This window comes from Hyperoodon ampullatus, assembly GCF_949752795.1.
Source record: "Hyperoodon ampullatus genome assembly, chromosome: 10".
NCBI classification, from domain to species: Eukaryota; Metazoa; Chordata; class Mammalia; order Artiodactyla; family Ziphiidae; genus Hyperoodon; species Hyperoodon ampullatus.
In genome coordinates this window covers 83,138,816-83,281,791 of record NC_136923.1, presented here as the reverse complement: position 1 = coordinate 83,281,791, position 142,976 = coordinate 83,138,816, and the positions used below count along the sequence as shown (strand labels likewise).

Below are 142,976 nucleotides of genomic sequence, written 5' to 3'. Positions count from 1 at the left end.
GAAGACAGCAAGAACCAACTACTTCAAGAAATGTAGTTGTGAGAACAGAGAGAGTAGATGGAAGGGGTAGCAAGGTGAAGGTTGCTTGTTTGTTTGAGCTTTCTGAGACCTGAACTTTCGTGCTCACACAGACGATTCCCCACCGCACTTCAGCCTCCGCCTTCACCGTTGAGGCCCCTGAGTGAAATCCAAGATGCCCATTTACTTCCTCCCCCTCCTCCTACGACTGTTTTATTCCTTGTCTGCTAGGAAATGCCTGCAGGTAACACCAGTGACATGAAACATTTTATAATAATTTCCTAGTGACATCATTGTCTCCTCTATTTACTGTTTGTTTGCTTGAATGTCCTCGCTGAAGTCTCACCCACAGCCCCTTGACCTTGGTTTCACCCTCTGAATCTCAGGACCAGAAAAAACTTTCACAGTCATCTCGTCCACCCCCAGCCTTACCTGTACATCTCCAGTGATGTAGGACTCTTCTTTTCCAAAAGCAATACATTTTAAGAGTTTATAAGAGAAAAGGAGGCAAAATGACAAAAAGAAGAAATATTCCCCATAAACAGCCAACAACAACAACAAAATCCACTCCCCCCAATTTTTTTTGACCTGAGCTGAGAAGGATTTACTTAATGAAACACACACTCTTCAGTTAATAGCACACTCTTATCTTTAGTCCACAAATCCTGTTCATGTTTTGTTTGTTCCATTTAATCATCATTCCTCCCTCTTCCATGGACAACCACTTAAAGTGTTTGTTGTATTTTTATTTGTAGACAGTTTGGTAAAACACACATTGCTGCACTGTGTGCTTGTACATTGAATTAACAAAATTATATGATGGGCTTCGTGCTATTTCTTGCTTTTCACTCTACCATGTTTTTGAGATCAGTCCATGTTTTGTGGGTCACATAGTCCATTTTTTTCTGACACATGCACTGTGTTCCATAGCGGGCACCTGCCATATTTTACCCATCCATTTCCCAGGAATGGACTTTATGTGATTCCAATTCTCTGTTACCACAACCAATGCTGTAGTGTACATGTTCTCTTAGAACCTAGGAATTCTCTGGGATTTTTACTCAGAAACAGGATCATTGGATCACAGAGGAAATCACACCTAGGTGGCCGGAACCGTTGCCATAATGGCTGTGCCAGTGCATATCTCACCAGCCCACAGTGTGGTCCTTATAACCACACACATCCCACCTCCCCCAGGTGTTATCCAGTTGTCTAATTTTTATTACTCTGATGGGGGTCAAATAATGTTTCATTGTATTAATTTCCATTTCTGTAATCACGGGTGAGTTTGGGCATCCCCTCGTCTGTGAATTAACTGTTCATATTCTTTGCCAATTTTTCTCTTGGGTTCCTGTCTTCTTATTGATGTCTAGGCTTTCCTTTTATTTATTTATTTATTTATTTATTTATTTATTTAGGCCGCGTCTCACGGCTTGAGGGATCTCAGTTCCCCAACCAGAGATTGAAATGGTCCATGGCAGTGAAAACGCTGAGTCCTAACCACTGGACCACCGGGGAATTCCCTAGGCTTTCCTTTTATATTCTATATATAAGTCTCTTGTTGGTTTTAGACATTGCAGATATTATCTCTTAGTCTGTCATTTGTCTGTTAGGTTTGTCCATAGAATTGTCATTGAACAGAGATATTTAATTTTGAGATAATCAAATTAAATCATTCTCTCATGGTTTGTGCTTTTGGAGGTTTATTTAAGACATTTTTCCCTACCCCCAGGTCACAGATTTATTCTTTAACATTATTTTCTATTAACTTTATAGTTTTCCTTTCACACTGTCTTTAATCCAGCTAGAGTCTGCCTTCACATATGGTTCTGGATAGGGATCTGGCTTTATTTTTCCCTGTTGTTGTAAGCCAGTTTTCTCAACACTGCCTCCTACAGATTTTGTCCCTTCTCTTAGTGATCTGTGTATTGCTTTTTATTTTTATTTTATTTTATTTTCTCCCTGTTTTATTGAGTTATAATTGACATACAGTAGTATGTAAGTTTAAGGTGTACAGCATAATGATTTGACTTACATACATAATGAAACGATTATTACAATAAGTTTAATGAACACCCATTATCTCATATAGATAAGAAATTAAACAAATAGAAAAAAATTTTTATTGTGATGAGAACTCAAGATTTACTCTCTTACCAACTTTCATATATAACATACAGCAGTGGGAATTATATTTATCATGTTGTACATTACTTATTTATCTTATAACTGGAAGTTTGTATCTTGTGACTGCCTTTATCCAATTCCCCGTCCTCCCACTCCTCGCCTCTGGTAACCACAAATCTGATCTCTTTTTCTGTTTGTTCGTTTGTTTGTTTTGGAAGCATAATTGACCTGCAATATTATGAGAGTTCCTCTTACACAACGTAGTGATTTAATATTTCTATACCTTTCAAAATGATCACCACGATAAGTTTACTTACAATATGTCACTACACAAAGATATTACACAGTTTTTGACTGTATTCTCCACATTGCACATTTCGGACCTGTGACTCGTTTCTTTTTACTTTTTTTTTCTTTTTTAATTCTTTTGTAAACATGGGTCTGTCCCTGAGCTCTCTCTTCTTCCATTTTCTATTTGTCCTTGTCCCAGTACCACACTGTTTTATTACTATGGCTTTGTACACCCTTTTATGTGGTACGCAAATATATTTCGTAACTAAGGTAACAAGGGTTACAAGAAGAACGTTTCCATACTCTTTTGCTGACACCCCCCACCCTGCGCCTTTCTTCCATTTTGATTCATTAAAGGGCTTATTTTGATATCAGTATCAGCTTTGTTTATATTTGCTTCCTACATAGTTTACCCAAAATCTGAAAATAAATGTTTTAGAAACTGAAATGATTCATTATATCCTTAGATTCCAGGACACCGTGACCCATCCAGACACTGATATAAGATTTAGAGAGAGGTTCCATGCCTTCTTGGGCTGTGGGTTTGTTCTAATAGAGAGTTCTTGCCCATCCCAGCCAGGGTAGGGGAGTGGTACCAGAGGTTTTTCACCTACTCTGTAAGTCAGTCCTCTCTAGATTGGCTTCACTTGTTGATGAGAAGTAGTGAGGGTTGCCAGTGATCAGCACATAACTTATAGATGTCGGGAAAAAAACACCCTGAAGTCAAGTAGAAAAGGTTCTTCTACTATCTGTTATTTTTATGTAGTTAAGTCTTTTTTAAAATTACCTATTGCTTTTTGCCATCATTATCCATTAAATAAACTCTTGTGTTCCTTACCCCAAGCTGCCTCTTTTTAGGCAAAATTTTACTTTAGCCTCATCCTGGGATCAGGACACCCCCTCCCCGCCGTGTGCTCCACGGGCACCACCCTCACCCCCAGTCTGACCAGCAGCAAGTGTGTCTGTCTCTCTAGGAACGACTCAACCGCAGGATCAGGAAGCTCAGAAAGGACATCTGTGAACTCCAGCTGCTCAGGGCTCAGGAGGAGGAGAGACTGCAGGCTATGCAGGTGGGCTTCGCATAGTCCCAGGAAGGACTCCGGTCTGATTATCCGTCTGTCTGGAGCAGCCTGCTGTAGGGGGAGGGCCTGGAGGCTGGAAGCACAAGTGCTGGGCTCGGCCTCGGGGTTTGCTGGCTGACTGACCTGGGATAAGTCAAGCCCTCTGACCTTCATGTGGTTTATATGTTCAGTGAAAGCCAGTCCTGCTCCACCTGGTTCTCGGTGAAGATCAAAGGAGACAAGCAGCCCATCAACTGAAAACTACTCCACAAACCATAGGTCTCTTTCTCTGTCTCTGACCATCTACCTTTTTGTTGCTTGCTCACTTCGATGTGGGGTCTCTCCTCACCCTATGACGTGAAGGGGGTTAAAAGTCAGTGGAAGGATATAGCCGAGTGGGATGTGTGTGTGTGTGTGTGTGTGTGTGTGTGTGAGAGAGAGACATGGCATCTGTGGATGTTCACAAGGGTGTGAGGTGGGGGGGAGGTGTCCCTTCATTTTTGAGGGACACAGCTACCCCTGTAATACCCATGACATGCAGAGGCAACACCATGAGGGGAGGAGGACCGAGAAATCAGCATTCTTGCTCAGAACATTCAGAGACTGAAGGTCCAGAGGGAGCCATCTGACACTGAATCTTAGGGAGCCCCTTTTCTGGAGTTTCAGGCAGACTGTAGGACCCACAGGATGGAGGCTGAACTGGAGCGTCAACACCGAGCTGGGAGACAGCTGGATGCCCTCCCTCAGCAGCGGCCAGGCCGGCTGGAGGACATGCCAGCAGAGGTGTCCAGAATCCCTGGCATCTCCAGGGCAATGATTCAACTCAGCAGCCTGGTCACTGAACTGGAGGGGATGGCTAAGAAACTGGATGCCAGCCTGCTGAAGGTGCACACCCTGAGGTGCCTCCCGAAGCCTGGGATTCTCCCCAAATAGTGGGCAGCCTACCTGTAGCATCCCTCTGGGAGGTGTAAGAAGGAGAGTCTTCTCTGTGACACGTGGTGGTGGCTTGTCCAAGGCTGCACAATGCTGCTGCAGCAGAGGTGGGTACACAGAAGGGGTGCTACACTCTCCAGTTCTCAAGGTGACAGCCCAGAGTGCCATCCACTAGTTGGTTGGGGAGGGAATTGGAGAGGACAGGAACCTGAGAACTGGTTGTGACTCTCACTCTCTTTCTCTCTCCTAGGACGCCAGTGACCTATTGAACAGGTATGAGCCGTCCCATCTCCCTTCCCATATGTGCTTACACAGCACAAACCCACACAAACATAGATGTGTGTATGGGCTTTCTCACGGTCAAGGAGCTCCACTGCTCCATTAACTTGCATCTTCAGGCTACATGTAAAGTGGAAGATTGAACAGAATATACTGAAGGATTTCTTTGTTTCTAGGAGTGCTCCAGAGCAGTTAGAGGCTATTTATCCCAAGTTAGAGAAAAGAATCAATGAATCACTTAACCAGCCATCCTCAGCAGCTCTGACCAGTTCATTCCTGGACCAACTCGTCTCAGACTCACCTCAGCCTCCTGGCTCTCCTTCCCCCAACCTGTCCAGGCTCCCACTAGGTCTGCCCAGTGCACCCTCAGGTCTGCCACCTCCTGAACATGCCGCAGCCATGATCAGATGCCTGACCCTCTGATACCTGGACAATAGTCACAGCCTGTTTCCTGAACCAGGCTCCCACTGCAGAAGTCAGGATCCAAGACCTCCGTTTTGCCTGTGAACTGACGGTAGCACCCATCTCTCACAATCTCATATTAAAATGGGAGTACCTAGGTACCTGGATGGCATGAGTTCACAGTGGTGAGGCCACCTCTGCCTATGGAGCTGGCACATCTGTTGGCAGAAATAGTCCTTCTGAGCTCCTGTAGCACCTGTTGGCTGTACAATGCACCTGGAGCTTACATTACTTTTGTGGTGGACAGACTCTACAGGGACCTCCCATGATGCTCCCCTCGTGGTGTTCATGCCTTTGTATGATCCCCTCTCTTTGAGTGTGAGCAGAACCTGTGACTTGCTTCTAATCAATGGAATGTGGCAAAGGGGATGGGCTGTCCCTTCGCAGACTGTATTACATGGACGGAATGCCTCCTTGCTAACACGCCCACTCTTGAAACTCTCCTTGCTGGATTCATGACGTGGGTAGCCCTGTGGCCAGCAGGCAGCCTCTAGGAGCTGAGAGCAACCTCCAGCCTTCAGCCAACAAGAAGCAGAGGCCCTCAGTCTTGCAGCTGCAAGAAAATTAATTCTGCCAACTGCCTAAGTGAACTTGGAAATGGACTTTTCCCCACTCGAGCCTCAAGAGGAGAACCCAGCCCAACTGACATCTTGATTGCAGCCTTGTAAGACCCTAAGCAGAGAACCCAAATGTCTGACCCACAGAAACTGTGAGGCAATAGATGTCATAGAAACTATGATATAATAAATCTGTGTTGTTTTAAGACACTAAATTTGTGGTAATTTTTATGGAGCAATGAATAATACCTTTGTATATTAATTATTTGTGCATCACTTCTTTGGGTGAGTAAAGAGAGTACACTGTCTTTGTATCCCCAGGGTTTAGGACAGTGCCGTGCTCATAGTTGGTGTCCAGTGAAATTTATTAAGTGGATGCATGAATAAATTAATAAAAAGTATAAGGACCCTTCTTTTTTTATAAATTTATTTATTTATGGCTACGTTGGGTCTTCGTTGTTGCGCACGGGCTTTCTCTAGTTGTGTCAAGTGGGGGCTACTTTTCGTTGTGGTGTGCGGGCTTCTCATTGCGGTGGCTTCTCTTGTTGCAGAGCACGGGCTCTAGGCACGCGGGCTTCAGTAGTTGTGGCTCTCAGGCTCTAGAGCGCAGGCTCAGTAGTTGTGGCGCACGGGCTTAGTTGCTCCGCGGCATGTGGGATCTTCCCAGACCAGAGCTCGAACCTGTGTCCCCTGCATTGGCAGGCGGATTCTTAACCACTGCGCCACCAGGGAAGTCCTAAGGGCCCTTCTTGATGCTCCATGATTAACAAAGGGGACCTTTAACTAGTATTACTGAGCCCTTGCAGAAATAGTCAATAGTATATTTGGCACTGAAGGATACAAAGAATAAAACATGGCTACAAGGAGATGCTGCATTGTGGTGTAAAGAGTAAAAACTCACAAGTCAGACTTGAGTTCAATCCCACTCCTGACACCTAATACCTCTGTAACCCTGTACAAGTTACTTAGCCTCTCTGCACCTCAGTCCTACCCCCTCTAAAATGAGGATAATGGTACTCATGGCCTGGGATTGTTGTAAGAATTAAATGTTATTATATATGCCCACTGCAGTGCCTAACATGTTGGAAACATTTAAATGTGTTAATTCCACCTTCTTATTCTACGTCTCCAGCCAAAAGCTTATAATCTAGCTATGGAACCAGAATAAACACAGATGGAATAACAAGAGAGTGTGTGATGGGTTATTAAGTGTCCTAGTTGCTGAGGGCAGTGGGGATTCAGAGGAGAGACATGAGTGAGGCTGGCAAAGTTGGTGTTGGCTTCGTGGGGGTGGAATTGGACAGGCAGGAGAGAAAGGTGGAGAGCATCCAGGTCAGGACAGCTCCACGGATGAAAGCGCGAAGGTAGGAAAAAGCTTCAGCACGTTTGTAGGAGTACGAAAAGACTGACCCAGTTAGTCTGGAATATTCGGGAATGGGGAAGACCAGAAGTCAAGCAGAGGGTTAGATGAGTGACACCGAAACATAGGCAGCCATCAAAGGGTTTTGAGTCAGGAGTGAAAGGAACAAGTGGTGTTTAAGGAAAACCAGTCTGGACTCTTGTTGCCAGATGGATTGGGGGCAGGAAGTCGGGGGGTTAAGGGAGGGGAAGGAGAAAGAGCCTAGTGTGGATGTTCAGAAAAAGAACGATATAGTTACTAGGCAGGAAGCTGTATGTCTCCGAGAAACGTGAGACCCCAAATCTAAGCATAAGGCATTAGCCAAGGAAAGAGCACCCCTGATGTGACAGCTAACAATTCCTGTGTTGTAGCTGTGGTTAACGTCAAACAGAGAATGTGTCCAGAAGCATCCTACCAGCACTGGGAGGAGACTGACAGGCTCCGAGGGTCTGTCTCCACTGGAGAGTCAGTTACCCTGCAGGTGCCTGCCAGGCCCTCTGTCCTCTTCTGATGTGACTGCGGATGATCAGGCCAGGTGGGCATCTGACCAGCAGATGGTTGGCCAATGGAGCCTATAAGGTGGCCTGCAGAGAAAGGTCTTATCAAAGAGAGACAATGATATTTAGGTTCTCTAAGAAATTCAAAATGGATCTATGATGAAGGCATCATTGGTTGGCAGGAAGAGCAGCAACATAGGGGATCAGAGTCGCACACGTGACTGTGTCCTGGAGCAAGTGTCATTGACCACATTACTCAGTGGCCACAGGCTAGTCCAGTCTCTAAGCTGCCTTGGGCCTCAAGTCCCCTTCCCACCGTTCTTGGATGTACAGAGGCAGTATGACTTAATGGTCATGAGCACAGACTTGGGAGCCAAACCATCTGTCTAATGTCCAGTGTCTAATGTGTATTATCGCTGTGCTATTTACTAGCTGCTCATGTGAGACCAGTTACCCAACCTCCATACATCTCACTTCTCTGATGTATAAAACGGGGCTGTTAAAAAACAAAATGGGGCTATTAATAATAGTACCTACCTCATAGGGTTGTTGTGAGGATTAAGTGAGTTAATATATAAAATAATATTTACTCCAGTGACTGGCCAGAGTGAACTCTCTATGTGTTGATTATTATTATTAGCATTTTTAAATCTCCAGTTCTTCCTTTGCGAACTACTTGTATCTCCCACCACTCCCACCACCCCACCAGAGCTTCCCACAAGGCTTGAGTCCTAACAGTGGAAAAATCCCATTTTCCTTATTTGCATGTCCGATCTTATAATAAACTTTCTTAATATTTGAACTAACTTGAGTGAGTCTCCATTCCCTGTAGTAGAAGAAGCTGCTACAGCGTAAGCTGTGAAAAAGTCAGGTAAACCTGTGGATGTCCCAACAGGTGTGCACGTTTCCTTTGGAGTCTTGGAGAGGGCGACTGGGAGCTTGGGGTTCTGGACTCCAGCACTTCCCTGGGGGAGGGAACCCCAAGTTCAGACTCTGTGACAAGCAGAGCATGGAGGCTCACAGAGCTGCCTTATCTTGAAGTCATCATGTTTTAGGATCTATCCACTTCCTCTGCGCTGAGTCCACAATCCAAACAAGTGAATTTCAAGTAAAGTTACCCTGGGAGGGGAGCAAGTGCTGTTAGATCAACATGAATATTTTCACTCACTAGCGGTTTTACTTCTCAGTGTAAGAAACATAAATTTTTTTCCTGAATCCAAGCCCCTCATGGGAAGTGTGGCCAGTAGTAAAATATTCACACCAAGGCACACATTTCTGAACAAGGCAGCACAGTAGTTAAGAACTCTTAAGTCCGACATGGATCAAAATCCTGGCTGCCTGATCTGGCTGAGGAAGTAACCCAAATTCACCTGGCCTCAGCTTTTTAACTTTAAAATGTGGATAATAATAGGAGCTACGTGGGGGGTTACCAAGATTAAGTGACATAATACATATAAAGTCCTCCAACAGGCCAGGATCTTCATACATATATACCCTAGAGGGTAATAGTCATTTAAAAAGACCCAGCTAAAACCTACGAAAAATCAACAGAAAAATACAATCCACTCTTTGTTGGAGTCCCAAGTCTGGGGGCTTTGGGTATGTTGTAGCATTATTTAGGGACTTGTGTGTGTCTTTTTCTTAAATATACGTTTTATATGAAATACTGGACACTCCCAGGGAAAGCAATTGAACCTCCCTCCGATCCTTGGCTCCTGGTCTCCACGTCTTTCCTACCTGCTAAACTGAGGATGAACAACAGAACTTTTGTGGTGACCTCAAACCCTGGGCCTCAATACATTGTGCTCACCCCCTTAGAGGTTGCACCTGGATGGTTCGCTCCTCCCAGGGACCTCAGTGGGGAGATGATAGAACATTTTAGTTTACATCCAAGCAGATTCAACAGACATAGTATTAAAAAGATTGACAGTAAAGGGTATGTTTAAGCAGAATAAATGACACCTCCAATAAGAACTAGAAAATAAAATATGTTAAGACAATGCTTTTATTATGCATAGGATTTTAAATTCCTTGGGACGAGGGAAGTCATGTTACAAATTCTAGGCAGCCACGTGTTAGTGCTTGTTCCTGTCCCAGAATCACACCAGGCAGGGGGATTTCTGGAGTCATGGATAATCAGCTTCTTCACACCACCCGTGGCCACAGCTTCTGCCAATGTGACCTGCTCCCCTGCGGCTCACCACCCAAATCCACACATCTTCTACAAATCCCTAATTCTCTCCCTTCTCCTGCCCCATCCCTCAGATGGCACTTCGTGTCCAGCCCTAGAGCAGTCCCAGCGCTTTGGGCTAAAAGTCACAGGGCATGCAGTTCACCCCCTGCCTCCACCTGGGATTCTTTACCCAGCACAGAGCTTATGATGGTGCTATTTCTGCTCCCACAGCTGAGGTATTTGAGACTCAGTCCTTTCCACCATCTCGTTCCTTTCGTCTCACTTCTCACCCTCAGATGATGATCAGGAAGACACTTTTCCCCAGGGGTTGAGCGTGGTCCTTGGGTTATGGCTTATGGCGATACTTCCTTCCCCTGTGCCCTTCCCACCAAGGCCCTGCATTTTCATCTCAGCCAGAAGGAGGCATGGAGTGGTGTCAAGAGTGGGGGTGGCAGCACATCTGTTTGTGAGGGTAGTGGAGGTGACCCAGTGTCCCAGGGTTCACAGATCATCCAGCTAGTTCTCTGATGTCCCTTCTTTCAAAGAGGCTTATTCCCCTCCTTTCCTCATTCACTATACTCATCTTTTAGACTCATCCTTTCCAGAAAGCCCTCTCCACCTCACCTCCTGCTACCTCCAAGATGGGTTATGCCCCTCCTCTTGGCTTCCCTAGTATCCAGGTCAGACCCCTATCACAGCACCCATCACACTGTGTTGTCATTTCCTCCTTATGTCTCTGTCTCTTCTCTTGAGCTCCTTTAGATACAGGACAGAATTTTTTTTCTTTTCCTTTTCATATCACCAGTGGCTACCATACTGCTTGACACATAATTAACACACAATAAATATTTCTTAAGGATATGAGTAAACGAACGCTAATATTTTGGGGGGAGAAAACAAGATGAAGAGAGGTGAGATGCCTAGTTTAAGATCATATAATTAGTTGATTACAAGGCTGGATCTAGAACCCAAGTCTTCTGGCCCCAAATCCGGTATTCCTTCCTCTACACAGCTACTTCTGTGCCTGGTGGGGATGGTGGTGAGGAGGGCTGGCAGTGGTCTGAGTCCCATCCACTGGGCATTGAGGAAAGGGCTTGATCAGCAGACTGAAGGTCATCCCACCTGTCCCTTGCCAAAGTCCTGACTCTATCACATCATCTAAAGCAGTAACTACTGTTCTGAATCTTACAGGCGACCCAGCCAGGGTCAAGTCCTTGGGTCCTCTCTTTGGACCCTGTGCTTAGGGGAGGTTAGCTGCACCCTCTCGGGAGCTCAGGGAGAACTTGGACCCTCGTCCCCAGAGCCCAAAGAAGGGAAAGATCTTCTGGGTGAAGGAGGCAGTGAAAGTGTAGATGGGTTCCTGAGTGGCGGCATTGGCAAAGGTCACCCAGCCCACCTCGTAGTCAACAGACACCCGCACCTGCTGGGGCTGCTCCTCCAGGGCCAGGCGGGTGGGGAAGGAGCCCAGGGCCGAGACGAAGCCCCAAGCCAGTCTCACCGCCCACACCCCCTCCTCTGGCCGCAGCCGAAGCTCCCCCTTCCGCCGGATGTCCTTACTGACCACACCCAGGGTGCAGCTGCCCCCGGGAGCCAAGTCCACACTCACCACCCATGTGTGTCTCCCCCCAGTGAAGCCACCATGGGCCAGGACACAGGTGGCCCGGTCGAAACGCTGGGGGCTGTCTGGTGACTTCTGCCATTTATAGGAGAAGCGAGCCTGCTGGTGGTCCTCAGACAAGAGGAGCTTCGGGTGGGAAGTCCAGGGGTCTAGAGAGATGTGAGCTGTGGGGAAAACCAAAAGGGCCACAGATGTCAGCAGACATGCTATCACCTTCAGGAAAGGCCTAAACACTCCCCTTGACACCCGCGTTAGCATTACTACCAACAATGTATAGAGTGCCTACAAAGACCTGCACATGGGTATCACCTGGGAACTTGTTTGTAACAGACTCTCAGGTTCCACCCCAAACCACCTGAGATGGAATCTGCATTTTAGCAAGATCTGCAACTGATTCCTGTGCTTGTTAATGCCTGCTTCAGAGGATGCGTTAGTTAGTTGGTTAGTTCGTTAGTTCGGACATCCGGGCTCTCATCTGGTTCTGTGTCATCCCCTGGAAAGCACCTCTTCTCCCTGCAAACTGGCTAACTCCCAAAGCTATGCATGCCTGCTCTGATCTTCTCCTGCTGCTGACACATCACGTCCTCCCCGTCCTGTATCTCGGAGGGTGGAAACATTCTCCCCTCAGTCCAAACTTCATGATCACTCCCTGGGCACTTATGACTCATTTACATAGTCTTCACTCCCCCCAGACTCTCTGGCTCGCCCACGGGTTATTCATTCTGCCTCACTAATTCTGAAATCAGGCAGAGTCTGAGGATCACTTTTTAACCAAAAAAATTCTGCAGACCCCTGCATAGTGTTACTTTTAGTATCCATAAATTGGGACAAATTCATAAATTCAGATATGTCCATGAGTTAGGAGTCCCTGCCAAGAGCTCTGTGACTTCCCAGGGTCTTCGGCTGATAGACTGGGCACAGTGCCTTTGAGTGGGGTCCACTCTTCATTCCTTTCCCACCTACAGGCTGCACTCCTATCATCTATGAAATATAATAACACCTGAGAGAGAGTAGGGGGTCCTGACAATTCTAAGAATGTGATTCTAAACCCAGGTCAAATTCCGCTCATCCAGGAAGCCCTTCCCGATAGACCTTGTCCCATTCTGATTTAATCTTTCTATCCCATCATCACGTGCAGATCAGAACATGAGCTTCCTGCCAGGGATGTGGTATGTGTGTGTGCCTGTCCCTTCTTCATGGTTCTCCCACAAGCATTACAAAGGCAGTGACACATATCAGTGTCATGTGTGACATTATGTGTATATGTACATTTATATATGTGATATATATGTATATGACTATTACAGTGCCCAGTGTAGAACCCTGCAAAATTATCTGCCCATTTCAAGATTAGAATCCTCACTCCCTCCCATCCTGACATAGGCTGCTTACCTGGCTCATAATCCAACTCAAAGCAGAGTTTTTCTGTAAAGAGGAAATAAAACAGGATGCGATTTCATTAGTCTTACCAAACCATAGAACATTTAATGATGAGGAAACTGAGGCCCCAAAAGGGAAGGGACAAAGAGAGGGATGGAAGCTGGAATCCTCTAGACCAGTGGTTCTGAACTTGAACTTGCATCAGAGTCCCCAGAACACTTGCTAAAACACACATGTTTTTGATTCAGGTGGCCTGGGGTGGGGCTGAGATTCGCATTTCTGGCAAGTTACCAGGGGATGCTGATGCTGCCGGCTGGAATCCCCACTTTGAGCCACACTGCCTAGCTCTGAGTGGGCAGAGACCATGTGTACCTTCAGTGCCTTGCACGGAGCCTAAGACACAGTAAATGCTCAAGAAACATCTACTTAATGAACAGATAAGTGGGTTAATTTATTTCTCGTTCTGCTTGGAAATAATTTTGGGGATAGTCAAAGGTCAGCCTTTGATTAGAGTAAAATTTCCTTCACTGCCAGGCCATTTACTTGTAGAAAGTGGACTTGGGGGAAAGCTCGTCTAAGGTGACATTTTTGTGGGTGGGTCATTTAGAACTAGGTGGCATCATTTGTGATGTCACGTAGGAGGAGGGGGAAGTGTTGGCGAGGAGCCACATTCCTGACTCTCATTTCAAACCCTCCACACCCTCTCCTACCACCACTCCCTGTCCCGGAAAAGGGGGTCATGGTCCGCACAGGGGCAATTCAACTCTGAGGACCAAACTAACAAGGGCGGGGAAGCCAAGGAAAAGAGGAGGGAGGGAAGTCAGCTACCATAGGGCACAGAGAAAGACCCTTGCTGGTTATTAATTAACAGTGTTCATCATCAAAAACTTATCATGTATTACAAATGTCCCTATGGATTTTTAAAATTATTGACAATGACAGATTTTGTTAATCATTATCTTATATATCACTTCATGATAAACGATTAGATCTATTTGTTTCATTATTTTTCAAACCAGTTACATTTTTTTCCGGAAATCCTCACCTTTATTATCTCACTTCATTGTCACATCCTGATAAGCAGATTTTATAAAGATCTGCAAATAAGGAAACCAAGGCACTGGGAGAGTGCAAGCCTTGTCAAAGGTCACACAAACGTCGGGCAGCAGGGCATGGAGGCCATTCCTAAACCCAGGCTTCACAGCCACCTGTGCTTCGTGGGGTCCTCTTACCCAGAAACATCTTCATCTCCTTTCGCAGCGGGAGGGCCTGCTGCGGGAAGTCCCGAATCCTCTGGCCCAGCTCAGGGGATACAGCCTCTGGTTTCCGGCATCTTCTGGTTTCACATCTAGGGGCACAGAAATGGCGGGGTCTGGGAATTATCCTTCTTAGTGATGCCTCCAGACTCAGCTGGTCGCCTTCTAATTGTCTTGGAGGTGCCAGTTCCCACGGACAGACATGATTCCTTTGGGATGGACCCACTCCCTCCCCGCACTGTCCCTTCTTGGGCAGTGTCATGCAGGGGTGTGTATCTACAGCTGGTTGTACATGGGAATGCATTTGAGTATGTGAAAGTTTACATGTGAGTTGTTATCCTTAATGTGAGAATGTATATTTGTGTGGTAATAACCAGGCATGTGGTGCGTGTATGTTTATGTATGTGGGAAAAGAGAAGAGAAAATCTTACCTTATTAGAGTGCTTCTGATATCCTAGGAGAAAGAGAGAGAAAGCAGGGATTCAGTTTCCATTTCTCCCTCCCACAAGAAAAGACAAAATACCATATTCTCAGCCCTAGATAGAAAAAGGACACCAGATCCATGGAGTCACAGCGTTTTGGGGTTTACGAGGCTTCAGGGATCTTAGAGCCCAACCCCTTCATTTTATAAGATCCAGACAGTGAAGTGACCTGCCCCTTAGAGGCAAAGGCAAGTCCCATCCCAAGGTCTCCAGCTTCTCAGTCCCCAATGTGTCCGCCTAAATCATGCTGCCTTTCTGATGCCTAATTGGGACCCCAGTATCTCTCCTCCAGTGTGAGGAAGAGAAACAGAACAAGAAGAACTTCCTGGCTGGTGGGTGGTGACACAGAGAATAGTTTGCCTCGGAAATAGCACCTGACATTTGTTTGCATAGTGCTTGATGCTTTTCAGAGTGCTACTTTCACTTGTATTTTACTGTTGGATCCTCACAAATAAAGTATTTTTGAGATAAATAAACAAAGTATCTCCCCTATTTGATGGATGGTAGGATGAAGAGACCAAGACCAGAGAGCAAAGCAACCAGGGAGCTCTTGGGGAAGCAAGGACTCTTAGAATTCAGAACTTCTGGTCCTGTGACCCATCTTCCACTTGGGATACAAGGATGTGTGAGTGAAGAAGAGATGGCTTAGACAGGTAAAGATGCAACAAATCATAGGTGAGCACAGGTGGACAGGGGCGGGGCTCAGATCTCACCATCAGGAGCCCCCTTGCCGGCCTCTCCTTCTTCTCCTCCAGTTCTTCAATGAGGTTGCTAAACCGGCAGATTTCCCCGGTGACCAGGACATCAAACTCATCCCGATGCTTTAAGATGTCCCCATCCAGCCTCTCCAACTGGGCTAAGAGGATGCTCTGCTGTTCCTCCAGGAACTGGCTCAGATGTGCAAACTCAGAAATCACTTTTTGTTTCTTGGTGGCCACCTGAGTCTGAGGGGGCAGGAGGAGAGGGCAGGAAGTTATTCCTCCTCTTCCTCCACTTCCTTTTCCTTCTTTTTCCTTAATTCACTCCCATCTCCCTCCAGATCCACATTCTCCAAGGTTTGGTGGTAAAGTCAGAGCCCCCCACTCCCCGGGTCCCCAGATAGACTTGGAACCATGGCATAGTTTCCTTTACATCTGCCATGCCATTTCCAGGAGGAGGTATAGGGGAGGTGGTGAGGACACCCCACCTCCTGCCATTTACAAAGTGCACGCAATGTGCGGGGCACTAAGGTACATTACTGTCCTTACAGCAATTCAGTGAGATAGTGATGATTTTTAATCTCCACTTCACAGAAAAATAAACTGAGCATAGAGAGCTGTTTGAGGTCATAGAGCTAATTCATTTCAGGATTCAAACCCAGAATGGGGCTTCCGTGGTGGCGCAGTGGTTAAGAATCCGCCTGCCAATGCAGGGGGCAAGGGTTCAAGCCCTGTTCCGGGAAGATCCGTGTGCCATAACTACTGAGCCTGCGCTCTAGAGCCCGTGAGCCACAACTAGTGAAGCCTGCGTGCCACAGCTGCTGAAGCCCATGAGCCTAGAGCCCATGCTCCGCAACAAGAGAAACCACCGCAATGAGAAGCCCGCGCACCACAACGAAGAGTAGCCCCCGCTCACCACAACTAGAGAAGGCCTGCACGCAGAGCAACGAAGACCCAATGCAGCCAAAAATAAATAAATAAATAATAAAACAAAAATGCAGAATGACTTCAGAGCCCTATATGCTATGTTGCCTTGGTTTCAGAAAGGCACTGGACCCTGAGGAAGGGAAGAGGACTCAGGGAAGGGATGATGACTTACCAGGAGGACTTGTATCCTTCGATTTTCTCTTGACTGAATTCCTTGAATCTCCTCTCTCTCCTTTCTTAGACACTCAAGACACTTCTGTATTTGTTCCTGGGAAGAAGGAGCATAAAATATTTAAGATGGGGGAAGGGATAAATTAGTAGTTTGGGATTAGCAGATACAAACTACTATATATAAAATAGATGAACAACAAGGACCTACTGTACAGAACAGGGAACTAAATTCAATATCTTGTAATAAACTATAATGGAAAAGAATCTGAAAAATATGAATCACTTTGCTGTACTCTAGAAACTAACACAACATTGTAAATCAACTATGCTTCAATTAATTTTTAAAAAATATTTAAGACGGAAACAATGATTTGTTAAGAGATGTCATCTCTGCCTCCAGGAATGGAATGACCCAAGGGAAGGAGTCGTTCTCTTAGCTGACAAAGCCTGGGCCTTTATGGTATCTAGGATCTGTCCTGAGCTTGATATGCCCTTCTTCGAAATTATCCCAACTTTCTCACATATCCCAAACAGAACACATCCAAACAAGCTCTCTTATAAATGGAATCAACTTTCTGGGTATGATTCCAGAGGGAACAAGAAACTTGGATAATGCAAAAAATAACCAATGAATTGTTTTAAAAATTGCTTGCTCTAGGGGACTTCCCTGATGGTCCAGTGGTTAAGACTTCAAGCTTCCACTGCAGGGGACACAGGTTCGATCCCTGGTTGGGGAACTAAGATCTTGCATGCCGCAAGGTGTGGCCAACCCCCCCCCAAAACAAACAAACAACAACAAAAATTGCTTGCTGTAGAATAAAGAACAGGTATACACACATAAATGTCCATATAAGCACATTGCAAAATATATTTAGAACTCTTAACAATACATGCTAATTAACTAATTGACACATATACATAGACTCCCACTTGTACTAAAACACAATGCATAAACAGCTAAAACCAGCACACACTCATTTAATGACAGATAAAATTATGCACCATATATATTTACCCAACCTGAATATATGTAAACACTAATTTACCTACAAACACGAGCACTCAGTTACACATACACACTCAAGTAGTCAGATCCCCCCAAAACACACTGCACACACTGGTAAACTTGCAAACATTAATACACATACACACTGTGCAATCATTTCCTCGAGTGCAAACCCAGACATCCTCAGACACACCTGACTGATCCCTGGCTCAGACACATACGTTCATGTTTTGGTGACTCATTCATTCAACATGTATTTATTGAGCTACTATTATGTATTGGCCATAAGTAAACAACATAGGGCATACTTAAAACACAAACACATGATCTACCATGCCTGGGTCTATTGCCTGGGTCATCACAGAATCAGGGAGATGGAATTAAGTTTCAGAGTGGCCCAAATAATCCACAACTCTGCTCTGATTCTTTCGGTCCAGTCCAATCCCAGACCCACCCTGGGAACCTCTCAGTTTCCCCTTTCCTACCCTGTAGGGCCCAGCCGCGTCCTCCAGGAAGCGCACAGTGTGGGCACGGTGCTCCCAGGCCTCCCGGCACACCACGCACAGCTGCATCTCATCATCCTCGCAGAAGAAGTAGACTTTCTCCCCGTGCTCGGGGCAGATGTCCTCCTCTTCTATGTCCAGCTGGGACACCAGCTTGAGACGCTCAATGTTCTCCACCACGCTGGCCAGCTGCCAATTGGGCCGGAAGCACCCTGGGCGGAAAGGCTCCTTGCAGAGTGGGCAGGTTGGGGGTTCCTCGGGGTCCGGCCTGGGGATCTCAAGGTAGCGGGTGAGGCAGATGTGGCAGAAGTTGTGGCCACAGTCAATGGTGACCGGCTCCCTGAGTGTCCCTTGGCAGATGGGGCAGTTGACCTCATCTGCCAGGCTGGTCACAGAGGCAGCCGAGGCCATAGTGCTGCTGCGCTTGTGGCCTCTTCAAGGTCACCCTCTCTGCTCAGCTTGGGGAGAAGGGCTGGGAGAACAACGAGGACACACACCTCACACTCACACACCTACATGTGCACATGGCCAGACACAGGGGCATCTGACATACCCAGTGACACCCTCATGGTCATACACACATATGTGTGCACACAGGGCAAGGTACCCACTTGCATCTCTGGCAGCCAGGGTTCTGCTGTCCCCCTCCCAAAAGAACAGACACACACCCTCCAACAGCAGAGACAGAGAAATAGCAGAGGAGGGGCAGAAGAAGCAGTCACAGCATTCCAGAGATGACCTGTTACTCTCTGGACTGGTGCCCATGACCTGGGGGCTGCTGCTCTTTCCCGTCCATCCAGAGACACTCGCAGTGGAAGGAAAGTGGTCGTATCTTAACCATCCACAGTTGGAAGAGACTGTTCTTCTTTTGGGAGCGGGAGGGAGACTGGGTCACAGAGCAGTAATGCCACCCCAGCCTCCCTGAAGTATGACCAGCTGTCTCCAGGGAGATTGGAGGTATCAGCCAACCCAGGGGAGTGTGGGGACCCAGATAAGGCGCTGTGCCCAGGGCAGGGGTGGTGAGACAGGGCACAAGCAACTTCACCAACCGGCCTGCCATAGGCTTCCAAAGGGGTTGGAATGTACTCTGTCTGGGGGAGGAGAAAGAAAAATAATAACAGCCATCATTTATTTACGATGGCCATATTCCTCACGCTAACGTAAGCAATTTAAACATACGATCTTATTTATTCCTCCTGTCTGCTCTGTAACGTTGGCGCTGTTAAGATATTAGCTGGACTCAGCCAGGTTACTTAGCTTGCTCAAGGCACACAGGTAGGGAGGTGGGAGGCCATAATTTACACTCAGATCTGTGAGTCTCAGAGCCGTGCTGTCCAACAGAAATACAATGTGAGCCACGTGTACAATTAAAAGATTCCCAGTAGCCATATTTTAAACAGTAAAAAGTGAAATTAACTAATATTTTATTTAGCCCCAAATAGTATCAACATGCAGTCAGTAGAAAAAATTAGTCATGAGACATTTTACATCCTTTTTATTTGTTGTTAAGTCTTTAAGAAGGGGCATATTTTACACATACGGGACCAGCCACATCTCAATGCTCAGCAGCCTCATGCAGTTGGAGGCTCTTGTGCTGGACAGTGCAGCTCCAGGGGCTTTACTCTTTGGGGCAGAGGGAAGGTGATGTACAAAATAGTTGGAGTGGAAAGGGAGCAGAACACGGTGGGGTGCTGATCATCCAGTGGGAGAACGGAAGGAGATTTCCTTGATTTTATCCACAGATGAAGGTGAGTGGATGAAGAACCATGGCTGTTTGATCATTGTCTTGGCTGGCAGTTCAGGAAGGGCACAGGCTGGAAGCCAGGAGACTTGGATTGACCCTAGCCTTGCAAGTTTCTAGCTCTGTGACCTTGGGGAAGTCACTTTACCTTTCAGTTTACATTTCCTGTAATCATCACCTGCCCCCAAGCACTGTTTTCAGATTGGATGTAATAATATGAAAATACTAAGCCTTAAATAAATGTGGTTGAACCTGTTTATCTTTTTGATTAACTGAGTTTTCTAAATTATATCAACATTGTGTTATGCTTTCTTGCCTTCTCCCCGCTGCAGTTAAAAACTAAAATTGAAGTACAATGTTACCCAAACTCCAGTGGGGACACTGGCACTGGAAGGTGGTGGGGGGTAGGAGTTTAGGAGAGACCAGCCAGAGTCGAGGAGCTGAGATAGGGAAAGGAGGGTGGAGGAAGGGACCCGGTGAGTGATCATCACACCTGCGGCATCTGAGCAGAGCCCCCGGAACAGAGTCCCCCCCGGAAGTCAGCATCTCCCACTCCGGCTGGACTTTGCCGCTGTGTGCACACCTCAAAGCCAGAAGTTTATGGCTCCCACCTGCTCAGCCGGACAGGAAGCAGCGTCTCCTCCCCAGTTCCCCCCACCCCACTGTGGTCAAGGGCGGGCTTCCAGGAAACCCCATCTCCCTGTGACCTCATGGCGCGTTCTGCTCCCCACCCCAGGAGCCGGAAGGACCAGAAGGAGTGGAGAACTGGCTGACGGGGCCACTGTTGGGAAATGCTGGGTAATTTGAGATGCCCTGGAGTTTGGACCCGCTCAGCTAATAGGTGGTGGGCAGGACTCTGGGAAGCACAAGAGGTGGAGCCAGGTGGCTTCTTTGTCCGGACACTCCTGCCTTCCCCTCTCTCAGCCTCCCATTCCTTTCCCTCTGTGACTCGTAAAAGTGACTCCATTTCAGGGAAAGAGGATTCGTGTGGACTGAGGCAGAAGCCTCAGTGGACGGGCTGGGGAAGGCACCATGATGCCCTCCACTCCCTCCCACAAAGGGGCCGCCTGTTCTGAGTGCAAAGGACCCCTGGAGGATGCAGTGACCGCCACCTGTGGACACACCTTCTGCTGGCACTGTCTCCCCCCACCCTCCCAGATGGGTGCCCAGCCCTCCGGCAGGGTCCTGCTCTGTCCCCTCTGCAAGGAGAAGCAGCAGACCGAGACCCTCTTGGTCCCCGTGCCCCTGGGCCCTCCGGGGGAGACTTACTGCGAGGAGCATGGTGAGAAGATCTACTTCTTCTGCGAGAATGATGCCAAATTCCTCTGTGTGTTCTGCCGGGACGGTCCCTCCCACCAGGCCCATGTCGTGGGCCTCCTGGACGAGGCCATCCAGCCCTACCGGGTAAGAAGGGTAGGGTCAGCTTGGGGCTGTTTGAGGCAGGACAGTACCCCAAGGTGGTGAAGGGAATAGGGCGGGGATCTTCATGAAGGGCACAGCTTCCACATCAGGGGACCCCAAGGCTGTTGGGACCCTGGGGCAGTTTCAGACTGAGGGGGATGTGGTTCCTTCCACTTGGATGCGTGGCCTTTCACGTCTTGGGGAAATTCAGCTCCAGCCCTGAGAAGACCTCGCGGTGATGGAGCACAGAGAATTGTAGCCATGGCTTCACTCTCTAGGGAAGGAAGGAGAGCAGGCTGTCCTGCAGGTCACGGGCAGGGTGGCCTTTGTCTCCCTAGATCCAGACTGGATATGGGGTCTAGCAAGGCCCTGACTGCTGGAGCTCAGAGGGAAGACAGGGATGGGGAAGGCATCCAACAAGCACTGCTCTTCTTTTTGAGAAAGGGAGGTGTGGCAGTACAGCAGCCCATCTGGTCTTGGGGACATTATGCACTCCTGTCTGCCCCTCAGATCTCTCTCTTGTCACTCAGTCACCAGGTCTGGAAGTGGCCTCCTCAGAAATATCTCTCATCTTTCCCTCTGCATTTCCCCCACTGCCGAATTCAGGCTCTCACCATCTGCCACCCAGAGGCTCCAACAAGGTCCCTGTCTGCATTCTTACCTTTCCCCTCACCCTCCAAACTGCTGCGAGGCAGAGCTTCCCAAAACACAAAGCCCATAATGTCGCTGCCCTGCTCACAATCATTCTGTGTATCTAGTGCCCAAAGAAATCTCAAGTCTTTAGCAAGTCATTCAAGGCCACTTGGTGTCGGGATCCTGCCTTTATCTGTCAGCCACCCTGCCCAGGCACCATGTGTCCAGACAAACTGACCGTTATGTACCTGCTGTTTGCTGAATTAACACTCTTTCCTGCTTCTAATACTTTTCTGAATGTGAAAAGCTGTCCTCCTGGAAAGCTCTCCTCTCCCCTGACTCTTTTTTTTTAAGCCATTTTACCAATATTTAAGTGTACAGTTCAGAAGCATTAAGTACTCTCCTCCCCCTCTCTTACCCAACTGGAAATTTATCTTTCAAGGCCCACTGTAGCCGGTTTCTGCTTTCGACAAACTTCCCTTGTCCCTACAGGCAGAATTGTCCCCTCCACTGTGCTCCCATCTCACTGTGTGCACACCTTGATTATTGCATTTGTCTATCTGTATTTTTTTAAACAAGTTTTTTTTTTTAATTTAATTAATTTATTTATTTATTTTTGGCTGTGTTGGGTCTTCATTTCTGTGCGAGGGCTTTCTCTAGTTGCGGCGAGCGGGGGCTACTCTTCATCGTGGTACGCGGGCCTCTCACTGTCGCAGCCTCTCTTGTTGCGGAGCACAGGCTCAGTAGTTGTGGCTCACAGGCCTACTTGCTCCGCGGCATGTGGGACCTTCCCAGACCAGGGCTCGAACCGTGTCCCCTGCATTGGCAGGCAGATTCTCAACCACTGCGCCACCAGGGAAGCCCTGTCTGTATTTTAATCACTTGTGACCGACTCCATCTCTAGAGGGTGGTCTTTTTTTCCTAATATATTTATTTTTATTTGTTTATTTATTTTAGTTTTTGGCCGTGCTGTGCAGCTTGTGAGATCTTAGTTCCCCAACCAGGGATTGACCCCAGGGCCCGGGCAGTGAGAGCACCATGTCCTAACCACTGGACCGACAGGGAAGTCCCGATGGTGGTCTTGTAGGGACAGGAGCTGGGCCTTTTCCACCTTTGAATTCCTCAGCACTTAATGGTGTGCCTGGAACATGGTAGACAATTAATACCTGTGAGTTGAATTATGAATTAAGCCACCTCTTTCTGCCCATTCTTCTCTCCACAGGACCGTCTCAGGAGTCGGCTGGAAGCTCTGAGAATGGAGAGAGATGACATTGAAGACATGAAAAGGCAGGAAGACCGGAAGCTCCAAGTGCTCCTGGTAAAGGCCACATCACTGGCCGCCTTCTCCTTTGGGGGTTTTCTTTTTTTTTTCTTTTCTTTTTAATTAATTTCAACTGTTTGATTTCTATTTGGTTGTTTTCCAAATATGCTTTTTCAGTTTTCTTTTTTTTTTCTCTCTTTCAAATTAATTATTTTTCCTATTATTCCCATTGTCTTTAAACCTTTTAAACATATTTCTAATATGTGAAGTTTATGTGATATTTAATTTATTCTGACCCTTCATCCTGTTAGCTTATTTTCTTGTGAGCTTTCCTTGCAGTTCTCACATTTGGGGATCCCACATCTGGGGTGTCTCCAGTCAGCACCTTTCTTTCTTTGTTCCGAGGGGGCAGGGTGGATGGTCCACATAGGAGTGAGGGCCATGTGATCAGCCAGTATCTGGAAGGAGCACTGGCTTCTCAGTTTGATCACTCCTCTGGATCCTTCTCTTGTTTACTTCTGGTCCTAAGAAATTCCCAAATTTTCCCATCAGCTCTGTTGGGCATTTTAAGGATTCTTGTAACTTTTGATAATTTTCAGTTGTCTGCATTAAATGACTTTTGGGAATATATATAATTTTGTTCTAAAACATCAAATATCCACCTAGCATCCATGAGCAAAATATTTCACACAGACATTTGTGACAGAACAGTGTCTTGTAAGAAATCCTGATTTTCTTCATTTAGAACACTGCTCCCCCCATATATCATGTGATAACGTTGTTATTTGTAGAGTGTAACTATTTTCTTAATTCTTGAAAGTGTTTTTATGTTTTGCACAAATTTCTGAAGTGATAATCCTCCACTCTAATGAATAACACATGTACATGGCCAGAATTACTGTTTTTCTTTTCTTTCTTGTAAGGGTGCGTTTTTCTCCCCCAACCCCAGTTTATTAAGGTATAATTGAGAAATAAAAATGCATATGCTTAAGGTGTGCAACATGATGTTTTGACATATGTATACATTGTTTCCTGTAACATTAAGGTAGTTTTGGTAGAATTAGGTGAATTTAGTCTTTTGTCTCTAGTTTCAATGCTTCCTCCTTTGCATTTCTTTGACTCTGTAAAAGTAATCTCAGTTTGGATTTTCTGTCTAAAACAGTAGCTATTTAAAATGATCCTAAGTTCAATTTTCATACAGCTAGGTAGTACTTATTGGTTATACATTAACTGATGGTTTTTAAAATTATTACTCCCAGTGCTGAGAAAATATGACCTGTAGGATTTCATAAAGTTAATGGCACATTTTTTAGGCCTAAAACCTTGCAATGTTAAATAATATTTTCTGAAATATTAAATGTTAAATAATATTATTTGAAAATAATAATTTAATTTAATAACTTGATTTATTTGAAAATAATAATTTTCAAATAGTATTTGAAAATTATGTCCATATTCCATTTAGTGCTCAAAAATGCATTTCATAAGTCTACCTGACTAGTCAAACTTCAGAATAAAGTTATTTGACACTTTATTTATTTGTTTTTAAAATTCACTTTATTTAAACAAAAACAATTTACCCATTTCTCCCACTTGGAAATCCCCATTTAGGGATTTTCTTAACAGACTCTGGGGAAGCTTGTTGTCTAGTATCCATTGCCTAGCTGGGAAGAACGGGCCAACTGTTCTTATTCACCTCCCTGCCTCTGCAGAAGGGCATTTGGGGTCAAGGTTATGGAATCCCAGAACATGAGAGCTGGAAGTGGTTCTGACATCTTCTAATCCCGGATCCGTCTTGCCAGCCATTATTTTTCAGAGCAGAAAATTGATGTCCAGAAAAGTGCTGCTCCCAAGGTCAGACGGCAAAGCCGTCTCATAATGAAATGGCTAGAGCCTGGGTCTCTTGACCCTTAGTCCATTGCTCTTCCCATTACAGTCTGTCTGCCTGAAAGCATTGCCTTCAGATAGGAAGCTTGGGACCAGAAAGTGTGTATCAGTGTCACATTCCAGTACTGACCACAAGGCTGACCCCGAGGACAGTAGGCTGATGGTGAGGTGATATCTGCCTCCCTCCCATCTCTTCTCTCGTGCTACAAAATTTTCCGGGAGGAAATCCACAGTGTGGGAATTTCTGGTCCCTTGACCAAGGAGACAGAGTTTGGGGACAGGAAGGTGTCTCCAGCATCCCTCAACTCCCATCAAAATATGCCCTGTAGGGCTTCCCTGGTGGCGCAGTGGTTGAGAGTCCGTCTGCCGATGCAGGGGACACGGGTTCGTGCCCCGGTCCGGGAAGATCCCACATGCCGCGGAGCGGCTGGGCCCGTGAGCCATGGCAGCTGAGCCTGCGCGTCCAGAGCCTGTGCTCCGCAACGGGAGAGGCCACGACAGTGAGAGGCCCGCGTACCGCAAAAAAAAAAAAAAAAAAAAAAAAAAAATGCCCTTTTTGCTTCAATTGCTCTCTAAGAGATCATCTCCACCTGACTCTAGGGATGGTATGGGAGGGTTAGGATGGTATTGCAGATGTGGAAGGATGTTTGAAAAGTTCAACATGGCTCTGAGAGTATAATGTGCATTATTATTAGAATCTCTAGGTGAGACAAGAGCATCGCCCTCATCGTTGGTAAGTTTATCCTGACACCTACCTCCTTGTACCACAGTATTATTTGGGAGAATGAATTTTGGAACTAGTTACTCTTTATCCCTTTTAATCAAGTTCATAGATGATCCTCTGGGAGCCCAGCTCTGTGAGCTTCTCCCTAACCATGCCTGTCTTTCTACCCCTCGTAGACTCAGATTGAAAACAAGAAGCAGCAGGCGGAAGCAGCTTTTGAGAGGTTGCAGCAGGAGCTGGGGGAACATCAGCATCTCCTGCTGGCCAGGCTGATGGAGCTGGAGCAGCAGATCTGGAAGGAGAGGGATGAGTATATCGTGAAGCTCTCTGAGGAAGCTGCCCGGCTTGGAGCCCAGGTCAAAGAGCTGGAGGAGAAGTGTCAGCAACCAGCAAGTGAGCTTCTACAAGTGAGAGACCGCCCACCAGCTCGTGGGAAAGGAGAGGGAGTCCACAGGAAGGGGACGCCATATTGGGGGCTGGAAGATGCTGGAGAAAGACAGGAAAGGGAAGCGGAGATGACTTCTAATGAGAGGGACTGATGGTTATTGGGTTCCTTCGGCCCAGAGAGGTTACGGAGATGTAGTCCCAAAAAGGTTGGATGACTTTCCCGTGTCACACACCATGGTCATGCCAAGGGCTTTGGAGTGAACTTTGTAGTCAAGGGCTTGAGCGTCAGCTCATCTAGCTGTGTGACATTGGCAAATCTTGTAACCTCTCTAAACATGGGGATAGTCATAGCACCTCCCTCATAGGGTTGTTGCAAAGACTGTAAAAAAAAAATTCATGCAAAATGTTTAGCGTAGTCCCTGGCTCACTAAAAGGACTCAGTAAACAGTGCCTGTTGTGATTATCATTATATTATCCTGTTTCACATCAGGTCTGTCTGATAACTGAAGGCCTGGTCCTGCTAACCACCATCTCCTAATTGTTGGAGGCAGAACACACTCCTAGGATGAGGCTGAGACAGAGAAAGCAGCTCAAATGAACTGACAACACAGTCCCACATAAGTATGGAAGCATGATGTAAATGAACAGTCTGATGAGTAGGTAATTAGAAAGATCACCTCTCTGGAGGAGGAGAGTTTTGAGCTGATATGCTAAGGAAGAAAGGATGTACAGAATCCCTGATGGGAAGGATGTGTGGAAACTAAGTGTATCTTTTTCTTTTGTAGGATGTCAGAGTCAACCAGAGCAGGTAGGGCTCACTGCCCAGTCCCACCTGCTTTACACTTGACATTGAGACTGAAGGGGGAGGGGCACTCACTGACTCCCCCCACCCCGCCCCCACAGGTGGCTACTCAGAAAAGCAAAAGCACTCCGACAGATACACTTTCATCCACTCACACATAAACAGCCCCAATTTACTAAGGTTTGTATTCTAAGGTTCCTTTTAAAACATTGTTTGGTATTGGGGACGCACATTTTTCCCTGAGAAGTGAAGTTATAAATAATAATTACGTTAAGCTGATCCAGGAACATTTTATTTAATCCCTGAAATTATTAGTGCTTAAGTCAGTGTTTTTTTGTGTGGTTTTTTTTTTTTTTTTGCGGTACGTGGGCCTCTCACTGTTGTGGCCTCTCCCGTTGCGGAGCACAGGCTCCAGATGCGCAGGCTCAGTGGCCATGGCTCACGGGCCCAGCCGCTCCGCAGCATGTGGGATCCTCCCAGACCGGGGCACGAACCCGTGTCCCCTGCATCGACAGGTGGACTCTCAACCACTGCGCCACCAGGGAAGCCCTTAAGTCAGTATTTAACACTGTTTAAAATGTCAGTCTAAAAAAAATAATAAATTAAAAAAATAGCCTAAGGGGAAATATTTTGTATAGAATATGATAAGCACAAAACTTGGGAAGACCAGTCTGTTCTTTCAATCATTTTTCCCACTCAACTTTCCCATTTCTTCAAAATTGCAAATGCTACAATAAAAGGACAGCAACCAGCAGCTGAGAGGCATTACTAATAGCAGGGCTCCTTTCCTTTCTAAGCATCAGCAGTCTGCCGTGGGCTGAGCAGAGACACAGCAGCTGGGGAAGACTTCTCATATATTGTGTGCCCATGTATGTGTAGGGGGGCTGAACTCAGCTGTCCATGAATCAGGAAGTTCTCTAAACATACTTTCAAAGAGTGTCAGAGATTTAGATCTAGAAGGGCCTTCAAGGTCTTCTGGTCTGATGAAGAAGCTAAAACCTAGAGGGGAAGTGCTTGCTCCAGGTCACACAGAGACTGACAAGCAAAGACTGAGCTGGAACCAGAATTGAGGGCTTTTTCACTGCAGTATAGGATTTCTTTCATCTCCTTTTTTCAATCCCTTTCCCTTTGTACTAAACAGCACACAAATTAGACTGTGTAAGGCTGTTTTTCAAATGGTACTGTACCGCCCTCTAGCGGCTAATGATCTCTTCCCTTTTGGTCCCCACAGGTCCATTCTCTTAAAGCACCTACCTCTAATTCTTGAGGAGAGGTTACCATTTGTTCCTCTTAGGTCTAGCTGAAATGCTCTTGCTTTAGTAGCTACACATTTCCAGCAAAGATAAAGGGATGATACTCAATCTAATTATTCACCACAGATGCCAAGATTCTTTAGTCTGATTTTAGCCTCATTGGGTCTGGATGACCCAAACATTATTTTTGGAATTAGAACCTAACTGGTTACCAACTTGTCTGCAGGTATGAGATGAAGACTTTTGTGAGTCCAGAGGCCATTTCTCCTGACCTTGTCAAAAAGATCCGCGATCTCCACAGGAAAATACTCACCCTCCCAGAGATGATGAGGGCATTCTCAGGTAAACCCGAAGGGGCAGCAGCTTTCCCCATTCCCATCAGTTGCCCATCTGCCTTCCATCCAGTTCCATCTTTCCCCACCTTCCAAACCTGGCTCAAGACATCTTCCATCCCTTAGGCCCTCCTTTAGTGATCCCACTCTGCCCAGGGAGACCATTCCCTCGAGCATCTCCTCTCCCCAAGGACTGGCACTTCACTGAGAGGCAGGAAGGTGAGGACTGCATCTCTTTCATAGCAGAAGCCGAGTCTTCTCCTGTTCCTGATCTCACATTGTTCCCAGGCCACACCACCCTTTTGGGTGCCTATAAGAAATAATAAGTCACAGATCTTTCTATTTTTGCTTCCCTCAGAAAACTTGGTGCATCATCTGGAAACAGATACAGGTAAACACTTGGGGGTTTCGGGGGCTGTTCTTTCCTTTATCCGTTTGTGAATTCATCCTTTCAATCCAAGGCAGCAAACAGAGCAATTAAAGATATGAACTCTGGAGCCCGATTGCTTGGGTTCTCTATTCCAGCTTTTGCTCGTTATGAGACACTAACAAGTCATTAAGCCTCTTTGTCCCAGTTTCTTTATCTATAAAATAGAAAATGTAATAGTACCACCCCACAAGTAGCTGAAGATAAATGAATTCATGTATGCAAAAAGCTTAGTACGATGCCTGGCACATAGTAAGTGCTCAATTAATATTAGTTACTTGTATAGATATTATTTATTCAAAAATATTTATCAAGTGCTTGGGGTTTTTTTGTCCAGCATTGTGCTGGACTCTTTATTGACTTGGACAAATATTGAACAATTTTTAAAATAGCATTTACTTTTAAATTGGTGCTTAATTTAGAAACTATTCCCAAAACATCACCTCATTCTGCTTCTCAAATTAATGTGCAGAAAACTCACCTGGGGATTTGTTAAAATGCGGTTTCTGATTCACTAGGCCTGGGATGGGGCCCAAGATTCTGCATTTCTAACAAGCTCCCAGGCACAGTGGATGCCCCTGGTCCATGGACCCCACTTTGAGAAGCAAAGCATTATAGCACAGCACCACTTGCGGGTCAGGTAGAGCTGTCATCCTCTGCCTCCTGGAACAAAAGGGGGAACTGATGTTCTGAGAAGCCGGGACAATGGCAGGCTGCACAAGGCCGGTGCTCCTTCTGCCTTGCACTCACAGCACACGTGCTCTAGGGGCATTTTTTTGTGGCGCCAGCTCTGTTGATGGCCACGCCTTCCTCCCAATAGGGGTTGTCACTCTGGACCCTCAGGCCGCCAGCCAGAGCCTGGTCCTCTCCGAGGACAGGAAGTCTGTGAAGTACACCCTGCGGAAGCAGAACCTGCCCGACAGCCGCCTGCTCTTCGAGGGTCTCCCGGTGGTGCTGGGCTCCCCCGGCTTCTCCTCGGAGCGCCACCGCTGGCAGGTGGAGGTGCAGCTGGGGGACGGCGGCGGCTGCACGGTGGGGGTGGTCGGGGAGGAGGTGAGGAGGAAAGGGAAGCAGGGTCTGAGCGCCGAGGAGGGTGTCTGGGCGGTGATCCTCTGCCACCAGCAGTGCTGGGCCAGCACCTCGCCGGGCACCGACCTGCCGTTGAGAGAGATCCCGCGCTTCGTGGGCGTCTCCCTGGACTACGAGGCGGGGCGCTTGGCCCTGCTCAACGCCGAGACCCAGGCGCCCATCTTCACCTTCACCGCCTCCTTCTCCGGCAAAGTCTATCCTTTCTTCGCTGTCTGGAAAAAAGGTTCTTGCCTTACTTTGAAAGGCTGAGGCTGAGCGTCCGAAGGGCGGTGCAGCGCCCGGGGATCCAGCTCCAAGCCCTGGGCGAGTCGTCGTGCCCAAGACGGCGGGAGGACACGGGATCTCCGAGTCCCTGTGGCTTTGTAATTTTTTCACTTTATTTATCTTATGTCCTTCAACTCCCTGACGTTCCTGGTCCCCTCTGCTGACGCTCCTGCCTTCTGTGCACCTCCGAGTGGAGAACCAGAGGCAGGCGGGGCTGTGCCCAGGACACCAGCAAAGCTGGGGAGCCAGTGGGTTTTTAAGGGGAAAAAAAATCTAAAATAAAACTGTTTAAAGCTTCAGAATAACCGTCATGGGAAAAAGCAGAATTTTGTGGAGTTTGCACTAATTTTTTCAGTTGCCTGTTTTTATTTGGGCTTACACATGGAGATACTTCCGCCTTTACAGACCTTAGGGCCTCTTCATCCAGCCCCGGGTGGACCCAGGTCACCTTCCTTTCTGCTCGCTTCTCTTTCTCATAGAGAATGTCCTAATTAAGTGGGCCACCCACCCAGACTCCTGCGTTTCATGTGTCTAATCAGTGCTCATGGGGCTGAAGGAAAGGCTTAAAGCCAGTGGAATCTCTGTGACCCAGATACATCCTGCCGGTTCTTTTACTCAGGACTTGCCTGAGGGCAGTCTAGCCAGATCCCATTCTTCAATAAAATGAGGCTTGTGTTCAGTTCTTAACTAACCTCTTAAATATGTATTATTGTTACTGTTGTTACTATTATTGGACACAGAAACTAACCACACATTAAAATACCTTCACAAAGTATGAATCTCTGTAATGAAGATTCTCACACCACCTCCACCCTTTCTGATTCTAGCTCCCTTTCAAGTTTAACACTTACATTCCCACCCTCCCACCCCAAGCTCCAAAAAAATCTACATTCATCCCCAGTCAGGTTCCCTCTAGTATAGATCTATGTGCAAGATTACCTTTTGTATAGTATGAGCCCTGCTCCTGAAGTGTGGGGTCAGATGGCTTAAAGATACTCTAAGCGCTGGTACCATATGTGAATTTCATTACAAAATTGTAATACGAATCACTGGGATGTGAATAATTACCCCTAATTTAACTGAGCAAATAGAAGTCCTTGATACAAAAGAAGCCAGAGGTATTGGGATTTCTTCTGTCACCTTGTGTGACAGGCAGAACCACGCTGTGTTTAACCCAGAAAAATCTCAAATTGTTTGGTAGTCCAACCTAGCAGTAGTAGTAACAGTAGTAGTATTGCCTAATGTTTATTATAAAAGTAGTATATACTGTACTCCTGGTTTTAAAAAGATTCAAACATTTTCAAAGAGTTAAAAGTCCCTCTCTCCAATTCACTTACTCTTATCACATCTTGTAGAAAACCACTGGTAAAACATTTTTGTTTATCCTGCCAGTTTTGTAGACAAGTGTATTTAGCTTTTTTTTTTCTTAACAGATATGAGATTATACCATAACTTTTCTTCGCAATCCTCCCCCTCAAAGAAAAACGATATGCAGCACATGCCTCATTGTAACACTTGTCAAACATTACCCAAGTCAAAAGTTATTTTTCAAAAATACACATCTTCCTTTGAACCTTTTAACAAACCTGTGAAATACAGAGGACTTACTTTGTTTTTCTCGTTCTGTGGTTGAGAAAACTGGCACAAGTTAAAGGAACTTGTCTGACAGGTTTCCCAGCTGGTCTTTGTAATCTTCAGGAAGTGGAATCCGAAGGTCCTGGTCCTTGGTGCCTCAGTCCAGTGACCTTACGAAGAAGCTCAGACTTTCCAAACAGACAGGTCATGATGGGGCTTTGTTTCATTTTTTCTGCCCTGAACTAGTGTTTTTGTCAGACAAGACTTTTTGGTTGAGTATGAAAGAGAAAAAAACAAATGAACGACTTACACTGTATTTCCAAGCCTCTAGTACTTCTCATTTTAGGGTGGTCCAGGAAACGTAGGGGCATGGATATGCATATTTAGAGGCTCTGGGCCAAAATAAAATTGCCCTGTATAAAGAAAAAAGAATTTAGAAGCCTGAGGGGAAGGTTTAGGGGTAGCCAAGACCCAAGGATGAGGACCGAGAGCTGCCTGGAGGAAAATAATCCATTTGGTGGCCCCCCTGGAGGGTCTGAGTGTTTGTGCTGTAAATCCGTCCTTGTATCTCCTCTACAGGTTCCTCAGCACAATCTCCATTGATCTTAATACTTCTGTTAGCATTGCTGTTTTCTGGGAACGTGAGAGTGATGTGTTCTGTCCACTACTGGGCAGGAGGCAAAAAGAGATGCCACATCTTCTTTATCCACTCCGCTGTTGGTGGACATTTAGGTTGCTTCCATGTCCTGGCTATTGTAAATAGTGCTGCAATGAACATTAGGGTGTGTGTATATTTTTGAATTACGCTTTTGAATTGTGTTTTCTCTGGGTATATGCCCAGGAGTGGGATTGCTGGGTCATACGGTAGTTCTATTTTTAGTTTCTTAGGGAACCTCCATACTGTTCTCCAGAGTGGCTGTATCAATTTACGTTCCCACCAACAGTGTAAGAGGGTTCCCTTTTCTCCACACCCTCTCCAGCATTTACTGTCTGTAGATTTTTTGATGATGGTCATTCTGAAGATGTGGTACATATATACAATGGAATATTACTTGGCCATAAAAAGGAACGAAATTGTATCATTTGCAGAGACGTGGATGGACCTAGAGACTGTCATACAGAGTGAGGTAAGTCAGGAAGAGAAAAACAAATATCATATATTAACGCATATATGTGGAATCTAGAAAAATGGTAAAGATGAGCTTATTTGCAAAGCAGAAATAAAGACATAGATGTAGAGAACAAATGTATGGATACCAAGGGGGAAAGGGGTGTGTGTGTGTAGGGGGGGTGATGAATTGGGAGATTGGGATAAAAAAAAATGACAGGGCTTCCCTGGTGGTGCAGTGGTTGAGAGTCCGTCTGCCGATGCAGGGGACACGGGTTCGTGCCCCGGTCCAGGAAGATCCCACATGCTGCGGAGCGGCTAGTCCCGTGAGCCATGGCCGCTGAGCCTGTGCGTCCAGAGCCTGTGCTCCGCAACGGGAGAGACCACAACAGTGAGAGGCCCGCATACCACACAAAAAAAAAAAAGTGACAGAGAGAGAGAGAGCCCTCATAAGAGCTGCCAGTCTGCTGGATTACATACACTTGAGGTGGCTTAGAGGACCAGAGGGGGTGATTATAGGGAACTTGAGGGGCATCTCTCCGAAGCCCAAGAACGGTGATTAAAGCAGGCTGGATGTGATGGGAACTGGAGCTGTGGCAATGCATCATCTCTGGTCCACTTGCTTGGCTCTGCGTGTGGGGCGCATTTTTCAGTCTATGGGCGGACTTGCTGGCTTTACTCGTGTCCTTTATTTTCCTGCTCACTTCAGTTCTTTCTTTTATTCTGGCTTCCAGTTTAGAGTTAACTCAATAATACTCCTTCATTCTAGGTAGATAATCATCAGCCCATGCAAGGTCTTCTTGTTTTATTTATATTTTCTCCTTTATCTCCAATTCTCATTCACATTGTCCTCACCCCTGCAGGCAGCTACTCTCTAGTGTTTTCCATGTATCCTTGGATACAGAGGGATCTTTGAATATATAAATAGTACGGCACTAGATCTGTTTCTTACTTTTTAAAACCCAGTACCATGATTTTTAAGATCTAATTGTGTTGCTGTATATACATCTAGTTTATAGCTTCTAATTGCAGAATCGTATTCTACAATACACATCACCGCATTTTATTATATTTTCTTTTGGCAAAGGGCTTCTGGGTTACCTCCATCTGCCTATGACAACAAGCAATGCTGTGATGGACTTCCCTGGTGGCCCAGTGGTTAAGCCTCCGCGCTTCCACTGCAGGGGGCATGGGTTGGATCCCTGGTCAGGGAACTAAGTTCCCACATGCTGCGCAGTGTGGAGGGGGGAAAAAAAGCAATGCTGTGATGAACAGCCTAATACTCTTCCCCATGTAAGAGCCTAAGATACAGCCCAGGAGAGGATGGCTGGTATTTACACACTTAATTTCCTTAATTACCACCAAATTGCTCCCCAGAACGGCTATATCCATTTACACTTCCGCCAGAGGGGCTCTGAGATTTCTGCTCCCCTGTAACAGGGAAGAGCTAAATCAGACTCCATGTTGGATCTGTTTCTTTGACTTTCACACATAATGGCCTGACTCAGGGAACCCTGCTCCTCTGCCTGACTGTTGAACTAAAGTGCCTTTGTTCAGCTCACAAGGAGACAATCTGACCCTGCCCACCTGTAAATGGATGTAATTAACACATCCCCTCACCTGGGCTGGCCATTCCAGGACAGGTTTCGCAAGACTGATGCCCCTTTTTACTTTACTTCCTCACTGCCTCTCCCTCTATATTTTGCCTTTTTGCTTTACTTCCCTCTCTGATTCTATAAAAGAAACTGGCATCCAGACCCCATAAGATGGTTTTTCAGAGACACTAGTCTGCCATCTTCTCAGTCTGCTGGCTTTCCGAATAGTTGTATTCTTTGCCTCAACACTTCGCCTCCTGATTCCTCGGCCTGTAGTGGGGTGGTGAGCGGGAGCTTGGACTCTGTAACACCCCACCTCACCTCAACAATAGGTACTATCAAACTTGCTAAATTCTGGAAACCTGCTGACTGTAAAGTGATCTCTCACTACTGTTTTATTTTTGTCTTTTTCTGACTTCCCGTGAGGGTGCATATCTTCTGGAATTTTCTGTCTTTTACTCATTATTCAGTTTTCCATCTTCCTTTTGTTGACTTCCAGGAATTTCTTGCATATTTAGACATTAACCTGCTCATTTTAGACTTGAAAATATGACTCATTTGTTAACTTTGATAATGGTGTTATTCATTAGGTTAAAATCTCGAATTTTGTAATAAATTTCATAAATTTTCACTTTGTGATTTATGTTTTTAAGGTCTTTTTCACCATCACAAGATCACAACTCTCACCCTTCAGAACCTACCGTAGCTATTCCAACTCCAAATTCCAGAGAAAGGCTTTTGATTGGCTCAGTGCTAATTTTTGTGCCAGATTGCAAGTCACTAGCCAGTGTGTCTGGATGACACTTGATAAGATGTCCATCTCAGGGCCAATCGTTGTGGCCAAGATACCTGGTAAGTTACTTAATGCCTCTGAATCTTAGTCTCCTCAAGTGAAAAAGAGATTAAAAAGAACAAAAAAACCTGTTCTATCAGATTATTATGAGTTTTAAATGGATTATCAACTTACTATGGTTCTGGAACCCAATTCCAATGTGGGGCAGCAGCAGGGGGATGGGATGGTTTCCCCACATCACCAGCAATTCTCTGGACACGAGCCACGTGTCCTACAAGTCAGCTCAATTCTGACACTATCTACCTGGAGATAGCATCAGATTCCACAGGTTAGGGATTCAGTCCCACAGGACCATCCTCCACTTCAGAGGCCAGTTGCAAGTCCAGGTTGTTACCTGTACATCTGACCTACTGGCTATAAATCAGAGGTTCCCACGACCCCATCCTTGGGTTCAATCAACGTTCTAGTGTGGCTCACAGAACTCAGGAAATCTGCTCACTCACTAGATTACTGATTTATTACAAAGGATATTAAAGGGCATGAATCAATATCCAGATGAAGAGATACATAGGGTGAGGTCTCAGACAAAGGGGCTTCTGTTGTTGTGGAGTTTGGGGCCCAGCATAGTGGCACATGGAAGCATTCTTTTTCCCCACCTGGAAGCTCTCCGAACTCCCTCCCTTTTGGGTTTTTATGGAGGCTTCATCACACAGGCACAATTGATTAACTCGCTGGCCATTGGTGATTGATTCAACCTCTAGGCCCTCTCCCCTCCCTGGAAATCAGGGGAAGAGACTGAAAGTTCCACCCCTTTTCCTGGTTGGTTTCCCTGGCAACCAGCCCCAATCCTTAGTTGATTTCCAAAAGTCACCTCATTAACATAAAGCCACTTGTTATTCATAACAAGCCACCCATTTCACCGTTATGGCTCTGAAGCATTTTCAGGAACTGAGGACAAAAGATCAAATATTATAACAAAAGATGCTACCATTGTTTTTATCCTTCAGGAAATTCTGAGGGTTTAGGAAGCTGTGAGCCAGAAACTGTGTACAAAGACCAAACATATATGAGAAATACATCTGAATGACCAAATATATATATATATATTTTTTTTTTTAATACGTTTATTTATTTATTTAATTTTTGGCTGTGTTGGGTCTTCATTGCTGCACGCGGGCTTTCTCTAGCTGTGGCGAGCAGGGGCTACTCTTCATTGCGGTGCGCGGGCTTCTCACTGCGGTGGCTTCTCTTGCTGCGGAGCACAGGCTCTAGGCACACGGGTTTCACTAGTTGTGGCATTCAGGCTCAGTAGTTGTGGCATGCAGGCTCAGTAGTTGTGGCACACGGGCTTAACTGCCCTGCGGCATGTGGGATCTTCCCAGGCCAGGGCTCGAACCTGTGTCTCCTGCATTGGCAGGCGGATTCTTAACCACTGTGCGCTTGGCATTTAGTAAGCAGCTAATGTTGCTCGTGAAGTTGGGGCAAATTCCCTTAGAATGAGACCCTGGAAGGAAGCTCAGTGATTGATGTCTCAGATGACTGGTCTGCAGAGTCAGAATTACACTGGCATAAACTGCTCAGATGTGCACCAAACAGAACCTATTTATCAATAGAAGTAAAGAAATCCTCAGTTATCCTTTCTTTTTCTCATGTGTGATAGAGAAGTCTGTGGTCAAAGTCAAAAACTTGGGATAAGTCCAGCACTCTAGGACAAACATAACCGAGGTAGCAGAACTAGAACCTCAGATACTCAGAGCCAAGGGTGAAGGAAGGAGTGGAGCCAGGAGTGGCCTCTGATCACGGCCAACTTTCCTGCATCTCTAGGGCTGGATGTCCCCTGAATTCATAAAGAAGTGCAGCTTCATTGCCGGGGGTCAGAGTAGGCAATTAAAAAATAAATTAAAAAGAGGGCTTCCCTGGTGGCGCGGTGGTTGAGAGTCTGCCTGCCGATGCAGGGGACACGGGTTCGTGCCCCAGTCCGGGAAGATCCCACATGCCGCGGAGCGGCTAGGCCTGTGAGCCATGGCCACTGAGCCTGTGCGTCTGGAGCCTGTGCTCCACAACGGGAGAGGCCACAACAGTGAGAGGCCCACGTACTGCAATAAAATAAAATAAAATAAAATAAAGATGTATTCTAATTCACAGAAGAACAAAAAAATTAAACTAATGAGAACTGCCGTGTAGATTATCTTTAATTGGGGATTACGGGGCTATCACCAGTGAATATTATTTTTGTAAATTCTCTCCCACCGCCTTTAGAAAGAAGACACAAGGGCTAATCATCCTATGATGACAATAAAGGCATTGCCACCAGCACCAGCCCCTCACAGCAGTCTCTTTGTATAGGAATTCTGAGACTGGGTGAGTGGCTCTAAGAACTGTGCAGAAGAAACAGTGAATGCAAACAAGTCAAGGTGCCCCCCTGGAGATGTGAATGCCTACTGTTCTGATCTTGGCTCAGTCAATGACTTTGACCTTGGAAAAATCATCCAATTTGCCCAGGGCAAAGAGCAACAGGATCCCTTCTAACTCTGAGACCTCGTGACTTACCTCCTCTCCTCAGGGAGCTGTCCATCTAATGGAGTGAAGAGTGAGTGCTGCTTCTACCCCCTAAGTATCACCTTGTATCTCATAGGAATGGGGACTCATTTCAGATACTTCCTTCTAGGTCTCTTGGGAAAGCAATGACCTCACACCGTTGTGCTCTGTGAAAACCATGGGCTCTAGAAACACGAAGACCTTGATTCATACCCTGACTCAGGTTTTAGTTGTGTGACCTTTAGTGGTGAGACCTTAATCTCCCTGAGCTTCTAGACTCCTGGTCTGAAAACTGGGAACAAGAACCCACTTTAGGATTGTTATCAGGAATAAATGAGACAATACATGTAAAAGTGCCGAGCACATTGCCTGGTGCAGTGTAAGTATCAACAATGCTGCTGCTGCTGCTAACAATGACTTAAAATCTTGGTGCTGGGAAGAGCCTCAAGGGATGATCAGATCCAGGTTTCTATCTTTAGGCAGAATCTAAGGATGTCCTCTTACAGATAAGGCAAAATAAATTAATACAGAAAATTAAAGAAATGAGAAAATGGCTATTTCCTCCAGTAAATGAGACCCGGGGGGGAGGAGTGTCTTTTTTTTTTTCCCCCAAGAAGGTCAAGAGCTATCAGGGGCTACGTGTTCCTCAAAGGCCTCATTCTCTCCTCCTGAAGCATGCACCAGGATCACATCACCTTCCTTGTTATGCTACCTTCTGGGGCAAATTCATAGAGGCACTGCAGGTTTGCTATGGGAGTTTTTGAAATTTTCATCTTAAATTTATAGCTGATGAGTATAACTCGCCCTGAGCTTCACCATATTGTAAGCTATCATGTTAAAAAACAATTACATTTCTGCCAGTGGCACTATGAGTGATTGGTCAGATTTTTTTTTTTCCAGTTCCACAAGAAAACGGATGAGTACACTGACCTACTCATGGAATTTTGGTTTTACTCTTTAAATCCTGAGTGGCTGTGAGAGTCGAGACTGAGACTGGAATACAGCCAGGTCCCTGTGAGGAATACACATTCCGAGAAAGGATAAGTTGGGGGGAAACCACCCAGTGGCACAGGAGATAGGAGGGGAGCTTTTCCTGGGAATCCTTCTGAGAAACAGAATCCCTGGCCTAGTGTATGGATAATGGTTTTTTTGTTTGTTTGTTTGTTTTTGCGGTACGCGGGTCTCTCACTGCTGTGGCCTCTCCCGCTGCGGAGCACAGGCTCCGGATGCGCAGGTTCAGTGGCCATGGCTCACGGGCCCAGCCACTCCGCGGCATGTGGGATCCTCCCGGACTGGGGCATGAACCCGTGTCCCCTGCATTGGCAGGCGGACTCTCAACCACTGTGCCACCAGGGAAGCCCTGGATAATGTTTTCGTTTGTGGGATACGAACCCCCAAGCCAAAAAATAAATATAAAATGGTATTAGACCGGTATTACATCTGGGTTCCCTGGTTGAAGCACTGCATAGAATGCTCTCAAAAAGCCCTGCTGAAGAGGAGCTCAAAATAAGTTACTAAAAACACATGAAGAAATGACCCCCCTTCCACACCGGAAGACACAAACTAGAGGAGTACAACCCCAAGAACTTCAGCTATAGAACAATCTAAAAGAGACTAAAAATGGGAATTTTTAAATGATTAAAGAACGAAAAGGAAAGAAAAGAACACGAAAATCTAGTGCTAAGAACCAAGTAGAACTAGACATAAAAATATAAATGAAAATAGTCTTATTGACTTGGTCAAACAATAGATTAAATGCAGATGCAGAGACAGTTTGTGAATTGAGGATATAAATGTAAATGACAGAGAGATAACAAAATGGAAAAGCAGAGAAAAATTAAGACATCTGAAGAATGGAACGTGAAGCTCCAAAATATGACTTACAGGAGTTCCAGGAGGAGAGACGAGAGAAAATTGAGAGAAGCAGTATTGTAGGAGACACTGAGTCTGAGTTTCCCAGAACTGATAAGAGGTAGCAAGCATAGATTCAAGAAACGCAGGTACTGAACAGGATAAATAATGACAAACTTACCCCTAGACACAGAAACTGAACAAAAGAAAGACAGAAAAATCTGAAAAGTAGCAAGAAGGAGAAGACGTCCCAAGGAGCAAATCAACCGTCAGCAGACTTCTCAACGGCAACAACGGAGGCCATGGAATAGACCCTCGACCTTCTTTTTTTTTTACAGTGCAAATGCATTGGATTTTAATCTTTAATATCTAACATTGCTTTAGGACATGTTTTCTCTGAACCAGAAAAAGAATGCTAATTGCATAAAAATATAAACATAGAAAAAGTAGTTCTCCGTTTTCCCGGGGAAAAGACAGTAACTTCTAGAATACTCAAGTGTTTTGTTTTGATTATAAAGCCTTGGTCATCTCACCTATTAGCTCTGTAACATGCATATTTAAACATTAGACAACGTTAACAATTTATAAATGTAAGGTGCCATTACTGAGTAAGTAGATTCTCCTGTGAGTGGATGTGTCCCTTCTCCCACCAACTAGGCAGCAATATGGTTAGTTTAATTTCATGAGTACATGATCCATTGCTGCAAACGCTAATTCTCTTCTCCACCCTGTGCTTATCTGTGCATGTATGTGAGCTGGTTAGATCGCACGGGCAACCTCTCTAACTTCACTAGTAAGAGGAGCTGGGCTTGGGCTTTCGATGCAGACTGACGGTGTCTGTCTGCATCAAGTGATCTGACCTATCCTTGGTAGCAAGCACTCTTTGAACTGCTTCCTCAAAGGCTGCTGCGACATTCGTGGCATCTTTTGCACTTGTTGCAAAGTAAGGATAGTCGCCGTTGTCCCTTCACCAGGCTTGTGCTTCTTCTGCAGACAGCTGAGGCTCTCTGATGTCAACCTTGTTACCCAAAATCACAAAAGGAAAGCTTTCGGGCTCTTTCACATCCGCATATGAATTCTTTTTTCCAGTTACTCAAGTTCTGGAAGCTTTGAGAATCATCGACGCAGGCAACAGTCAGAACCTCTGTAAAATGGCGTCCTTAGGCTTCTGAATCGCTCTTGACCGGACGTGTCCCAAATCTGCATGGTAACAAAATGCCCATCCACCTCCAAATCTTTACTTAAAAATTCCACACCTATTGTATGGAAGAGCTGGGTATCAAACTTATTAGTCACATATCTGTTCATTCGAGAACTCTTCCAACTCCACCATCTCCAAGGAGAATTACTTTAAAAAGCGATTATTTTCCTGCCATTATTAATCTCAAGATCTCTGATTTCAGAACCCTTAATTGTTCAGTTCAAACATCATCATTATCTCTAGGACTGTCTGGAAGATTCACGTGGACACGGACAACAGGGAAAGTGGTTCACCACTGTGCCGGGCTCATTATAGGAGTGCAGGGAGTTTCTCGCGGCCACACGGAGGAAGCCTGGGAGCTCCGGTCCGGTCAAGGACCCGGCAGACAGGACGCGTCGGTGGCACTGCTGACCCTCGAACTTCTGAAAGAATTGCCATTAAACTAAATTTCCATTCTCAGTTAAATTCTAGCTCCAGAATGAGGAGGAAATGAAATTCACAGAGAAAACAAAGGTAGTTTACCACAAACCTTTGCTGAGAGATCTCCTCACATTTCCCTCTCAGGAAGAGGGAAGTTAAACCCAGGAGGAAGTGGGGGTGGTGGTGCGGGGATGCAAGAGGCAGCCATAAGAAGGGGCACTGATGAACATGTGAGAAGCAGAAGGAAGCATTAAATCCGTAGAACAACGATAATAGTGACTAATTGGAGGCATATTAAGACAAGGCGTGTACAAGATTGTTTTCAGACATCAAATTTTTATTTCAGACATCAAAATATGAAGGAAGGGACTTCCCTGGTGGCCCAGTGGTTAAGAATCCGCCTGCCAACGCAGGGCACACGGGTTCGAGCCCTGGTCTGGGAAGATCCCACATGCCGCGGAGCAACTAAGCCCATGCGCCACAACTACTGAGCTTGCGCTCTAGAGCCCGTGAGCCACAACTACTGAAGCCCACGCGCCTAGAGCCCATGCTCCGCAACAAGAGAAGCCACCGCAATGAGAAGGCCAGGAGCCGCAACCAAAGAGTAGCCACCTCTCGCCGCAACTAGAGAAAGCCCGCGCAGCAACGAAGACCCAACACAGCCAAAAATAAATAAATTTTCTAAAAAAAAGAAAAAAATTTTTTAAATATGAAGGAAAACCTGTATGAGAAGTAAAAGTAATCATGGTTTACCTCATGGTGTAAATCGCTTGGACATACACATGGTAATGAACATATTCAAGTACTGCGATGGCCAAAAAGTTCGTTCAGTTAATGAATACGTTGTTCAAGAAAGTTCTTGGTGAAAATGAAAAATGTGTCTTATTTTTACTTAAAACTGAATGAACTTTTTGACCAACCCTATACTTACCTGATGTTAGGTCTACATTGAAGGGACGGGAACACGTGGGGAGTGTGTGTGTGTGTGTGTGTGTGTGTGTGTGGTGAGAAACAGGGAGAACAGAGCTAAATCTTCCTTCTCCACAGTGTAAAATTAGAGGATAATGCCCCAAACTCATGTTATTTACAAAAAATGAAGGTGAACACCAAAATAGTCTGCTAAAAAGGATGAACTAGGCGACTGGGGAGAGTAATAGGGCAGGGCACTGTTCTTTTTTCCTCTGTAATAAGCACTGTAGATATATTTGACCATATGTGCAGGTGTAGCTCATAAAAAACAACTTAATAATATGAATATAAAAAATTTTTTAAATCTGTTGAATAAATCTTGCTGGCAACTTTCTGTACTAGGATGGCATCATACATTTTTATTATTACACATTTTTATTATTTTGCAAGGGTCTTCCATGCTGACACTTTATCTTCTACAGCTTATTGTAGAAGCATGACACTCATAAAACTCATTAAAGCAACAATGACCTGAATGTATTAATACTCTGTTCAAATGGAAATGTTCCCATTTTAATAACTATTAGCTTTTAATTATACAATAATCACCTAAAAGTTTCAAAAATCCCTCATTGTTGTATAAAAACTCTTTCCAAGAAAGGGTAAAAGGCATTTTGAGAATATGAAGTTCTTTCATAAATAAAGGGTTAGTAGTGTATAATTTTAGGGGACAGTTCACATCAACCAACAAAATAAATTAAAATTTTCAAGAATATGCTAGTAATCAGATGCAGAAAGACAAACATCATATGATAACACTTATGTGTGGAATAAGATGATACAAATGAACTTATTTACAAAACAGAAACAGACTCACAGACTTCAAAAACAACCTTATGGTTATCGAAGGGGAAAGGGGCAGGGAGGGATACATTAGGAGTCTGGGATTAATATATACACTACTATATGTAAAAGAGATAAGCAACAAGGACCTACTGTACAGCACAGGAGACCTTACTCAATATTCTGTAATAACCTATACAGGAAAAGAATCTGAAAAAGAATGGATATGTGTATAACTGAATCACTTTGCTGTACACCTGAGACTAACACAACACTGTGAATCAACTATACTCCAACATAAAATAAAATATTTTAAACAGATTATGCTAATAAATATTCTCTCTCAAGATTCAAAAGTGAATTAAGACTTTATTATAATTATGCATGTCTTATTTCTAATAATCGACACATTTTACATATATGTATTTAGAAAGAAAAAATAAATTTAAGAGGGAAAACATTAATGAGTCCACAAATGAGAGCACAGGGAGGAAATATGCTCTTTGCCATTAGTATAATCTTAGAGGTACTTTCTGTAATCCTCCCTCTTCTACCTTTCAGATGGCAATTTTTAAAAAATCAAAAAGAACAGACAAAAAATGGTGACATAGTTGAATGTTAGGAGGCAGAATTGAATCTCCGTAGGTTGTATTTCCTTTGGGGCACTGCCTATTTTCCAGGGAAGGACTGTGGGTGTGCCGTGCTGGACATTACTCTTCTCACAGGAGCCCCATGCTCCACAGGTGCTGGATCTCAGCGCAGGGCCACCACTGCTGGAGGGGAAGAGCAAGGTGGAACCTTGGCGTTGGCTGATCTGTGTCCCATGGGGAGCTCTTCTTTGGGGACTTCCACGAATGACAGCATGTGTGCAAGCAGAGTTGCAGAGTTCTAAAGGACCCAGAAGGGGCACGGTAGAAAAACCCTGGGCTACTGCTATCGACGGAACCTCTCTGTAGCCATAGACTGTGAAGGTCGGTAATATTTGAGTTACAATAAAATATATACGAATCCCGGCTGTTCATTCACCAAGTTTTTATTGAGCACCTACTCTGTGCCCAGCACTGCACGAGGTGCCATGGAGAATACAAGAGAAGTATAAGATACAGTGTCCGCCCTCAAGGAGCTTACAAAACTAGAGGCAGAAATCAGATGTACATGTGACTCAGGCAGCATGTGATATATACAAAGAGTACAACTACAGATAATGTAGTGGCTAAGAGACGCCCAAGATCCACAGCGGCTGGGAAGAGTCTCTTAGAGCAGGGGAGGAGTTAAAACTGGCTAAGCGGGGGACTGGCAGAGTGCCTGGAATGGGCAAGGACAAAGGCTGCGAGGTAATCTAGCTGGAGCAGGAGCTTGTGCTCAACTGTGGGCACTAGCGGAGCCTGGACAGAGGCTGGGACTTGGGTTGGGCCCGTGGGCAAAGAGGATACGCTTTGATCCCTCTCTTGACATGAAGACCTGGTGGCTTGCCGGGGACCCCTGCTGCCCTCCTCTCCTCTCCCGGCACAGCCCTGTCTTGCCCTCCCCAGCTCCTCTCCTAGGAAAATGGAAGCTGGATGTTGAGTAGAGCCAGTGACAGAAGTTTAATACATACCCTGCTGCAAAAACTGATCAGGGCTTCCAAGGCAGGGGAGTTTTTGCTTGGCTGGATATTTGCCCTGGTGCTTTCATATGAACTGACCAAGAGGAGGGTATTTTGGATTCTTTTAAAAACTCTCCTCAAGAGGACCAACCCAGAGATAATTCATTGATCACCAATCACAACTGTTACCCCAAAGCCACATATATCTAGATCCTTCCTCTCAGATCACAGATGGCTTCAGGGAGTCCCACCTCCTGGTAATGGAAACCTCACATGCTCAGCGCTGGTCTCAGAGAAGCATGGACTCCGCTCTGGACCTTGTGAGGAGATGTTTTCCACTCGCACTCCAGGCAGCTTAAACGGCCTGGGAAGCCTCAGTGGATTTTCATTCAGTTCATTTCCAACATTTTCATGTATGTTTAACTCCACGCTGGGGTGGCAGTAGGCGTGTTTAAAGTGCCAGGGGAGGTAGGCAGCAGAGTGGATTTGGGCAAAGGAGAAGCCATGGGATTGGAGGGCAGTAAAATGGCCTTGGGTGTAATAGTCAACTGGTCTCTCCCAAGAACAGCTGGCATGGGATGCCATACAGGGCAAGAAAGTGCTGCCTCGCCTCTTACTCAACAAGGAGGGCAGAGCTGGGTCAAAGGCAGTGGGCAGGAGGGAGGGAGAAGCCCTGTGGACTTCAGGGTCAGAAGTCAGCACGGGAACCCCAGGAGGCGGGAGAGGAGCCCGAGAGCAGGATGGATGGAACAGCACTGAGTGAGGTCCCGAGGGGGCCACAGTCACAAGGAGGGAGCGGCAGCAGACACGGGGTCCCTCCCCTTGCCTGCTCCAGGTGCTCCAGCCAGGCCCCTCCTCTCCCGTCACAGAGCCCAGGAATCCCAGAGCAGTGAAGCATCGGTGGGTGTGGGGCTCAGGGTCTCAGCAGGAGGCGTGTACCCGGCCACTTGAGCCACAGGAAGGGGAGCAGGCGCCGGGTGAAGGTGGCAGTGAAGGTGTAGAGGAGTTCTTGCGACTCGGCGTTGGTGAAAGTCACGGTGCCCCCTTCGTAATCCAGGGCAATGCCCACTCTCCGGGGCCGCAGTGCCGGGAAGAGCTCGGCCTCGGGGCTGGTGTTGGCCCAGATGCCGGCGGAGGAGAGGCGCAGCGCCCACACGCCGTCCTCCGGCCGCAGGGAGAGGTCGCCCTTCCTCTTCACCGAGTCTCTGGCCACCCCCACCATGCAGCTTTCCAGAACTTCCTCCTCCTCCTCCGCCTCCTCTTCTTCCTCTTCATCCCCCAACGATTCCTCGTCCTCATCCGTTTCCCAGTCATCATATCCGTCCCCATAGCCGGCCTCCTCTTCCTCCTCCTCCTCTTCCCCCTCTTCCTCCTCGTCCCCCTCCTCTTCATCCTCGGACCAGCCCTCCCTCTCCACCTCCACCTCCCAGTAGACCTTGCCCCAGGTGAAGCCCTTACTGCCCAGCACCCCCGGCTCACAGTCAAACTGCTGGGGGTGCAGGTACGCGCTCTGGTACAGGCCGCTGTAGGTCACGCACTTCCAGTCCTCCGACAGCTGCAGGTACCCACTGGCCGACTGTGGGTCTAGGGTGACACTCACTGCGGGGACAAAGGAAGAAGTAGCGGTGTCGCCGGCGGACCAGGAGGGGACCCCCCAGTCTCCACAGCAGGGCTGCCACACCGCACGATCCAAGGGGTGCGCTCCACGCCTGTGGCAGCATGAACAGGCCCCTCAGGGGTATGTGATGCACGGCCTGACTGCAGGGCCAGAGGCAGCACAGCAGCGGGGCCTGGGGCAGAGAGTTCGCTCCGAATACAGGAGCCACATGACAGGGCAGATGAGAAGGAACTCAGTCACAGGGAAAAGGACTGGCGGCAGGACCTCTGAGGACAGAATAACCAAACACGGGCAGGAAGGGTCAGAGGCTCCAGTGGAGGGCTCTACTGCAGACGAAGGGTAGCAGAATAGTCAGAAAATGCAAGGTGGGGACTTCAGGAGTGCAGCTGGGAAACTCTCCCTGCTGTACAAGAGAATGGGCTACCTGGGGGCAGAAGGATTCTGTGGGGAGAGTATTCTTTATTTGAGGCAAATCTAGGAACAGCCCTTCGGATACTCACCTGTCTTATATTCTAAGTCTCTCAGCAGCTTCCCTGGGGAGAAAAAAAGGACAGCAATGACCCTCAAGCCCAGCAAACCTATGAACCTGTTTCTCACTTGGACAGTATTAATTCGTGACAAGTCTCCATCCCTGAGATCCCAAGAAGGGAAAAACAACCAGGAGACCTCAGAGGAACAGGTCAGAGAATACGACACGAAGGAGCCAGGTATCCTCTTCTCAAAGCGGCACCCCAGCTCCTGACTCCCACCCCAAGGCCCTCCCCAACCCCTACCTTGGAATTCTCTCAGGCCCCGCTGCAGAGACAGAAGTCTATCTGAGAATTCTCCTGTCCTTTTTTTAACCACACGAGCAATGGGTTTCCCAATCCAGAACTTCTTCCGTGGATACCTGAGAAGATGACAGACAAACCTGCTACTTAGCTCTTCCTACATTTCTCTCAATCCTCATGACAATTTATGAAGGGGGAGGGAAAGGTATGATTATCCCCAGGTAATGGAAAAACAGGGCCTCAGAGGTACTAAGTGAACTGCCCAAGGCTGAGCCAAGACTTACAACCACCAGCAGACTCAACATTCAGAGCCCTTTTGTCTGCCAACATGTGTTCTCACACCATCCTGTCCCGTCTCAGACAAGGATAGTGGACACAGGAGTGGGGATTATACAGAGAACTTGCTCCGGTGCAGAGAAAGTCTCCACCTATCAAGGACACGTTCTTGCTTCCCAGAAGAGAAGGTTATCAGGATGAACCATGCATGTGGGAACCTCTGGCCTCATATCACACAGCCATTAATTCAGATGGATCATGGTCAAGGAACAGGGGAGGGGAAAAAGGCACAGGGGAATGAGATGCACCATGGAAAGGAAACTCTTTTACCTGTTTAAGAAGTCTCTGGTGTCCTGGAAAGGAAGAAAGCACAAGAGTCAATGTGAATCAAAGAAGACTTCATTCATATGTACCAACCCTGTTAGAGACCAGGACACATCAGTGAACAAAACAAATGCGGTTCTTCCTTATGGAAATGACATTCTAGTGGCAGCAATGGATAAAACAAAAACAAACAAAATAATCACAATGACAGAGCAAATGCGGGGGGGGGGTGGTAGGAGAAGGGGATGACAGGCCAGCTTCTCTGAGAGGATGACACTTGTGCTGAGATTTGAAGAACTCAGTACTGGCCAGGTGAAGAATGGGAGGAAAGCAAGGTGGGAAAGGGCTTGGCAAAGGGGGCAGGGGCCACATCATGCAGGGCTGGACAGGCATATAGCAAGGAGTTCAAATTTTGTTCTATGTTCAGTAGAAAGCCACCAAAGTGTTTCAAGTAGGGGAGTGATGTATGTGATCTGCTTTTCAAGTGGCTGAGACTGCTAAGTATCCTCCAGGATCTATTCTCCCCTTCTTCCTTTTAGTAATCGAACCTGTGGAGTAATAGCTGGGCAGAGGGCCACCCAACAGAAAACTACACTTCCCAGATTCCCTTGTAACCAGGTTTGGTCATGTGACAAAGCTCCAGCCAATGGGATGCGAAAGGAAGCAATGACTATAATTTTGGGGTCACATCCTTTAAAGAAAGAAATTCCATTCTACTTCCTCTTTTTCCTTGGCTCAATTTTGGATATGATGGTGAGCCCAACTTTGACAAAACAGCTGAGGACAACGTCCCTTGAGGTTAGTGAAACAACCAGATGGAAGTAACCAGCTTTCTGAATGACCTCATGGACAGCTGCCCTGAGAGCTCTAGACCCCTCATGTCTGAACTGTTTCTGGGAGGGAAATAACTTGTTTGATATAACTTGTTTGATATAGTCGCTAGCCAAAATCCCAAGTGATCAATCACTTGGCCATCCTGTACAGAACGGATTAAGAGAGGCAACGCCAACATCAGGGGGCAGTCTGGAGGCTGTTTATGGACTTGGCAAGAGATAATGATGCCCTGCCTAGGGCAGTACAGTGGAGCCAGGGAAGTAGCACATTCTAGGTATGTTTGAGACAGACTGGGCATACTGGTGAAAGATAATCAAGGACAGGCCACGGCTTGCACAAGAGGGAGGATGGTGCTGAGTGATAGGAGGGGGTAGAATGGGGAGGAGGTTCTTGCGAGATGCTGGTTATTTCCCTTTTGTAAGTCTAAATCCTCCATAATACTCGATAGTAATTTTTGCCTTCCTTTTACTCATCCCACAAATTTTAAGTGCTTCTTATGTGTCAGACACCACTCTAGAAGCCTGAGATAGAGCAGGAAAAAAAAAAAAGAGAGAGAGAGACACACACACACACACACACACACACACAAATCCCTAGCAGCGGGAAGCAGAGAGCAAAGAATCAACATAACAAATCCACTATATGATGCTATTAAGTGATAGGTGCTATAGGAAGAAGACAGTAGTGTGGAGGGGGACTGGGTAAGGGTGGGGGCAGAGTGACCTCTTTGAGAGAGTGGGATTTGGGAAACAAATGGGATCGCCAAATTGTGGCTGCTGCGGACTGTTTCAGCAAGTCTCAGGAACAACTTGGGGTTTTGCTCGAGGGGAGGCCATCCAAGAGGTCAGAGCTACACCTCGCCCCCACCGTGAAGCAACTAACCAGAGACTGGTTGTGAGTTGCTGGCAAATCCTTCTACTCTGTCCCTCAAAACAAGTAAGTCCGAGCCAGCTTCAGAGAACGGGGGGACAAATCTTGAGACAGTGTATGCCAACAGCTCTGCTGGGATACGTGACATAAAAAGGCAAATAAATGGGCAGTAGGTGGGTGCAGTTAGGGAGCCAAGAGGGCATATTTTGTGACACAGGAGCTGCTAGAACAGAGAGAATATGAGGCTCGTCTAAGGGCTGAAGGTTGTGAGTGGCCCAGAGAGGGTGGGACCCGGAGCACCAGTGCAGGAACCCTTCTCTCAAAGGACGCAGAAGGGGAGACTGGGGAGTCCGGAGGCGACCTGCAGCCTCACACGCTGGGCCTCCAGAGGGACGCAACCTGCCCAAGGCTCCTAGAGGGCCTCTCACCCTCCAGACTCCTGGGGCTGTGGTGAAAGAGGCAGTCAGAGCAGAGAGGCTGGGGCAGGAATCACAGCAATGCTGGGAATTAAGAACCCTAAGGTTCTTCATGGGTGTGGATGGCGACCGACAGTGGAACAGGCAGAGGTACGACCTGCCACCAGACCCTGCAAGGCCTGCCCAGGGCTGAGCCAGGGGGGCTTCATAATTCCCTCCAGAGGGGCTCTCCTATCCCCTAGTTCCCTTTATTGTCTTCCTGATAGTCCCAGGCCAGAGATCTTTCCTTTTCTGTCGCCTTTGTCAAAAGGCCTCTGTTTCTCTCTTTTTTTTTTTTTTTTTTTTTTGCCGCACCGCATGTCTTGTGGGATTTTTAGTTCCCCAACCAGGAATCAAACCCGGGCCCTAGGCAATGAGAGCACCAAGTCCCAACCACTGGACCGCCAGGGAATTCCCTGTTTTTATCTCTCTCTCACCTGTATTTCTCTACCACACTTTTGGATCAGGGCCCCTATCTTAGTAGGGCCTCATCTTTACTCTCCATTGACAATCAACTAATCTCTGGTAAAATACTAATGACAGTTCAGAAGTGAGCGGTCCAGTTCCCTTGCAGCAAAAGCAAACCCAAACAAAACACACAGACAAAACCCACCAGCACCAACATTTCCTTTACTGACTTTCAGCAGACACCCACCTTCTCTCCTTTCCCTCCTCCCACCTGGCCCCAGGGATGTCTTCAATCTGAGTGGTCTCAGAGGCACTGAAGGCTGGGCCTCTGCTGGCCCACAAAGCTCTTCTGGGCAGACTGCGGAGAGGCTCCCCTCCAGGCAGACATGGCTGGATCTCAGCCCCCTCAGTACCCCAGCTATGTCCCCCCTCTGTTCCACAACAAGTACACATCCACATGGTGGCAGCGGCTGTGGGGGAAGGAAGGATGTGCACCCCTGGAGAGGGGGGAGGGCGTGGAGAGGCAGCAAGTGACCCAGTCAGAGTCTGAGAGAGAAATTCTAGGGAACAGAATGACTTCTGGAGGAAAGGAAGGAACCAGAGAGACATTCTGGACAAAGTGAGAGAAAAGAAGAGCAAGAGGCCGGAGGCCTGTGAGTCAGGACACCGAGCTGGAGCTCTAACGTGATTTCTGACCTGCCCCACGGCCTGGGACAAACTCTTCCTCTCTCTGGTCGTCAGGGACTTCATCAGTGGGGGCTCGACCGGAAGAGTTCTACATCCCCGCCAGTCCCAAGGCATGAGTCGGAATCCGCAAAGATGGAGAGGCAGGCAGAGGCTACCTGTGCCGGCCCGTGTACCCGGTGGACTCGTCATCTCTCCCCAGCATCCCACCTCTGACTCGCCCTGCCACTGACCAGGGACAGCACTTCCCTAGAGGAGGTCCTGGGCGGTTCCGCTGCCGGCCAGCAGCCCCACCATGCAAGTGGAGGAGCTCATCACACAGGCCTTCTCCTGGCCTGCAAGGGCAGAAAGATCGAGCATGCTCTCTCCAAAGGCCGCTGAGCCCTGTTTAAGGCAGTGTGACTCCTCTGAGAGGCTTGGGGGTGGAAGGAGCTGTGGTGTCATTTCAACGTGACAGCCTTTTCTCCAATCCATGACCCTCCCTTTCTCGGCGCCAAAGCTGCCTCTTCCGGGAGGTGTTCCAGAGGCCCCCTGCCTGCTCTCCACCTTATTCTCTGAGGCTGATTCCACAGTCCCAGAGAAAACCTCTGCCTTCGAGAAGTCTCCCTTCCCCAGCTACCCATCTCCTCCAGACCCTCTGGGTTCTTGACAGAAGCCACGCTCAGCCCTCCCTCAGCGACCCCTGACCCCACAGGCTTCTTCATCTCCAGAACCATAAACAGCTTCCCCTGGACCAGTGTCTGCCAATGACTTGTTAGAAGACAGGCTCGTGACGGTAGTGATGAGCATGGAGGACAGTAACGAAAATACTAATGACCTTCTCTTCCATTTCTACAACACTTTTCAAAATTTTAAACTCTTTCATGTAGAAAATTTACTTTTTGAAGTGACAACATGCCAGTTATTTTATGCTCATGCGATCATTGCAATAAGTGGTGGGGATAAAGATTATCATCTCCATGCTTCAGACAAGAAAACTGAGGCCCCGAAAAGAAGCGACTCTCCAAAGGTCCTGTAAGTGAGTGGCAGGGCCAAGACCTGCTGTCCTGGTCTCCCGGCTCCCTGCCCCAGGGAGGTCTCTCACCTGCATGAGCTCTGCAGCCGGCTGCTGTGCCTTGCCCTCCAGCTCGGAGATGACCAGCGCCAGCCGGGCAAGCTCCCCGACGCCCCTGGTCTTGTACTTCTCCCTGCCCTCTGTGAGCTCCTGCTCCAGCTTCGCCAGCTGGTCCAGCAGGCGCTGTTCCCGCTCCCTCAGGAACTGGTGGCCCTGCTCAAACTCAGCCACGATGCACTGCCTCTGGTCCTGGAGCTTCTTCTGCAGGGGTGGGAAGGGGAGAAGGGGGTGACACCTCCGCCCCCGGGCAGAAGATCCCTCCAGGACCTGGTGTAGGGGAGCACAGGCTGGCTCTTTGCCTCTCGTGCCCCTCGCTGACCCCATTCATGAATTCTACAGTGTTTGGGCTGGAAGGGGCTTTAGAGCTCTCCTGTGGCAACCTCCTTTCCTCAAAGAAGACACGGTAAGTCAGTCAGGTCAGTTCCCTCAGACACCACGGGATTGGAACCCTGACTGCCTGCCATTATCTGTTCTAGGTAAACCAGTATGTTCTGGGGTCCTTTGAGGAACATTATGAGCAAACACATTTTCCCCTCCTGGACACCAATCGCCATGTGCTGCCTCTTCCAGGAAGTTTTCCTTGATTAATTTTATCCAAGCCTGACCAATCCTCTCTTCAGCATCCTCCCCCTTATGTGTAAAATATCTGTGTGTACCCCATCCCTGCCATGTAGGACTATATGCTCTTCCCTCAGTGAAACTGTGGAATGTCTATGCTCAGGGACCATGTCCTTTCTTGTCCCCAAGTCTCCCTGCTGAGTCCAGGCTGGGATCTGGTCAGCATCCTCGCACACTGAGCACCTGGAGGCACTCCTTGGATTGGGCCGTCTCCTGCTTCACTCTGTCCCTCTCCCAGGGCCTAACTGCTCACCGCCGGGACTGGTCCCAGCATCCCTCCACCCTCCAATGCCCACTTCCCCAACAGACGTTCCCCCAGAAAACTGGAACCTCTTATCAGTTTTTTCCCTCTGATGCCATCTCTCATCAAGCACACAACGCGCTGCCTGTTTCCTAACTACTGGCAACCACAGGCGCAGGACTCGCTAGACACAGCGTCTTCAGAGCTGGCCGGGCCTTGCCTAGCCCACCCCTCTCAGTTCTCGTCCTGGAGCCAGCTCCCTCCTTCCAAACCCCCTGCTCCCCTCACTCTCAGGAACCATGTCTTTCTCCCTCTCTTTGAAAGGAAGAACGAAGCCAGGCCTTCCTCAGTTCCCTACACTCTGGCTCCGCTGAGCAGACACGCCCTGCAGCTGCGGTGAGTCACAGAAGGAGGAGGACCTTAGCTGACATCCAGGCAACCCAGTCACTTGTGAGGCGAGGAAGCAGGCCAGAGCCACAGAGCTCAGACCGGCAGGGCCTGGGCTAAAGCCCAGGATTCCCGGCCGTCAGTCCAGACGGGGCTCCCTCTCCCAGGGAGCCAGCTGCCTGCCTCAGAGCTTTCCCTCAACAGCCTCACTTACCAGCACAGCCAGGATATCAGCTTCTCCCTTGGCCTGAAAGCCCTGAATTTTGTCTCTGTCTCTCCTTAGGGTACTCAGGTGGTTCAGGATTTTTTCCTGTAGAAAGACAAGCAGTGGGGATGCTCTGGGCTGAGGCAGGAGGGTGGACTCGGGCTGAGTCCTCGGCCAGCGAGAAGCCTTCTGAGGGGTCTGCGCCAGGCCTCGCCTCCGGGTGGGTGCCAAGCAGAGCATCCCTCCCTGCGGGGGTGAGGAGGGCTTACCCTGTGGGGCTGGGCCGCCTTCTCCACGAGGATGGCCGAGTGGGGCCTGTGCTCCCGGGACTCCCGGCACATGACACACAACAGCTTGCCATCGTCCTCGCAGTAGTAGTGCAGCTTCTCCTGGTGCCGCTCGCACAGCCTCGTGTCCTGCTGCTCCCGGGCCGCTTCCCCCGGCTGCCGGCCCTTGTCCACCTTCAGCCGCTCGATGTTCTCCACCAGGCTGGCCAGCTGCCACACTGGCCTGATATTCTCCTTCTTAAAAGGCTTCTTACACAGGGGGCAGACAGGGCGGCCCCCTGATGCAGGGCGGATGTCGGTGGTACAGCTGCGGCAGAAGACGTGGCCACAGTCAATGGTCACCGGGTCCCGCAGGTAATCGAGGCAGATGGAGCAGGTCACCTCCTCTTCCAGGCTCCGCAGTGGTGCCAACGCAGCCATGGTGTCCTGAGCTCAGAGGGGTCCCTGTTCACTGGTGGGGACTTCTCCTCCTTGGAGACCAGACACGGAGTCAAGAGCAGGCACAGCAGAGGGGCAGAAATGGCAGCCTTGCACAAAGCTGCCAGCCCCAGCGATCGATCAGTCAATCAATAGATACTTAGCAGCTCCTACGAGGCTCACACAGAATCAGAGCAAAAGGACCTTACCGATCCTCAAGTCCAACTCCCTCATTTTATAGATGAGGAAACTGAGGCCCAGAGAGGGTAGCTTGGTAGAAGGGAGAGCAGAGCTGCCACCAGCCCATGCCACGCTGTTGGGAAAGCACTCCTACCTCAAGACCCTTTCCTTCCATCTGTTGGGAAATTGCTCTAATATACCAATTATGATAGAACAAGGCACCAGATAACTACCTGCTGAAAAACTGTCATAACATACAAATCTACAGTGTCTATTATGTGCACAGTGCTGTCTCACTTCTGCAGTGCATGGGCGGCACAACTGTTCATGGGGGGCCCTGACAGAGTCAAGAGACTCCTTTGTCTTCCCTGTAGATCTCAGGTGTCAAGGACTAAGCGCACTGAGGTTCTTTACCAAGACTCAAGAAGCGTCAAGAGTCTGAGTTCTGGTGTTCTCCTTTATAGATGTTTCCTTGGGCTGTGCTGAAGTTTTGGCTTGGTTCACTTCCTCCAGAAAGCAGGTCTCTACCCAGACTCAGCCTGCCGGCAGAGCACGACCTGACCACACCAGACTCGTTCTCAGATGTGCCCCCCTGTGCAGCTGGCCTGGCTGCTCTACTGCTAACAAGGGCGACTGAGACCAACGTGAGAGGAAGCCTCAGGTGGCTTGTGACTGTGATGTGCTGATGAGGGCTTGGCCGTAAGAGGGAGCACAGAAGCTGAGCACAGAGAGGACTTTAGTCCTGTTTACCTCTGCAGCCCTGGCCCACTTCCTGTCTGAGGTTAGGAGCCTCAGCACACCTAACCCAACAGCTTCCTCCTGCCCCTGACACTGTGTGACAAGAGAGAACTCATTTAAGTACTCTGAGCCTCAGTTTATCCATCCATAAAATGGGGAGAGTGATACTTACCTTCAAGGGTTTCTAAGTGGGTTGAGTAAAAGAATTACGTTGAAAATACTATGCATAAGTGCGGTATAGAGGGGGAATCTAGGAGAGAACCCAGAACCCGTGGTTCCCAAATCCAGTGAGTGTTCAAAGCACAAGTAGAGCAAGAGTGGAAATTTAAAGTGAGGATGAACCGCCATAGTGACACACGAGCTCCAGAGTTAAAGCAAACGAGAGACTCGTGGGGCAAACTGGGGAATCTGCTGTGCCGCAGACCCACAGAAGGACCCACAGGAGGCAATAAGCAGTTGCTGGGAAGACAGCCAGCAGATAGGGCACGCAGGTAACTGCGAGGCTGGAATGAAGCCCTTGGAACCACAGGCAAATCAATCCGATTACTGACTATGTACGTGAAAAGTCCATTACAGCAGAGTTCAGTGGCCTTCAAGGTCTTTCACTGTAGTGACATGAATGAGCTAGAAATAAAGCCCCAAAGAGAAAACGACACAGGAATACAAAGTCTACTTCTTGAGGATCTAACGCAGCAATATATAAAAAGTGCTTTATAAAGTGAAAGTACTGTACAAATGTAAGGGATTATTTTACTGCTGACAATGAACTCCAACTGGAAGCTCCAATGGATTTAGAGATGTGTGACTTTAGGAGTGTGGAAAAGACCTGTACCTACAAAGCTCAAATGAAAGAATCAAGGAATTTAACTGGTAAATGAAGGTAATAAAGTTTTTAGAATGTTAATAAGGGTAGTAAAAATCGTAGGAATTGCCTGGTCAACTCCCTGGTTTGTCTGTTGAGGAAGTGAGCCTGAGGTGATTCCTGCGGGTCGTAGAGCCCTTCACCAACTCACTTTGCTGAGGGGCTTGGAAGTTCAAAGGCTAAGGTTATTTGTTTCTTTTATTGTTGTAGGGGGATGGCATGTGTTTATCTTCGGGGCTGGGAATTTAATTCTGTTGCAAATGACCAGATGAATAAAAGTACTATGAAGAGCTCAGCTACAGCTCCCCGTCCACACAAAACCTGACACAATCAGGCACCCTCATCACCTGGAGCAGGAGTTCTTAACCCAGGCTCCATGCTGGACTTTCACACATCTTTAAACCCCCAACACTGTATGAAAATGGTTACTAATGTACTAGATGAAAAACCTGTCCAGGGATTAGAGAAGAATGCTGGTGAGTAAGTGTAGGAGGGATGATAGAACTAGAAAAACACCATCTTGCAAGCTCCACTGTATAAGACAAGGATCATCATCAGATACTAAAACCATGAGGTCCTAGGGGACAGGACAGTCCCATGGTGCTAAGTACCGCCCAGTGGGTTACTCCCTAATGTACCTTGATAAGGGAGAGATCTGGTGATGGCCTTAGTAAATGACCAAATCCAGCATCGCTAATAGAGGGACAGGTATTTCTGGCATATGGTTCCCAATGTGGCACCATATGAATTGCACAATGTCACCTTTGAAGTAGTCGTGCCAAATATGTTTGAGGTGGGACCTCCCTGGTGGCGCAGTGGTTAAGAATCTGCCTGCCAGTGCAGGGGACACAGGTTCGATCCCTGGTCTGGGAAGACCCCACATGCCGCGGAGCAACTAAGCCCATGCACCACAACTACTGAAGCCTGTGCACCCCAGAGCCCGCGCACTGCAACTACTGAGCCCACGTGCCACAACTACTGAAGCCTAGAGCCCGTGCTCTGCAACAAGAAGCCACCACAATGAGAAGCCCGCGCACCGCAACGAAGAGTAGCCCCTGCTCGCCACAACTAGAGAAAGCCCACGTGTCGCAACGAAGACCCAACGCAGCCAAAAATAAAAAATAATAAAAAGTTTGATGTGAATGAATCCAATCACATCTTTCAACCTACCTTCCAGTTTATAGAAAATATGAGGGTTAGAAGAATGAGTTAAAGCCCATCATCAGGAGACAGATAAATCCAGAATAGGAGACATTCCACAAGACAACTGGCCTGGACTTTTAAAAAGTCAGTCATGAAAAATAAAACAGGATTGTTCTTGATTTAAAAAGACTAAAGAGAAATAAGAATCAAATGCAAATACTTTGATTAGATCCTGTTTTTTTAAAAAAGCTATTAAAAACAGTTTGGGGACAACTAGAGGAAATTTGAAAAAAGACTAGGTATTGGATCATATTAAGAAATTATTATTGATTTTTTAATAGCATTTATTGAAGTTATGTATGAGAATGTACATATTTTCAGGCAACACATGCTGCAGTATTTAGGACTGTATGACTACAACTTACTTTTAAATGGTTCAACGAAACAAAATAAAAAGTCAGAAAAATTTTCTGAGGAGAGGGGCTAGAGTTTTCCATCCTTCTTAAAAGAATCTGTACAAGAGTCTGTAACTACCAAAGATGTTGAAAATCTCTAATAGAGAGATGATCGTGCCCAACACTTGTAGAAGCTCAATACATAGGTGCTGAACAAATGAATGGATTCAGAGGAACGAAGGCAATGTTAATTGCATATGCATTTGTTTGAGAGTCTGCTGAAACTAACAAATGAAACACAGTACAGTTCTACGTTCAATCCCATTGCTTGGTTATATAGGCTCCATCCTGAATATATAACAAATATTGAAGATGGCTTACTCTGGCATTGCTGACTATGTATAAGACTCGAGGTGTAAATCTGTGGGTTGAAACCAGGTTCAAGTTAGGGCTCTAACCCAAAAGCCCAGCGACTAACAACTTCTTGGTGACAGCATTTCTGTAGGACCCACCTTACCGGCCATTTACACATCTTATGTTGTTTAATGCTCAGGATACTTTTCTGAGGAAACTGAGGCTCAGGGAGGGAAGCAACTTGCCCAAGAGCATGTGGCTAGGAAGCAGTGTCTGGTGCTGATGCCTCAGCCCAATCCATTACACTCTCTTCTCTGCCCAGGCAAACTGTAAAATGGGGCCTAATACCAGTTCCTTTGTCAGGAAGCTTGGATGAGGTCATCTCAATGGAAGGGCTTTGTAAACTGGAGAGTGCTGACAAAAGTAAAGGGGCATGTATTACTGCTGACGCTGAGGGAAAGCACGCTTGCCTTAGATTCGACAGGAAGCAGGGCTCCTGTATGAGATGCGGGTGGACCTGGGGTCACACTGCACAGCCAACCCTTTCGAGCCGACCAAGACTGACCCTCTCCAAAACCCCTCCCCAACTTACCACGCTCCCCTGTGATTCTGCCTTTTCTATCATTTGTGCCTTTAGCATATTCTGATGATCTCGACAGGTTTTCACAATAAGGGGTAAAACTATCACACTCCTCTCCATTCCTGGCTCTCTGGGTGGACAGAAACCACAGAAAGCCAGAGCCAGAAAAAGTCTTCACAACGACATGGTCCACCCTACTTCCTTTACGCAAATGAGAATTCTGAAACCTGAGGAAGTCATTTCATGGATTACCTTCTACCAGAGGCCACTCACCCCTGCCCTGGGGTGGACAGGTCTTCTGTCCTTTCAATAAACCAGAAGCTGGTTTCAATTCCACAGAACCAGGCAGAACTGGAGACACTCCCGACCTTTTTGAGTTCCCCTTGCCCCACAACCCACCTGTCCCCTACAGCTCTCCGCATCTCCTAAACACCTACTCTACATATGTCAACAGACTGGCTGAGGTGACACCACATCATTTCTGGCACACATTTCAGGATGTGGATGCCGTGCACAAGTGCTGGCTGCAAGAACCCCTGTGAGTTGTAAAAACTAGCTGAGGTTTCTCTTTTCATGGTTAGAATTCTGGTAGATAGACTTTATCAAGTTACGAAAAGAAACTTCTATTCCTACTATTTAGAGAATTATATATATATTTATACATACGTGTATATATATATATAACTTGATACATGATTTTTTCTTCTTTATATAGTCATGTGTTTTTTTCTTTAATTCATTAATGTGATGAATTGTGTTAAAATATTTTCTTATAAGTCATCTTTATTTAGGAATAAACCCTACTTGATTATGATGTATTATGTGTAATTTTAATAAACAGTTTGATTCAGGTTAAAAAAAAAAAAACTAGCTGAGGGAAGCATCGCCGCGAATGCCCACACCTTGTGAGGGACAGGTACTTACACTCCTCACCCACCCCAGAGGGAAAGGATCTAACTCTAGACCCCTGTTTCTTAACAGTTGCCAACTTCTACCCTAGCAGGTTCTAAACCTTCCCTCAACTTCCCATGGTTTTTGATGCCCCACACCTTCGTCCCTCCTTCCTGCTGCCTTGGGCTCCTACATGCCACAGCAAGGGACCCTAGAGGACACCGAATTCCAGATGTGGACTCCAAGGCCCAGGGAGGTGAATGGAGGGGGCTGGATTTGCACCCTGGTCTCCAGGCTGCTTCTCAAGTCCACACATGGGGCTCCAAACAAGAGCCCCTTCTTCCTTGTGATCCTAAACTGCTGAGCCTAGGGCTCCGTGCCCTGTGGGAAGGCCATTTAAGGGCTCTTGGGGCTCCAGATTAAGCCTCATTTCTTAATCTGAAATAACCAAATTCTCCTAGAAGTAAACTTCTGTGAGACACCTCTAACAAAGCAGGAAAGGACAAAATTCAGGGCAAAAAGCAAGTGATCTGGATCTGGATACTAGAAGGAGTGGCCATGCCCCTGTTGCCAACACCTGGACTCCCAATATCTTTACAGGCCTGGCTGTGGGCTGGGCACCAGGCAATCTCAGGGGATGCCAGTTTGGTGGACGGTGCATTGCTGAGGTCACATATGGGTTACTTTTCCCCCACGGGTCAAGCATCACTGGTGCTCTGAGGCACAGTGCAGGCCATGCAAACCCCCGGGGCCAGGCCGAGACATGCTCTGAACAGTGGAAATCCCCACAGGGCCCAGGGCAGGGCATGGAAGCAGCAGCCACTGGGAGTTGGATGGGACAAGGCTTTGAAGTGCTGCTGAGGCTTTTAAGTAGGAGGGTGGCAAAATTCATTCAACAGTTAATAGGTATTTACTAAGCTCCAGGCACTGAGGATACAACAGAGAACAAAAATGGGAAAGTCCCTGCCCTCCCAGAGCTTACATCTAGTGACATAACTGAGTGATCCTTTGGAAGCTGCAATCAGAGCTAACTGTGGGGATTATACAATCCTCAAGGCCTTCCCGATGTACTTAAACCTCCTCTCTTCATTGCCTAGTGTTCCAGGCACTGCAGCCTTCCTTTCGTCCCTCAGACATACCCTGCCACGTGTTAAAACACAGGTTCGCTCATGTAACCACCCAGGATCCAGGGATAAAGTGAAAACTCCTTCCCATGCTCTGTGAGGCTGCCAATAATCTAGGCCCAGGCCTTGTCTCCAGGCTCATTTCCTGCCATTGCCCACCTCAAACTCGACCCCACAGACAAACCAAACCCCTAAGCCTCCAAAAGTGCCATGCTCTTTCCTGCCTGAACCCTTTGAAAATGGTGTTCCCTCTGAATAGAACACCATTCCTTTCCTTCTTAGTAGACTCCTTTTCCAGCTTGAAGTCTCAGCTGAAAGCCACCTCCTCTTTCCTGACCTGTCACACTGAGGCCACATGCTCTCTCCCTTATACAGCCCCCCAGCACTCCACACTGCACTGGATACTTCTATGCAATCGTGAGTCCCTACTTATTATTATAATTACTTATTTAACACCAGCTTTTCCCACCGCGTTGGACAGAGGCTGTGTCCGCCTTATCCCCAGAATCTAGCACAGTGCTTGACAGAGGAAACATGAAAAACTGGCTGAGGAAGTGAATAAAGCAAAGGCACAGAGCGTCTGATGCCCACAAAATGCTTCCTAAGTATCTGCTGAACTAGTGCAAGAAATCTCAGCCACTTGTCCTTTCCCTCCAGCAAGATGAGAAAGTACTAGAGAGAAGTGATTTCTTCAGATTCCCTGCAGAACAGTGGGCTGCAATCACCAGCACACCCCCAGTCATGGTATCCAAGGTTTGGCTCCAGGAACGTACAGAAACCAGGAGAGAAGAAAAAGCTGTGTCCCGGGAAATGGTTGTGATTATAATGGTGATAATCGCTCCTTCCCTCTTCTTTCGTTTTACACTAGGTATGCATCCGTGAACAAAACAGTTTATTTTTCCTGGTTTTGAGCATTTCAAATGAATGGAATCATATTGCATTTGTGGGGGGGGAGGGGCGGGGGGGACTATCTACGTCAAGTCTGTGAGGTTCACTCACATGATTGTGAGCCGATTTTGTTCATTTTCATTGCTTTATGACTGTATAATTCTACTTCTGATGTAGCCTATTTTTGTTTTTCGGCCACGCCATGCGGCTTGCAGGATCTTAGTTCCCCAACCAGGGATCGAACTCCGGCCCTTGGCAGTGGAAGTGCTGAGTCCTCATCACTGGACCACCGGGGAACTCCCTGATGCAGTCTACTTCTTATGGCCCCTGAGTTGTTTCCAGTTTGGGACAATTACAAACACTGCTCTGTGAACATTTCTGCTCACATGCCCTAGTACACCCAGGCAAGCAGGATGCACCCCCAACTTACCTAGATCAGGCCAAACTGTTTCCAAAGTGGTTGTACCACCGCGTGTCCCCACTAGCAGGCTCCGAGCGCCCATGTTGCTCCACAGCCTCACCAATACCTGATATTTTCATCTTTTAAATTTCTGCCATGGTGACTATAGGTAATAATACTGAATTGCATATTTGAAAGTAGCTAGGAGAGTAGATTTTAAAAGCCCTTAACACTGGGCTTCCCTGGTGGTGCAGTGGTTGAAGAGTCCTCCTGCCGATGCAGGCGATGTGGGTTCCTGCCCTGGTCCGGGAAGATCCCACATGTCGCGGAGCGGCTAGGCCTGTGAGCCATGGCCGCTGAGCCTGCGCATCCGGAGCCTGTGCTCCGCAACAGGAGAGGCCACAACAGTGAGAGGCCCGCGTACCGTAAAAAAAAAAAAAAAAGCCCTTAACACAAGAAGAAAAAACTTTGTAACTATACATGGTGACACACGTTAACAGGACTATTGTGATCATTCTGCAATATATACAAATATCAAATCATTATGCCGTACACCTGAAACTAATGTAATGTTATATGTCGATTATACCTCAATTTAAAACAAAACAAAACAATTAAATACATAATAGATGCTTCACACTCTAAAAAAAAAAATTGCCAATCTGGTGAACAGGAAATAGAATCCCATTGTGTGTATGTATATGTATGTTTAATGCTTAAAAAAAAATAATAAAAAGAAACAGCATGAAGAAAGGCCAAGTAACAGGCCAGGGAATCAGCCCTAAAGCAGCAGATCAGATTGTCCCTTGATCCAACTAGTAAGTGCTGTAAATGTTTATCTTTTGCAGGAAGGGGTCCACCAGCTTCCATTCTTCCTTCCTCTGCTAACTTTACCCAGTTCCTTTCTGGGGATCATGTGCTTGGGGTAGAGCTCTCCCCCCAGCTCAAAGGTGGAACAAGAGAAAGAGTCGTAAGCCCCCCTGGCCACAGTGCTTGCTTCAGGGTTGAGAACATGACTCAATTGCAGCCAGTCACAAGGAGACCTAGTTGAGTCACGGGGGAAAAAAGATTCTTGAGAACTTTTTCTCTAGAACTTGCAAGAAGTGAGGTCAAACGGTTTGGAGCTGCTAGAGCAGCTAGCCAGAGGGTTAGCCTGTTTGAGAATGAAGCCAACCCAGGGATGAAGTGAAAGAAACCAGGTCCTGATGGCATCCGGTGAAACCTGTATCGAGCTGTGCCTGAATCTAGCCTAACCTTGAACTTTTCTGTCACCAGAGGCAATAAATGCCAAAAAATGCCCTTTCTGCCCAGCCAGCTTGGACTTGTCTATCATCTGACCTCTCCCATCCCCACCCCAAATTCCTGCCAGATACAGCAGAGGAAGTTATTGATGGTTACTAGGCTGAAATATACAAAGAGCTCATGCAGAAAAATCAGCCTCTTCATCTAGACAAAGCACTGGGCAAAGGTAGACACTAAGTGGCAATTCTGTTCTCTCTGGGCCCCACAGGTAGAATACAACCTGCCAGGACATAACAGATCTCCAACCTGCTCCACTGTTGAGTAAGGAGCAGGCAGATCTTCTTCCACCCCAGCTGTCATTCTAACCAAAGCCTAAAGTGAAGAGTCCTGGGTTAGGATGAAAACCCAGATTATCACCCAGACTCAGCTACTCTGCTGTGCAGCCCAGGGCTAGATTCTTGACCTTTCTGGGTCTCAATATCACCATGAAGTAATAGGGGTAGGAGGTAACATCCAGGCAATTCACAGGACAAATTGACATAAAGGTTTGGCAAGCATACCAGAATATTTACTGTGCAACATAAAGTCACTGCTGTGATCAAGAGCTACCAAAGCAGAATAAACATAGATGATATCTTTGAATCAGGTATCCCAGTTTTATTGGGTTTTTTTGGTTTGTCTGTTTGTTTGTTTTGACAATTGGTTATCAGGCAGGAAAAAGCCAGTTAATCAAATTTAGTTTCTTCAAGATCATAAATGGAGTCAGTGAACTCAAAATCTATGGGTTAGTGAGATGGAGACAGCCTAACCATTCATTCCCCAGAGGAAGGAGGGCCCTAAGCCACCAGCTAGGAAGTTACTACTTTAATCAAATTTGAGACACCCATGTCATTACATGTTTGCATCTCTGAAATGTGATAAATGGCATGCCATAATTTAACTGGCAAAATATTTTTTCTATGTGGAAATAAAATAATTGATGACATCTTAGATGTGGTGAAATGTAGCATATCTCGTACAAAGTGCTGCCAGGGTCCTCTAACACATGGAACTCATCCTGCCACCCTCCTGCTTCAAAATTCCTGAGGTCAAAGCTGCACAGCAGGGCACACAGGCCCCCTATAATCTGCCCCCCACGTACCCATCCAGCCTTGAATCCTAACGCTAGAGACACTGAACTGGAAAGACAGCCCCTTCTTCACCACCTCCTCTCCCCACCCCTTGCTCTTGTACATGAGCTTCTCAGTCCCAGCTCATCCTTGAAAGCCTGAATCAGATATGCCCCCTTATCTGTGAGGTCCTTCCTGTGCCCATCCCACCTCTAAGCTGAATGAATTCCCTCCCTCGGGAAGCTCCTGCAGATACTACATTTCTATTATAGCACTATCATACCACTTCCTAATTGATATTTTTACCCATCTTTCTTCCAACCAGATGAGAACCCAAGGGTCACGTCTCACCGATCTTTTCATATCTCCAGTATCGGGCACAAAGTCTGTAAATGTTTGTGAGGCTAAATGTTATCCCATGATTCCAGAGCCTCATATCTTCTTCATTATCCCCCTCACCACACTCCCTTTCCCACTTTGCAATCTTGCTTCAGCAGGAGGCTCCAAGGGCTCCCCTCAGATTAGACATTCTTGGCCACAAACACTACCCAGATCTCCTCCCTCTGCACATATAGTTTGGGGGGAAAGGTCACTGTATTTCTACCAAGTTGGCAAGTTTTAATTTACCCTGGATGCCAGCCAAATTAAGCCTTTGTTTTCCAAAACCAATTTCTTCCCATTCTCCATGTCTTTTCCTATTCTGATCCTGGGGGGGTTTAAGTCTGAAGTCACCCCAAGAAGCCTCAATTCCAACTACTGGCTCTCCTCTGCAGCTCGCACTGTCTTTTGCAGCGGTCACCCCAGTCTGAGCTCAGCCTATCACTCCCTTTGGGGGAAGTGACATCTAAGAAGTCACCTACTGCCGCTGGGCCTCAGTTTCCTTACTGCTTAACAAGGTAAGAATAACGTCTTGTCAAGTTCTCCAGGCTGTTGGAACTTCAATCGAGGTCACATAAGTGGAAGTGTTTTCAACAGCAAAAAACTCTATAAAAATACATGCTAGAAAAGAGCACAGGAGCCAACTTAAAAGAACTCGCAATGGCTAAAGTTGTAACAAAACAAAGTAGTATTGAATTATAACCCAAAGTATAAAATAAATATCCATGAGTCCATACTGATACAAATAAATGATTGAATAAGTGATTAAATAAGGCAAAAGAGACAAATCTCCCACGCAGAAGAATTCCAGATAATATATGTACGGAGTTGCCCTTAAGGAGGCAGGAGATAATCCCACTCCTTAGGTCAGGGCTGCACACAGTTTGACTACTGTCCAAAGAGTACAGTATGGAAGGGGGTGGGGGGGCATGGCGGGGAGGAGGGGAGGAAGAGTAACTTTACAGTGGAGAAGCCTGACTTCTCAGCCAGGTAATCAAGATCAGCATCAAGTTATAAAGCATGTTCCCTTGATGTGAAGTGATGAAAACGGCAATCTACCTCTGTGGTCTTCCTCCCAATAACCCATAAGCCCAGACTCAGGAGAAAAACAACAGACAAATTCCAGTAGAGGGGCAGCCTATAATACACATGGGGGATATTCCTCAAAACTCTCAAGATCATCAAAAACAAAGTCTGAGGGGCTTCCCTGGTGGCGCAGTGGGTGCGAGTCCGCCTGCCAATGCAGGGGACGCGGGTTCGTGCCCCGGTCCGGGAGGATCCCACATGCCGCGGAGCGGCTGGGCCCGTGAGCCAGGGTGGCTGAGCCTGCGCATCCAGAGCCTGTGCTCCGCAACGGGAGAGGCCACAGCAGTGAGAGGCCCGCGTACCACTAAAAAACAAACAAACAAAAAAACAAAGTCTGAGAAACTGCCACAGCCACGGGGAGCATAATGAGAACTAATTGGAATATGGTAACCTGGGTGGGATCATGAAACAGAAAAAGTACTTAGGTAAAAACTAAGGAAATCTGAATACATTATGGATGCAGGCCAATAATAATGTATCGATACAGGTTCATTAATTGTAACAAATGTTCCATATTAATGTAAGGTGTTAATAAATGAATGGGGAAAAAGGTCTGGGGTATATGGAACTCTGTACTAGCTTCACGATTTTTCTATAAATCTAATACTGTTCTAAAAAAGTCTTTTTTCAAAAATATGGAATTGCAGTTTGAGGAATATACAAAATAGAGTCTATATTTTTAAAAAGCTGATTCTTTTAAGCTTGGGGGGGTGAGTAACTCTAGGGATTGATTTTTAGCTCAGGCACGGTCAATGACACTGATATTTGTTGCATGCACGAACGAGTATCATTCTCTGGAAGTGCACACAAACCGGCGTGGTGTCAAAATCTGGAATGTACTGGGAATTTGGAAGTGTTCGCCTCTCATAAGCTCCACAAAGGCAAATTTACACACTTTTCTAAGGCCATACAGGGTGAAAAGCAGCAGGGAAAATGCTGATGTGCTAATGGGCTGGAGGAGGAAGTGAATGCACAGCTCCAAGTATACGTGGCTAAACCGGTTTATTCTGACCAATTAAAAAACAAAAAACAACAACAAAACACCATGGCTCTGGTCCTGGAGCCTGACTGGCGCTCTACGCGGCTCCAAGCAACGAGACCGTCATCTGGGCCCCGCTTACTTCTGGCTCCGGAGACAAGAATGGATGGGTGCCTGAGCTGGACACGGGAAAGCGAGGAAGACCCAAGAGGAGGGAGCGAATGGAGGCCCAAGCAAGCAGGAGGATTAGGCCGGAGGGAGGACGCCGCGAACTTCACCCTTCTCCCAAGCCGGCCCGGCGGCCCGGCCTCGTTCCGCTCGCGCGGCCGCGTTCGGTTGCCCGGACCCCGGGGCGCGTGTGTGACTGCTGCTTTGCTGCATTTCTCACCGGGCGCCCCCTACTCACCGGTCCCCGGCTCCGGGCCGCGAATCCCGGGCTAGTGTCGCTTCTTCCCCGCAGCGGTCAGTTCCGGGTCGCGCTCCTCCGCCAGCATCCAGCGCGACGGCGCGTCCCCGCCCGGTAATCTCCGGGTTCTTTGGAGCCCTCCACCGAGATTTCCCCCGGACCAGAGCCCGGATTGGCCCCTGCCGAACGCCGCCTCCCAATGGGAGCCTTAGTCCCCTCTTCGTCACTGATCACTGGGCAAATCCCCGGGCCGCAGCGGTGGGTGGGGCAGCAGGGGCTTAGAAAGGGAAACTGAAATCTTGCGGAGCTGAGGTTTACCGGCTGCCGCAGCCGGAGTTTGGCGCGTGGTGCGCGCTTCCGCCCTACGGGGTGGAAGGGAGTCGAATTTTGAGGCCTAATGAGACACTCCGTAGGACTCTGGGACCCCAGAATCCCTCCCCTCCCAATTCCCGCCCCGGTCTGGACGAGGATCGGAGGGCACTAGGCGGCGAAGTGAGTTTGCCAGGTGCTCAACATTAAATATGACTCTCCCCGCAACGTGGCCTAAATTTGCTTCCTGGACCAGGCAGAATCTTACCAAGCAGATAGTCTCAGGGGGCTATTTGCAGAAATTAACTACGATTTCCGAGGCGTTTACGATGAGGCGCTTTACATAAAATATCTTTAAACCAGTCAGGTATTTTTGTCCCCATTCGACAGAGATGCCAAGAGCTTAGGGGCCTGGGCTGTTTCCCTCTTCGGCGTTGGATTCAGAAACCACACAGCCCGAAAAGTGGACGGACACTCGGGTTCCCAGGATCCTCGGTGGGGAGATTTCCTTGAGGCTCCCGAGCGTCCACGCCACCCGGGGCCCGGGAAGCTGACGACGCCAAGCGTCCCTGGCCGCTCGCTCGACTCCTGTGTAGTCGTTGCCGTGTCCCAGGCACCGCCGCATGAAAATCGCCCAGTCTCCGTGGGCCAGCGGGACAGTCACCACGTTCAGCACATAGGCCCTCCAGCTACCCACCCACTCTTTTAGTTGGTGTTTTGGAGGAAATGTTTGAAATGCTCCTTAAATGATTTCGTGCTACTAATTTGTCCTCTCCTTGTCTCTAGGAGGTACTTGCCCCACCCACAGGCCATTCGTGCATCCTCCAGCCACAGAGGTCCTTACCCCTGCTTGAAATTCTCTGATAACTTCCTAGCCCACTTAGAGAGACAGGAAGGCCTCTTCAGGGCCTGCGGGGCTGACATAACCGCCCGGATTATCACTCTGACTTCTCTCTTGCCACTTTTCCCTAAGTCCCTGTGCTTCAACCCCTCTGGTCTTGAAACTCCCAGCCCTAACCCCTGGCATGACTGCCCCCTTCTTGTCAGTCATGTCTCTGCTCCCTTGACATCTCAGAAAGGCCTTCCTCCACCATCCAGTCTGTTTCATTTTTGTCATACACTTTTCATCATTCCAAAGCATCTTGTTCATTTCTTTGTCAATGTGTTTATACTCCCCACTCACCGCCCACCCCTGAGCAATGTAGGCCCCATGAGGGTGGAGACATCACCTGTCTCCCCTGCACATGACTGTCATTCAGTAAATGTATATTGAATGAATGGGCTCTGCTTGGGCATTTCTAGAAGCTTTCTAAAGCCCTATGGACCTGCTTGGCTGCAGTGTCAGTTATGCACTCCCCTCTCCCACCACACTACACCTTGGTTAATGTGGCTTCTCAAGCTCAAGTAAGGGCAATGGTGACTCCAAGGCTTGCTTTATACAGTCAAAGGCAGTTTTGTAGTCGAACACAGTGGTATCTGCCCCTATAGCTACTGGGTGCTCAGACTCACTGCCCCTGAGTTTCTGAGGGCAGAGCCAAAATTCCTTCCTCCAGCCCTCCAGCCCAGTGTTCATACCAGCTGGAGACCAGAGCATCATATGGGGCTGGTTAAGAGTTTAGCTTTCGAGTCAAGTTGCTGCTTGGCTCTGCATGGGCTGGGATCCTCCTCTCTGCCACTTTCTTCGTGATTCTGGGGAGTTGCTCAGCCTCTATGTGCCACAGGTTCTTTCTCTGAAAAATAGAGATAATAATTATATCCACTTCATAGAATCATTGTGAGGCTTAAATGAGATAATACATGTAAAACCTTTGAAACTGTCTATAAGTATTGACTAGCCCAAAGGATATAATTACTTGCATTTGAAATGAGAATCTTAAATCAAGCAAGAAAATTTAGTAGGTATGTTCCTACTATTTACCATATTTATTGAGTTAAAATATGGCTTTCAGAAATCTCAAGGTCTGAAGAATGTTAGAGTGCTTGGAAAGAGGCCTCTAAACAAAAATACTTAAAAATATGAAGTTCCCACTGGTAAAGAGGCAAAGAATTTGTTTGAATCTTTCATATGAAGGATACCTTGTAATCAGGGCCAGAATAAATGACTATCTCTAAAGGAAAAGCTAAAAGTTACATGAACTAAACTGGGTTTTAAGCCTACATGTCTGTTTTCTAGCAAAGGTTTAACAGAGAAATAAATGTATGCTGCTAAGAACCAACTGCTTTTGTGCTAAGACCTGGCTATGGGCTAAAAAAATAACAGGCTTCACTGTCCCTTTCAAAAGGAAAAAGAAAGGCATTTTGAATGCTAACAGCATTGACTGCCGGGTTTTAAACAGAAAGAAGGCATAGGCTGAGCCAATTTCTTATATGACTTGAGTTGTTCTTTAAAATACTTTATATTCCAACTTTAGGGATGTTTATATAAACGTCTTTTTGTGCAAAAGTTAGTGAAAATATGCTGTATAGTAAACAATGAGAAATTCAACTTTTAACTTTAAAATTAAGAATTCTAAACCTTATGTGGTGAAGGTGCAGTTACCCCAGAGTGTGAAGCAGAATACTATCATTACATTTTTAAAAATTATTATGGAATTTTTCAAACCTACACAAAAGTAGAGAAAATATCATGAACCACTTGGCCTCAACAATTATCAACAAGTTGTTTTGTTTCACCTATTCCCTCCCCCCACTTTCTTTTTTAACTGGAGTATTTTAAAGCAAATCACAGACATGTTTTACTTTACTTGTAAATACTTCCACATGCTTTTCTAACAGATAGGGACTTTGCTTACATAACCAAAAGCCATTATTGCACCAAGCAAAATTACTCATTTAATTATTCAATATTTTCATAATATAATTTAGTACCCAGACCATATTCAAATTCCTTGATTTTCTTAAAGATGTCTTTTTGCATTTGAGTTGTATGAATCCAGATGCAAACAAAGTCCATACTATTAAGAAAAAGAAAATCTCAAACTTGGACATAGACAAAATGATGACTGTGTGTCCTTTCTGTGTAACGCTGGAGCATTTTCCAGCAGGCCCATGAAAGAATTATCTCATTCTCTAGGGAGGTTTTACTTTGACTTATTATTTTAGGGTATTTAGCATATTCTTTAAGGGTAGATGTGAATTTATAGAAAAATAATATAGATACAAGTGATTCTTGGTCAATAACAATGTACATGAATATTAGTCAGTAGAGATATAAAAGATGTATGTCCAGTGCCCATGTATATAAGTTTTTTTTAATCTTTTTGAAATAGTTCTTTTTTACTGGTCCCCTTGTTAATACTTCCTTGATAAATGCTCTTTATATTTGTCTAAGACCACTGTTTTTAAGTTTTTGAAAATTATACTTTGACAATACATTGCATTTTATTATTATGTCTTTTAATCCTTTTCTTATCTATAGCAATCCACCCTCCCTTTAGTTTTATACTATTAATATGTTGGAGAAAACTGTTCATTTATCCTGTAGAATGTTCTACATTTTGGATTTGCCTGGTTTCCTCATAGTGTCAATTAACTTGTTTCTCTATCCCCTGTATTTCTTGTAACTGGTAGTTAGATCTAGAGACTTTATCAGATTTGGGTCCCTTCTTTCTTTCTTTCTTTCTTTCTTTCTTTGGCTGCATTCCGTCTTAGTTGTGGCACGTGGGATCTTTCGTTGCGGCGCGCGGTCTTCTCTCTAGTTGTGGCTCACGGGCTCCAGAGCTCCTGGGCTCAGTAGTAGCGGCACCCAGGCTTAGTTGCCATGCAGCATGTGGGATCTTAGTTCCCCAACCAGGGATCGAACCCGAGTCCCCTGCATTGGAAGGCAGATTCTTAACCACTGGACCACCAGTGAAGTCCCTTGAGTCCCATTTTTTAAGGCAAGAAATATTCCATAAGTGCTGCTGTGTACCTATTGCATCACACGAAGAAATATATGATTTCCACCCCACTTTGAGTGATGGCAAGTATGATGGAAGGTTCAGATATTGTCATCCTGATTACTCTTTCCCATTGGGATTTGTTATGTATTTATTGTTTCTCAGCTCCGAAATGCACCTGAGCCATTTAAATATTTTTCCTTTGCCAGCAGGCACTAAGCTTTGTCACTAGAGGGCACTAGAGAGTCATTGCAGGGAAAACGATTTTTGCTTCCTGGTTCTGATATGCTCCTTGCCAGGCTCCTAAAGCTAGCGCCTGGCTTTTCCAGCACCAGCTCCTGAAGCACAGGAAATCTCCCTACCATCCAGCTTCTGCCATGCATGGTGGTCATCAACAAACAGCGCCAGCAGCAACCCCTCGGGAGATTTTATATTGTTCACCCTGGTGTGAACAGCTTTCTCCTGCACCCAAGAGGGTGGATTTCTGGGAAGTTCCAGAGGGCAGATTTCCAGTAAACCCTAGACATCATATTTCCAGCAAACTCTAGACATCATATTTCCAGCAAGTTCTGGATCCCATCCCTTCTGTTTTCTCGAAGACTATGCCTCTGTGATGTCCCACCTCCTCTATCATCATTTTTTACCTTTTCACTGACTTAGTCTCATAAGCGTGCACACATATTATAATATCCCTCATTAAAAAAAAAAAAACTCCTTGATACCATAAGTTTTTCAAGGATTTTTGCTTAGCCAACCCCTCCCTCCATTTCTCTGCTCCCATGACTGGAAATCTTGTTTGTACTTGATTGCTTCATTTCTTTTCCTTCCTCCCAAAGACTGTGAAATATATCAAAATATATCATCTGTTGGAAGGGCTACATATAATGCATGTATATGTTTTAAAATAAGAAGAAGATAATAAAGTAGACATTTGCACTCATCTCTCATTCTAGGAAATCAGATATTTCCATCATCTTTCACTGTGTGCCCCTAACGGATGTATCACTCCCTCTCTCCTCTAGAAGTAAGCATCAATGTGCTTTTCTGTGATAGTCATTAGCTTTTCTTTGTAATTGTTTTACACATGTAGATATCCCTAAACAGTACATTACCTAGTTTTGCCAGTTTTTGAACGTTATATACATGGAATCACACTGTATGTGTTCTGTGACTCATTGTCTTTGTTTTTGAGATCCACCATCTTGATGCATTTAGCTTTGGCTCATTCATTTTCACTGCTGTGTAGTATTTCAAATATGAACAGTCTACGTTTTTTTCTATTCCACTCTACTGTTCCTGGAATTTGGTTTGTCTCCATCTTTTTGCTATTATGGGTAATGCTGCTATAAACATTCTCATACATGTATCCTGGCACACACCTGCAAGACTTTTTAGGGTATGTGACCAAGAGTGGAATTTCTGAGTCTTAGAATGTGCATATATGTCGTGTTACTAAGTGAGGCAAGACTATCTCCCAGGGGGTGTATTTCTTACTCTTCCTGCACTGGCAGATGAAGTTGCAATTGAACCACATCCTCAGCATCACTTGGTATTGTCAGACTTTCAACTCTTTGCCAATCTGATGAGTGTGAAATATTATCTCATTTTAATTTTAGTTTCCATTTGCCTAATTATTAATGAGGATGAGAATTTTTCATTTTTCCTTCTTTTTTTGCCATTTGTATGTCTCCTTCTGTATAATGCCTCTTACATCTTTTATCCATTTTTCTATTGGGCTGTTTTTAAATTTATCTTGTGGATTTATGGGAGATATTTGTTTTTTCATATATTCTGGGGACTAATTCTTTGTTGGTTGTATGTGTTACACATATCAGAGTTTCTGGCTTGTCTTGATGGTGTCTTTTGATGAAGAGAAGTTCTTCATTTTAAAGTAGCCTAATTTATCATTCTTTATGTTGTGGACTCTGGGTCTAGTTTAATAAATTCTGCCTGTCCCGAGATCACATAGATAATCTCCAGTATTATTTTATAAACATTTAAAAGTCTTGTGTTTCAAATTTAAGCCTTTAGTATACTTGGATTAATTCTTTTTATTTTTTTTTTTGCGGTACACGGGCCTCTCACTGTTGTGGCCTCTCCCGTTGCGGAGCACAGGCTCCGGACGCTCAGGCGCTGTCAGCGGCCATGGCTCATGGGCCCAGCCGCTCCGCGGCATGTGGGATCTTCCCGGACCAGGGCATGAACGCGTGTCCCCTGCATCGGCAGGCGGACTCTCAACCACTGCGCCACCAGGGAAGCCCTGGATTAATTCATTTTTATGTTTGGAGCCAGATGTGGATTTGTTTCTCTTTTCTTGATGGTTATCTGAGTATCCCAGGACCATCTATTGCATATGCTCTTTATCCATTTATTCATCCTCCAATACTTATTGAGCACCTACTTTGTGCTAAATACTTTTATAGATGCTGGGGCTCCAGCAGAACAAGAGAGACAAAAATTTCAGGGAGGCTTACATTCTACTGGGGGAAGACAAATAATGGACAAAATAAATAAATTAAATATTTGTTATGTTACATGTTGATAAAGGATCCCTATGGACAGTTCACACAGAAAGGGAAACAAAATAGCCTTCAACATGAAAAAATGCTCAACCTCACTCATAATAAAGAAGGAGCAAATAACTACACAGGGATTTTATTTTGCACCTGTCAGCATAGCAAAAATCAAAAAGTTTGGCATACACTTGATTGGCAAGACTGTGAAGAAACAAGCCCTTTCATTTATTGCTTGTAGAATCCAACTTAGGACAAACCTTTTGAAAAACAATTGGCAATGTGTGTCAAAACTGTAGGTGTATATACTCTTAAACCCTGCAATTCCACAATTCCATTTGTTGGAATTCATCCTACAGATATGCTTATACACATGCAAAAAAATTGTACAATTTTGTTCATTGTAGTTTGTCTTTAACAAAAGATTGGGAATAATCCATGCATCCATCAATTTTGGACTGGCTAAAATTTTATACACACACACACACACAGGAATACTATGCAATGAAAAACTAATCACAATACAGGAGTTCTCTGTGTACTTTTGGTAAAATCTCCAAGATATATTGCAAGTGGAAAGAGCAAGGTGAAAAACGTTGTGTATAATAGGCTAGTTTTGTGTTAAAAAAAAAAAAAAGGAGGGAACCAAGAATCTCTTGATATTTTCATAAACTGGAAGGCACACAAGAAACTAAAGAAGGTGGTTCCCTGTTTGGGGATGAGGCTTGAACTAGGCAGATGGTGGGTGGGATTGGGAGCAAGAGCCTTCACTGTCTCTACTGTGGCAATGAGCGCTTCTTCAGACAAATGGATAAATAAGGGAATGGTGTCAGCATAATGCGGAAGCTGCATTGTGGAGCATGCAACTGTCCCAGTATGTGAATGTTTTGCTCTGAGTAGCAGCAGCTGAATGCAAAGTAGCAAATGTAATTGAGCAGAGCAAGCTGCGGGAATATGATGCTATAGACAATGCCATTCACCCCACCTCCTTCCTCTCCACTCAGTATGGACACATTCTCTATCTTGAAGTACTTATTAAATAATTACCCTGATCTTCATGAATTTTTTTTTTTTTTTTTTTTTTGCGGTACGCGGGCCTCTCACCGTTGTGGCCTCTCCCATTGCGGAGCACAGGCTCCGGACGCGCAGGCTCAGCGGCCATGGCTCACGGGCCCAGCCGCTCCGCGGCATGTGGGATCTTCCCGGACCGGGGCACAAACCCGTGTCCCCTGCATCCGCAGGCAGACTCCCAACCACTGTGCCACCAGGGAAGCCCCTTCATGAATTTTTTAAAAAGTATTTCCTTATTTATTTGGCTGCACCAGGTCTTAGCTGCAGCATACAGGATCTTCATTGCGGCATGTGGGATCTTCGTTGCTGCATGCGAGATCCAGTTCCCTGACCAGGGTCCCCTGCATTGGCAGCGTGGAGTCTTAACCGCTGGACCACCAAGGAAGTCCCTTCACGAATGTTTTGAGGACGAGAGTAGTAAATGCTGCTGCAGTACGATTCTACACAGGAATGGCAACAAATTTTTTTGCTGATGCACCCCTCAAAAGTGTGGAAGAAAAATGTCATTAGGCTGCCCTACAAGAGCTTTCCTAGGTGTCTTCTGCTTTAAGTAGAAATGAGACCCATTTGCAGTGATAGAAAATGATGATTTTGGTGCAGTCTGTGCTCCTTGGCACAATGTTGTATTTGGAGCTCTGTAAGCTGCTTCTCAATAAAAGAAAGAAGGTAGCAACCTTTGGAGACAACCAAAAAAAGCCAGTGCAAAAGAAACAAACACAAAACAATGAGCCAAAGCCACCCATCATCAGCGCCTACTTTTTGTGCAAAGTCTCAACTGCTTATCCTGCAACTTCTGTTGGTGACGACCCCCTGCCTTGTTTCCATAAAACACCAGCTTCCATCTTTCCTTACCCTCTCAACATATCTTTACCTTTACCTTTTTTTTCAATAACAGTAAAGTCCTTTACCTCATATTATAATCTTTATCTATTAGCTATTTAACAAGTCTTTTAAAAACAATGCTAGTGTTTTAATTTGGATTGTTATTGATTGTTTTGTTAGTGTTAAGTTTACAAAGAAGTATAGATTCTGAGTTGTCTGCCAAAACCCTATTTTCCCCATAAACCCTGTTATTTTTGTGGTTATATATTTATACTCTTTGATTATGTGAATCATGTGAGTCCCTTACTATTCAAAAAGTTTTAAACAAAGAAAATTAATAAACCACAGGAAGATTAAAAAACAAAAAAATTATCTATACTCCCACCACAGTAGACCCCATAGCAGGATGAGGATGCCTAGTTGGAGAGTGACAACTTTCCCTTTGACCAGAGGATCAGCCTTCCTTCTGGACCAGGAACAGCTGGCAACTGCTGTGCAAAGGGCTGTCCTGCTCCGCAGGGAGAAAGTTCATAAGGTCCAAAGTCCTGGGGCTGGCAGGTGCTGGAAGAATCTTGTTGCCAGAGACACTGGGGAGCTTGGTCACAGATGCCCATTGCTCTGTGAGGCCTGAGGAAGGCAGGGAGACCAACGGCAGGACTTCTTTACAGTTGCTTGGATGCTTTTGTGACTTCCTGTTACCAGAGCCCCCTTCAAATTTTGTTTCTTGTCTGGGAATTTGGTACAAAGTCAGGGAAAGTGCTGCCCCCAATATCCCAAGGTTAATCAGATACTGGCAGGAGCGTGAGGGCAATTTTTCTTTGCAGTTGGAGGCTGTAAGGCTAACAGTTTATCTTTTCTGGGTTGTGGAGGGTCTCTTTGGGCTCTGTCTGAATGGCTCCCAAGGAAGATACAGAGCCCTGGATTTTATCCTCACTCAAGGCCCACCCAGCCTTAACCAGGTATGCAGTGTGAGCTGAACAGTTTCTTCACTGGGGACTGCTATCCATATAATATCAGTGGCTTACCTTGTGCTGAGCTTTATTCAACCCATTGATGGCATATTGAACAATACTTTAAAGCCCCTGTGGAAGTATAGCAAAAATATATTGCATGACTTGCTAAAGAAAGAAAAACTGATCCTGTTTGGAGGACTATAGAAAAGTAGGTGTTAGCAAGGTCCAAGGCTGCGTCCCAAAGGCCAGGAGTGGTTATAGTTTGTCCACCCCCAGTAGTAATACCAGCATCTGCAGGAGTAAGTGGCCACCTCCTTGTATGAGCCTCCACAGTCCACAGTGGGAGGCCAAGCACCAGAGACCTTTTCCCAAGCACGAAACAGGCTGCAAAAACTACTCATTTGCATATATGTGCTACCCTTCCAGAAAAAGGAAAGATGACTCTGAGGGCAGAGCCTTAGGCCCAGAGGATGGAGCTGCCAGCCACAGAATTATTTCTGGGCCTTGAAACCAAATGGAGTTTTCCCTGCTGCTTTTAACATTGCTTCAGACCAGTGACTCCTTTCTTCCTTCCACTTTTTCCCTTTTGGAATAGGAAACATAGCTGTTTCATATACCTGTCTCAGCACTGAATTTTGAGAGAAGGATAACTTGTTTTCTAGATTCACAGGTCCATGGTTGGAGTAGAATTTTGCCCCAGGATGAATCATACCCAGAGATCACTGATACCTGGTTTAATGATTTAGATGATGAGATTTGGGTCTTCTGAGTTGATGATATATACACATGAGATTTTGAACTTGAGTTCATGCTGTAATGGGTTGAGACTTTCAGGATGGCTGAGATGGGGTGAATATATCTTGCACTGGGGATGGACATGAATTTTGGGGGCCCAGAGGGTGGAGTGTGGGTAGGCTGAATAATGGGCTTCAAAGATATTCATACCCTAATCCCGAGAACCTGTGAATGTTTTCTTATATGACAAATGGAATTTTGTAGATGTGATTAAGTTAAGAATCTTGAGATGATGAGATTATCCTGGATTATCCAGGTGGGCCTTAAATGTGCTCACAAGTGTTCTTATAAGAGGGAGGCAGAATGAAATTAGACTACAGGAAAGAAGAAATAAAAAAACTGGAGTGATGTACTTCGAAGACAGGGGAAGGAACCACAAGCCAAGGAATCTGGCCATCCGAATCTGAAAAAGGTGAGGACATGGATCCTCCCCTCAGAGCCTCCCCTCAGAAGAAACTAGCCCCACTGACATCTTGATTTTAGTCCTGTAAGACTCATCATTATGACTGTTAAATTAACATCTGTTAAGTAGAGCACAGAGTGCTAGATGGTGAGCATGGCTCAACAACAGACCACAAGAGAAATGGAAATAGGGAAGTTTATTATTCACAGGTGCTGGAGGAGGTACATAGCATGCCTCAAGGGGCCACAGAGGAAGTTTAAGAGAGAGTGCAGACAGAGAGAGAAGCAGGACCTGGGGCACCTGCCTTATCTAAGGGTTGCACGGGGAATGGTTCTGGGAATAAAGGGAGACTGTTAGGGAAGTCATATCAGGAACTTACATTTGCTTGTGATTCTGTGGGCTGTTTTCTAGGGCATGTGGTTGTGTGGAGTGGGGTTAGGGGTAGTTTAAGGCCCCTGCAGGCTGCTTTGGGGTAATTTGTTACAGCACCAGTAGGAAATGAATACAGTTGGCCACCGGTTTAATGCACGTATTGCTTCCTTTGGGATAGCACCCTAACCTCCTAGGGGGTCGTCTTCCACTTGGTGCTGTAAGTGAGCCTCAAAGTAAGTCATTGTGCAATTTTATGAAGCCAGCTTCTTCTAGGTGATGGGACATGTGTTAAGATCAGTGAAGTCCATGGGCATAAGTCCATTTCCACATTTCCTTTGCTGCAAAATATGTCACTTGTCAGATGCGATGCTGTATAGAATACCATGGTGATGGACAAGGCATTCTGCAAGGTTACAGTTGTAAAGCTGGGAGAAGTGAACCAGTCACAAAAGACAAATCCATATTGGAATAAGTATCTGTGATGGAAAGGTTAACTCAGCAGGCCTGAGTTGCTCAAACCCTGCACATTCCCAAGAAGGGCCTGTTTTCATGACTGACCTTTGGCCAACTCCTGGGAATTGAGCTCTCAGAATGTTCTGACTGATAAAAATGTTTTGCATGAGGTTCCCTGGTGGTGCAGTGGTTGAGAGTCCGCCTGCCGATGCAGGGGACACGGGTTCGTGCCCCGGTCCGGTAGGATCCCACGTGCTGCGGAGCAGCTAGGCCCATGAGCCATGGCTGCTGAGCCTGCGTGTCCGGAGCCTGTGCTCCGCAATGGGAGAGGCCACAACAGTGAGAGGCCCGTGTACTGCAAAAAAAAAAAAAAAAAAATGTTTTGCATGATGTGGTGTAAGGCTTAAAATTATGTAATTAATATTATAAAATTATAATGAGCTTAATACTGTATGCTGCCTTGACATTAGGTAAAATTGGGGGAGCCCTGAATGGCCTAACTGCAAGTTCCCCTCCCCACTCGGTTCTTGTGGATAAGGGCCCTAGCCAAACAACCCTCCTTATCAAAGGGACCAGGCACAGTTCCTGCTTAACCCTGAGTGGTGGTGGTGTCAGGTTCCTGACAGCCTGAAGAATTATTCAAACAAGCCAATCACATCCTCCTCCAAGAACCAGGGGTCACTCAGCTTCTTGATACTACAAAGCTGGCCTCCCACAGAACCTAGTTGCTGAAAGTGTTACCAAGTGCAACCCCTTGGTGCCCCTGCGTGGTGTACCATGGGGTACTTTGCCTTTGCACACAATCTTTGAAAGCAAGACTTTAACTGCATCTACCCTTCTCCAGAAGAACAGGTATGATATTACATCGATGACACTGTCCTCTGAGAAGATTCATTTGACACACTCATTCAGGACATAGAAACAAAGGAGATCACAAAAAAGGGATGGCCCCACACATAGTACAAGACCCTGCCAACCACCTCTGTTCAATTCCTACAAATTATTCAGCAGCTCAAGGGCTGCTCCATCCCCTACACACTGTTAAGAAACCTTTGACCCTCTTGCCATCCACAATGTTAATAAAAGCTCAACATTTTGATCTTTTGCAGGGATTCTGTAGACAACTTATTCCTCATTTACAAATTTTACTTAATCTCACTTTTGCTGTTACCTGCAAATCAACCCACCGTGAATTTGCCCGTCTCCATCCAAAGGCTACAAGAGGCACTCTTATTGGTTTCTCCAGAGACTCCTTCACTGTAGAGGATTTAGCAATCTCCTCTCATACCTCCTGGAGTCTCTGCACTACCCATGTTTGCCATAAGTTGTTCATTGGTTTCTGAAGCAAAAGATTGCCTTCCTTGGTTCTGTGCTATATATCATTAGAGGAGCAGCTGCTAGCTGCTTATTGTGTGCTTCTGGAAACAGAAACTTTCACAGGCCCTGTATCTGTGACCCTTTGTACCCAGCTTCTCATTATGCCTTGGATCATGAAAGCACCCCACAGCCCAGCATAGCTACCCAGGCCTCCTTGCTACAGGATGGAGCCAAACCTGGACCCTTTGGCATACTTACCTGCAGGAGGGGATGGCCTCCCCTGTCCCCAGTCCCTTGCCAGATTTCTTGGCGCTAGAGGAAGTCCTCTCTCCCAGACCTCTTGGCTACCTGGGATGCCCCTTGGGATCAACCAAGTGAACAGCAATGGGAGTTTATACAATTTGCAGATGGTATCATCCCCATAATACATAAAGGAGCTCAGTGGAACATTTTTGATTTTCATCCCTTAACCAGGATGTTCCTAATAAAGGAGAGGACCCAAGGGTCAGAACAATTGGCCACACTTCTGGCAGTCATCTTAGCACTGAATGCCTGGCCAGCAAATGGCCACATCTGTACTTTTTTACAAACTCTTGGGCCATTGCCTAAGAGTTGCCCCCTTTGGGGTAAAGAATTCTGGGAATATCTTGCCTCACAGATACCCAAATCATAAACTGAGGTAACAGATGTCTCTGCATATACTAAGGCCCCAATACAAGTTTCCCTCCCAACTCTGCTCCTGCAAATAAAATCCTCTAGTCAAACAGACTTTCTTATCAAAAGGGTCTGGGCATAGTTCCTGCTTATCCCTGAACAGTGTGTTTCAGTTCCTTGCCAGCCTGCAGAATTTTTCAAACAAGCCAATCACATTCTCCCACAAAAACCAGGGGGCACCTCACCCTCTTGATACTACATAGTCTGCCTCCCACAGCCACTGGTTGGTCACTGTTCCCAAATGCACCCTCCGTATGTGGCTCTGCGTGGTGTGCAGTGTTGTCTTTCCCTGGGGTGTGAGTAAATGTGACTATTAAACTGCTGTCGAACTCATTTGACTCTTGATGGTACACCTTGGCCAGATCCTTCATCTCTTTGAGTATAAATATCTTTCCTCCCTTAGCAGGTCCACAATTCTCCAACTCAGTATTTTTGACAGCCATAGTTATTGATCTAATGGTCAGGAGGAGAGGTTAGCCCTTGGTCCTGAGAGGAGTACATATTATGTCGCAAGGCAGAGGTCACTGTGTCATCTTTTAGTAAGGGGACATGTATTAGTTTCTGAGGGCTGAGGTAACAAATCACCACAAACTAGGTAGCTTAAAACAACAAATGTCTTCTCTCATAGCTCTGAAGGCCAAAATCAGAACAAAATCAATGTACCGGCAGAGGTCACTCTCCCCAGAGGCTCTAGGAGAGATTCTGTTCCTTGTCTATTCCAGCTTCTATTGACTCTAGGCATTCCTTGAATTGTGACTGTATTACTTTAAGTTCTGCCTCTATCTTCACAATTGCCTCTTCCTTTTCTCTGTGTGTCTCTTATAAGGACATCTGGGTTGAATTTAGGGTCCACCCTGGTAGTCCAGGATGGTCTCATCTCAAGATACTTAGTTACAACTGCAAAGACCCTTTTTCCAAATAAGTTAACCTTCACAGGTTCTGGGGATTCAAGTGTAGACATATCTTTTGGGGGGCCACCATTCAACCCACCACTGGAGAGGACAGCCCATAACAGGAAGGAGTGGGCCACTTCTCTAGGCCAAGAAAATGCAGAGGAATCTGAGTAGTCAAGTCTTTATCTGGCTTTGGTGTCAGGGTAATGCTGGCCTCATAGACCTAATAACCTGTCTGGCCTAGAAGCAGTTAAGATGTAAATTCCATGCAAAAATGTTTTTTCACAACTACTATGATCTTTTTCATCTTTTGTTCTCCTATTTGGTTTTGGGATACAGACTTGTTCCCACTGATTGGTTAGTTATATGTGACATTGCACTTTGCCAACATACATGCCTAGTCTGAGGTAAAAAATAATGGGTGTCTGGCATCACACAGAGTTGGTAAGGCCTTACACATCCCTCTAGGGAAAATATAGAAGAATTCTGGGATACCAGTGGATATGGCTGTCCAGATCGGTGGAACTCCAATGGTCCACGACCTCTCCAAAAGGGTAGGGTGTGGGGTGGGGCGGAGCACTTGGGATTTTCAAAAGGGCAAAAGCAAATGAATAGTGAAAATGGCAGAAGCACCTGACTCTGGATGGGTGAATCCCCCAGTACAAAGGGTAAAACCTCCACCTGTAGGTCAGGGAAACTAGACGCCTGCCTAGAAGCATGGGTGCTCCGCATTGCCAAGCAACCGTAGGGCTCGCCCCGGGGCCACAGGGACTTGGTCTAAGTGAGGGCAGACTTCTTGGCCAGTTGGTCTCTGCTGCATTGCCTTCCTTGCTCTGATTTGTAAAATGGGCCTACCAGCGCCTTTGTGCCCTGACGCACAGGCTTGTTGAGGATCACAACATGGCACAAATTATTTTAAAAGCATTCGTAGCTGGTGAATCCCCCTGGTGCCACTGGGCCTTTCTTTTCCCTGCCGACCTGGGCGCGAGGGGCCAGACGGTGGATGCGCGGGTCCCTGAGCAACGGCTACATTCCTTGGGTCGCCTGGTGGAGGCTTTTCCTGAGGGTCCAAGACGCGGGTCTGAGGGGCAGGGGTCCCGGAGGCACAGGCAGGGCTGGGGTTGCCCAGAAGGGCCCAGCAGTTGTCACAGAGGCTCCAGCAGAGCCCAGTGACTGAGACCTTGTCTGCGATTAGGCGGCAGGTGGCCCAAGTGAGTCCGGGGCTGGGCTGGAGAGGCCACGGAAGGGTGGGCCAGGTGCTGTGATGATGGATGCACTGCAAAGGAGACAGAAACAAGAGGGTCAAAGCAGGGATCCCTGTGAGGCTCAGGATGGCAGCTAAAGTGAAATATTAGCTCCCATTTCTTGGTGTGGAAATAATAACCAACATTCTATAGGGCATTTTGCTTTGCAGAGTGAGTTTCATTTATTTACCTGATCTCACTGAATCCTTTCTGCAGTCCTCTGGGATGTGGGGGTTATTATTATTATCTCCCTTTTATGGGGGTGATGGTGGTGTTGGAAGGAGCTTCATGGCTGGGTTAAGGCCAACTGATGCCCTAAGAACAGCTCTACAGTGGTGCCTCCTTGGCCTTTCCATGGTTTAACATAACATCTTAAGAATACTGATTCCTCCAAGCCATTAATGTATTTCACCATTTATTTAGATCTTCTTTGATTTCTTCCATTTTTTTTTTAGCTTACAGCATAGAGATCTTACAGATATTTTGTAAGATTTATACCTAAGTACTTCACGTTTTATGGTATTGTTGTAAATGATACTGTTTTAAATTTCAGTCTTCAGTGGTTTATTTATTTATGTGTATTAACAAACAATTTTTAAAATATTGACCTTGTATCCTGTGGTTTTGTTAAACTCATTTATTAGTTCTGCTCCTGTTTGTAGAACCTTTGGCATTTCTTTTTTTCCCCCCAAACTCTATTGAGATATAATTGATACATAAAGTTGTGTAAGTTTAAAATGTACAACATGTTGATTTGAAACACATATACTACGATATGATTACCACCACTGTGTGAGCTAACACCTCCATCGCATCACATAATTACCATTTATTTTTTGTGGTGAGAACATTTAATATCTACTCTCTTAGCAGTTTTCAATTATACAATACAATACTGTTAACTATAAGAACAATGCAATGCATTAGATTCGCAGAAATTGTTCACCTAATTACTGGAAGCTTGTACTCTTTGACCAATTCCCCTACTCTCCTAGCCCCTGGTAACCACAATTCTACTCTCTATTTCTGTGAGTTGTTTTTCTCTTAGATTCCACGTAAGTGATATCATATAGTATTTCTCTTTCTCTGTCTGATTTATGTTTACTTAGCACTATGCCTCAAGGTCCATCCAGGTTGTCACAAATGGCAGAATTTCCTTCTTTCTCATGGCTGAATAATATTCCATTATATAGATATAGATATATCATATCTTCTTTATCCATTCATTCATAGATGGACTTGTAAGTTGTTTCCATATCTTGGCTATTGTGAATAATGCTGCAATGAACACGGGAGTGCAGATATCTCTCTGATATCCTGTTTTTATTTCCTTTGAATATATACCCCAAAATGGGATTGCTGGATCATATGGTAGTGTTATTTTTAATTGTTTGAGAAATCTAAAAAAAACCCAAACTCATAGATATGAAGAACAGATTGGCAGTTGCCAGAGGTGGGGGTGGGGGTGGGCAAGATGGGTGAAGGTGGTCAAAAGGTACAAACTTCCAGTTACAAGACAAATAAGTTCTAGAGTTGTATTATACAGCATGGTGACAAAAACATGTATTCTGCTGCTGTTGGATGTCTGTTAGTTCCATTTACACTAAAGTATGTTTCAAGTCCAACGTTTTCTTGTTGATTTTCTGTCTGGATGATCTGTCCATTGCTTGAAGTGGAGTATTGAAGTTCCCTGCTGTTATTGTTTTGCTGTCTATTTCTCCCTTCAGATCTGTTAGTATTTGCTTAATATATTTAGGTGCTCTGGTGTTGGGTGCACATATATATATATTTTTTAAAATATATTTTAATTTATTTATTTATTTTGTCTGTGCTGGGTCTTAGTTGCGGTATGCGGGATCTTTTTTAGTTGCGACATGTGGGCTCATAGTTGGGGCATGTGGACTTCTTAGTTGTGGCATGTGGACTCTTAGTTGCGGCATGTGGACTCTTAGTTGCAGCATGCACGTGGGATCTAGTTCCCCGACCAGGGATCAAACCCAGGTCCCCTGCATTGGGAGCGTGGAGTCTTACACACTGGACCACGAGGGAAGTCCCTGGTGTATATATATTTATAATTGTTATATATTCTTGATGAGTTGATCCTTTTATTATTATATAATGACCTTCTTTGTCTATTGTTATTGTTTTTAGCTTAAAGCCCATTTTATCTGATATAAGTAAAGCTACCTTCGCTCTCCTGTTTTCCACTTGCATGGAATATCTTTCTCCATCCCTTCATTTTAAGCCTATGAGTGTCCTTAAAGCTGAAAGTGAGTATCTTGTAGGCAGCTTATAGTTGGATCTTTTTTTAATCCATCTAGCCACTCTGTGACTTTAGACTGAAGAATTCAATACATTTACATTTAGAGTAATCATTGATATGTACAGACTTACTAATACCATCTTATTGATTTCTATCTGGTTGTTTTGTAGTTCCGTTTGTTTCCTGTCTTGCTGCCTTCCTTTGTGAACTGGTGATTTTCTGTGGTGGTATGCTCTGATTTTCTTCTCTTTGTCTTTTGTGAATCTACTGTAAGTTTTTTTTGCTTTGTAGTTACCATGAGGCTTACATAAAACCTCTTATTAGATGTATCAGCATGCAAAAACTTAGTTTCACTAGCATGCAAAAACTCTGCCTTTTTACTTCTCACCCATTTATACTTCTAATGCCAAAATTTACCTCTTTGTATATTGTATATTCATTAAAAATTATAGTAGCTATAGTTATTTTTAGTACTCTTGTCCTTTAACCTTTATACTATAGTTAAGTGGTTAACACACCATCATATTACAGTAATAGAGTTTTCTGAATTTGACTGTATACTTACCTTTACCTGTGTGTTGTGTATATATATGTATGTTTGCATGTTACTAATTAGCATCTTTTCATTTCAGCTTGAAGAACTCCTTTTAGCATTTCTTGTAAGGCAGATCTAGTGGTGATGAGCTCCCTCAATTTTTGTTTGTCTGTTAAAGTCTTTATTTCTCCTTAATAAAGGACAACTGTGTCAGATAGAGAAGTCTTGGTTGGCAATTTTTTTTCTTTCAGGACTTTGAATATATCATCCCACTCTTTCCTGGTCTGTAGGATTTCTGTTAAGAAATCCACTGATAGCCTAATAGGGGTGCCTTTGTAGTTTACAGTCTTCTTTCTTGCTGATTTTAGGATTCTGTCTTTGTCTTATATTCTTGGCAGTTTTATTATAATGCGTCTTAGAGAAGATCATTTCAGACTGAAATAATGGAGTGATCTAATAGTTTCATGAACTTGAATATTCAAATTTCTCCCAGGTTTGGGAAAATTTTAGCCATTATTTCTTTTAAATAGTTTTTCAGTCCCTGTCTCCCTTTCTTCTCCTTCTGGAACACCAGTGATTCAGATTTTGTTTCTTTGGATGGTGTCCCATAGATCACATAGGCTTTCTTCACTCATTTTTATTTATTTCTCTTTTTTAAAATTTTAAATAGTTTTTATTGTTAAATAGTTTAAGATTTACAAAAAGTTATGAAAATAGCTCAGAGGACCTCTGTGTACCCTTTTCCCCATCATCTGCCAGTGATAACATCTTAGGAAACAAAGAAATTGACATTGATACAATACTATTCACCATGGCTTATGTAAAAGTACATTGTTTAATCCCCAAATGTTTGGGGATTTTATAAATATTTTTCCGTTCTCTGTTTCTAGTTTAACTCCATTATGGTTAAAGAACATATTTTGTATAATTTGTATAATTTCAATTATTTTAAATTGTTAAGGTTTGTTTTACAGCCCAGAATATGTTCCTTTATACGAATATTTCATATGCACTTGAAAAGAATGTATATTCTGCTTTTGTTGGGCAGAGTGTTTTGTCATTGCCATTAGGTCAAGTTAGTTGATATGTTGTTCAGGTTTTCTTTATCCTTACTGATTTTCTGTCTGATTTTTCTCAGTTTTGGAGAAAGGAGTGTTGAAGTCTCCAACACAATTTTGGGTTTGTCTATTTCTCATATCAGTTCCATCAGTCTTTGCTTCATGTGTTTTGCAGTTCTGTTGTTGCACACACATTTGTGATTAGCATGTTTTCTTGGAGAATTGACACCTTTATCATTAAGTAATAGCCCTATCTATCCCTTGTAACATACCATGTTCTGAAGTCTACTTTATCTAATATTAACATAGCTACTTCAGCTTTATTTTGGTTAGTATTTGCATGGTACATCTTTTTCAATTCTTTTACTTTTAGTATATCTATATTATTATATTGATATTTAGTGTGGGTTTTTTTGGAGATAAAATATAGTTTGGTCTTTTTTTAAACCAATTTGACAATCTCTTTTAATGAGTGTGTTTAGACTATTCACATTTAATGTAATTATTAACATTGTTGAACTTGGGTCCACCATTTTATCATCTCTGTTTTGTACCCTATGTTTTTTACTCTTCTATTTCACTTTTCCTACCCTCTCTTCTTTTATTCTAATATTTTTAATATTCCACATTAACTTACCTATTGGCTTTTGGCTATATCTCTTCATATTACTTTTTTGGTAGTGGTCTCTGGGTTAAAATATACATACCTTAGAGTTAAAAATCTACTTCGAGTTAAAAGCTTGCAACTTCAAGTAAAATGTAGAAGCCTTACAACCATATAGGTTGCTTTCCCTAGAGTTGTCTTATGTATCACATCTACATACATTATCTCACTAACAATGTTACAATTTTTGCTTCCAACAGTCCTACATATTTTAAAGAATTTGTGAGGTATAAAATAGACTACTATATTTATCCAAATATTTACCATTTCTGTTGCTCTTTCTTCTGTTCTGTTGCTATTGCTGAAGTTCCAAATGTCCCTTTGGGATTTCACATCAGCCTGAAGAACTTCCATGAACAATTCTTTTAGGGCAGGTTTGCTGGTGACACATTCTCTCAGTTTACCTTCATCTAAAAATATTTATATTTTGCTTTCATTTCTGAAGGATATTTCACTGGACTGACAGGGTTTTTTCCTCCAGGACTTTACAGATGTTTCCCCCACTGTCTGTTGGCCTCTATGGTTTCTAATGAGAAATCCAATCGGATTCAAATCTGAATGATTTGAATCGTTCCTCCCCTCATTGTGATATGTTATTTTCTTCTGATTGCTTTCAAGATTTTTTCTTCATCTTTGGTTTGCAGCAGTTAGATTATGATGTATCTGGGGTGGTTTTCCTTAAAGTCATTCTGTTTGGCATTTGCTGGACTTCTTGAATCTATAAATCTATGTCTTTTGCCATATTTGAAAAGTTTTCAGCCATTTTTCCTCTAAACACTTTTTTCCTTTACCAATTTCTTTCCCTTCTCTGGGACTCTAATGACATGAATGTTAGACCTTTTGATATTTCATAGGTCACTGAGTTTCTGCTTTTAAAAAAAAAAATCTTTTTTTTCTCTCTTATATTAAGACTTGATAATTTTTATTGCACTATCTTCAAGGTCACTGGCTCTTTCTTCTATTATCTGCATTCTGTTGTTAAGGCCATGTGGTGAAATTTTTATTTCAGACATTGTGTTATTTAATTCAGTGACCAGATATCGGAGCTAGTAGTGAAAGAGAATGAGCTGTCTAAAATCACACCTAGCTTCTGGCTTGGGTCATGGAGTGGTTGTTGGTACCTTTTACTGAGGAGTAGGAACAATGAGGAAGATAATGCATTTGGAGATGTGAATTTGAGGTGCAAGTGGTATATTCAAGTGGTGATACCGTAGGCTTCTGTAGCTCCCTAGAGTTTGCATTTCTGGGTAGAGGCCAGGGTTAGTGATAAAGTTGTTGTGGTTTAAATCAATGTTTTTCAAAGTGTAGACTGCAATATCTTGTATCATGGCATCAATTTTGTGGGTTATAACGGCATTTAAAAAAATGGACCGCAGGGACTTTCCAGTGGTAAAGAATCCGCCTTACAATGCGGGTCACATGGGTTCTATCTCTGGTCAGGGAACTAAGATCCTGCATGCCGTGGGGCAGCTAAGCCCGCGTGCCACAACTAGAGAGAAGCCCACGTGCTGCAACGAAAGATCCCACGTACCGCAACTAAGACCCAGTGCGCCAACTAATGAGCCCATGCACTCTGGAGCCCGGGCACCACAACTAGAGAGAAGCCTGCGCACCACAACGAAAGATCCCGAATGTGGCAACTAAGACCCAATGCAGCCAATAAATAAATAAATAAAATATAAAAAAATAAGAATAAATTGCTTTAAATGATTCAACAGTAGAGAATAAGAATTACAAAAATTTAGGGCTGTATTTTAAAACTCATTTGAGAGTATGAGAGTTAGATTATTAGAACCACTATGTTCAATCATAGGTCTGTTATTCATACTCTGCCTGGAAAAGCTCATCATGGTTTAAACTAAGGGTTTTCAAACATTTTTTGAAACATGACAGTAAGAAATTAATTCACAATCCAGTCTAATATACATGCACACGCATACACACACACGCATACACACACACTAAAACACAAGTTTTGTTAAATACCATTTACTCTTTATTATATGTAATATACTGATTTTTTAAATTGCAGTCCAATTTTTTAAAGATTTATTATGTATTTATTTAATTTATTTATTTTTGACTGCATTGGGTCTTCGTTGTGGCACGTGGGATCTTTGTTGAGGCGTGTGGGCTCTTTCACTGTGGTGCGCGAGCTTCTCTCTAGTTGTGGGTGCAGGTTTCTCTCTCTAGTTGTGGTGAGCAGGCTCCAGGGCCCATGGGCTCTGTAGTTGTGGTGCGTGGGTTCCAGAGTGCGTGGGCTCAGTAGTTTTGTGGCACGCAGGCTCTCTAGTTAGGGGCGCACGAGCTCAGTAGCTGGCCATAGACATATCCATCACCTCCCAAAGTTTCCGCCCACCCGCTTTATTATTATTATTATGTTATTGTGTGTATGTATGTGTGTGTGTGAGATAAGAACACTTAGCATAAGACCTATCCTGTTAGCAAATTTTAATTATATAACACAGTATTGTTATCTATAAGCACTATGCTGTAGAGTAGATCTTCAGAACTTATTTATCTTGCATAACTGAAACTATTACCCTTTGACCATCACCTCCCCTTTTCCCTCCCCTCCAGCTGTTGGCAACCACCATTCTATGGTCTGCTTCTATGAGTTTGACTATTTTTAGATTTCTCATATAAGTGAGATTCTACTGTACTTGTCTTCTGTGTCTGGCTTATTTCACTTTGCATAATGTCCTCCAGGTCCACCTGTGTTATTGCAAATGCAGGGTTTTCTTCTTTTTTAAGGCCAAGTAATATTCTATTGTATGTATATACCACATTGTCTTTATCCATTCATCCATTGGACATTAGGTTGTTTCCATATCTTGCCTATTGAGGATAATGCTGCAATGAACATGGGAGGGTAGATATCTCTTCGAGATCCTGATTTCAATTCCTTCAGATAAATATCTAGAAGTGGGATTGCTGGATCATATGGTAGTTCTATTTTTAATTTTTTGAGAAACATCCATTGGGTTTTCCATGACTGTGCCGGTTTCCATTCCCATCAGTAGTGTACCAGGGTTTCTTTTTCATCACATCTTCACCAATACATATCTTTTGTTTTTTAAATAATAGCCATTCTAACAGGTGTAGGTGAAGGTTCAAATTCTGTAGCATGGAAAGTTCTTGGCAACGTGTTATCCTTTGCATTTGGATAATAAACTGGTTTGTTTTCATATCTTTTATAATAGCAAGTCTGTCCCATTGCCTTGATGTTTTAGTTTCTGAGGCAATCAAGTCTCAACCAGCAATATAGAATACCAGCGCTCCTGATAGCCCTCTTGATACGTAGCTTCAAATTGTGTGTTTCTAGCACATTATTGTTGTAAAAATATTTTTGAGAATATTGCATCTTGTATAAGTTTTCTTTCAGAATTTAATCTCAGGGAGAATATTATTTTTTTTGACATACTAGTATTTTTTCTCCTGTCAGCTAAAGAATTAATGTGATTCATTATTTCCCTTTTCTCCTTGGTTGATGGGACTCTTAAAACCAGTTTAGTCATTCTCTTGATGATTTGGAGTTAGTACATATACCTACCTTCACTTTTTGTGTTGATTTTCTTTTTTATTTCCATGTTATCAATTAATTTTAATATAAATTGTCTATATTTGTGGTGGAAAGAGACAGTGTAAGTATAAATAAATACTACACTATAAGTCTTAGTAGTTGCAATGATAATAAATCATTATTTTATCTCACTTAATTTCTTCCAGTTTTTTCTCTTTTTTTTTGCGGTACACGGGCCTCTCACTGTTGTGGCCTCTCCCGTTGCGGAGCCCAGGCTCCGGACGCGTAGGCTCAGCGGCCACGGTTGACGGGCCCAGCCGTTCCGCGGCATGTGGGATCTTCCCGTACGGGGACACGAACCCGCGTCCCCTGCATTGGCAGGCAGACTCTCAACCACTGCGCCACCAGGGAAGCCCAATTTCTTCCAGTTTTATTGAGATGTAATTGACATACGGTACAGTATAAGTTTAATATTCATTTTATCTCACTTCTGAGAAACTGCTCTAAGTTAACATAGCACTCACTTTGTTTCTTCTTCATTAAGTAGGATGGAAACTATTCCATCCTAGTTACCTTATTATACTACATAAGGTCAAACACTATCTGATTTCACTCTGGAATCATTTTGCAGATCTCTTTTCTTATTGAGGGCATTTTCATCTTCATCTTAATATTACCCATGTTTATTTCCATAGGGTAAAATTCTAAACCATCTGAAGATTCTGAAGGGAGACAGGGACAGGATTCGGAATTTTCAGTCTACGGGACAAGATGAGATTCAGGCCCTGCTGGTAAGAGAAGTCTCAAGTGAATGTTCTGTGTACCTGTGTCAGGTGGGAGTGTGTGTGTGTGTGTGTGTGTGTGTGTGTGTGTGTCAGGGGTAGGGGGGATATTGAAGGATGGGGAGAAGGAGGGTGTGATGAAAGGGATTCTTGTTCTGAACTCATTCCCAGATCTCACAAATGTTCTGGTGTTTCCTAGCCTCTCAGAAGAAATCCTCTTCCTCTTTCTGCCTTTACTGTAGGCAAAATTCCAGAACCACAAGCAAGACATAGCATCAGTGTTTGAGCAGGGCCATCAGTTCCTGAGAGAAAGGGAGCAGTACCTGTTGAAGTGGCTGGATGGGATGGAGCAAGAGCTCACTGAAGGGAGGAACAGCCATGTCACCAAGGGCTCTGAGGAGGTCATCCAGCTTGAGACCCTGATTTCTGAGTTAAGAGAAGAAGGCTCGGCAGCCAGCACTTGAACTTTAGCAGGTGAGCGACCAACTAAACTGTACCTGAGTCCCCTTGCTCCAGGATGCAGTGTAGCCCTCCATTAGCATGAGATTTGGACAAGGAGTCAGGAGAGACAAGGTTTTGTTCTCATTTGTTGAGTTCTTTAATAAGTTAATCAGCAAAGCAATAGGTTTTAAGTCCCAAATTGCAGTGGGCAAGGGACTGTAATAGACCCAGATCTTACAATGAGATAGTAAGATCTATACATTTATAATTATAAGAAATAATCAACTGTTAAATCTTGTGGTCAGACAGGAAGCCCCAGGAATTCTGGAAAAGACTAGATTTAGTCAGGGAAGGCTTCAAGGAAGAAGCAGCTCTTAATGGCAGCCTTGAAGAAAATGTAAAGATTTGGATTAGCAGGAAGGAGGAGTTGAACATTCCATTTGGTGGACGTGCATTGGTTAAAATGAAATAAATGAATGTGCTAACAAACTTAATGAGTGTGATAATAAAAAGGTGGGTGTGGGTGCTGAGGAAGATAGTTTGGAATGTAGAAAGGGTACATAGAGTGAAAGGAGCTACCTTTCTGGAGGAGTCAGCTTAAGTGAGGAAGAAGTTAGAGGGAAGATGAGACAGGTAAGATGCGGTCAAATGAGTAGAGGCCTTCCAAGGCAGGCTGAGATTTCAGTCTTAACTTGGTAGACAATAGGATTCTTAACAGATCAAGGAAGGTTTCCTGGAGGGGATAGTCTAGCACTCAAATAGAGAAAAGGATGGGGACATATGTCCACATAAACTGATACTACAGTGGAGAACAGAACAGGTCCAGGCTCATCAGAAAATTCTCTGTACAGTCTTGTTGTGTACCCATTCCCCAGCAAGTCCATCGTAGGGAATGGTGTCAGCTCCTGGGAACCTTATTTCCATGACAGTCTGTCTTCTCTTCCTTTCTAGGACCCAAGCAACATAATAAGCAGGTAAGTGCTGTTTGCTTTTTTTTTTTAACCACTTAGGTGTTCCTTTGTTTTTTCTTTCTGTCACCATAACTTATTGAAATGTGGCAAGGGCTGGAAAGGGGTTGTTTGGAGGAAGAGAGGTTCTTCTAGAAAGGGTAAGTTGAAAGGTGTTCCATAGAATGGGGGAGGGAGTTCTAGAAAAATTATTGTCATGGAACTTATGCTAGGATGGTAACGGGATAGGGAGAAATGAAATGGGAGATTATGGGAGAGTATTAGAGAAAATTTAGAATACACATTTGTTTCTAAAACCCGATTTCCTCTTGTTCTTTCTGTACTTGATTCCCAGCTGCTTCTCCTGGCCACAGCTTCCCTCATATTCTGTAGAGCACATTTCATCATCAGATTGTCCTCCATGCTTGCTAGTGATGGTTTCCTGCTCTCCACCTGACCATAAGCAGAGGGACATTTATATGAGTCATAGAGATAATGGGTTCTTGAACAGTGGGTCTGAGGAAATGTGTGTTAGGCATTTAACATTGACAGTTTTCAAAAATTATACCCACACGATACTCAGAAGCTTTGAACAGAGATAAAAGGGAGGTATTTTGATAATACACTGTTCATCCCAGAGACATCCAGGACTATTGGCATATATTGAATGTTTACTGTGGACCAGTTACTGGGTAGAAAGGGGTGTAATGAGATAGGTTACCAGATTCTGGCTGGGGAGACTAGACAGAGACAATTAGAGATGAGCAATTGTATAAGAAATGAGAGTGATACAGAATGGATAAGACTTCTTGCCTGAAAGCATTTTGTCTGACATTAGTAGAGGTATTCTAGGTTTTTTTTGATTACTGTTTGCATGCTATTTAACTTTTTATCCTTTAACTCTCAACCTTTCTCGGTTGTTATTTTTATGTACCTCTTATAAGAACATAATTTTTTTTCTTTTTAAATAAATTCATTCTGACACTTTTTAATTGGAATATTTAGTACTTATAGCTCCTGGAATATCACAATTTTCATTTATATTTTCAAAAATAGTTGCATAATTTGCCAAATAATGTCCTTAAATTTAATTTTTTTATGTCTGAATATATTTGTTTTGTGTATTTCCACTTTTGACTCCTCTACTTGCCTCTCCCTTCTTTTTTCCATTTTTAATATTTTTTATTTTTGTGTGTGTATATCTATGAGCCCTGCTTTTGTCATAGGCCAAAATTTCTAGTATTTGGTATTTTTATTGTTTTCTAGCTATTTTGAAATTTTAAATTTGATTTGTTATTTAACATAAGGTTTAAGAAAGAGGATATCTGTCAATGGTGCTGGGTTCTTTTTCTAGTAGTTTCATGCATCATAGTTTTTAAATCTTGTGATCAGACAAGTTTGTTGCCATTTCTACCATTTTGGACTTTATTGAGGCTTTCTGTATTGTATGTTGTACATTTTTGTACAGTTCTAAACACTTAAAAAGAAAGTACACTCTCTGTGCTCTTAGAATAGGATTTGATATAGCTCCATGAGGTTTTCCTTAGTAATTTTGTTATTTAGGTATTCTGTATTGATACTTATTTTTTGACTTCTTGATATGTCACAGACTAAAAGAAGTCACTCAAAGATTCCTATTAGCAATGAATTTTTGCCAATTTTTCTTGTATTCTTATAGTTTTTGCTTTTTATATTTTGATGCTTTCTTTTCTTTTAAAGAGTTATATCTTTTTTTTTTTTTTTTTTTTTTTGTGGTACGCGGGCTTCTCACTGTTGTGGCCTCTCCCGTTGTGGAGCACAGGCTCCGGACGCGCAGGCTCAGCGGCCATGGCTCATGGGCCCAGCCGCTCCGCAGCATGTGGGATCTTCCCGGACCGGGGCACAAACCCATGTCCCCTGCATCAGCAGGCGACTCTCAACCACTGCGCCACCAGGGAAGCCCAAGAGTTATATCTTAATTGTGGATTATAATCTTCTTAGTAACATAAAATACGCTCTGTAGTCTTAATATTTTTTTGCCTTGAATTTAATCCTGTTTGATAATATCAAGACCTCAGATTTCTTTCATATTGTATTTAGCTTATATATGTCTGCCCACCTACACCTTAATTTTAAATTTAAAGCTGTACACCTAAAAAAACAAAACACCCTGCAACCTTGTAAATTACCTATACACCAATACAAAATAAAAAAAAGTTTTTAATGTAAATATACTGAAATTGAGACATTTTGCAGAGTGACCTTTAAAAGTTTTGTACCAGTTTTCAATCCTATCAATCTTTATGCCGGTATAGTCTCCCTAAATTCCTGTCAATACTCTCCTCATACTATTATCTTTGCCAAGATGATAGATTTTAATTTATTCCCATTTCTTATTCCACCTTTGCATTTTTCTTTACATTTATTTGTTATATATTTGTTTGACATTTGCATTTCTTATTTTCCAAATTGTTTTCTAATACACTTTAATTATGTTTTGTTTGGGATTTAGTTTTTTTAAAACACTGAATTCAGGAAGGACAAAGCAGCCTCCAACATCAGAAGCCGGTCTGACATTTACCTTAGGCCTCAGCGGTGCCAGAAGATGGGCTGGTGCTCACCACGCAGCCGTGTTCTCCTGTTGGAAATATGTCACCTCACAGAACATCAACATCAGACAAGGACACCTGAGACCATGATACAGTGAGACAAAACAAGACCACAACATCATTTTGTCCAAGCACACACCAAACAAGGCAGCACTATGCACCTCACCATGTATCACACCTCTCCCTGTGCTGATACCAGCAACCACGGCTTCTTTCCAATTACAGCTGCATCCTCACTCTAGTCTTTCCTCCTTACAGGGAAGATTCACTGAGATGCCCAGTCATAGAATTGCCCCCACTTCCTGACAACACCCAATCTAGAGTGAGCCCCTCCTCCATACACCCTCCTCCAAATCACCCAACCAGAGCCCACATCCTGTATATGTTCTATCTAACACCTCACACTAAGACACCATGGTCCCTGATGGTGTGTCATCTCCCTCGCTGCATCCAGTAATAAATTCAATTTGTTTGTCCACAGATTTTCTCCTGGTGGTCTTTGGATGAAAATCATTGCTACCTGTTTGTCAATTTTTTTGTCTTTGAGTTTGATAAGGGCGTGTGTTAGTATCTTTGTGAATGTCTGGTTGACATAGAGAAAATTTATGATTTTTTAGTGGTTTTTCATCTTTGGGTCATACAACTCTTCATTCCCCAAATGCAAAAATTCATGTATTTTTTTCTCTAGGAGAGAGGGATCCAAGGGTGAAGGGAAACAGAATTGATTGAAGTTGGGGGGAACGAATAGCAGGAGCAGTCAGTAAAGAATTCTAAGGTGGTGGATTCTAAGGTTTACATCTTCTGCTTTATAACTTTACAAGTATGTACAGGTCCTACAAGGTATTTGATATATGTTGTGTTCAGTGAATACTTTCTCTTGGGCTAAGTGAAGACTTCAGTGTCTGCTTATATTTACCAGGTTAATGAAAAGAACAACAAGAGCTCAAGGTTATAAAGACAAGAATTAGCTCCAGCGATGGGCAGTTTTGAACACATACGACCTTAAGGTGATAAACCACAGTGTCCTTAATGTCTGAACACTCTAGTTGTTAAAATACATGTTAATGAAACTTTCTGCGCATGCTGCATTTTAAGGATATATCTAAGACCAACATAGACAAACCCATGATTTCCATATGAAGGTCATTTTAATATGCATCAACCTATGAGTCACACAGTATCTTTTGGGGGGAAGAGACTGGAAATTAAGAACATTATAGATATGCAATGCCCAGTAGGCTAGCTACTAGCCACATATGGCTATTTAAACTAAATAACATTAAGGTGCTCAGCACAATAGCCACTTTTGAGGTGCTAAATGGCGACCTGTAGCTAGTGGCTACCTGATTTTGACAGTACAGATATAGAAAAATTCCTTCACCACAGAACATTCTATTGGACAGGACTGTTCTTCATGCTTTCTGGGCCTCAAGTCAGATATACTGGACCCATGAAAGGGCCAATATTATTTCTCTTAGAGACGATGTCAGATTTCTGTCTGGGATATGAATACATACTTAGCTGGAGTGTAACAAAACCAAACTAGTTTATGAGTGGGTATGGTGCCTTCAGGCACAAACTGTTTCCAGGTTCAAAGGGGAAACACCTGTCCCCCTACCTCCCTTCCCAGACTGAGGACACTCTCTGGGATCAATTTCCAAGGGGTGAGTTCTCTCCTAGAGGAGCCCAGGGGCAGGGCCCTCAGCTAAGTGTGGGGAGGCAGGGAGTCCAGCTCAGGGAGAGGGATTCTCCAAAACGAAGAGGAGACAAAGGCAAGGGTCAGTTAGGAGAGTTTCCCAGGTTTATTCGAACAGCAGTTCTCAGAGTGTGATCTGTGGAACCCTTGAAGTCACTGAGACCCTTTCATGAGATCCGTGAGGTGAAACCTACTTTCATAGCATTACTAAGATATTATTTGACTTTCCACTATGTTGACATTTGCTTTGAGGTATAACTTAGCAGTGATGGAGACTACTGTAGCAAACTGAAATATAATTATTTTCACCACAACTTACTTGCAGAAAAAGAAAAGCAGGTTTCCTTTAAAACATTCTGGTTGATGCATTACAAAGTTTTATCTTTCCTTAATAAGCTATAATGGAAAAGAAAATGAAAAAGAATGTATATACACATGTATAACTGAATCACTTTGCTGTACAGCAGAAATTAACACAACATTGTACATCAACTATATCTCATTAAAAAAACTTTTAAAAATACATAAAAATTCTTTTGTTTCCTAAATCATCCTTAAATCCACTCTTTTTTTTTTTGGCCATGCCCCACAGCATGTGGGATCTTAGTTCCCTGAACAGGGATTGAACCCTTGAACCCAGGCCATGGCAGTGACAGCTCTGAGTCCTAACCACTGGACGGCCAGGGAACTCCCTTAAATCCACATTCTAAAAGTATCTTCTAAGATGACATGGGAAGTACCCATCAAGCCCTTCTGCTACATTCCAAAGTACTATGTCCCAAGGAAAATAATTTGTGTGACCTGAGCTACCCTCTTCTTCATGGAATACAATGTTTACTTGAAAGAATGAATGACACTGGAAGATCTATATAACTTAGTGAAATAACGTATTACTTTTTTAAAATCTTACTTTAGTACAAGAGACATTCAATGTGCAAAATAGGGTTATGGATTTTAACGTAACAGAATAGGAAACAGTTAATAATATTGTTTCAGGTCCACTTTGAAAATAACCTTTGAGAAACTACCACTTGTGTAGTTTTCGTCTTGTATCAAAGACTAACATCCATGACTGTCTGAAAAGGTTATTAAAAATACTACTCCTACATATGTGTGGGCTTTTTTATTTTCATAGACTTCAATCAAAATAACGGATTCAATGAAGAAGCAGACATGAACATCCAGGGGTCTTCTAATGAGACAGATAAGAAAGAGAGAGACTTGCAAAAATATAAAAATCTGAAAAGCTCCACATTTCCCACTACCGTGTTTATTTTGGGAAGTAGTTATTTTTCATATTAAATCATAGGTTATTAACATTATTCTAAATAAATTAATTAAAAATTTTTGAACTCTATTATTTCTACTTTGGAACGTATCGATAGAAGTATCCACATAAACAAAACTATCTTTGGGGTCGTCACTAGTTTGTGAGACTGTATAAATATTCTGACCACAATGTTGTGAAAATCGCTGACTACACAGTCCCTGGGCCAGGACTCAGGGAGACAGTGTGACAAAGAGCTCTGGGTGCAGGAGGGGAAGGATCAGGCAAAGTCCCTGGTCCCGGGACGTGCAGGCTCTCAGGCTCTCAGGCTCTCAGTCAGGCGGTCTCTGGGGCCGGGACGCTCCGTGGTGGGGAATCCCCGTCTCCCCGAGTTTCGCTTTCTCTCTCACAACCTGTGTCGGGCCCTGCTGCCTGGACACTCGTGACGCGACCCACTTCTCACTCCCATTGCGTGTCCGGTTTCAGGAGAAGCCAATCAGCGTCCCCGCGGTTCCCGGTTATAAAGTCTCCACCGACCCGCCGCACTCACTTTCTTCCACACCCCGAGGATGCGGGTCATGGCACCGCGAACCCTCCTCCTGCTACTCTCGGGGGCCCTGGCCCTGACCGAGACCTGGGCGGGTGAGTGCGGGGTCGGTAGGGAACGGCCTCTGCGGGAAGGATCGAGGGGACCCCGGGGGTCGGGGGGCAGGACTCCCAGGGAAGGAGCCACGCCGCCGCCCCCAGCCCAGACCCGCCCCCTCACCCCGGTCCCCTCCTGTCCCTCCCTTGCTTCCCGCCCCCTCTTCTCTCCCCGCGAGGTGCCGGCCCTTCTCCGACCTCCACACCTTTTCCGTCTCACGAGCCCCTCGCCCCCTCCCCCTTCCCGGCCCCGTCACCTCGGACCCGGGGACCCGCGCCGGGAGGAGGGTCGGACCGGGTCTCACCCCTCCCCGCCCCCAGGCTCCCACTCCCTGAAGTATTTCTTCACCGGGGTGTCCCGGCCCGGCCTCGGGGAGCCCCGCTTCATCACCGTCGGCTACGTGGACGACACGCAGTTCGTGCGGTTCGACAGCGACGCCCCGAATCCGAGGGTGGAGCCGCGGGCGCAGTGGGTGGAGCAGGAGGGGCCGGAGTATTGGGATCGGGAGACGCGGATCTGCAAGGACGCCGCACAGGTTTACCGAGAGAACCTGAACACCCTGCGCGGCTACTACAACCAGAGCGAGGCCGGTGAGCGACGCGGGCCCGGGTCCGGGTCACGACCCCCATCCCCAGGGACGGGCCGGCGTCTCCCCGAGTCTCCGGGTCCGAGGGTCACCCCAACATTGCGGCACCCACCCCGGTTCCCGACCCGGGAAGAGCCCGCGTGGACTTTACCCGGTTTCATTTTCCGTTTGGGTTTAATCGCTGCGGCTGGTCGGGGCGGGGTCAGGGTCTCACACCATCCAAGGGATGTACGGCTGCTACGTGGGGCCGGACGGTCGCCTCCTCCGCGGGTACAGGCAGGACGCCTACGACGGCGCCGATTACATCGCCCTGAACGAGGACCTGCGCTCCTGGACCGCGGCCGACGCGGCGGCTCAGAACACCAAGCGCAAGTGGGAGGCGGCCGGTGAGGCGGAGCAAGACAGGAACTACCTGGAGGGCACCTGCGTGGAGTGGCTCCTCAGATACCTGGAGACCGGGAAGGACACGCTGCAGCGCGCAGGTACCAGGGGCCGCGGGGCCTCCCTGGTCTCCCCTCGGGCTGGAGCTGGCTTCCCACAAGGGGAGGAAATGGGGTCCCTGTGGAAACAACACCCCAACTTCTTGTCGGGAGAGGGAGGAATCTACCCAGGTTTCCATATTCTGTACAAGACAGTGACTCGCCGGTGGCCTCACTTCTCTGAAAGACAGTGAAGGAATCCAGTCTCTTTGGGGAAGAAGCAGGAAACCATCCCTGAAATAACTGACCAGAGATGCCCTTTGACCCTGACCCCCATCTTGTGAACCATGACTTTCTCTCTCAAGGCCTGTTCTTATCTTGAGAACATCTTAGGAGGCCTGACTCCAGCTTTTCTGAGTCATTCAGCCTCCACCAAAGTCAGGACCATTGCTCTGTATTCTCCCCTTTACATGGAGCCTCCTACCTTGGCTTTCATCCTTTTTCTAGAACTTTCCAAGGACTGGGAGATTTTCCCAGACCCCGGAGTCCAGACTGGTGTCTGCTGTTTTCGCTGCTTCTTTTCAAACCTGTTGTGCTGTTCATTCTCAGGATGGTCACATGATGCTGCTTCAGTGGCCCATGAAGGTAACACTATGTGTGAATTTTCTGATTCTTCCTCCTCCTCAGACCCTCCAAAGACACACGTGACCCATCACCCCATCTCTGACCGTGAGGTCACCCTGAGGTGCTGGGCCCTGGACTTCTACCCTAAGGAGATCTCACTGACCTGGCAGCGTGATGGGGAGGATCAGACCCAGGACATGGAGCTTGTGGAGACCAGGCCTTCAGGGGACGGAAGCTTCCAGAAGTGGGCGGCCCTGGTGGTGCCTTCTGGAGAGGAGCAGAGATACACGTGCCATGTGCAGCACGAGGGGCTTCAGGAGCCCCTCACCCTGAGATGGGGTAAGGAGGGACATGGGGGGTGGAGCTTCCTCTCAGATAAAGCAGGAGCCCTTCTGGACACTTTCAGCAAGGTCGCGATTCAAGCCTGAGGTCAGGGCCCCTTCCCTTTCCTCCACAGACCCTCCTCAGCCCACCGTCCTCATCATGGGCCTCATTGTTGGCCTGGTTCTCTTGGTCACTGGAGCCGTGGTGGCTGGAGCTGTGATCTGGAGGAAGAAGCACTCAGGTAGGGAAGGGAGGGAGGGATCTGAGTTTTCTTGTCTCACTGGGGGGTTTCAAGCCCAGGTAGAAGCTTGCCTGCGTTTTTACTGGGCAGTACAATTCAGAAACATTGCTTGCCAGTCTGGAGACTGGCACTTACCCTTTTGTAAAGCACATGTGGAAATGAAAGACAGATTTTTTCACCTTCATAATTCCAGTTGGGGACCAGATTACCAGCACTTGAAGGTCAGAGAGGGAAGGTCCCTGCTGAGGAGAGACCCCCAGGAGGGCAGAAGTTGGTCCAGTACCCCCACATCTCCTTTCTTCGTGTTCCTGATCCTATCATGGGTTTTGGTCAACAGTTCTGGAGAGTTCTCTGTGGTCCAGGACTAGGGGGTTCCTCTAGGATCTCACAACTCAGTCTTCTCCCTGGCCTCTCACGTGATGTTTTCTTCTTACAGGTGAAAAAGGAGGAAGCTATGCTCAGGCTGCAAGTAAGTGTGGAGGGGGTGTGATTCTTGAGACCCTTGTGAGGGTGCAGACAGGAGGCCATGGGGGGCTCACCCTCCTAAAGTTCCTTCTCTAGTTTCTCTCCTGTGGTTTCTGACCACGTCCTGGTGTTGTTCTCCCCCAGGCAGTGACAGTGCCCAGGGCTCTGATGTGTCTCTCACGGATCCTAAAGGTAAGACCCTGGAGGACCTAGATTGGGAGAGGTGTTGGGACCGAGGGGATGCCCCGGGTGGTGGGGATCTTTGAGTGGGACATTTGAGCATGTGGGGGGCTGTTGGGAAGGTCAGCACTTACATGACTGACCTGAATTTGTTCATGATTATTTTCTTTCACAGTGTGAGACAGCAGCCTCGTGGGGACTGAGTGGTGCACAGTCCCACTTTGTGGCTTCAGATCCCGTGACTCCTCTTTCTGCAGCTGCAGCTGAATGTGTCTGTGTTCCTCGTAGCATAATGTGAGGAGGTGGAGAGACTGGCCCACCCCTGCCCACCACGACCCCTCCCCACCCTGACCTGTGTTCTCTTCCCTGATCCACTTGCCTGTTCCAGCAGAGGCAGGGCTAGGCCACCTCCATCCCTGTCTTAACTTCGTGGTGCACTGAGTAATAATGTCTTACTTGCCTGTTCGAAATAAAATCTCTATATGAATTTTGTTTTTTCTAATTCCTGCCATGAGGCGTTGATGGGATAATAAAGGAAAGGATTGTTAAAGTTTGAGAAAGAAAAAAAATGGAAGCGCTGAGAACCTTCCAGAATCCGTGTGCTTGCTGTGCTCTGTCTGCTGCAGGTGGGACAGGAGGAGGCAGTGAGGAGCTGAGCGTGGACGCGGCCTGTGCCCACTCCGTGCTCACTGCATCGTGGCTTTGATGTGGTCACTGCTCTGCCAGGTCATCTGCTCTGTTCCTTTGTCCTCGTCACTTCACTAGAACCTTGTCCCACCAGGACCTGTGATCTCAGAGGTTCAGAAATCACCTGGGCCTTGTACTGTCTCCAGGACTGTGGGCAGCAAGGGCTTCCTGTAACCATGTAGCCTTGGCTCGGGCCTTGCTCCCATCCTCAGTCCCTGTCTTTATCGTGCGTGTTTATATTTTGCTTATTTAGTTGTTGTTATTGTTGGAATAATGACTGTTGTTTTTCATGTGCAGAGTTCTGGTCTCATTCTTCTCTGGGTGTCCCCATCTCTGACAGCAGCAGGAGTCATTTTGCCTGTCGATGTCCCCACAAGTCCAAGGGGGCCCTGCACACAGGATTCTCAGTAGTATCGAGAGCAATTTTCAGCCTCATCCAGCTCTTGCCCTCCTTCTAGAGATGTTTGCTGGATTCTTCTTTCCAACTTTTCCCCATCTTTTAAAAGGAACCAGATTCTGGAATTAGCAAACAGAAGGGACCCAATAGTCTCCCATCTTGACTTAATTCTTGCTGGATTTCTGTCTTCTCTGCAGCCTGGCCCCTCTTCTGCCCTTAGATCTTCTAAGCCTAGTGCTGACTCCAATCCAAACTGATGGATTTAGAAAGCAGAGTCTAATAGAGTCAGGGTACGTTGGAATAGAGGACGCATAAGTGCAGGATATTCTTTTCTGAAGAGAGAAGGAGCATGGTGTGTGGTGTGCAGACTGATTGGTGTGGGAGGGAGGGGAGATCAGCCCTTGTGAGAAAAGTACAGGCGGCATTGATGTCATTGCGAATGGATGTGGTGTTGTAGCTGCCACAAGGCAGCCTGTGGCCTGAGGTCATGTTAATAAAGACACTGTCTCTAGGATAGGGAGGTGCTCTATACTGATCATTCATTCAATTGACATTGTTGTGTGCCAGATATATGACACACTGTTCTTGCATCTAGGAAACCTCAGGGAACTAACAACAGACAAAACCTGTCTGCCATGTGGAGTATATGTTCTAGGGGAACAGGCAGAGTGTGCGCTAGGAGACTAGTAAGTGAGGGAAGTGTTCAAATTAAAAGTTGGTAAGTGCTTTGAGGAAGGTGACCCAGCGTGTAAGTGTGTGGGGACAGGGATGATGTCTGTTTTACTAGGGCGGTCAGCGTGGGCCTCATTGAGAAGGTGACCTTTGAGTAAAGATGTGAAAGACATGAAGGAATGTCCATGAGGATGTCTGGGGCGAGTTCTCTCCAGGCCGGGGAGCCTCCAGTGCCAGCGCGCTAGGGCTGGAGAGTGCGTGTTCAAGGAAGAGCGAGGAGGCCATCGTAGCTGGAGGAGAGAGGAATGGAGATGAAATCCAGTGTCTGGACAGATCATATGGACCTAGACAATATTAGAAGGGTTTTGATTTTGTCTGAGGAAGGTGCGGAGTTTACAAGATGGTTTGAACAGAAGATTGACCTCGTGTGACTACTCTTTAGAAACATCTGGCTGCTGGGCAGAATCAGGAGGTGAAGGGCAAGAGATTCCATAGAGGAAACTGTAGGAAATGGTGCAGTGTCCAGGCTGGAGCTGCTGGTGCTTGTCTGGGGTGTGAGCAGGGAAAGTAATAGTAACTGATTGGATTCTGGCTATATTCTGAAAATGGCGTTTTACAGCAATTCCTAATGGATGAAATTTGGGATATAAGAAAGCAGAATGAAGCAAGACCGCAAATTTTGAGATTTGCAAGTAGACATGTGGGGCACCTTCCGCAGAAATGGGGAGACTCTGGAAGCAGCATATTTGAGGAGGCGGCAGCATTGGCATTCGCTTTAGGAAAGGGCAAACTGAGTCTGGGGTTCAGGTGAGATGGCTGGAGAAATATTTGGAGGAGGTGACATCCTATAAATGAGGTTTAAAGCTTTGAGAACAGATGAGGTCACCAGGGGAGAATTGGCTGCAGAAGATGAAGGACAAGGACTGAACCCTGGACCCCCCAGCACTATGCAATCTGATCATACCACACACCCAAGCAGACCCCACGTTTCTGAACACCGAGTCTAGATGGCAAAGAGACCAGGGGGGTCCTGATCTTCCTGTGCATCACCTGCACACCTCAGATGGAAGGGAGCGTGAGAATCTGCATTTTAAACAAGTTTGGTGCTGATCTTGCTGGTCTTCAGATCACACATTTAGTAGCAACAATGTAGACCAGGATTCCCACGTGGCTGTGCATCAGCCTCACCTGTAGGGCTTGTTCATAAGGGATTCCTGGACCTCATGCCCACATTCTGAGATGGTGGGTCGGGGAAGAGTCCTGAGTATTTTGTAACAATCCCTACAAGCAGTCCTGAGGCTCAGGCAGATTGGGATCCACTGAGGTCAGTGATCAGAGAGTAATCAGGGTGGGGAGGGGTTTTAAATCCTCATGGAAATGTTTTTCCCTGGGAAAAAAAAGTTAGTACATTTTCTGGGAGATACATGTTTTCTCTACCATGCAGTAGAGCCAGGTGGAAAATTTAAGAAGCAGTTATCCGCTCAGCATAAAGAAAAGCTTTTGAGTTCTAAGAGGGTAGACCTAAATTTTCTCCACATGCACACGAAAAAGGTGATTATGTGGCGTTGATACAGTTGTAAGCTAATGCTACGGTGGTAATTATTTTGCAATATTAAGTGTATGAAGTCAACAAGTTGTACACCATAAACTTACTCAATATTGTAGATCAATCATATCTCAATAAAGCAGCAGGGAAGAGTCTCTGAATCCCTGCTCTCTCAGAGTTTTGCTACATGGTATTCTCATGCAATTCTTTATGGGCAAAAAAGGGTTTCAAATTGTTCTAAATGGAACGAGAGAGAGAGAGAGAGAGAGGGAAAGAGAGATTGATTGTAGTTTTATTTCAGGAAAAAGCCACAAAACAGCCCTGAGACTACACAGCCAGGAACAGAATACACAATCCCACACGGGTCAGGTCCCACAGAGGAAGCCCTGCCCGTGCAGGTGGACACAGATGCCACTGTTCACAGCACTGTCAGCCCTGATGCTGGACAGCGTGCCCTACTGCTTGGCCTGCTGTCTCTGCTGCTCCTGAGAACTACTGCCGCCTCTGCCACATGTGCCAAAGCGTTCAGCACAGTTCCAGCCTCTCTGTGGCACCACGTCCTGAGTCAGAGTCCAGCATGGGGTCACCTGCCTGGTGGAGCCTCAGGCTGTTTCAACCTGCCAGAATGTTTAGAAGCAGGTTTTTCTCTCTTATAGAGGGAGGTGGTCTCTACAGCCTACCAAGATCTTCAAGTTTGAAATTCCCCTAACTTGGGAAGAGGGTACAGATTCTAGGGTTGGAGGTTGAAGGTGTGGAAGGGAAAAGAATGACAAATTACAATTTTTGCAGCAGTGATCTAGACGAGAACTTGACCTGGTACATTGTAAGCAGTCAGGTTGGATGGATGAATACGTAATAAATGACATCTTTCAACTTCTGTGATGTTCTGTTATGGGGTCCAGCTTCTGTCTACTCCAGTTTATATTCAGATAAGTAGAGTGCATTTTTCAATAATGAAATGATTACTCAAAATGTCCTCTCCCTACCTTTGTCTCTTTCTAAGCTTAAATAAACAAGATCTATAAGTCTTCATGGGATCCATACATAAACACTGACATTTTATACTAGGTTTCATATTTCGTTGTACATGCACATCTTTCTGGGGAAAGTATCCATATCCTTATCAGTTTACATGTGATCCCCACAAAAGTCTTTAAAAAGTATCAATACTAGCTTAGACACCAAGTTACTCAATCTCTGGTCCATGAGGAACTAATGATCCAACTGTCTTAGCAGATCCAATCACATGATATAAATGCTCATCTTTTTCTTGGCAATTACCAGTCTGGGTCAAGATAAAGGTAGAAATTTACTTGCTTACACTCACTTTCAATGTCTGTATGTTTCTTATTGTGAGCTGAGAGCAAACATTTCACAAACCAGCACTGGCTCACAGCAGAGATAAAGTATCATTGGTTTGGGTGGACTTATATTCTAGCACCTACCATGCTGCCAGATAAATAGCAGGAGTGAAAAAATAGGTCATGGAGACTCCATTCCCAGTAACGCGATAGAACTTGTTTTAAGGCTGCCTCTTCCAATGAAAACAAATAAACATAATAAATAAAGTATAAAAAGCTTCCATAAGTACAGTTAATTAGAGAATAATTGTTTAGGCCAAAATATAAATGTTGGTAATAACCCAGAGGGAAAAGTTGTTTTTATCCTTAGGGCATTAGCCAAATCTGGAAAAATCTTACCTTTGGTTTTCTCAAGCTTTTGAGCTGTAATTAGAAATGTCACCCAGAGAGCTCATATATATTTTTTTAATCTGTGAAGTAAAAGCTTTTAGTAAGAAAGGCTTAGTGGAAGCCCCTGAAATAGCCTCCCAAGCTCAGCCGTGACACAACATTAAAAACAATATTGTGTCTTGGGATAATGAAAGAAGTTAACATCATCCTCAAAGACTTAAAGGATGCAGGGGTGGTGGTCACATCACGTACCAGCTAACTCACCACTGTGGTTCTTGCAGAAACTGGAAGGATCGTTGTCAGTGACAGTGAGACAGCACTCTCAGCGCTGCTATCTTGCTTTTCATTTCCTATGTTTATGTTTCTACCTACAAAGTTCTCTCTTTTAAAAATCCCAAATTACCTGGAAGATTGGGCCAGTTTTTCGGGAATATAATTTTGATCTGGATTCCTGTGAAGTGAGCCCCAAAACCTTTGACTTGAACTCTTTATTCTGGTCTCTGCATTGCTAGCCTCAGCCATGTGACAGGCCATGGAGTCACATGGTCCCAAAGTCACCCTGTGGTCGGCAGACTCTAAGTTGGTCCCCGATGCTCCCTCCTCTGGTATCTATGTCCCTGTCTAATACTTTTGGAACATAAGCTGGACCTAGTGACTCACTGGTAACAAAAGGAATAGGGCAAGTGATGAATGTATATTTGGGGATCACCAGGGAAAAAGATAGGAGGGACCCAGGGTCAGCTGTCTCAGGGCTGGCTGTCCAGGCCTGGCTGGGGAAGCAGAGATTCCCGATGGAACCCAATGACAACTGACGCTGCATTCTCTCCCTACCTGAGGAGTTTCTCCTCTAGATCTCAGCCTCCACAGTCACTGCCCTCAGACAGGAGGAGGACGAGGAAGAGACCACCAGCAGTGATTCTCATCCTGGCTGGAATGTCAAGAGAACTGTCTGTGAAAAGGACCAGAAGGGAAGTGAAGGAACGAAGCCTCCTAAATCTAACACCTGGTGACCCAAACGCTCCCCTATCAGACCCCGTGGGTAGAAAGATGAGGAGGGTAACAGTCTCCAGTCTTCCTGTGCTGTGCCCCCAACCCTGGCCCAGCTCTCCCTTTCTCCATTTACAATAATGTCCCAGGAGCCCAAGTGGTGACACTGTAAATATATCTCTGCTCATCTTAGAACAGACCACCACAGCCACACACTCCTGGGAAGTCCTGTTCTCCCGATATGTATTCAGTATGTGCAGCAGAACCCAAATAACAGTGGTCTCACAGGATGGAAGCTTGTGTGTGGCTCCCATGACAGTGAGGCAGGCTGTTCCAGGGCTGCTAGGGTGGCTCTGCACCACGAGGATGTCCAGGCATCCAGGTCTCCTTGACCTTCCTTCTCTGCTGTCCCTGGGATGTTGCCATTGTTGGCATGACTCAAGTTACCTAAGACCATGTTCATGGTCCATGAGCAACCAGGGAAAGCAGGGAAGGAAGAAACGTTTCTTCCCTTTAAGATCAAAAGTTTAAAGTTCACATCTGCTTCATCATGTTGTCTAGAACTTAATCAAAAGGATACAAGTACCGGAGATTGCTTTTTTTTTTAACTTTAATTAATTAATTAATTAATTAATTTTGGCTGCATTGAGTCTTCGTTGCTGGGCTTTCTCTAGTTCCGCTTAGTTGCAGTGCGGGGGCTTCTCATTGCGGTGGCTTCTCTTGTTGCAAGCACGGGCTCTAGGGGTGCAGGCTTCAGTACTTGTGGCACACGGGCTTCAGTAGTTGTGTCACATAGGCTTATTTGCTCCGCGGCATGTGGGATCTTCGCCGACCAGGGATCGAACCCGTGTCCCCTGCATTGGCAGGTGGAGTCTTAACCACTGCACCACCAGGGAAGTCCCGAATGTATTTTTAATCTGGGTGACTTTGTCCAGAAAAAAACTCTATTACTATGGAAGAGAGATGATTTTTGCTATACTGAAATTTTTTTAAATCAGCAGTGGAGAATTCTTACTATCAATATCTTAAGCTGAGCCAGATTTGTAGTTTAAAAATAGAATAATCTTAGAATATATTGCTAATTGATAACAAAATTGCAGATAGAATATGTGATAAATACCACCTGATAAAGTGAAATCGCTCTCTATAACACTGTCGAAACGGGTAACACTTACTGTGTCCAGGGAGGGAATTTGGAAGGGTTTTGGATGGCATGGAGGAGGAAATTTACCTTTCTCTGTATATCCTTTATGTCATATGAATTTTTTTAACTTTATGCATGTATTAGTAAGTTGAAATAAATGTTGAATGACCAAAGAAAACCCCACACTCATTTAGTAATCATTTATTAGGCCGTTTCTAGATGTCAGGCTCTGTGCTGGGCCTCAGTGAGTGACACATCAAGGAACTCACGATGGAGTGAAATGACCTGGTAAATGCAACATAGTCTATCATTAGTTGTTGGGGAAACAGCTTCCAGGAGGGAGGGAGCTGACTGAGAGCATACTGTGTGCCGGGTGTGGTGCCCCCTGCCGGGGACATAAAGAAAGCTAAGGTCTATGCCTTGGTGACCTAAATGTCTCACCCCATGAGGGTCTGTGCCAGTCCATGACTTCCCAGGAGCCCCACTCTTATCCTGTCCCTGTGTGGGACGTGAGCTGAGGACTGGAGACACGACCTTGGCCCATTTGGTCCAAAATGGTGGAAAGGGTTAGTTAGAGAACACAATTTCCTAATGAAACTGAGGAATTAACATGAGAGAAAATTGCTAAGAAATAATCTGGATGAAGGGGAGGAAACCAACAAACTAGAATCACAAGGAGTGACTCTGGGATCCTGTATGAAAGTAAGATGGGAGGAGGAGTGGGAGCCCAGGGTTTGCGGGCAGGATGACACAGGGAAGAAAATGTGGGTGACTTTAGTGACAGCACTTTCCTAGAGGTGTAGGAAGTTTGAAAAGTAAGGGGGCAAATATTCAGAGGGGACCCTCTCAGGTTCCCACGAACCTGGAGAGAAACCTTTCCGATGAAAACATTGATTCTTGTATCCAGGTCGGTGCCGTGATAAACACAAGTCAGTTCTGCAGATCGCCCTGCCTCAGGTGGACCCACAGTGACAATGACTATTCAGTGACTGTGCAATCCGTGTGTGAACACGTCCAGGACAGAGTCCTCACTACCTCGTGCTCCTGCTTCTCTGACCTGGAATGTCCCAGTGCAGACATGCTGCACTGAGATGCTACCCAAGGATCCCTGCCTCCTGGGCTTCACACCTTGAGGCTCTCCACCCCGGAGTGTGGGTGGGACCTGTGACTTGCTTCTGACCAATACAATATGACAACGGGGATGGCACTCCTAAGATTAGATCATAGAAGAGCAAGACCCCATCTTGCTGGCTGACTTTCTACTGTCTTCACTGCTTGCAAGCTCTGAGGACTGCGTTGGCAAATCCTACATGGCAGGAAATTAAGGGCAGCCTCCTGTCAACATCCAGCAGAAGTCTGAGGCTGCCAGTGTAACAGCCCACAAGAAACTACTCAGTCTTCTTCCCTAAGGCAACGCTTTCCTTTCCTTGGTGACAGACATCCTGCTTTCTCTTTACCAGCATAATGTCAGCTTCTCTGTCTATCCTAGTTGCTCACTTCATCCAGGAGGCCCCAGGAGGGAGCAGCAGGCAGGGTGGGAGGAAGAGCTGGTGAGCAGGGGTGTGGCCAGACCCCTCCTCATGTGTCACCTTGGACAGCAGGTGTTCCCAGGAAGTCAGCTGGAAGAAGAGCAGTCAGGGCAGCAGGGATGGGAAGGAGATGCGTGAACACCCCTCTGACTCTCAGGCCCACGAGGGGCCGTGAAATAACACAGTGATGAGTAAACTCTGCACGGACCCTGCTGGTCGTCACCCTTCAGCATCTGGAAAGCCCAGCTCACACCCAGATGCAAACACCACTGAGGCCCTCCAGACCAGATGTGACCCTCACTTCCCTCCACCTCTGGCAAACACACTCCAGCAGCCAATGTAGAACCAACTCTCCTGTCACTTCAGACCCCATAGACACACCTATAGGGAGTGTGAGAAACGCAATAGACTCCCAGCCAGTCTCAGAGCCCAGAGAGGACAGGGAAGCTGTCAGAGCCCCCAGAGGAGGTGACCCTTAGTGAGGCTGCTGAACAGTGTATGGGAGTCAACACAGCAGAGTGAGTACAGACCTGGGCGCAGCGGTCAGACCGCTTCCTTAGAGTCATGGTTCAGCCAACTGAGAGCCAGCCAAGCTCTCAGAGGCCTCAGTTTCCTTGTCTGGAAAATGGGGTTGATAGCTATCCTTATCTCAGAGGACTCTTATGAGATTTAAATGACTCGATTCATGTAAGTCCCTTAAAATACTATCTGACACATTTATTAAAGCAAAATCCTGGGAAGGAAGAGAGTTCCCGCATGCAGCTCCTGTTTCTTTCTTCCGAGAGGATGAGGACCACTTCTCCCCAACACTCATCACCTCAGCCTCTTCTTACTCATGTGCAGCTGGAGAGCTGTCCTGTCCCTTAGAGCCCCTGAGGTGGGAGGGGCACCTGGAGAAGGCCAGGGTGGGGGCCAGGATGAGGACGCATCAGGGCAATGCACACCCGCACACCACAAAAACACACATACACATACAAAGGACCACACATGCTAATGTACACTCACCTACACACATATACACAAACATCCACACACATTTCTATACACATGTGAACACACACAGACAGACACACATGCAGGTTACACTCTCCCTTCAGATTTGCCAGTTCATTGTAAGACTGGGCTTAATACTACTTCATCTTTGTAAAACAATTTAGGATCCTGCAGGAGACGGACCCGAGAATTTTTGTCCCACTAGAAAGAGACCCATTCCCCAGGCAATCTGGTACTTTCTGGGCCTCATGTGGCCCTGCTCCTGGAACCCTCATAGAGGAGAATGGGAGCTGAACTGAGATCAAGGTCCTGGAGTCCAAAGGCAGCCACGTACACTGGCCAGACCTGGAACTGGGGCTCAGGGGATCCAGCAGGTCCCCAGCCTCCCAGCTCACCTGCACTTTCTCAGCTGGCCTCCCACCAGCCAGGGTCCCTCCAGGCTTTGCTGCACAACAGGAGGTCTGCACGTTGGCTCCAGAAGTCACAAAGACAGGGGTTGCAATTCAACCCCTGAGGTGAGAGACCCTTGGGTCAGAACAATGAAACCCAGAATCCCTTCCTAACCTGAGTTCTTGTTGTTCTAGAGCACAGTTGTTGCAGGCAAAGTTCCAACCATCTAAACTCCTGCAAACACAACCCCACTGACAGCAGCTGCAAGGAGAACCTGGCCGGCAAATGCTCCCTTGACGGGGATGTTGGGCTGGGAAGACGGCTTTGAGGAGGAAAGGAGAGTGAGGGGCCCTGACCTCACATCTGAGCCCTGACCCTGCTGAAAGTCCCCAGAAGGGCTCCTACTTCCCTGAGAAGAAGGTTACCCCTCAGATCCCTCCACACCGGACCTCAGGAAGAGGGGTTCAGGCAGCCCCTGGTGCTGCACGTGGCACGTGTGTCTCTGCTCGTCTCCAGAAGGCAACACCAGGGCTGCCCACTTCTGGAACGTTCTGTCCTCTGAAGGCCTGGTCTCTACAAGCTCCATGGCCTGGGTCTGGTCCTCCTCATCACGCTGCCAGGTCAGGGTGACCTCTGAGGGTACAAGCCCTGGGCCCAAGATCTCAGGGTGACCTCTCCGTCAGGGCTGCGATGGTGTGTCACCTGTGCTCTGGAGGTTCTGTGGTAGACAAAGCAGGGAGGGCTCAGCCAGGGGCTTGCTGAGTAGCATCGACTCCAAAGATCAAGACACCATAACTGCTGATGGATTGGCTGCCAACCAGCACAAGGCAGGGACCGTCCTATAGGCAGCGGGTGAAGGGAACGAGCGCTACACAAGCCAGCTCCAGGACACGGAGGTGAGAACTCTGTCCAACATTCTCCTCCAGGATAAGATCCTCTTCAAGGACTCTCCTCCCTCTTTTTTTTTTTTTTTTTTTTATAATGTTTTCCTGTCAGTGGTGTGCAGGGTTTTTTCTAATAGTTTTATGTTTCATAGTTTTTAAATCTTGTGACCAGACAAGTTTGTTGCCATTTCTACCATTTTGAACTTTATTGAGGCTTTCTGTATTGTACGTTGTAAACTTTTGGACAGTTCCAAACATTTGAAAAGAAGGTACATTCTCTGTGTTCTTGGAATAGGATTTGCTATATCTCCATGAACTTTTCCTTAGTAGTTTTGTTATTTAGGTATTTTGTATTGACACTTATTTTTTGACTTCTTGATATGTTATGGACTCGAAGAAATCACTCAAAGATTCATATTAGCACTGAGTTTTTGCCCATTTTACTTGTATTCTTATAGTTTTTGCTTTTTATATTTTGATACTTTTTTCTGTATGACCTTTAAGGAGAGCTATATCTTAATTGTGGATTATAATTTTCTTAGTAAGATAAAACACCCTCTGTTGTCTCACTTAATATTTTTTTGCTTTGAATCCAATCCTGTTTGATAATAAGATCAAGACCTCAGATTTCTTTCATTTCATATTTAGCTTATATATCTCTGCCCAGCACTTCCTTAATTTTAAATTTAAAGCTTTAAAACATGTATATTTAAAGCTTAATTTTAATTTGTCTAGTTTATATCCTCAGGTAATTTCTTTAGAGGTTGTAGTATTACTGGCATGTTTCAAAGATTTTCAAAGGCAGAAAATGGCTTTCTCTCTTTTTTAATATTGTCTATAAATGATATATTGGTGGGTAGAGAACCCTTGGATCATGGTCCTTTCTTCAGAACTCTATATATCTACTCTTTGACTCTGATGTTGAAACCGACCACTTGGAAAAGCAGCTTTTACTCTCTGCCCCTTTGGTCCATTGTGGGTGCTTGTGCACACGCACGTACTGATGATGGGAAATCATGCCTTTCTCTCAGGAGTTCTAACTGTGACTTCATTTTCTCTAGATATCCCCAGAAGAAGTTCTGGATTGAAAACCCTATCAGTCCTGCAATCAAAAAGCAGACACAAGAATTTTCAGATAAACTTCTTTCTTTAGAGAAAGGACTCAAAGGATTCCATGGTAAAGGAAGGGGTTCTGAGCCTAGAAAAACTTCTTTCTTTCTCTATAATGTTTCCTTAGGTTTTGATTGTGGCCGTGGCTTCTCAGAGTTCCTTGCTCTTGTGCACGTCACTCACACCACGCAGGGACATCGGAGAGGGAATCTAAGCAAGTCCAAACCAGAGAGCATTCCACATGATAGTCTAACAATGTTACCTACACTAAAGCAGAATCATAGTCAATAGGTCTCAGAGTTGGTAAAAAGATATTTCACATTTAACAGTGAGGTAAAAGAAAATTGGGAGGCTATGGAAAACAGTGTGGCATTTCCTGAAAAAATTAAAAATATAATTACCATATGATCCAGCATTCCCACTTTCCAAAGAAGGAAAAGCAGGATCTCAAAGAGATATTTGCACACTCATGTTCATAGGAGCATTATTCGCTATAGCCAGGAGGTAGAAGCAACCCAAAGGTCCATCAGTGGATGAATGGATAAACAAAATGTGGCATATGCAGAAAATGGAATATTATCCAGCCTAAAAAAGGAAGGAAATTCTGACACATGCTACAACATGGATGAACCTTGAGGACATTATGCTAAGTCAAGTGAGCCAGTCACGAAGGGACAAGTACTGTATGATTGCATTTATGGGAGGTCTCTGAAGTAGTCAAATCCACAGGAACAGAAAGTAGATTAGTGGATGGGAGGAGGGGAAATGAGGAGCTGTTGTTCAATGGGTAGAGAGTTTCAGCTTTGCAGAATAGAAGAGTTCTGGAAATTGGTTGAACAGCAAGTTAAATATGCTTAACATTAATGAACTATACACTTAAAAATGGGAAAGATGGTAAATATTATGTGTTTTTACAACAATTAAAAATTTTTTAAATTTAAAGAATACTGGGAGAATGAATCTAAAAGAGGTATATTTGAGAGTGGAGAGAAATAGTACTGTCTAGTCCTAGAAGTTTAAGAGTTAGTTTAAAAACAGGGAATATTGGGCTTCCCTGGTGGCACAGTGGTTGAGAGTCCGCCTGCCGATGCAGGGGACACGGGTTCGTGCCCAGGTCCGGGTAGATCCCACATGCTGCGGAGCGGCTAGGCCCGTGAGCCAGGGCCGCTGAGCCTGCGCGTCCGGAGCCTGTGCTCCGCAACAGGAGAGGCCACAGCAGTGAGAGGCCCGCGTACTGCAAAAAAAAAAAAAAAAAAAAAAAATGCTGGATAGGGTGTGGAGGAAAGGGAACCCTCTTGCACTGTTGGTGGGAATGTAAATTGATACAGCCACTAAGGAGAACAGTACGGAGGTTCCTTAAAAAACTAAAAATAGAACAACCATATGACTCAGCAATCCCACTACTGGGTATATACCCTGAGAAAACAATAATTCAAAAAGAGACACGTACCACAACGTTCACTGCAGCACTATTTACAATAACCAAGACATGGAAGCAACCTAAGTGTCCATCGACAGATGAATGGATAAAGAAGATGTGGCACGTATATACAATGGTATATTACTCAGCCATAAAAAGAAACAAAATTGAGTTATTTGTAGTGAGGTGGATGGACCTAGAGTCTGTCATACAGAGTGAAGTAAGTCAGAAAGAGAAAAGCAAATACCGTATGCTAACACATATATATGGTATCTAAAGAAAAAAAAAAGGTTCTGAAGAACCTAGGGGCAAGGCAGGGATAAAGAAGCAGACATAGGGAATGGACTTGAGGACACAGGGAGGGGGAAGGGTAAGCTGGGGCAAAGTCAGAGAGTGGCATTGACATATATACACTACCAAATGTAAAACAGATAGCTAGTGGGAAGCAGCTGTATAGCACAGGGAGATCAGCTCAGTGCTGTGACCACCTAGAGGGGTGGGATAGGGAGGGTGGGAGGGAGATGCAAGAGGGAGGAGATATGGGGATATATGTATACAGAGAGCTGATTCACTTTGTTATACTGCAGAAACTAACACACCACTGTAAAGCAATTATACGCCAATAAGGATGTTAAAAAGAAAAATGGGGCTGGGACAACTGGACATGCATATGCAAAAAAAAAAAAAACGAATCTAGATGTAGACCTTACACCCTTCACAAAAATTAAATCAAAATGGACCGCAGACCTAAAGGTAAAATACAAAGGTGTAAAACACCTAGAAGTAACATAGGAGGAAAGCTAGATTACCTTGAGTATGGCAGTGACTTTTTAGATAAAACACCAAAGGCACAATCCATAAAAGAAATAACTGATAAGCTGGACTGCATTGAAATTAAAAACATCTGATCACAGAAGGGCAATGTCAAGAGAATGAGAAGACAAGACACAGGCTGGGAGAAAAATTTGCAAAAGACGCATCTGATAAAGAATTGTTATTCAAAATAGGCAAAGAACACTTACAGCTCAACAATAAGAAAACAGTCTCATTTAAAAATGGGCCTAAGGGACTTCCCTGGTGGCACAGTGGTTAAGAATCTGCCTGCCAATGCAGGGAACACGGGTTCAATCCCTGGGCCGGGAAGATCCCACATGCCCCAGAGCAACTAAGCCCGTGCGCCACATCTACACAGCCTGCACTCTAGAGCCCATGAGCCACAACTACTGAGCCCACGTCCTGCAACTACTGAAGCCCACGTGCCTAGAGCCCGTGCTCCACAACAAGAGAAGCCACCGCAATGAGAAGCCCACACACTGCAACGAAGAGTAGCCCCCGCTCGCCACAACTAGAGTAAAGCTTGCTCACAGCAACGAACACCCAAACACAGCCAGAAAAAAAAAAAGGACCAAAGACCTTAATAGATACCTTACCAAAGAAGATATACAGATGGAAAATAAGCATATGAAAAGATGTTCCCATTATATGTCATCATGGAAATGCATATTAAAACAATGAGATCCTACTACGCACCTATTGGAGTGGCCAAAATCCAGAACACTAAGAAGACCAAATGCTGGAGACTATGTGGAATAACAAGAACTCTCATTCACTGATGGTGGGAAGGCAAAATGGTACAGCTACTTTGGAAGACAGTGTGACAGTTTTTTGTAAAACTAAAAATACTCTTACCAGACAATCCAGCAGACAATCCAGCGGTTGTGTTCCTCGGTATTTACCTAAAGGAGTTAAAAACATGTCTACACAAAAATCTGCATATGAATGTTTATAGCAGTTTTATTCATAATTGCCAAAACTTGGAAGAAACTCAGATGTCCATCAGTAGGTGAAGGGATAAATAAATTGTGCTACATCCAGACAATGGGATATTATGCAGTGTCCAAAAGAAATGAATTAGTAAGACTTGTAAAGACATGGAGGAACCTTAAATGCACACTACCATGTGAAAGAAGCCAATCTGAAAAGTCTATATACTGTATGATTCCAAGCATATGGCATTCTGGAAAAGGCAAAACTGTGGAGACAGTAAAAAGATGTGTTGCCAGGGGTTGGGGAGTGAGGGGAGGAATAAGTAGGTGGAAAATAGAGGATTTTTAGGGTAGTGAAACACTCTGTCTGATACTATAATAATGGACACAAGTTCCTATACATTTGTCCAAACCCACAGAATGTAGAGTTCCAAGAGTGAATCATAATATAAACTACGGACTGTGGATGATGATGATGTGTCAGTGTAGGCCCATCAGCTGTAACAAACACACCACTCTGCAGGGGACATTGATAATGGGGCACACTATGCATGTATGGGGGCAGGGAGTATATGGGAAATCTCTGTATATCCCCCTCAACCTTGCTGTGAACTTAAAACTACTCTACAAAAATAAAGTCTTAATAACATGTGAACGAGTGTTATCTAAATACCCAGCATCACAGAAAAGTCTGCCTTCTTGTAAGAGGACTCTTTCAGTTGCAAGTTAACAAAACTCGAATGAATCTAGCTTGGTAAAAGAGGTTTAACATGTTGATTTACCTGGGAAGGCCAGGGGTGAGGCCAATTAGAGACATGATTGGACCCGGAGACTCAAACTTGTCATCAGGCCTCAATTTCTCTTCTCTTTCACTGTTCCTGGGGAAGACAGACAATATGATCTCTAACCCCCTCACGTTACCCACTTTCACAACTTTAGCAGAAAGATAAACAGCTTTCTCACATTGGCCATACATAAAGTACTGGAGAGGAAAGACTACCCTTGGACCAATCCCTGTTGCTAGGTGGATGTGGTACAACATGGTAACCTGAGTGGTCAGGCCTGGGTCATGTGATTTCCTCATCCCTCGGTTCATTATATTTCCTAAGTTATTTAAGGTCATGCTGATTATTAAACCATGTAACTATTAAACAAAAAGACTTTTGCAAATTCTCAGAACCATAAGAAAATAAGTGAGAACATTAACTAGTAGAACTGCTGGGTGTCTTTTTATTTCCTCTTCTTTATATTTCTACCTGGCCTTTTGCCTCTTCCAATCCCCAAATTACCTAGAAGACTGGGCTACCTTGCTGGGATCATAATTTTGTCCTGTATTCCTGTGGAATGAACACAAAGTCCCTTGGACCTCAGCTCTGATCTCTGCACTCCTGGATACAACCCTGTGAGATGCCACACTTTCAGGTGGTTGCCAGAGTCCCCCTTGTGGTGAGCACACTCCTAGGATGTGATTCCCATCTCCTGGTGTTCATGCACTTGTGTAATTCCCACCTTTGGACTATAAGCTGGACCTAGTGACTCATTTGTAATAAAGAGAATACAGTGAAGTGATAGAATGTTATGATCACCAGGGCACAGGATATGAGGGACCGGAGGTCAACTATCCAAAAGTCAGCTGTTCAAACCAGTTGGGGGAAGCACAGACTCCTTATGGAATCTGAGGCAGAATGACCCTGCACTCCTTTTCTACCTGAGGGGTTAATCCTCTAGATTTCCACCTCCACAATCCCTGTCATCACACAGGGTGATGAGGAGGTGACCAGCAGTGATTCTGATCCTAGGTAGGATGAGCAGGAGGTCTGGTCTGCAAGGAGGACAGGAAGTGAAGAAACAAGGGCTCCCAAATCTAACACCCAGCGACCCAAACACTTCCCTAGGCCAGACCCCATGGCTAGAAAGATGAGGAGGGTAACAATCTCCAGTCTCCCTGTGCTGCCCCCTCTGGCCCAGTTCTCCCTTTCTCTAACTCACAGTAATGTCCCAAGAGCCCACAGAGGTGACACTAAATATATCTCTGCTCATCTCCAGAACAGACCACCATGGCCACACACTCCTGGGAAGTCCTATTCTCTCGATATGTATTAATTCAGTATGTGCAGCAGAAACCCAAATAACAGTGGTCTCACGGGATGGAAGCTTGTGTGTGGCTCCCATGACAGTGAGACAGGCAGTTCCAGGGCTGCTAGAGTGGCTTTGCACCACGAGGATGTCCAAGCATCCAGGTCTCCTTGACCTTTGTTTTCTGTTGTCCCTGGGATGTTGCCCTTATTAGCATGACCCAACATACCTAAGACCATGTCATTGGTCCATGAGCAACCAGGGAAAGCAGGAGAGAAGGGAAAGTCTCATTGTGTATCTCCATCAGAGCTCTTGGGTGACCAAGTGCATCGTCAATGAGCAGTAATATTTTGAAAGGAATCTTTTTCTGAGCAGTAAGTTTCAATAGTGGGATGAAAATATTTAGTCCACCATTCTGTAAACAGATGTGCTCTCATCTAGGCTTTGTTGTTCTATTTACAGATCACAGGCAGAGTAGATTTAGCATAAACCTTAAAGGGCCTGGGATTTGAGGAGTGGTAAATAAGCACTGGCTTCAAGTTTAAGTCACCAGCTGCATTAGCCCCTAACAAGAGAGTCAGCCTCGCCTTTGAAGTTTTGAAGCCAGGCATTGACTTCTCCTCTCTAGCTATCAAAGTCCTAGATGGCATCTTCTTCCAATAGAAGGCTGTTTCATCTATATTGAAAATTTGTTATTTAGTGTAGCCGCCTTCATTAATGGTCTTAGCTAGACCTTCTGGATAACTTGCTGCAGCTTCTACGTCAGCACGTGCTGTTTCACCTCGCATTTTCATGTTACAGAGATGGCTTCTTTCCTTAAACCTCATCAACCAACCTCTGCTAGTTTCAAACTTTTCTTCTGCAGCTTCCTCACCTTCTCGGCCTTCATAGAATGGAAGAGAGTTAGGGCCTTACTGTGGTTTAGAATTTGGCTGAAGAGAATGTTGTGGTTGGTTTGATCTTCTATTCAGAGCACTAAAACTTTCTCCATATCAGCGATAAGATGGTTGTGCATTCTTACCATTCGTGTGTTCCCTGGAGTAGCACTATTTATTTTCTTCAAGGACTGTTCCTTTGCTTTCACAACTTGGCTAGACTTCTGTGCCAGAAATATAAAATTAGGAAAATGAATGAATGTGTTTTCTTTTGTTTTCTTCCAAGTGTACGGGTTTATTGAGGGCATGGGGGTCTACAGGACAGCCCCAGGTGCCTGTGGAGAAGGCCTGCCATCGGCCAAGAGGGCCACGGCCCCCGGGGCAGCCGGGGATGGGGCCTCCAAAACCTGGGCTTACTTGAAAGTGTGACGCTCCGCTCCACCGCGCCCAAAGCCTTTGGGTCCACACATGGCCCCGTAGCAGGGTTGGTTGCAATAGAGCTTGCCTTCATGCTCAGTGTGTCCCCTCTCCCCGAGGTCAGCGTCTTTCCACATTTCTCACACTTCAGGCAAGGCCATGCCAGTCCTTCCCCAGGAGGTCACCCGCTCAGCCAAGTACACCTCCTTGTCCCACTTCGGGCACTTGGGCACCGTGGCGCCGGGTCCGGGGCGGGTGGCTGGGCGGAAGCACACAGGAACGCGGGACTTGGAAATGAATACGTTTAAATTCAATTTATAATAGCATCAGGATAAAATATTTAGGTATCAATTTAAAGAAAGTGCACCACATAAGTACACTGAAATTATATAGTTTTGCTTAGAGTTTCAGTCTCTTTGGTAAAGTATTCCTTCTGTTCATTCATAGTATTCCTGAGCTCGTTATACTGCCTTTCTGATTTTTCTTGTAGCTTGTTGCGTTTCCTCGTGAGCTGTTTGAATTCTCTATCAGTTATGTCACAGTATTCCATGACCTTAAGTTTGGTTTCTGGAGAACTGTCCTTTACTTTTTGTGATGCAGTGTTACTGTGGTTCTTCGTGTGCTTGCTGTGCTGTTCCTCTGCCAGCACTGGTGAAGTGGGGAGCACTTTTCTGCTTGATTCTAACCATTCAACAAATTAGAGAGCAGAGGCTTTTCTCTTCTCTTCCTGGAGGTGGCGCTAGAGCACAGGTTTGGGGTTGTCCTACCTGTGTTACCTGCTTGGGAGAGTTGGCACTTTCCACCCCGCATCAGGGGTGTGGTACCGTGCCCTCTTATTGCTTCTTGTGCCTCCAGGGATTTTGGTGCCTTGTTGCTGCCTGTGCCACTGGCATCGCTGCCTGGTGACCTGGGATAGTGGGCTCTTCCCTTGTGTCTGGGATCCCCTGAACCACGGGGGAAGAGGGGGGCGTGGGTAGCTGGGATGGTGCAGGCACCTCTGCCACGTCCTGTGCTGTAAGGTTCTCGGCTCTGCTGCTGCCAGTGGGTGGCTGGAGGGGCCAAAGTCATGGGCGTCTCAGGGGCTGGTGGCTGGGGTCCCAGGACCCACTTCTGCTGCTGCCTAGTTACCTGGGGCCCTGGGCACTGCTGAGTCTGGAAGGCTGGATTCCTGTGTCCTGTTGCGGCTGCTACTGGGTGTTCTGGGGCTTCCAGCTCAGTGGCCGCAGGTGGAGAACAGGATCGCAGGCTCCGCCTCTGCTCTTCCCTAGGTTCAGCCTCGTCTCTGTGTCGCAGTCCACCCACCTTTCCATGCACACTGTGTGGGATTCTCTGGAGTCCTGGTGTGTTGGGCAGAGTCACCTGTGGTGTGTCATGGATGTTTACTGGTTGTGGATGGAAGGGGGGAGAGACAAAGGCAGCTTTTCACTCCTCCGTGTGGCTGATGTGTCTCCTCTAGGTCCCAGTTTTATGTCCAGAATCTGCCGATTCTGTTCAGCTGGAAGCCTGGCTCAGCTGCAGACTGTGGGGCCCTGGGGAGCCTCCCCTGACCCCTGACCCCGAAGTCCTGGGTCAACATCAGGGCCACAGATTAGATCAGAGTCCAGGACCACAGGGCCTTTAATTTCAGGTTTGGAAGTGGCTGGAGGGATCCAGACAGCAGGTCCCTGTCTATTATTAGGTCCACGAAGGGGAAGAAGAGGCAGGACACTGGGCTGTCCTGGGCCCTCGGGACTGGGGAGGAGCGGAGAGGACCCTTGAGGCTTCAAACGGTGGCGGATTTGACGCCTGGGCAGGAGGGGCCAAGCTCCTGGGTACAGTGTTGGGACGCCTGGGTCCTGTCGGTCTGGGGAGGGGGGAGGTCGTTTTCGTGTCTCAGGGAAATGTTAGGAGGACCCCTGGGCCCAGACTCAAGGCTGATCTCCTTGTCCCACTGTGGTCTCCAGGCTCCAGTCCACGTCCTGTCCTCTGCTCTCCACCTCCATGGCCACCAGCTGGGCGGGTCTTTTTCCAAAGGTCTTTAGCCAGTCTTTTTGGCACAGTGGTCCCCGCTGTCTTAGCTCACAGGGAGACGATGTCCAGGCAGCCCCGGGCTGTGAGCTGGGATGGACTCTCCCTTCCTTGAGTCTCCCTGCTGCCCCCCAGCACCATGTCTGTGTGGGGTGGAGTGAGGACTGGGGGTGAGGTTATTTCTCTGGAAGAGAGGAATTCCTTTAACCACCTCCCCTCTCTCCTTTTCTCTTTTCTCTTTCTTCCAGGTGTATCTGAGTTATACCATACCTGTAAGGACAGGAAAACACCTAAAACATAAGCATAGTTTACCAGCAAAATATAGAGCTGACACCTGTGTACTTATCATCCAGGTGAAAAACAGAGCCTCTACCAGCGCCCAGGCCAGAAGCCCCTGTGCCTCTCCCCACCCAGACTCCACCCTCCCCACACACGTGTCCACTGTGTGACCCGCCCTGCCCCTCTCCTCTCGCGTTCCTCCCCCTCCACTCCTGTTGGCCTCCCTCCCCTAATGTCACTGTTTCCTTCCTCGCCTCCCTTCTCCAGGAGCATCCCCATCTTCATAGGCAGATACTTTAGGGGATCTCCTCCCCCTCCCCCTCCCCCCCTCTTCTACCCCATTCTAGGGATGGAGGTTCCAGAGTTGATTCCCTGGAGAAAGAGTCTATAACCCTGTCAGCAGCTGGAAGAAGTGACAAGGACTTGGGGTTCAAGGTCCCACCCCTGGAGACTGAGGACACCCAGTGTGTTTGTCGGGTCCACCCTGGACCCGGGAACCAGCTGTTAATGGCCTTGAAATCTGATCCTCCCTGAGGCCAAAGTCCTTGGTGGTTTGATGGGGAGATAAAGGTCCGTGTCAGCATGTATTCTGGGTAACAGCTCAGACTTTGAACTTGACACTGGATGAACTCCAACTTGTGTGCGCAGCACTGACCCACTGCTAGGAGCCCAAGGAAACCCTGGGCAGGTCTTTTGTAAGGGGGTCAAAGGGGAGCTCAGGTCTCCTGTCATCAGCAACTGTGGCCACACGGGGGCGCCACCACTCCGCCCTCTCCTATTCAGCACAGGGAAGGGAGAGGATGGGCTGTGGTCTGAGTCCGACAGAGATGGCTGCCCTGGAGGCTGGTCAGCAATGGGGGGATGAAGATGCTGCCTGAGAAGCTCTGGGGTCGGGCTCGGGGATGGGGCGGGGGTTAGAGGGGAGGAGAGCCCTGCCTTGTGTCTGAGGTCTCCATCTTTCCTCTCCACAACCCGTCTCTCCAGCTCATTGATGAAAACACTCTGGAAAACTCAAAGTTGATAATTATTTCACTCTCTGTTCGTTTCCGGCAGATATTAATTTTTTCATTTTAGTGTAGTTTGAGATTCACAAAAAATGTAGCAAAGTTATTAGAGAGTTCCTGTAAATCCCACGCTCAGTCTCTCTGTGGTAATATATCACCATCATACATTTGTCACAGCTAATGAAGCAATATTGATACATTAGTAATAAACTCCAGAATTTATTTGGACTTCATTAGTTTTTCCTTTTCCTGATCTACGATCCTATCAAAGACACATTGTGTTAAGTCCCAATCATGTCTCCTTCAGGCTCCTGTGGCTGTGACAGTCTCGCAGAGGTCCCTTGTGTTTGATGACCTTGATGTTTTTGAGTACTGCTCAGGGATACTGTAGAATGTCCATCTATTCAAGTTGGTTGACTGGGGCAAAGAACTTTGGGGAAGAAGACCACAGAGATGAAGTGACATTCTCCACACAGCAAGGGTGTATACTCTCCACTTGATTATCAGTAATAAGTTCACCTTATCACCCGGCTAAGGTACATTTCCCAGGTTTCTCCTTGTGAACTTTTATTTTTACTTCCCTACTTTCCATACTGTAGTCTTTCGAAGGAAGTTACTATGTGCAGCCCACACTTGAGGGGCGTTCTTCTATAAACATTGGTGTGCAGGGGTTTGTGCATATATAAGTTTTCAAATGAGTTGCATGAGGACTAGAGTGCTCAGTAGACTGGATGGAGGGTCTATGTGTAGCTTTATAAGAAACTGCTGACCATCATTTCTAGGGGCTGTGCTGCTTCGTATTCCTGCCCCAGTGAGTGAGGGTTTCTGTCGCTCCACATCCTGGACAGCACTTGGTATCACCAGTTCTTGGATTCTAGCTATTCTAATAGGCGTGATGATACATCATTTTTTAAAATTTACATTTCCTAATAATATATGATGTTGAGCATCTTTTCATATGCAGTCCCATTGATAGATCTTCTTGAAGAGGTGTCTGTTCAGACTTTCCTTCGTTGTTTTTTGTTTGTTTGTTTGTTTGTTTTTGTGGTACGCGGGCCTCTCACCGTTGTGGCCTCTCCCATTGCGGAGCACAGGCTCCGGATGTGCAGGCTCAGTGGCCATGGCTCACGGGCCCAGCCGCTCCGCGGCATGTGGGATCCTCCCGGACCGGGGCACGAACCCGTGTCCCCTGCATCGGCAGGGGGCTCTCAACCACTGTGCCACCAGGGAAGCTCTTTCCTTCGTTTTTAAATTGTTTTCATATTATTGAATTTGTGTTCTATGCATATTCTAAAACAAGTCCTTCATCAGATATGTGAATTTACAAATAATTTCTCCCAGTCTGTGGTCTGAGCTCTTTTACTGGCATAACAGTATTCATTAATGCATAGATATATTTGGGGAGAAGAAAAAAGAGAAATTGCCAACTGCAATGGTTTCCAAGTAGAGGACTTGGGCAAATGGGGGATGAGAGGGAGAACATGAATTATTTATTTTGTGTACCCTTGAGTACCCTTCTATGTAGGTAAATATGCTTTCAAAAATTACATTAAAATCCCTTGCACTTGTAAAACACCTGACAGATCCTCTTCAGATCCTGCATTAGGACACACATTCTCTACTTTGGCACCCAAAGTCTTTTAACTGAGCTATTCTGCCACAGAAATTCCATTACTGGAAAAGATGGGCTGGATTGTAGGGAGAATTCTGCTCGCTGAAAATGCCATGTAAAATATAAAAACCATCTTAAAAGCATCAAAGAAGTGACAAGGTCCTAATAAGTGACCACACTGAAAAAAGAAGGGAAAAATCCTGCTTGGCCTCCAAAGAAAACACGGTCCTGAGAAAAGGAGAAAAGGCTGTGTGAGTTCACTGCCCAGAGCTCAGGCACGGAGCCCAGCACATCCAGCTCTGTGCCCACAGCTCTTCACTTTTTCTGCCCACTTGCCTTCCTTTTAAAAATTAAACAAAGCTTTTTAATTCTTATTATGATGTATATGTGTAATGTATAATATAGGATATAATGTATGTTCACTGTAAAACAAGTAATACAGTGTTGAAAGTGATAAATGACAAAGTAAAAAGAATGTAATCCTCACATTTGGAGATATTTTGTTGCATTTTTCTTTAGTTTCTTATACATCGTCCTGTTGTTGCCCAAGAGCTGGAAATTTCTCTAAGCTGATCAGCCCAGACCTCAGTGGCCCCCACCATGAACTCTCCAGATGTCATTTCCCAGTCAGCTCACTCTCACACCCCTGAGAGGGCTATTTCTCATTTCCTCCTTTCCCCTCAGACCCCTCCACTCATCCCACACTCCCTATTCTTAATGATGAGCTCTTTTTTTTCAATCAGAAAAAATAAAGGACTCAGGTGACAATTACATCCTCCTCCTGCACTATTCCCACATCTGCACCTGTATCTCACCTTCCCACCAGTGATGATGGATGGTCCCCTCCTGTCTAAGGCTGCCCCTCAGTGTGGGTACAGGATCCGACTCCATCCTCCCCTGTGTCATCAGTTTCCCACTCTCTACTGCTCCTTCATCCCTGCCTACAAACATGCTGCAATTCCTCCCATTAAAATTAATCAAACAAAACTAAATAAATCAAAACAAAATTCTCCCATAAACATCCACCACTCTGTGTACAGTTTCCTTCCAACTACTGCTCCATTTCTATGACTCTTCTTAACACAACAATTCCTAAGGCCAAAGGCCATTCTCTCATCTACTAGGTTGTCTTTTTATTTTTAGCTAATGGATATATGCACATAGTTTTAAAAAGTAAAATACTTCTACAAGATTTGATATCTAGACTGATGTCCCCAATCTACCATGTCCCCCGTCTCTTGAATCTCAGAGAGAAGCTCTTTTAGTTCTTAAGCTGATTCTCTAATTGTTTCTTCTATGTCTCTAAAAAGCATGCTTTTAATACTCCTTTGCTTTCAGTTGTATGTATCATCTTTAGCTAATTGGTTTTTCTTTCACACACCCGTCTTCCCCAAATAGTTATAATTTATAATTATAAATCTATCAGTTTTGTAATTTTGATTAGCTCCGTGTGCAATATTTGCATTATGATGATGATGGAAATGCCAGTCACAAGTGAGCATTTAGTAGACTATGATTACTTTTCTTGAATGGATATTTAAGATTTTGCTGGAATAAATAATATCTTACTTCTGTTGTACTCATTTTTTTTTGTAGTTTATTGGCCTGCTTTGGGTCTTCATTGCTGCATGTGGGCTTTCTCTAGTTGCAGCGAGCGGGGCTACCCTTCGTTGCGGTGTGCGGGCTTCTCATTGCGGTGGCTTCCCTTGTTGCGGAGCATGGGCTCTAGGTGCGCGGGCTTCAGTAGTTGCACCAGGCGGGCTCAGTAGTTGTGGTTCACGGGCTCTAGAGCACAGGGTCAGTAGTTATGCCACACGGGCTTAGTTGCTCCACAGCACGTGGGATCTTCCTGGACCAGGGCTCAAACCCTTGTCCCCTGAACTGGCAGGCGAATTCTTAACCACTTCGCCACCAGGGAAGCCCCATATTGTACTCATTTTAAATCATTCTAAAACTCTGTGCAGAATCTAAGTCTTTCTGAACACATTCAAGCACATTGGATATTCTACCAACTTCACCTCTTTGCACAGACTCTCCCACAGCCCTCAGTTCTGCCACACGGAGACTGGTTCCCTGCACACCTGGGGCAGGGCTGACGTCCCGGATCTCCTTCGCCTCATTCTGGGCAGCCCTCTGCCTCTCTCTCCTACTGTATAATTTTACAAGGCTTCCCTGTTGCCTGGATCCCATGTTTCCCTGTAGTTGGTTTTCTCCATCATTTCCCCCGCACTTTGTCTAACAGTATCCTGAAGAAGGGAACATGGAAAGGAAAACATTGTAACTCTGAAATGTCTTAGGCTACCCTAGGACTTACTCTCATCTTGACTCAATATAGAACTCTGTGTTGGAAATACTGACTTTTTTCCTTAGAATTCGGAAGGCATTGCTTCACTGTCTTCTAGCCTCCAGGCCCATGTTTTTTGCCTCTTGAAGTTTTCAAGGTCTCGCTTCTTTTCCATCCTTTCTGCAATTTCACTGTGATGTTTCTTAGAGTCGGTCTGTTTTCATCTACTGCAGTAAGAGTTTGCTTAGGCCATTCCAGATGTAAATTTTTGTCTGTAAGCTCCAAGAGGTTTTCTTGAAAATATTTTTTTATTATTTCCTACTCTCCCTTATTTTTATTTATTTATTTATTTTTTTTTGCGGTACGCGGGCCTCTCACCGTTGTGGCCTCTCCTGTTGCGGAGCACAGGCTCCGGACGTGCAGGCTCAGCGGCCATGGCTCACGGGCCCAGCTGCTCTGCGGCATGTGGGATCTTCCCGGACCGGGGCACGAACCTGTGTCCACTGCATCTCCCTTATTTTTGACACTTGTATTGCTTACTCGCTGGAATCTCTTGATTGATAGAGGAATATTCTTACAGGTCTTCTCTCCTCCTTGCCATTACTTGTCTATTCCTATTGCTTACTGTGAGTATGTGAGTATGACTGTAATTTTTCAGTTCATCTACTGAATTATACATTTCTATGACATTATTTTTCATTTCAAAGGGGCTTTTTGGTTCTATGATTTTATATAATTGTATAGAATTCTGTTTTTGTTTTATATACCCTATATCTTTTACATCTTTCAAATATTATTGATAATAGTGGTAGGGGAGCTGTCAGGTCTCTTGGTTATCTAGTTTCATGATATCATGAACTTCTTCCTCACAGCACTTAGCTCAGTAGTGATTTACATTTAACTTTGTGATTTCTGTCCAGCTCCCTCACCACAGTGCCTGTCGCACATCACCCAGGTCCTAACTGTTGTTCATTTTTTCTCCAGTGTCTCCAGATCCTGATTCAAGGTGGCCTTGAAATACACACTCCTTAATCTCTCTGAGCCTCCCCTTCTGTGTCTCCTCTCTCTGAGTCTCTCTCTCTGTGTCTGTACAAGGGGATCACATGTTGGGTACCTCATGGGTTTGCGCTTTTTTTAAATTAATTTATTTATTTCTTTATTGGCTGCGCCAGGTCTTCATTGCGGCATGCTGGATCTCGTTCCCTGACCAGGGTTCGAACCCGGGCCCCCTGCATTGGGAGCTCGGAGTCTTAGCCTCTGGACCACCAGGGAAGTCCCCTCGTGGGTTTGCTTTGAGGAATAAATTTGACCCACTATGTAAATCACATGGCATTATTGCTTTAATTCTTATTAAGTGTTCCTCTATTCATAGTTACCATCATTACAATGACTATAGCATTTAGATTGTTTCCATTCTTTGCTTTTATAAACCACAATTCAAGAAATATCCTTGAATATATAGTTTTGAGAACATATGTGATTATCTTCGCAGGATAAATTTCTGAAAGAGAATTTCTATGTCAAAATGTAAACATATTGAAGGCCACCCTCCTACACTGTTGGTGGGAATGTAAATCGGTACATCCACTAGGGAGAACAGTATGGAGGTTCATTAAAAAAGTGAACATACGAGTACCATGTGACCCAGCAATCCCAATCCTGGGCCTAGATCCGGAGAAAACCGTACTTTTAAAAGACACGTGCACCCCAATGATCATGGCAGCACTATGTACAATAGCCAAGACATGGAAGCAACCTAAGTGTATAAGGACAGATGAATGCATAGTGAAGATAAGATACATATACACAATGGAATATTACTCACCCATAAAAACGATGAAATAATGCCATTTCCAGCCACAAGGAAGGAAATGAAACAAGAAAAGACCAGCATCCTATGATATCACTTACAGGTGGAATCTAAAAATGGATACAAATGAACTTCTTTACAAAAGAGAAACAGACTCACAGACTTAGAAAAGAAACTTACGGCTACCAAAAGGGAAAGGTGGTGGGCAGGGAAAAATGAGCAGGTTGAGATGAACATATACACACTATTATTTATAAAATAATCAACAAGGACCCACTGTATAGCACAAGGAACCCTACTCAACACTCTGTAATAACCTATATGGGAAGAGAACCCAAAAAAGGACATATATACGTATATGCATAAGTGAGTCAAGTTGCTGTACACCTAAAAAAACAAAACACCCTGCAACATTGTAAATTACCTATACACCAATACAAAATAAAAATTTTTTAATGTAAATATACTGAAATTGAGACGTTTTGCATAGTGACCTCTAAAAGTTTTGTACCAGTTCTCAATCCCATCAATCTTTATGACAATATATTCTCCCTAAATTCCTGTCAATACTCTCCTCATACTATTATCTTTGCCAAGATGATAGATTTTAACTTATTCCCATTTCTTATTCCACCTTTGCATTTTTCTTTACATTTATTTGTTATATATTTGTTTGACATTTGCATTTCTTATTTGCCAAATTGTTTTCTAATACACCTTAATTATGTTTTGTTTGGGATTTAGTTATTTTAAAACACTGAATTCAGGAAGGACAAAGCAGCCTCCAACATCAGAAGCCGGTCTGACATTTACCTTAGGCCTCAGCGGTGCCAGAAGCTGGACTGGTGCTCACCACGCAGCCGTGTTCTTCTCCTGTTGGACACATGTCACCTCACAGAACGTCAACATCAGACAAGGACACCTGAGGCCACGATACAGTGAGACAAAACAAGACCACAACATCATTTTGTCCAAGCACACACCAAACAAGGCAGCACTATGCACCTCACCATGTATCACACCTCTCCCTGTGCTGATACCAGCAACCACGGCTTCTTTCCAATTACAGCTGCATCCTCACTCTAGTCTTTCCTCCTTACAGGGAAGATTCACTGAGATGCCCAGTCATAGAATTGCCCCCACTTCCTGACAACACCCAATCTAGAGTGAGCCCCTCCTCCATACACCCTCCTCCAAATCACCCAACCAGAGCCCACATCCTGTATATGTTCTATCTAACACCTCACACTAAGACACCATAGTCCCTGATGGTGTGTCATCTCCCTCGCTGCATCCAGTAATAAATCCAACTTGTTTGTCCACAGATTTTCTCCTGGTGGTCTTTGGATGAAAATCATTGCTACCTGTTTGTCAATTTTTTTGTCTTTGAGTTTGATAAGGGCGTGCGTTAGTATCTTTGTGAATGTCTGGTTGACATAGAGAAAATTTATGATTTTTTAGTGGTTTTTCATCTTTGGGTCATACAACTCTTCATTCCCCAAGTGTAAAAAATTCGTGTATTTTTTTGTCTAGGAGAGAGGGGTCCAAGGGTAAGGGAAACAGAATTGATTGAAGTTGGGGGGAACGAATAGCAGGAGCAGTGAGTAAAGAATTCTAGGGCTTCCCTGGTGGCGCAGTGGTTGAGAGTCCGCCTGCCGATGCAGGGGACACGGGTTCGTGCCCCGGTCTGGGAAGATCCCACATGCCGCGGAGCGGCTGGGCCCGTGAGCCATGGCCGCTGGGCCTGTGCGTCCGGAGCCTGTGCTCCGCAACGGGAGAGGCCACAACAGTGAGAGGCCCACATAACGCAAAAAAAAAAAAAAAAAAAAAAAAAAAAGAATTCTAAGGTGGTGGATTCTAAGGTTTACATCTCCTGCTTTATAATTTTACAAGTATGTACAGGTCCTACAAGGTATTTGATATATGTTGTGTTCAGTGAATACTTTCTCTTGGGCTAAGTGAAGACTTCAGTGTCTGCTTATATTTACCAGGTTAATGAAAAGAACAACAAGAGCTCAAGGTTATAAAGACAAGAATTAGCTCCAGCGATGGGCAGTTTTGAACACATATGACCTTAAGGTGATAAACCACAGTGTCCTTAATGTCTGAACACTCTAGTTGTTAAAATACATGTTAATGAAACTTTCTGCGCATGCTGCATTTTAAGGATATATCTAAGACCCACATAGACAAATCCATGATTTCCATATGAAGGTCATTTTAATATACATCAACCTATGAGTCACACAGTATCTTTTGCGGGGGAAGAGACTGGAAATTAAGAACATTATAGATATGCAATGCCCATTAGGCTAGCTACTAGCCACATATGGCTATTTAAACTAAATAACATTAAGGTGCTCAGCACAATAGCCACTTTTGAGGTGCTAAATGGCGACCTGTAGCTAGTGGCTACCTGACTTTGACAGTACAGATATAGAAAAATTCCTTCACCACAGAACATTCTATTGGACAGGACTGTTCTTCATGCTTTCTGGGCCTCAAGTCAGATATACTGGACCCATGAAAGGGCCAATATTATTTCTCTTAGAGACGATGTCAGATTTCTGTCTGGGATATGAATACATACTTAGCTGGTGTGTAACAAAACCAAACTAGGTTATGAGTGGGTATGGTGCCTTCAGGCACAAACTGTTTCCAGGTTCAAATGGGAAACACCTGTCCCCCTACCTCCCTTCCCAGACTGAAGACACTCTCTGGGATCAATTTCCAAGGGATGACTTCTCTCCTAGAGGAGCCCAGGGGCAGGGCCCTCAGCTAAGTGTGGGGAGGCAGGGAGTCCAGCTCAGGGAGAGGGATTCTCCAAAACAAAGAGGAGGCAAAGGCAAGGGTCAGTTAGGAGAGTTTCCCAGGTTTATTCGAACAGCAGTCCTCAGAGTGTGATCTGTGGAACGCTTGAAGTCACTGAGACCCTTTCATGAGATCCATGAGGTGAAACCTACTTTCATAGCATTACTAAGATATTATTTGACTTTCCACTATGTTGACATTTGCCTTGAGGTATAACTTAGCAGTGATGGAGACTACTGTAGCAAACTGAAATATAATTATTTTCACCACAACTAACTTGCAGAAAAAGAAAAGCAGGTTTCCTTTAAAACATTCTGGTTGATGCATTACAAATTTTTATCTTTTCTTAATAAGCTATAATGGAAAAGAAAATGAAAAAGAATGTATATACACATGTATAACTGAATCACTTTGCTGTACAGCAGAAATTAACACAACATTGTAAATCAACTATATCTCATTAAAAAACTCTAAAAAATACATAAAAATTCTTTTGTTTCCTAAATCATCCTTAAATCCACTTTTTTTTTTTTTTTTTGGCCACGCCCCACAGCATGTGGGATCTTAGTTCCCTGAACAGGGATTGAACCCTTGAACCCAGGCCATGGCAGTGACAGCTCTGAGTCCTAACCACTGGACGGCCAGGGAACTCCCTTAAATCCACATTCTAAAAGTATCTTCTAAGATGACATGGGAAGTACCCATCAAGCCCTTCTGCTACATTCCAAAGTACTATGTCCCAAGGAAAATAATTTGTGTGACCTGAGCTACCCTCTTCTTCATGGAATACAATGTTTACTTGAAAGAATGAACGACACTGGAAGATCTATATAACTTAGTGAAATAACGTATTACTTTTTTTAAATCTTACTTTAGTACAAGAGACATTCAATGTGCAAAATAGGGTTATGGATTTTAACGTAACAGAATAGGAAACAGTTAATAATATTGTTTCAGGTCCACTTTGAAAATAACCTTTGAGAAACTACCACTTGTGTAGTTTTCGTCTTGTATCAAAGACTAACATCCATGACTGTCTGAAAAGGTTATTAAAAATACTACTCCTGGGCTTCCCTGGTGGCGCAGTGGTTGAGAGTCCGCCTGCCGATGCAGGGGACACAGGTTCGTGACCCAATCCGGGAAGATCCCACATGCTGTGGAGCGGCTGGGCCCGTGAGTCATGGCCGCTGAGCCTGTGCGTCCGGAGCCTGTGCTCCGCAACAGGAGAAGCCACAACAGTGAGAGGCCCGCGTACCACAAAAAAAAAAAAAAAAAAAAAAAAAAAAAAAAAAAAAACTACTCCTACATATGTGTGGGCTTTTTTATTTTCATAGACTTCAATCAAAATAACGGATTCAGTGAAGAAGCAAACATGAACATCCAGGGGTCTTCTAATGAGACAGATAAGAAAGAGAGAGACTTGCAAAAATATAAAAATCTGAAAAGCTCCACATTTCCCACTACTGTGTTTATTTTGGGAAGTAGTTATTTTTCATATTAAATCATGGGTTATTAATATTATTCTAAATAAATTAATTAAAATTTTTTGAACTCTACTATTTCTACTTTGGAACGTATCGATAGAAGTATCCACATAAACAAAACTATCTTTGGGGTCGTCACTAGTTTGTGAGACTGTATAAATATTCTGACCACAATGTTGTGAAAATCGCTGACTACACAGTCCCTGGGCCAGGACTCAGGGAGACAGTGTGACAAAGAGGTCTGGGTGCAGGAGGGGAAGGATCGGGCAAAGTCCCAGGTCCCGGGAGGGGCAAGCTCTCAGGCTCTCAGGCTCTCAGTCAGGCGGTCTCTGGGGCCAGGACGCTCCGTCGTGGGGAATCCCCGTCTCCCCGAGTTTCGCTTTCTCTCTCACAACCTGTGTCGGGCCCTGCTGCCTGGACACTCGTGACGCGACCCACTTCTCACTCCCATTGCGTGTCCGGTTTCTGGAGAAGCCAATCAGCGTCCCCGCGGTTCCCGGTTATAAAGTCTCCACCGACCCGCCGCACTCACTTTCTTCCACACCCCGAGGATGCGGGTCATGGCACCGCGAACCCTCCTCCTGCTACTCTCGGGGGCCCTGGCCCTGACCGAGACCTGGGCGGGTGAGTGCGGGGTCGGGAGGGAACGGCCTCTGCGGGGAGGATCGAGGGGACCGCGGGGGTCGGGGGGCAGGACTCCCAGGGAAGGACCCACGCCGCCGCCCCCAGCCCAGACCCGCCCCCTCACCCCGGTCCCCTCCTGTCCCTCCCTTGCTTCCCGCCCCCTCTTCTCTCCCCCCGAGGTGCCGGCCCTTCTCCGACCTCCACACCTTTTCCGTCTCACGAGCCCCTCGCCCCCTCCCCCTTCCCCTTCCCGGCCCCGTCACCTCGGACCCGGGGACCCGCGCCGGGAGGAGGGTCGGACCGGGTCTCTCCCTTCCCCGCCCCCAGGCTCCCACTCCCTGAGGTATTTCCACACCGGGGTGTCCCGGCCCGGCCGCGGGGAGCCCCGCTTCATCACCGTCGGCTACGTGGACGACACGCAGTTCGTGCGGTTCGACAGCGACGCCCCGAATCCGAGGGAGGAGCCGCGGGCGCCGTGGGTGGAGCAGGAGGGGCCGGAGTATTGGGATCGGGAGACGCGGATCTGCAAGGACGCCGCACAGGTTTACCGAGAGAACCTGAACACCCTGCGCGGCTACTACAACCAGAGCGAGGCCGGTGAGCGACGCGGGCCCGGGTCCGGGTCCGGGTCATGACCCCCACCCCCAGGCACGGGCCGGCGTCGCCCCGAGTCTCCGGGTCCGAGGGTCACCCCAACATTGCGGGACCCCCCCGGTCCCCGACCCGGGAAGAGCCCGCGGGGACTTTACTCGGTTTCATTTCAGTTTGGGTTTAATCGCTGCGGCTGGTCGGGGCGGGGTCAGGGTCTCACACCCTCCAGGAGATGTACGGCTGCGACGTGGGGCCGGACGGTCGCCTCCTCCGGGGGTACAGACAGTTCGCCTACGACGGCGCCGATTACATCGCCCTGAACGAGGACCTGCGCTCCTGGACCGCGGCCGACGCGGCGGCTCAGAACACCAAGCGCAAGTGGGAGCGGGCCGGTACTGCGGAGCAAGACAGGAACTACCTGGAGGGCACCTGCGTGGAGTGGCTCCTCAGATACCTGGAGACCGGGAAGGACACGCTGCAGCGCGCAGGTACGAGGGGCCGCGGGGCCTCCCTGGTCTCCCCTCGGGCTGGAGCTGGCTTCCCACAAGGGGAGGAAATGGGGTCCCTGTGGGAACACCGCCCCAACTTCTTGTCGGGAGAGGGAGGAATCCGCCCAGGTTTCCATATTCTGTACAAGACAGTGACTCGCCGGTGGCCTCACTTCTCTGAAAGACAGTGAAGGAATCCAGTCTCTTTAGGGAAGAAGCAGGAAACCATCCCTGAAATAACTAACCAGCGACGCCCTTTGACCCTGACCCCCATCTTGTGAACCATGACTTTCTCTCTCAAGGCCTGTTCTTATCTTGAGAACATCTTAGGAGGCCTGACTCCAGCTTTTCTGAGTCATTCAGCCTCCACCAAAGTCAGGACCATTGCTCTGTATTTTCCCCTTTACATGGAGCCTCCTAGCTTGGCTTTCATCCTTATTCTAGAACTTTCCAAGGACTGGGAGATTTTCCCAGACCCCAGAGTCCAGACTGGTGTCTGCTGTTTTGGCTGCTTCTTTTCAAACCTGTTGTGCTGTTCATTCTCAGGATGGTCACATGATGCTGCTTCAGTGGCCCTTGAAGGTAACACTAAGTGTGAATTTTCTGATTCTTCCTCCTCAGACCCTCCAAAGACACACGTGACCCATCACCCCATCTCTGACCGTGAGGTCACCCTGAGGTGCTGGGCCCTGGACTTCTACCCTAAGGAGATCTCACTGACCTGGCAGCGTGATGGGGAGGATCAGACCCAGGACATGGAGCTTGTGGAGACCAGGCCTTCAGGGGACGGAAGCTTCCAGAAGTGGGTGGCCCTGGTGGTGCCTTCTGGAGAGGAGCAGAGATACACGTGCCATGTGCAGCACGAGGGGCTTCAGGAGCCCCTCACCCTGAGATGGGGTAAGGAGGGACATGGTGGGTGGAGCTTCCTCTCAGATAAAGCAGGAGCCCTTCTGGACACTTTCAACAAGGTCGGGATTCAAGCCTGAGGTCAGGGCCCCTTCCCTTTCCTCCACAGACCCTCCTCAGCCCACCGTCCCCATCATGGGCCTCATTGTTGGCCTGGCTCTCTTGGTGGTCACTGGAGCCGTGGTGGCTGGAGCTGTGATCTGGAGGAAGAAGCACTCAGGTAGGGAAGGGAGGGAGGGATCTGAGTTTTCTTGCCTCACTGGGGAGTTTCAAGCCCAGGTAGAAGCTTGCCTGCGTTTTTACTGGGCAGTACCATTTAGAAACATTGCTTGCCAGTCTGGAGACTGGCACTTATCCTTTTGTAAAGCACATGTGGAAATAAAAGACAGATTTTTTCACCTTCATAATTCCAGCTGGGGACCAGATTACCAGCACTTGAAGGTCAGAGAGGGAAGGTCCCTGCTGAGGAGAGACCCCCAGGAGGGCAGAAGTTGATCCAGTCCCCCCACATCTCCTTTCTTCGTGTTCCTGATCCTATCATGGGTTTTGGTCAACAGTTCTGGAGAGTTCTCTGTGGTCCAGGACTAGGGGGTTCCTCTAGGGTCTCACAACTCAGTCTTCTCCCTGGCCTCTCACGTGATGTTTTCTTCTTACAGGTGAAAAAGGAGGAAGCTATGCTCAGGCTGCAAGTAAGTGTGGAGGGAGTGTGATTCCTGAGACCCTTGTGAGGGTGCAGACAGGAGGCCATGGGGGGCTCACCCTCCTAAAGTTCCTTCTCTAGTTTCTCTCCTGTGGTTTCTGACCACGTCCTGGTTTTGTTCTCCCCCAGGCAGTGACAGTGCCCAGGGCTCTGATGTGTCTCTCACGGATCCTAAAGGTAAGACCCTGGAGGACCTAGATTGGGAGAGGTGTTGGGACCGAGGGGATGCCCCGGGTGGTGGGGATCTTTGAGTGGGACATTTGAGCATGTGGGGGGCTGTTAGGAAGGTCGGCACTTACATGACTGACCTGAATTTGTTCATGATTATTTTCTTTCACAGTGTGAGACAGCAGCCTCGTGGGGACTGAGTGATGCACGGTCCCACTTTGTGGCTTCAGATCCCATGACTCCTCTGTCTGCAGCTGCATCTGAATGTGTCTGTGTTCCTCGTAGCATAATGTGAGGAGGTGGGGAGACTGGCCCACCCCTGCCCACCACGACCCCTCCCCACCCTGACCTGTGTTCTCTTCCCTGATCCACTTGCCTGTTCCAGCAGAGGCAGGGCTGGGCCACATCCATCCCTGTCTTAACTTCGTGGTGCACTGAGTAATAATGTCTTACTTGCCTGTTGGAAATAAAATCTCTATATGAAATTTGTTTTTTCTAATTCCTGCCATGAGGCGTTGATGGGATAATAAAGGAAAGGAGTCTTAAAGTTTGAGAGAGAAAGTAAATGGAAGCGCTGAGAACCTTCCAGAATCCGTGTGCTTGCTGTGCTCTGTCTGCTGCAGGTGGGACAGGAGGAGGCAGTGAGGAGCTGAGCGTGGACGCGGCCTGTGCCCACTCCGTGCTCACTGCATCGTGGCTTTGATGTGGTCACTGCTCTGCCAGGTCATCTGCTCTGTTCCTTTGTCCTCGTCACTTCACTAGAACCTTGTCCCACCAGGACCTGTGATCTCGGAGGCTCAGAAATCACCTGGGCCTTGTACTGTCTCCAGGACTGTGGGCAGCAAGGGCTTCCTGTAACCATGTAGCCTTGGCTCGGGCCTTGCTCCCATCCTCAGTCCCTGTCTTTATCGTGCGTGTTTATATTTTGCTTATTTAGTTGTTGTTATTGTTGGAATAATGACTGTTGTTTTTCATGTGCAGAGTTCTGGTCTCATTCTTCTCTGGGTGTCCCCATCTCTGACAGCAGCAGGAGTCATTTTGCCTGTCGATGTCCCCACAAGTCCAAGGGGGCCCTGCACACAGGATTCTCAGTAGTATCAAGAGAGCAATTTTCAGCCTCATCCAGCTCTTGCCCTCCGTCTAGAGATGTTTGCTGGATTCTTCTTTCCAACTTTTCCCCATCTTTAAAAGGAACCAGATTCTGGAATTAGCAAACAGAAGGGACCCAATAGTCTCTCATCTTGACTTAATTCTTGCTGGATTTCTGTCTTCTCTGCAGCCTGGCGCCTCTTCTGCCCTTAGATCTTCTAAGCCTAGTGCTGACTCCAATCCAAACTGATGGATTTAGAAAGCAGAGTCTAATAGAGTCAGGGTACGTTGGAATAGAGGACGCATAAGTGCAGGATATTCTTTTCTGAAGAGAGAAGGAGCATGGTGTGTGGTGTGCAGACTGATTGGTGTGGGAGGGAGGGGAGATCAACCCTTGTGAGAAAAGTACAGGCGGCATTGATGTCATTGCGAATGGATGTGGTGTCGTAGCTGCCACAAGGCAGCATGTGGCCTGAGGTCATGTTAATAAAGACACTGTCTCTAGGATAGGGAGATGCTCTACACTGCTCATTCATTCAATTGACATTTTTGTGTGCCAGATACATGACACACTGTTCTTGCATCTAGGAAACCTCAGGGAACTAACAACAGACAAAACCTGTCCGCCATGTGGAGTATATGTTCTAGGGGAACGGGCAGAGTGTGCGCTAGGACACTAGTAAGTGAGGGAAGTGTTCACATTAAAAGCTGGTAAGTGCTTTGAGGAAGGTGACCCAGCGTGTAAGTGTGTGGGGACAGGGATGATGCCTGTTTTACTAGGGCGGTCAGTGTGGGCCTCATTGAGAAGGTGACCTTTGAGTAAAGATGTGAAAGACATGAAGGAACGTCCATGAGGATGTCTGGGGCAAGTTCTCTCCAGGCCGGGGAGCCTCCAGTGCCAGTGCGCTAGGGCAGGAGAGTGTCTGCGTGCTCAAGGAAGAGCGAGGAGGCCATCGTAGCTGGAGGAGAGAGGAATTGAGATGAAATCTGGTGTCTGGACAGATCATATACACCTAGACAATATCAGAAGGGTTTTGATTTTGTCTGAGGAAGGTGCGGAGTTTACAAGATGGTTTGAACAGAAGATTGACCTCGTGTGACTACTCTTTAGAAACATCTGGCTGCTGGGCAGAATCAGGAGGTGAAGGGCAAGAGATTCATAGAGGAAACTGTAGGAAATGGTGCAGTGTCCAGGCTGGAGATGCTGGTGCTTGTCTGGGGTGTGAGCAGGGAAAGTAATAGTAACTGATTGGATTCTGGATATATTCTGAAAATGGCGTTTTACAGCAATTCCTAATGGATGAAATTTGGGTTATAAGAAAGCAGAATGAAGCAAGACCGCAAATTTTGAGATTTGCAAGTAGACATCTGGGGCACCTTCCGCAGAAATGGGGAGACTCTGGAAGCAGCATATTTGAGGAGGTGGTAGCATTGGCATTCGCTTTAGGAAAGGGCAAACTGAGTCTGGGGTTCAGGTGAGATGGCTGGAGAAATATTTGGAGGAGGTGACATCCTATAAATGAGGTTTAAAGCTTTGAGAACAGATGAGGTCACCAGGGGAGAACTGGCTACAGAAGATGAAGGACAAGGACTGAACCCTGGACCCCCCAGCACTATGCGATCTGATCAGACCACACACCTGAGCAGACCCCACGTTTCTGAACACCAAGTCTAGATGGCAAAGAGACCAGGGGCTCCCGATCTTCCTGTGCATCACCTGCACGCCTCAGGTGGAAGGGAGCATGAGAATCTGCATTTTAAACAAGTTTGGTGCTGATGTTGCTGGTCTTCAGATCGCACATTTAGTAGCAACAATGTAGACCAGGATTCCCACGTGGCTGTGCATCAGCCTCACCTGTAGGGCTTGTTCATAAGGGATTCCTGGACCTCATGCCCACATTCTGAGATGGTGGGTCGGAGAAGAGTCCTGAGTAGTTTGTAACAATCCCTACAAGCAGTTCTGAGGCTCAGGCAGATTGGGATCCACTGAGGTCAGTGATCAGAGAGTAATCAGGGTGGGGAGGGGTTTTAAATCCTCATGGAAATGTTTTTCCCTGGGAAAAAAGTCAGGACATTTTCTGGGAGATACATGTGTTCTCTACCATGCAGTATAGCCAGGTGGAAAATTTAAGAAGCAGTTATCCGCTCAGCATAAAGAAAAGCTTTTGAGTTCTAAGAGGGTAGACCTAAATTTTCTCCACACGCACACGAAAAAGGTGATTATGTGGCGTTGATACAGTTGTAAGCTAATGCTACGGTGGTAATTATTTTGCAATATTAAGTGTATCAAGTCAACAAATTGTACACCATAAACTGACTCAATATTGTTGATCAATCATATCTCAATAAAGCAGCAGGGAAGAGTCTCTGAATCCCTGCTCTCTCAGAGTTTCACTACATGGCATTCTCATGCAATTCTTTATAGGCAAAAAAGGGTTTCAAATTGTTCTAAATGGAACGAGAGAGAGAGAGAGAGAGAGAGAGAGAGAGAGAGAGAGAGAGAGAGAGAGAGAGATTGTAGTTTTATTTCAGGAGAAAGCCACAAACAGCCCTGAGACTACACAGCCAGGAACAGAATACACAATCCCACACGGGTCTGGTCCCACAGAGGGAGCCCTGCCCGTGCAGGTGGGCACAGATGCCACTGTTCACAGCACTGTCAGCCCTGATGCTGGACAGCACGCCCTGTGGCTGAGCCTGCTGTCTCTGTTGCTCCTGACAACTACTGCCGCCTCTGCCACATGTGCCAAAGCGTTCAGCACAGTTCCAGCCTCTGTGGCAGCACGTCCTGAATCAGAGTCCAGCATGGGGTCACCTGCCTGGTGGAGCCTCAGGCTGTTTCAACCTGCCAGAATGTTTAGAAGCAGGTTTTTCTCTCTTATAGAGGGAGGTGGTCTCTACAGCCTACCAAGATCTTCAAGTTTGAAATTCCCCTAACTTGGAAAGAGGGTACAGATTCTAGGGGTGGAGGTTGAAGGTGACGAAGGGAAAAAGAATGACAAATTACAATTTTTGCAGCAGTGATCTAGACGAGAACTTGACCTGATACATTGTAAGCAGTCAGGTTGGATGGATGAATAAGTAATAAATGACATCTTTCAACTTCTTCTGTGATGTTCTGTTATGGGGTCCAGCTTCTGTCTACTCCAGTTTATACTCAGATAAGCAGAGTGCATTTTTCAATAATGAAATGATTACTCAAAATGTCCTCTCCCTACCTTTGTCTCTTTCTAAGCTTAAATAAACAAGATCTATAAGTCTTCATGGGATCCATACATAAACACTGACATTTTTTTTTTGTTTTTTGCTTTTTGTTTTTTTTAAAGGAAAGCCAACGTTGGGGGAAGATGTGGAATCTTTTTTTTTTTAATTTATTTATTTTTATTTTTGGCTGTGTTGGGTCTTCGTTTCTGTGCGAGGGCTTTCTCTAGTTGCGGCAAGCTGGGTCCACTCTTCATCGCGATGCGCGGGCCTCTCACTATCGCGGCCTCTCACTGCGGAGCACGGTCTCCAGACGCGCAGGCTCAGTAGTTGTGGCTCACGGGCTTGGTTGCTCCGCGGCATGTGGGATCTTCCCAGACCAGGGCTCGAACCCGTGTCCCCTGCATTGGCAGGCAGATTCTCTACCACTGCGCCACCAGGGAAGCCCAAACACTGACATTTTATACTACGTTTCCTATTTCTTTGTACATGCACATCTTTCTGGGGAAAGTATCCATATCACTTATCAGTTTACATGTGATCCCCACAAAAGTCTTTAAAAAGTATCAATACTACTTTAGACACCAAGTTATTCAGTCTCTGGTCCATGAGGAGCTAATGATCCAACTGTCTTAGCAGATCCAATCACATGATATAAATGCTCATCTTTTTCTTGGCAATTACCTGTCTGGGTCAAGATAAAGGTAGAAATTTACTTGCTTACACTCACTTTCAATGTCTGTATGTTTCTTATTGTGAGCTGAGAGCAAACATTTCACAAACCAGCACTGGCTCACAGCAGAGATAAAGTATCATTGGTTTGAGTGGACTTATATTCTAGCACCTACCATGCTGCCAGATAAATAGCAGGAGTGAAAAAATAGGTCATGGAGACTCCATTCCCAGTAACACAATAGAACTTGTTTTAAGGATGCCTCTTCCAATGAAAACAAATAAACATAATAAATAAAGTATAAAAAGTTTCCATAAGTACAGTTATCTAGAGAATAATTGTTTAGGCCAAAATATAAATGTGGGTAATAACCCAGAGGGAAAGTTGTTTTTATCCTTAGGGCATTAGCCAAATCTGGAAAAATCTTACCTTTGGTTTTCTCAAGCTTATGAGCTGTAATTGGAAATGTCACCCAGAGAGCTCACATATTTTTTTTTAATCTGTGAAGTAAAAGCTTTTAGTAAGAAAGGCTTAGTGGAAGCCCCTGAAATAGCCTCCCAAGCTCAGCCATGACACAACATTAAAAACAATATTATGTCTTGATAATGAAAGACGTTAACGTCATCCTCAAAGACTTAAAGGATGCAGGGGTGGTGGTCACATCACGTACCAGCTAACTCACCACTGTGGTTCTTGCAGAAACTGGAAGGATCGTTGTCAATGACAGTGAGACAGCGCTCTCAGCACTGCTATCTTGCTTTTCATTTCCTACGTTTATGTTTCTACCTACAAAGTTCTCTCTTTTAAAAATCCCAAATTACCTGGAAGATTGGGCCAGTTTTTCGGGAATATAATTTTGATCTGGATTCCTGTGAAGTGAGCCCCAAAACCTTTGACTTGAACTCTTTATTCTGGTCTCTGCAATGCTAGCCTCAGCCGTGTGACAGGCCATGTAGTC

The 142,976-nt window shown here is 45.8% G+C and overlaps 6 protein-coding genes and 3 pseudogenes across 12 annotated transcripts in view; 5 read left to right on the top strand and 4 right to left on the bottom strand.

The window, feature by feature from the left end:
• The window catches only part of TRIM40 (tripartite motif containing 40), a gene marked incomplete at both ends in the record, with an annotated part of 11,909 nt that extends 7,094 nt beyond the window's left edge, over positions 1-4,815 (top strand). The window contains 3 exons of the mRNA XM_079713253.1: positions 3,411-3,506; positions 4,158-4,382; positions 4,681-4,815. Coding sequence (XP_079569379.1) covers positions 3,411-3,506; positions 4,158-4,382; positions 4,681-4,815 — 456 coding nt within the window. The remainder of the gene's footprint in view (positions 1-3,410; positions 3,507-4,157; positions 4,383-4,680) is intronic.
• A 6,222-nt stretch (positions 4,816-11,037) lies between these two features.
• LOC307058982 (tripartite motif-containing protein 10) lies at positions 11,038-18,249 on the bottom strand (the record flags this gene model as incomplete). The annotated part of the gene is made up of 7 exons (XM_079712672.1): positions 11,038-11,579; positions 12,808-12,840; positions 14,028-14,143; positions 14,483-14,505; positions 15,247-15,477; positions 16,331-16,426; positions 17,821-18,249. 7 exons carry the CDS (start codon positions 18,247-18,249, stop codon positions 11,038-11,040), a joined length of 1,470 nt encoding a protein of 489 aa, XP_079568798.1.
• A 2,365-nt stretch (positions 18,250-20,614) lies between these two features.
• On the top strand, positions 20,615-30,024 carry TRIM15 (tripartite motif containing 15; the record flags this gene model as incomplete). The annotated part of the gene is made up of 7 exons (XM_079713228.1): positions 20,615-20,983; positions 22,836-22,931; positions 25,662-25,892; positions 26,658-26,680; positions 28,154-28,269; positions 28,618-28,650; positions 29,507-30,024. 7 exons carry the CDS (start codon positions 20,615-20,617, stop codon positions 30,022-30,024), a joined length of 1,386 nt encoding a protein of 461 aa, XP_079569354.1.
• Positions 30,025-40,289: 10,265 nt separating this feature from the next.
• Positions 40,290-40,875, bottom strand: LOC307058981 (ras-related protein Rab-9A-like; annotated as a pseudogene). Its single transcript has one exon. The product of its transcript is annotated as a ras-related protein Rab-9A-like (transcript).
• A 4,495-nt stretch (positions 40,876-45,370) lies between these two features.
• TRIM26 (tripartite motif containing 26) lies at positions 45,371-53,968 on the bottom strand (the record flags this gene model as incomplete). Its single annotated transcript, XM_079713219.1, has 7 exons — positions 45,371-46,056; positions 46,576-46,608; positions 46,849-46,964; positions 47,452-47,474; positions 51,781-52,011; positions 53,271-53,366; positions 53,531-53,968. 7 exons carry the CDS (start codon positions 53,966-53,968, stop codon positions 45,371-45,373), a joined length of 1,623 nt encoding a protein of 540 aa, XP_079569345.1.
• A 27,748-nt stretch (positions 53,969-81,716) lies between these two features.
• LOC307058980 (tripartite motif-containing protein 26-like) lies at positions 81,717-118,685 on the top strand (annotated as a pseudogene). Its single transcript has 6 exons — positions 81,717-81,767; positions 91,196-91,291; positions 91,525-91,756; positions 92,675-92,697; positions 113,685-113,800; positions 118,681-118,685. The product of its transcript is annotated as a tripartite motif-containing protein 26-like (transcript).
• On the top strand, positions 98,776-102,190 carry LOC307059339 (BOLA class I histocompatibility antigen, alpha chain BL3-7-like; the record flags this gene model as incomplete). Of its 2 annotated transcripts, XM_079713230.1 has the most annotated exons (8): positions 98,791-98,863; positions 99,185-99,454; positions 99,657-99,932; positions 100,557-100,832; positions 100,951-101,058; positions 101,495-101,562; positions 101,668-101,715; positions 101,879-102,190. In XM_079713230.1, the coding sequence occupies 8 exons, from the start codon at positions 98,791-98,793 to the stop codon at positions 101,999-102,001; spliced, it is 1,242 nt and encodes a 413-aa protein (XP_079569356.1). The 2 variants fall into 2 exon arrangements, with proteins under 2 accessions (XP_079569357.1, XP_079569356.1); XM_079713231.1 differs by lacking the exon at positions 101,879-102,190 and having other exon boundaries at positions 98,776-98,863; positions 101,495-101,527; positions 101,668-101,789.
• Positions 118,686-120,283: 1,598 nt separating the features above from the next.
• Positions 120,284-121,355, bottom strand: LOC307058979 (cysteine-rich protein 1-like; annotated as a pseudogene). The gene is made up of 2 exons: positions 121,283-121,355; positions 120,284-120,546 (listed from the first exon to the last, which is right to left on the bottom strand). The product of its transcript is annotated as a cysteine-rich protein 1-like (transcript).
• Positions 121,356-134,114: 12,759 nt separating this feature from the next.
• Positions 134,115-137,540, top strand: LOC307059341 (BOLA class I histocompatibility antigen, alpha chain BL3-7-like; the record flags this gene model as incomplete). Of its 3 annotated transcripts, none has more annotated exons than XM_079713233.1 (8): positions 134,129-134,202; positions 134,530-134,799; positions 135,006-135,281; positions 135,903-136,178; positions 136,297-136,407; positions 136,844-136,876; positions 137,017-137,064; positions 137,228-137,540. In XM_079713233.1, exons 1-8 carry the CDS (start codon positions 134,130-134,132, stop codon positions 137,230-137,232), a joined length of 1,092 nt encoding a protein of 363 aa, XP_079569359.1. In that variant the 5' UTR covers position 134,129. The 3 variants fall into 3 exon arrangements, with proteins under 3 accessions (XP_079569360.1, XP_079569359.1, XP_079569361.1); XM_079713235.1 differs by having other exon boundaries at positions 136,844-136,911; XM_079713234.1 differs by lacking the exon at positions 137,228-137,540 and having other exon boundaries at positions 134,115-134,202; positions 137,017-137,138.
• Between the last annotated feature and the right edge of the window lie 5,436 nt (positions 137,541-142,976).